Raw genomic sequence first — 144,179 nt, forward strand, 5'->3', positions numbered from 1 at the left:
TGATGTTAGTTTCCTATTTTTGTTTTCAAAGGAGAAAAGAAAATTATGACTATACCATTAAAACATTCATGGAATTGACATTTATTTTGGGTATACAAGTGGTATTAGTGGAAATAATGGGAAAGAAATGCCCTTGGGATATATTTTGGAAGTTGATTGACAGATCTTGCTTTTGGGGAAACAGCAAATAAAAAGAAAGAATCAAGAATTATCCTGAGGTTTTCTCTTTGAGCAAATGTGTGGATGGTGGATGCTATTGACTGAAACAGCAAAAAATGGTCAAGGAAGAGTTTGAGGGTGAGGACTGGAAATTAAGAGTTCTGTTTTGGCCATGTTAATTTGAAATGTCTTCAGTAGTCCAAGTAAATGTAGACCTCATAGGTTCAAGTGATAACCTTAGGTTGACATATTCCTCACCTCAGTGGAATGACACTGCCATGCACCTTGTCTTCCAAGGGGAAAGCCTGAATGTCATCCCAGAACAGGCCTTCTCCTTCCCTGCCAACCATCCCTCCTTCAATCAGTTCAAGCTCTCTAGATTTCACCACTCTTTTCTTATTTCTGAATTCTCATATCCAGACCCACCTCTTCAATCCAATCCCCATGCCCCTGTACCCCCTCCAATCATTAGACCAGAGAGTATGACTGTGTAACTACTGCTGGGTGGTACCCATCATAGCACACGACACAACCCAACAGATGAAAACAATCAAATGGTTAGGATTATGGTAGCATTTTATAAGCTTCTTGTCTTTCCTTTTTGAATCCTCCTTATACCCCTTAGTACCATCACTGTTTTCTGCACACTATCATAATTGCTAGCCCTGGTGTCACAGTGGTTAAGAGCTCGGCTGCTAACCAAAAAGGTCAACAGTTTGAATCCACCAGCTACTCCTTGGAAACCCTATGGGGCAGTTCTACTCTGTCCTACAGGATCACTATAAGTCAAAATAAACTCGACAGCAACAGGTTTTTTTTTTTCTTTTTCTTTTTTTTAATCTGCCTCACTTACGTTTGGTTTCCTTTGATAAGGAAAATGGGGGTGGTGACAAAAACTAATGCTTCCAGGGCCTTAGCAGCAGTCTGGTTAGCCAGAGCCCCAGGTAAGACATCAAGACTAAGTCCAAAAAAGTCCGAGAAATCTCAGCATCACCCAGTTCAGCCCAGTGTTGGAGCACGGGTTAGTACAATTCAGGAAATCCATCTTAGCTCAGTATATCCTTGATCATTCTTCATCTCTTTCATGCTTTGAGGCAGTAGCATGAAAGAGATAAGAAAAGGAGAAGAGAAAGGGGAGAAAGAGATGAGAAGAAGAAAAGCTACACACGTTATCTCACTTTTACCCTCTCAAACATTATCATCATGATAACACAGTATGGTATTTGGAGCATTTGCCTGCTCAAGGGACCATCATAATGGGTCTCCAGGGAAGGCCAAGGCCAAGTATACATACGCTGTATATACAGTCGATGTTGGCTACAGAATGAAAAGAGAGGAGGTGAGAATAAATGATTAGAAATTGTTTCCATTTCTTTGGAAAATTTTCTTGAGAGAAGGGGTGCCCATTTGTATTGACAAAGGAAATGGAGACATAGGGCATGCCAGAAAGGAACAGTTTTTTCTAGTTAGTGAAAGTGGCTTGAGCTGGGGCAAAATCAGATTCGAAGCAGTTCATGGGATGGCATGCATCAAGGGAGGGGGACTCTTACACAAGACTGGTATTGGTATTCAGTGGAGGTCATTACAGCCCATGAGAAGGAATTTGAATTTCATGCCTGAGGTAACTGAGAAATCCTCAGAGTAAATCTGACCAATTATATATAACATTATTGGACCAGCCAGGGTCAGAAACACACATCCTTTCTGTTTTCCAGACCCCAACCCCATAAGAAGTTAATTTGTATTGCACAACCCAGTCTTGTTGCTTAGACAGAAACATTTCGTTTTTTAGAAATTACCAAAAATATTTATAGCTTGACTAAGCTAATTTAAAACACAAGGCAAGAACATGCCATGCCTTACATTCTCTGGGCTGCAGCTGAGGGAGTGGCTGCACATCTCTAAGCCAGGGATGGTTCGGACAGGGACACTCGATTAAAAGCTATGTTCTCCATTCATCAGGATTGTTGCATGATTACATATGACCTCTTTGGCTCATTAGGTAACTGTCCAACATAGAGATTCAACTGTTTCCTGTCACTTTTTCTTCAGAACCTAAACTTTCGAGGCATTTGAGTCTTGAGCAAGATCCTGAGCTCATCCCAGGCTGAGGTATTCTATGTCTTGACCCAGCAAAATATTTTACCATTCATTTCCTAATCCAGGAAAAGCTGAGTCTTGCCATTGTATTGGCCTAAAATTTACCCTGAAAAATGAATGTGATTAAATAAAATAATTGGGAAAACAATTCCTTTGTTCTGATGAGAAAATTGAACACTTACCCCAGGGTCACAGGCAGCCCTGGCCATCAGGAATCATAGCCAAAGTCTGAAAGGCAGCCGTGCCAGCCCTGTGCTCCCAAATCAGACACTAAACATTTTTATTTTAATCTACTTCTTGACCCTTCAGTAGAAGCACTGATTATTACTAGCTTCTTTAGTATCTGAGAGAGATCAAAATGTTCCCAAGTCTCCAGAGAATATGAAGTTTACTAAGTATAGGTATACTGGATAAACTCTTTGATTTAACTACTAATGTTTTCCAGAAAAACTATTTCACCATAAATTATAAAGCACATGCAAGAAGAAATTTAAAAAATTTTGCTCCAAAATGTATACGGAGAAAAAACAGAAGAGGGGAGGGGAAGGGAGACCACTAGGAAATGGGATTAACCAGCAACTCATGTTTGTTCAGAAAACTTCTTTAAGCAGATTTGACTTCGCAATCTACATTTGATACACAGATGCCTCCTGATAAAAGCAGAGGGAACAAAACTACAAAATCCAACATTGTCACCACGCTAAAGAAATTATGGTCTTAAAATAAGCACCTGAGAATCCTGAGTAGTTTCACCCACACAAAGATAATTTCTTTTCTCAGACTCCTCCTATTGTTCCAACTACACTAACCTCTGGTGAGGTGAGTATGGGAACCTATGAAGAGCAATGCTGTGAATCCTGACATTTAGCAGAAGAGGAAGGCCCTCTTCAGAACAGAACCACCAGGCTGAGACTGGGCAGAAAATAGCTCGAAATGAGTCACACAACGTAAGACGGCACAAAAGATGATTCACCAAGTCTGAAGGAAAATAAATAGGAGTGAATGGCTAGCGTACCCAGGAAAACTCGGTGCCTACGGGCAGAGTTTATTGGTCTGCATCTGTGTGGAGCCCCCTCACTGAGCTGATGGGATGAGGTGATAATGCTAGAAAGGTTGTAATGAATGGGTGAGGAGCAGCTCCTTTTGAGGGTGGTAGCCCAGCAGTAGTGGCTGCTTGTTTTCCGTTACGGAGGATCTTCGTGGCAGAGGGATACATCTGCACTGAATGCTAAGAAGTGTGTGATGTGAAATGATTTATTCAGAAGGCTGCACAGCTGGCATCAAATAAAACATTTGGAATCATTTTTAGATGTACTTACCTAGAGGCAGCATTCCCTCCCTAGTGCTAAATTTAAACCATTCCTGTCCTTTCAAACTCTCTAATGAAATCTGTTTCTCATAGGAAGTCCCTGTCTTGGAAATAGCATGTGACCCCCTTGCAAAATGGGAATTTGAAGCGTATAAATCACCAGTTCTTCCACCTCCCTCCCCCTACACACATGCACACACGCACACACACCCTTCTCTTTTAAGGAAAAAAAAAAAAATCCAGAACAGAAGAAGGAAGGCATGGAAGTGATAAAGATGTGTTTCCCAGGACAGAGAAGGGGAGGGAGAGGGTGGCTAGTGCCTGCCAATAGCTCACAAGCAGTGAGGCTGACTAACTCATGCAAAAGCCCCAGAGGGATCCGGTTCCCTCAGTCGCCCTTTAGGAGAAGAAAGACAGAAAATGTGCTATTATAAATGTTCCCACAGAATCACAGCTTTGCGGGATCCAAGGGAACCACAGGCTTACCCTGCTGCTTTCCATGTCGAAGTGCAAGTGGGTTGATGTGCCGTACATAGCTGAAAGCCTAACAGAAAAACATTTAACACACACACAAACACAAGATTAATGATCAAGATCCGATGAGAAAGTTTACACAGTCTGATTGAGTCTATCCTAGTCTATGGTTAAATAATAAGCTTTAAAACCGTCCAGTATTTCTTAATGTAACTTAGAAGCAAAATCAGTATCTTTGCTGTTAATATCTTTATCTCAACTATTGATTCCATAACTATTTCAAGAAATTGAAAACTAAGGTTAAGCAGAACCCAGGAGAGTTCCAGTTTGAGGTCCAAACACAAATGGTCTTTGCTACTGTTAAGTAGTGGCCTTGCTCACATCACTGATGACCATAACTCAGGCACAAGAAGGCCACATTTTTAACTTTTCCCACGTGTCTCAGTTTTGGATGGTAATGATGCTATGACCTATCACAGTCCTTAACCTTGCCTGGGATTAGTTAGCCAAAGAACTGGATGCTATTCCAGGGGTGCCAGGAAAGATACCTAAGGATTTTGCCCAATTTGTAACAGTGCTCATAAATGTGTGTAAGTGCAAAATAAGGGTTAGCCAGATTTGTTTGCCTCAGTTACCTTCCCCTTTCCCACAACATGGCTGGGAACCTGCATCTAACTATGTGCAGGTTTTCACCGCCCTCTCTTAGGGTGAGCAGACAGGCAGGAAGTGAAGGTTCAGTGAGAACTGGAAAAAGTCTTTGACTGTTCTATGCAAGACAGCAGACCCTCCTATGAGAGTCCAAACAATCTGGGTTGCTTAATTTTTTAAATTTCCAGTGTTTTCTATCAAGGCCTTTTGCTTCAACTAATGTGGCCACCATGCATTGTGAGATTGAGGTGCTCAAACAGTTAATGTGGCTGAAGGCTTCCACTGGACGTACCAATGAAGACAGCTTAAAACTACTTGGGAAGAAACTGATTCTTTGTAGGAAGTCCCAAAGTCCTTTTCATGCATTACCTCACGTGTCAGAACATCCCCTTCTTAAGCCACAACATCCATGTTCCTGGTCTTGATCAACTCAACGAAAACCACCTGTAATCCTCACCAACAAAAATAAGAGTTTTAGTCTTCCATGTTTTCATCTGTACTAGGTATTGCTGAAATCCCTAATCCTCTCATGTAAAAACACACTTCTTAGTGTGGGATGCTTTCTAAAAAGCCAGCAGTTATTGACAACCTAGTGTATGTCAGTACATACTGATGAATGCACATTACTGTTTCTCATCACTTACCATATTTTTTTTGCAATGAAACACCTGAGAGCTCACCACAAGGTCAATTACAAGGTCATCTACAGAAGGTAACCACATCCATACTGACAAAGAAACCACTGGTATATTATCAAGAAAGCCAGAATGTTCTACATTGGTTCTATCCTACGATTGTACTGCTAATTATAAATACTTCTCAATGGGTTAAGCACAAAGTAATAATTACCTCCAATGAAGGTGTGTTAATTAAAGCCAGTGCACTCCCTGACTGGTTTCTAAAAGCTTAGCTCAATACTCAGAAAAACATTTGATTGATTCCTTGCTGATTTTTGGAATGTAACAAGAATCCTTTTTCTTTTTTTTTTTTAATTAAAACATACAGTGATTAACAGAGCCTGGCAATACATACTCAGTCACTCCAACCTTTTTCAAAGATATCTCAAGACACTTTGTAGATAAGAATCATGATACCGGGACCTCAAACAAGGCACAACCCTTAAGCATATCTCTTTTCTAATAGAAGGTGTTTTCAGGTGTCAGTCCTGGTAGCCCAGTGGTTAAGAGCTCAGCAGCTAACCAAAAGATCAGCAGTTCAAATCCAATACCAGTTCCTTGGAAACCCTATGGGACAGTTCTACTCTGTCCTGTTGGGTCTCTATGAGTCAGAATCGATTTGACGGCAATGAGTTTGGTTTGGTTTTTGGTTTCTATTGACATAGGAAACAGTATTGGTTCTTCTGATAGCAGTTTATGATACTGACTATCCCTTGAAGGCTTCCATGCTTCTGGTCAATGCTGGGCTGTGCTTTCTACAGAGGAATCAGCATAACTTTAGAGCCATTGACAGTGTGCAAGAGGGACATATGAGCCCTGACTCCAGGTCCTGTTTTTCAGAATAGCCTATTTTACAATAGAAAATGAAAGGTAATTCCCACTTATGTCAGAAAATCTCAAAGAGCTTTGTCTTAAAAAAAAACTTTTTACACTGAGATAAGAAACAGGTGTTAATGAGATTCTTCTTGGAAGATCACAATAATAGGCAGGGAAGGCATGGTAAGCCCACAAGCATATGACAGTGAAATTGAAAAACTGAGGTTAAACGCCTTTGTTCATGTGCCACAAACCTGGGATCCTGCTGAAGCATCATGCAACACACTTATCCAACATGTGGAACTAAATTCAGAATTATCTTCCTGTTAATGTATAAAACTTCTGCTGAAAGAAATCTTGGCCTTTATAGCCACTATTGTTGCTTCTATAATACAGCCATTGTGATGTTTGGCACTACTTAGAATTATGTTCCAATGGAAATCCCTGTATAAAATAAATGCCAAATTTAAAACTGTAGTCATAAGGGCATCTGAGCAAGTCCGCTTATTGCTAAAACTGCTATTCACACTTGCTTCAGGTATTATTTATCCCAAGTGTCCTGTTTAACTAAGAATGTATGTTTACATAGTATCTCACACTAATCCAAGATTTTGAATCACTGTTTATTCAGTAGCCAATAAAAATAGTCCCCTCATCTGTTTGGAATAATTGACTATCAAATTGGTTTTTCAAACGTGCTCTGTGTAAAGCCAGGCATTCTGAATGCCTCTAGGAATCACATCCAGTACTAGGAAAGCATTTGTGTTGCTCTGCATACATTTACATGATATACCAATAGATACATTTTTGTGAGCGGTGCTTTCCAGAAACTAACAGGTTACGTTTTCTGTATGTGAGGCGGAGGTTACTTTATGCATTGTCTCCAAGTATGGGTAGGAAAGAGCCTGAGAATTACAGGACAGTATAAGGGTTGCTGTGGAAAGCAGAACATTGTCTTAAACAACCACTTAGTGCCTCTGACAGTTGACAGAACAAGAATACTCCCATTCTCCCCCTGGTCCTGCTTATGAGTTCTCTCCTTCCTCTCCACTCTTTAGAATAAATTGAGGAGGATATGTACAGTGTTTGGACACATTTCTTTCTGTAGACATGCTTCAAACTGACATTTGCCCAGTGCAAAGAGTGTATGACCAGTACCTGACATTTCTAACATTTAAACAGGAACAAGATTTGAGTCATACCTCTGTGTGAGCAAAAGGAGTTTGGAGATGGAACAACTGCAAGCTACAGAGATAGTTCTATGCAAAACCATTCTTCTCATGGAAGGGGTGTGAGACAGTTAACATTGTATGTCAACTTGGCTGGACCATGATTCTCAAAGGTTTGGCAGTTATGATGTAATTTGGCAGTTATATAATGATATAATCACTTCCATAATGAGGTCTGCTATTAGTAGCAAATCTCTTGAAAGGGAGTTTCCTTGGGGGTGTGGCCTGCATCCAATACAATTAGACTTTCTGGCAAAGCTCACTGGCTTTTGCTCACTCCAGATCCTGCATTTGGCTTGTCATCCTCTGACCTCCAGTTCTTGGGACTTAGCCAGCAGCCTGCCATCTTGCCTGCTATTCTTGGATTTGTCAGCTCCTGCAGCTACATGAGTCAGGAGAGGCATCCAGCCTGATGCTTGACCCCCAGACTTGAGACATTCCCGCCTCTACAACTGCATAAGCCATTTCCTTGGTATAAACCTCTCTTTCCCTTTTTTCTTTCTCTCTCTCTCTCTACCTACCTACCTACCTATCTATGTGTCTAACTATATACACTTCCCTGGTTTTGCTTCTTAAGATAACCAGCCTAAGACATTTGGTACCGAGAATGGTTCTGTTATTGTTGTTGTTAGGTGCCACTGAGTCGGTTCCAACTCTTAGTGACCCTATGCACAACAGAACGAAACACTGCCCAGTCCTGCACCATCCTTACAATCATTGTTATGCTTGGGCTCATTTTTGCAGCCACTGTGTCAATACGCCTTGTTGAGGGTCTTCCTCTTTTCTGCTGACCCTGTACTCTGCCACGTGTCTGTCAGTGTACTGTGGGGGCTTGTGTGTTGCTGTGACGCTGTGATGCTGGAAGCTATGCCACCGGTATTCAGATACCAGCAGGGTCACTCATGGAGGACAGGTTTCAGCTGAGCTTCCAGACTAAGATAGACTAGGAAGAAGGACCCAGCAGTCTACTTCTGAAAAGCATTAGCCAGTGAAAACCTTATGAATAGCAGCTGAACATTGTCTGATATAGTGCTGGAAGATGAGCCCCCCAGTTTGGAAGGCACTCAAAAGATGACTGGGGAAGAGCTGCCTCCTCAAAGTAGAGTCAACCTTAATGACATGGATGGAGTAAAGCTTTCAGGACCTTCATTTGCTGATGTGGCACGACTCAAAATGAGAAGAAACAGCTGCAAGCATCCATTAATAATTGGAACCTGGAATGTACGAAGTATGAATCTAGGAAAATTGGCAATCGTCTAAAATGAAATAACACATAAACATCTATATCTTAGGCATTAGTGAGCTGAAATGGACTGGTATTGGCCATTTTGAATCGGACTATCATGTAGTCTACTATGCTGGGAATGACAACTCGAAGACGAATGGTGTTGCATTCATCATCAAAAAGAACGTTTCAAGATCTATCCTGAAGTACAATGCTGTCAGTGATAGGATAATATCCATATGCCTACGAGGAAGACCAGTTAGTACGACTATTATTCAAATTTATGCATCAACCACTAGGGCCAAAGATGAAGAAATAGAAGATTTTTATCAGCTGCTACAGTCTGAAATTGATCGAACATGCAATCAAGATGCATTGATAATTACTGGTGATTGGAATGTGAAAGTTGGAAACAAAGAAGGATCAGTAGTTGGAAAATATGGCCTTGGTGATAGAAACAATGATGGAGATTGAATGATAGAATTTTGCAAGAACGACTTCTTCATTGCAAATACCTTCTTTCACCAACATAAACAGTGACTATACACATAGACCTCGCCAGATGGAACACACAGAAATCAAATTGACTACATCTGTGGAAAGAGAATGGTTCTAGAGAAACAAAATTGTAAGGATGAGTTTTCTAAATTGTTTCTTAAGTCTGATTAGTCTTAAAGATGTTGGTGACTCTATTTCTAGTAGTAAAGAGGGCACTGCTAATCCATGGCATGAGGTGGCAATAGAAATATTCAGAATACCACCACCAATAGATCAAGTACTGGTGACAGGCGAGGTTCTGGGTGATTGCATATTTGATATTTTTCTACAATTTTGTCAGAATGAAAAGTATAAGGAAGCTGGTTGGTTGGTCCTACTTTCACTAGACAAAGTTGTGGAAGAAAGAAATGAACTCAGGGCTTCAAAGCTCAAGCGCCACATAAACAACCTCAAAGTTGCTACTTGTTCCATGAAAGAAAGCTTTATTTCTTGTAGTAACGGAACTGATATTGCTGAAAACCTAACCCAGAGTCTTATTGCAAGAGTGGCTGAATTACAATGCGAACTGAATTCCCTACCTCAAATGGCATCTGAAGTTAAAATGAGGGCATTGATTGGGAAAAAATGGGATCCTAAAACTTGGGTTGGGGACTTGTGGGCAGATGATCAGGAAGCTGGGGACTCTGAGCCCCTAAATTCTGTTGAATTGCTCCTGCCAACAAAACCACTAGCCCTTTTACCCCCATCTGATGAGATTAACCCAGCTGTGTCTGAAGAGCCTTTGTCTGAGATACTGCCTGGGGTAGCATCTGAGTCATCACCTGGGAAGGCATCTGAGTCATTCCCAGAGAGGGCATCTGACTCATCATCTGGGGGGATGCTGAGTCACTCCCTGGGGCATTGCCCGACTCAGATGCCTTACAAAACTGTGCTGAATGTTCTCAAAACACATTCCCACCATCCATCCTTGCTTAACTAGACTTAAGTCCCAGTGAGCCCCAAAAGGTGAAGTATAAATTCTAGCATCTTCCATGTCAGTGAAATTTCTAGGGAGCCAGTGATGTGGAGCATGTCAAGATACTCCTTCTAAAACGAAGTACAAGTTATTGCGTCTGGCTGCTCCCATGACTAAAAAGGAGACACAATGTCTGGTGGGCCTCTTTAGATTTTGGAGGCAACATATTGTTGGGTGTGCTACTCCAGGCTATTTATCAAGTGACTCAAAAAGCTGCTAGTTTTGAGTGGGGCCCATAACATGGGAAGCCTCTGCAACATGTTCAGGCTGCCCTGCATATGACCTGGCTGATACAGTGGTGCTTGAAGTGTCTGTGGTAGATAGAGACGATGTTTAGAGTCTTTGGCAGGCCCCTACTGGTGAATCACAGCACAGACCCTTGGCATTTTGGAGCAAAGCCCTGCCATCCTCTGCAGATAATTACTATCCTTTTGAGAAACAACTTCTGGCTTGTTACTGGGCCTTAGTAGAGGCTGAGCACTTAACCATGGGCACCAATTCATCATGTGGCCTCAGCTGCCCATCATGAACTGGGTGTTATCTGACCCACAGATCCATGAAGTTGGACATGCATAGCAGCACTCTATCATTAAATGGAAGTGGTATATACAAGATCTGGCCTGGGCAGGACCTGAAAGTACAAGCAAGTTGCATTAGAAAGTGGCCCAATGCCCATAGTCTCCATTCTTATCATATTACCCAACTTCTCCTAGTCTGCACCTATGACCTCATGGGGAGTTCCTTATGATCAGTTGACTGAGGAAGAGAAAACTCGTGCCTGCTTTACAGATGGCTCTGCGTGATGTGCAGGCACCACTTGAAAGTGAACAGCGGCAGCACTACAGCAACTTTCTGGGACCTCCCTGAAGGACAGTGGCAAAGGGAAATCCTCCCAGTGGGCAGATCTTCCAGCAGTGCACCTGGTTGTTCAATTTGCTTGGATGGAGAAATGGTCGGATGTGGGATTGTATGTTGATTCGTGGACTGTGGCCAATAGTTTGGCTTGATGGTCACAGACTTGGAAAGAACATGATTGGAAAATTGGAGACAAGCAGGTATGGGGAAGAAGTATGTAGAGAGACCTCTCTGAATGGGCCAAAGAATATATTTGTGTCTCATGTGAATGCTCACCACAGGGTGACGTTGGCAGAGGAGGATCTTATCAAGTGGATAGGATGATACATTCTGTGAAAACCAGTCATCCTTTTTCCCCAGCCACTCCCATCATTGTTGAATGGGCTCTAGAACAAAGTGGCCATGGTGGTAGGGATGGATGTTTTGCATGGGCTCAGCAATATGGACTTCCACTCATCAAGGCTGACTTTGCTACAGCCACTGCTGAGTGCTCACCTGCCAGCAGCAGAGACCAACACTGAGTCCCCAATATGACACCATTCCTTGAGGTGATCAGCCAGCAACCTGGTGGCAGATTGATTACATTGAACCACTTCCATCATGGAAAGGGCAGCATTTTATTCTTACTGGAGTAGACACTCACTCTGGATATAGATTTACCTGCCCTGTATGCAATGCTTATGCCAAAACTATCTGTGGGCTTACAGAATGCCTGATCCATTGTCATGGTATAGCACACAGCTTCGTCTCAGATCAAGGAACTCACTTCATTGTAAATGAAGTGTGTCAATGGGCCCATGCTCATGGAATTCACTGGTCTTGCCAGTATCTCCATCATCCTGAAGGAGCTGGCTTGATAGAATGATGGAATGGCCTTCTAAAGACAATTACAGTGCCAGCTAGGTGGCAATACCTTGCAGGGTTGGAACAATGTTTTCTAGGAGGCTGTATATACTCTAAAGCAGCATCCAATATATGGTGCTGTTTCTCCCATAGCCAGGATTCATGGGTCCAAGAACCAAGGGGTGGAAATGAGAGTAGCACCACTCACTACCACCCATAGTGACCCACTCATAAAATTTTTGCTTCCTATCCCCATGACCCTATGCTCTGAGTCCAGAGGTCTTGGTTCCAAAGGGAGGAATGCTCCCACCTGGAGACACAATTCCATTGAACTGGAAGTTAAGAATGCCACCCAGTCTCTTTGGACACCTCATACCACTGGATCAACAGGCAAAGGAGAGTTACTGTATTCGCTGGTATAATTAATCCTGAATACCAAGAGGATATTGAATCAATATTGCATAATGGAGGCAAAGAAGAGTATGTCTGGAACACAGGCGATCCTTTAGGACATCTCTTAGTAGTGCCATGCCCTGTGATTAAAGTCAACACAAAATTACAGCAACCCAATTCCAACATGACTGCTTATGGCCCAGACCCTTCAGGAATGAAGGTCTGCATCACACCACCAGGCAAAGAATCACAACTGGCTGAGGTGCTTACTGAGGGTAAAGGGAATATGGAATAGGTGGTGGAAGAAAACCTGTTGCTTCAAATTCCTACTCATAGCGACCCTATAGGACAGAGTAGAACTGCCCCAATAGGGTTTCCAAGGAGTAGCTGGTGGATTCAAACTGCTACCTTTTGATCAACAGCCATAGCTCTTAACCACTGCACCAGCAGGGTGGAAGAAGGTAGTTTTAAATACCAGCTACAACCACGTGGCCAGTTGTAGAAACAAGGACTGTAATTGTTATATTTCTTCCTTGTGTGTGTACATCAAATATTTTTGTTTTCTTCACTTATAAGCTGTAAACAGGGCTAGTGATTTTTCGGTTGTACACGTTAGCTGTATCATGTTAGGCACAAGTACAACTTTGTAATTGTCTTTATTTAGAGATTATGTATCGTTTAAGATGTGTACAAGTACCAAGTTGAGAAGGGGTAGAATGAAATGGTTATGTGTCAACTTGGCTGGCTCATGATTCTCAGTGGTTTGGCACTTATGATATAGTTTGGCCGTTATGTATGATGTAATTACCTCCATGATATTTGCTATTAGCAGCCAATCAGTTGAAACGGAGTTCCCTTGGAGGTGTAGCCTGCATCCAATACATAGACTTTAGGGCAAAGCTCAGTGGTTTTTGCCCACTCTGGATCCTACATCTGGCTCATTATCCCAACCCCCAGTTCTTGGAACTTAAGCCAGCAGCTAGTTTTGCTTCTCTAAAGAACCCAGTCTAAGACAGGGTGGAAAGGAGGGGACTTTGAATAGGACAATCAGCATTTATTCACATGAACATTCAGAACTCCTCATGATCATTCACAATTACTGGGACAATTAAATCAAAATATTGGTCTTTTCCCAGTATCCTGGGGTAAAGGAAGGGAAAGAAAAAATAATTCACCTTTTCACTATCTTGGAAAGCAAACAAGAAAGCTCCTTAATCAAGAAAAGTTTTAAAAACAAATACTTAAATGTACTGGCATAGGATTACTGGGGGATTATATTAATATATAAAAAGCTCTTAAATTGTCCAAAGAATAAGGACAGTGTCCACAAGGCACATTATCATTCAGAAACCCCTTAAAGAAATAGAATGACTTCAATTACCATATGTGGTTTGATTCTACTAAGTATAATCTTAACATTTCTTAGTAAATCAGTACCTTAGCTGTATAAAAAGGAGGTCTAGTGCTTTGCAGTCATTTCTTAATTGAAAATATGTGTAAGAGATGGAATGGTAAAGGAGGTAAAACTTGGGGTTCCTTGGGAAAAGGGAAGTTCCTGTTTTCTCTATGTGCTTTGAACCTTGCTTGATTTCTACTCTGCATTCACCAGCCCTTCACCATGAAACAGACTCTGAGCTCAGGTCTGTCTCAGTTCCAGGGACCTTCATGAAGCTGTGAATTTTACCTGCCTCTGAACTCTACACTGTAGAACTAGGTAATGAGACATGCTCACCAACACAGGATCCACCATCATGTCTTCTGAGATTACTCAATGCTAAAACTCATCTACCTAATCCCTGGACTACCCATTGCTTTCTCCAATTTGGCCTTGTTTTCAAGACTGGGTCTCTGCCTAGATTTCCCTCTAATTTTTGCCAGTTAGTTGCCCTGTCTAGTAGACCCTTAGCCTTCAAAGACCAGAGCCAGCGTAGTGACTACAACTAAGATACAGAATTCTTCCATCACCGCAAAAGAACTCTTCCATGCTATCTCTTTGCATTTGTGCCCCCTCCCCAATCTTCCTCCCCTACCCAGTCCCTGTCCCCTGGCAATCACTAGTCTGTGCTGTCTTTATACTTTTAATATTTCAAGAATGTTATATAAATGGAATCATGCAGTGTATATAATCTTTTAAAATTGATTTTTTTCACTAGGCTTAAGACCTCTGAGGTCTACCCAGGTTGTTTTATGTATCAATAGTTCATTCTTTCTTCTTGCTGAGTAGTATTCCATTATACGGTTGTACCAGAGTTCAACTATTCACTCATAGCATAGATTTGAGTTTAAGGACATTTTATTTCCAGTATTTTCTTCAAATTGACATTTGAATTCACAACCGATTATTACGATTAAAGCTATATGAACATTTGTGTACAGGTTTTGTGTAAGTCTCCATTTCTCTGGGATGAATGCCCGAGTGTGATTGCTGAATTATATGCAAAGTGCATGTTTAGTCTTGTGAGAAACTGCCAAACTATTTTCTAGAGTGGCTGGACCATTTTACAGTCCCACCAACAACATATGAGAGGCCAAGTTTCTCCACAGCCTCATCAGCACTTGATACTATCAGTATTTTTTCTTTTAGCCGTACTGATAGATGTGTAGTGGTATCTCATCGTGGTTTTAATATGCATTTTCCTAGTGGTTAATGATGTTGAACATCTTTTCATGTGGTTATTTGCCATTCATATCTCCTCTATGGTAAAATATCTGTTCATGTTTTGGTCATTTTATAATTGAATTCTTCACGTTTTTAACTTCAAGTCTGAGGGTTCTTTTATATTCTAGACACACTTTGTCAGATACTGGTTTGCAACTATTTTTTCCCAGTCAATAGCTTTTTTTTTTTATCCTTTTTACAGCAACTTTTGCAGCATATAAGTTCTAAGTCTTGATGAGATCAAATTTATTATTTTTTTTTCTGTTTTGATATCATGTCTAAGAACTCTTCACCTATAGGACAAAGTAAGAATATATATTCGTATGCACTTGAATATGCAGAGGAACTGAAGGAACATCCAATTTAATCAGAGTGCAGGGACCACGTGATGCGCACAGGAAAACCTACACATACGGGGACAAGGGTGGAAGTTTGACTTCTCATCTTTTTATATTATTCAATTTTTGAACTATATGAATATATTAATTTTTTTAAAAAGAGCATGGACTTTCGAGTCAGATCATAGTTGTAATACAGGCTCCACACATTGTTGGAGCTTGAGAGAGTTATTTATTTAACCACCCTGAACTTAAGATTTCTCACCTGTAAAAATAGGTATCTCGGCAATGTTTTTATGAAGATAATGTATGGGAAAATATTCACATTAACAGCGAATCAATTAGGGGATCAAACTATGAATTGCATAACAACCCACCTTTGAAATCCACCCTCTGCAGATTGGCCACTCTGCAATGAAGAGGATGATGATTTCAGATACAGTTATGGGCATACATCTAACATGAAATCATGCTAAATGCATCTTTTTCTAAAATTTTTCCTTTCCTAATATGACTGTAAAATGAGTCATATACACTATTCTATTTTATACTAATAGCATCAAAGTAATGAGCAAACCTAGGCTGGTCATTGCTGTTATTCTTATAAGGAAAGGAAAATTCTCCTTTTTGTTCCAGGTTACTGTAATTTCCATTTTGCTGGGTTAGAAATAAAAGGAGTATTAGAGCTATAAAACAGGAATATTTTTTCTATTGTTAAGTATAATGAGTAATTTGTTTTAAAATATTTTAAAAATCCAAATTAAAATGACATCTCACTAGCGGCTAGCACCGCGGGAGAAAAGAACTGGCAATCAGGTCCCATAAAGATTACAGTCTAAACCCTATGGGGCTGTTTTACTCTGTCCTATAAGGTCTCTATGACTTGGAATCTACCCAACCACACATAACAACAACATGATGTAACAATCGGGACTTCAGAGACACAATTTTAACTTATTTTCTCTGAAAATTAAAATGTGTTTTATTTCCTTCAATTATGGAAGAAACTGTAGGCTTGAGAGTTACAATAACTAGGGCTTTGACATTTTTAACAGAACTATTTGTAATTTCTACCTAGAGTCTTTTAAAGGCAGTCTAAATTAAGGAATTCAATAGCATCAGGTATAAATTATGAATTGAACTGAATTAATACACTTTAATTTGCTATTTTAGTACTTAAAAAATTTTCCAGGGAGGGTGAATATTATTACCCTCTTTTTGTCCTAAACTAGCTAAAGAGCACAAAATACACTTTTATAATATTCTAGAATAGATAGTTTCCCAGAACTCTAAGACTGGGTCATTAGAGTTAGCCACACACTGAACTAGAACAAATTTTGCTTAATTTGAAGCTAACGATTTAGCTTAAATATATATATATATATAATTATTATTATTTTCCCCTTTGGCCTTCTGGCTCTTAAGCTTATTTGGGTCACAATAAAATGAAAACAAAGAAAAATTGATAAATTTACTTTGTGTAAGTGTGTAACTGATAAACGTACTTTATGCAATTTATCCACCTAGCAACTTCAGATATTTTTGTAAAGAACAAAAAAAAACTTTATCTTTCCCATTCTTAAGCTCACATTCGTGACACAATTCACAACCTAAAACTGTGAACTAATATGCCATCTGTTACTACTAACCTGAAAGACGCTGCTTCATTTGGACACTTTGATTACCTTAAAGCATGAAAATTTAGACTTGAACTCTCAGTAACCTATAAAGGATCTCTAATTTCTGAATAACTTTAGAGTTCATTTGTATTTAAAATGCAAGCCTCAAAACAATTATACCAAAGAATTTGAAGGCCAAATGGAGCATAAAATTAAGTTAAAATTAAATTTTAGCTCCTTGGAAATCCTATGGGGCAGCTCTAACTCTTATAGAGTTGCTATAAGCTGGAACTGATTTGATGGCAATGGGTTAACTTTAATAGAACTCAATATAAGCATTCACAGATTTTAACTGATTTTCTCTTCCTTCTTTGGATTTTCTTTACTCACTGAGAGTCTATATAAGAGAACTCTGCAATTAACATGTTTATTAGATACAGCTTTACATAGTATATATTTGGTCATTTATTAGAATACACAATTCCTTTGTCTCTTCCTATCATTAGTCCATCAGAACAGCATTCAAAGTTTATCTTTAATATATCTGAAACTACTCACTGCTATGAGACAAGATTTAATATCTGCAAATAATTTAAATGCTTGTTATATTCTACCACAGGCTGTGCCTTAAAATATCTGGTAATTAATTACAAGACAGAATGAAGATAGATGTTTACAGCTGAACATTTTCTAAAGCTAGGGCTTATTTTTATGAAGAAATTTTGGCTTAATAATCAGAGCTTCAAGTAATAAAGTTCAGGGTGTTTGCTTTACACAATCTCCAATTTTAAAAGATTAAAAACATCAGCTAGTCAATATTTGTACCAAGCAAGAATTACGCCTGGTTTTCTTTTCTTTAAAGCCATTTACTTACTACGTTTTTGAGTTTATAGATAATTTTAAAATTTTAAATTATGACAGTAAAACATTTATAGAGTTTAAAAAAGTCAAACACTACTTAAAAAAAAGGTTTATGCAAAAATAGTCTCCTGACACCTGCTCAAAGGCAGTTTCAGCTCTTTAGCTGTTTCTTCTTTCCACTCTGCTGTTCTTTGCTAGCCTAGATGATTTGCTTAGGAAGTATTTTTTTTGTTTTTCCCTCAAGATAAAAGACTTAGCCAACCTATGACAGCTCTGTAAAGCTTCTCTTGCTAACATTTCTCTACCCCATTAAACCTGTCAGATAACCCAATTTTCCCCACTGAGTCACCTTCCTGGAGCTACCATCCTATTATGTCCATCTGCATCTGTTGCTCTCTGAACCTGCTACACTTTTCCTTCACCATTAACCTGGGAAGTGGGTTTTTAGTGGGTTCTTCTGTGTTAGAGTCTGTTTCCTGGATACTGTGTATTTCTTTTGATTTACTTCTTCATTTAAGGAATCACATTCCACAGCCTCTTGAGAAAAGGTATATGGGAGGTGTATTACTTGAGACCTTGTTTGTCTAAAAATATCTACCATTATACTTAATGGTGAGCTCAGCAAAATAAAATGTTACAGATTGGAAATTACTTTTTCTCAAAATTATGATGGCATTTTCCAATTTCCAATACCTTTGTTAAAAAGTCTGACGTAATTACGAATTTTGTTTTCTTTCGTTTTGTTTTAATGTGCCTTTCCTCATTTCCTCCTCTAGAAGTTTAAAAAAAATTATCCCTGGCGTTCTGAAAGTTCCCAATATTAGGTCTTGGTCCACACCAAGGTCCCAATATTACAACTTTTTCCATTTGTTTTGTTGTGTACTCAGTAAGCCCTTCAAGGTGGAGACTCACATTCTTCAGATCTAGAAATTTCTTACATTATTTCTTTGATAATTTCTTCTCCATCATTTTCTCCTTCTGAAGAGTAGGATGCTGTCCCTCTTGGATTAATCATCTAAATTTCTTGTTTTAATCTTACCATCTTGTCTCTTTTCTTCCATTGTTAGGAGATGACTTCAAATTTATTTTTAAATTTTTCACTGAATTTTTAAAATTTCAGATATATTTGTATTCTCCAAGAATTCAGTCTGGTTTCTAATCTTTTATTTCTATAGCACCTCTTTCTCATTTTATAGCCGTAATGTCTTCTCATATCTAAAATTATTAATTACAGATTCCTTGAAGTTTTCTTCTGCTCCTTATATTATTTCTGTGTTAAGTAGGCTTCTTTTGTCCCTTTTTTATTTTTGGTTTTGGGGGTCTCTTTTCACACTGAAGGTTTTCCTTAAATATTTGGTGATCCTTGTATGTCCATTCATATTTATGAGCTAGGCCCCAAAAAGCTGGACGTTTTGGATAGGAAGAGAGCACCAGGCAGCACTCTCAACTGGTGGACTTCCCTGTTGAGTAGCTGGGTAACCAACTCCATTTTTACTAGGGATCTGCAATGTCAATATCTTTTCTCTGGAGTGTTCAGATTCTCCATAGGAAGCTACTGCAATCTCGTATCAGAGGCAGCCAGCTTTCTGAAGCTGAGTGGGGTAAAGTCAGCTTTCTGAAGTTGAAACTACATTAGTCCTACAGTTTAACATTTATCTAAAACTGTGTGTCTATTAAACTAAAGCCCCTTAAATTCAATTTCTTCAGAGAATAAATCTCTTATTTCTTAAGTCTAGTATTTGTCAACAAATTTGACTTTACCTGATTGACGTCTTCTTGATTTTGCAAATTTTAAACCTGTGACATCCCCCTCCTCCATCACCATTCCCCACCCAACTATCACCTTTTCAGGCTGAAAAGTCCTATGATGGTTTTGGTCAATTTTAAAAACCTCTCTGTCCCACTGATCACTTAAATTGTCCACTTCTGGGTTTTCTTCAATTCTATTAGGTCTTTCTTGAAGTTCTGGCATTACAGAAGAATGAATCATTTATTGTTAGAAGAAAGAAAAAAAAAAAACCTTTTCTTGAGTTGAGCTTTTTGGTGACAACGTATTCGGTCACTACCTTCATGGAATCATTTATGAAGAATTATAGTTCATAGCAGTACTTTTCTTTCAGTTTATTAGCAAAAGAATCCTTTTTTCCAAATAAAATATTATATTAAAACTAATCATAAGATGCTCTGGATACTGTTTGGAAAGGCCTAAAGCCCCATAGACTTGGTCAGCCCTTGTTCCCTCCTTCACACCTCATTCTACAAAAGTCCCTGGACATGCTCCCCAGGCAGCATGGAGTACAACATGAAAATCACCACTTTCTTGTAACTTTAGATAGTAAAGAAGAATGGAAGAATAGAAGCTCCTAATGAAAAATATTTCATAAAGCCTCTTTACTAAAACATCAATTAAAAACATGTACAATTCCTATCTTCTTAATTTACTCAAATGTACACAATATAAAACTTTTTGCTGGTGCATGTTTAGAAAACTGCCCTTTTTTAAGAAGTCTAGGTGGAAAAACATCAACTTAAACATATTAGTATAGGTCTAATTAGTAATTCCTCTTAAGACATGTCAATACAGTACAAGATATCAAACACACGTTAGAAGTGAAATGGATCAAGATTATTTTTTATTGCACATGTTTGCTTCTTTTGAGTAGAGCTAAACCTGAAATACTGAATTACTTTTAGCCATATTTCCATCAACTGAATTACAGTAACGAATTGCTTGTGTAGTCTCCTAGGCTTATCCTCCAGAATCTAAAACAATTAACTTTCCCAGTTGTGCTGGAACACAGATTTATCATTTGTTTTTTTAAAAGTTAACCACTCAAAAACAAACCAAGCAGCATACTGTAAAGAAAAAAAGCAATTTTTATGTCTATTCATATAACACAGAATCAGAGAATTTCTGATTATGTAATATTGTATAACTATAAACCAATCTTCTTCCAAAAAATTCATGTATATATACTTAAGCATTCACTAGAGAAAATTTTAACACTTTGAGAAACTGGTTCTCTCACAATTAGGCTTCTAAAAGCCTCCCCTCACATCAAAAAAAGAAAGAAAACTACGATGATTCCAAATCTTATAAAGAAACTAGTCGTCTTAGCCTAAGCTGTCTAGAATAGTATTCATATTTACTTTCTATTCCACTCCATAGCTTAATGCAAAATGGAGAATGTGCCGTCCAAACTGCGATTTGGCGTTTGAGCAATTCAAGCTTTAAACAGACCTAAAACACTCATAGCCTGATAAAAAAGATACAAGAATGGAGACATAAAAGCTATTACAGCAAACTCAAACTTCTGGCCATTTAATGGATCAGAAGTAATGACTGATGCCCCTACTTTAAGCTCATCAATGTCATGAAAAAAGAGTAACAACAGGTATCTGGCAAACATCTTCTAAATTATTTATACCAAATTAACAAATGGAAAAGTTATTTTTAATGCATCACTCAGATTTTACATTTCAATCATTCATATTTTCCTTTGTAAGATTAAGAAACGATTCTATTCAAACTTATTAAGTTTTTCCTTCAGCATATTTTTACATGAAAAGTTACTGAAATCACAATTCTGAAGAATTTCTTTTTAATCATATAATCATTATATGCTTAAACTATTATAAAGAAATTAGAACTCTTCTTATTCTATCTATGACGATGTGTTACCAGATGTGTAAAAACTCTTTTTCATAGCTTTTTTCAAAAAAATATTTTAACAATCACAATTATGAAATATGCATCTCAACTCCACAGTGGACTAGCATCCATGCTTATTCCACATAGGTACTGCCAGTGGTCCCTGAGGTGTCCTTTCAACAATGACAAATTCATCAGGGTTGCTAAGTGCCTCATAGAAGACCAATAAATCTTGAATAGCATGCTCCTCAATCTGCAAGGGAAAGGGGGAAAAAGACTTACATCAATTCTTTTAATTATAACCTATAGTAGGATTACATTAACTTTCCAGTTTCCTTTTGAGGAATTAACACTTTCCATGGATACAATACAGTGAGTCTAAATAAGGTATACTGCTATCCTCCAGTCAAGGAAAAGGCTTAAAGCCTGAGCTAAAATAATCAGATACCCACCCTCCGAGGAATTAGAATCTTGAGCAGAAGGAAAAAGAAACTGAAAATGACTGTTGGAATTCATTCATTCCAATAGCTTCACCCTGTCAGATACTTTCTGGTACTGTACAAATCCTCTAAATTTGCTTGCCAAATCTCCAGGGCAACTTTGTATCTTGTCTATTTCCAAGTCTGGCTCTCTGGTCTTCCAGCTAGCTCAGTCTGTGTAATCTCACTATCCTTCAAATAAATTCCCTTTTACTTAACTTAGCTAGAGAGTTGGTGTCTGTTGCTCACAACCTAGGAACGCTTAATGATGCAGAGGCCAAGTATATAGCTAGACATAACCAAATTCTCCACCCGTCACTTTGGTAAACGAAAACTGTCCAAAGCATCACCAAAGCTGTAACTATTAGCTTTTTTACAATTTATTGTTTCTAAATTAGTTGTGCTGAATCCCTTCAATTAATACTTAAATTGCTAGATGCCTCAGTTTAGTTTTATGTGATATTTACATTTTTATTTGATAGACCTATGCACCTTTGTAAAGCAAACAATTTTCTTAAGACCTAAGGATAAAACGTAGGCTAGTTCTTCCCTAAGTTAACCCTTACAGGCAGATTCTTTACCTGAATCAGAGCCAAGGGTTTTTCTCGACTTCTAACAAGAGCTGCTTCTTGTTGTAGCTCTTCTTCTACAATAGATGCAAAAGTGACTGGGGCTACCAAAGGAGTAGTCAGTGAAGAAGACAGCCAAGGACTGAAAGAATAACAAAAAGCTTTCACTCATCTTTCCAAATTTTTGCACACAAAATCTCCTTGAAATGTTACATTTTCAAGTGTATGTCACTCTTACATTTTACAGAGACATACAATGTAAAGGGACCTGGAAGCTTCTGCAGAGATTACAGAATGATGAAGTAGGAAACAGAAAAAAGGAAAACCAGTATTTTATTTGGATCAGTGCTGTAGCAAAAACTTTGGAAAATGCCAAGGAGTAGGGGGGGAGGAGAAATAAAACAACTAAACAGAAAGGCAAGTAGGGAGCAGAGAGTATTCAGATAAAACCTTCTATACAATACCATTCTATTTCCAATTTCTTAAAATTCTCTGTCACCACTAAGCAGTGCTTAGTGTTTAAGGGCCAAAAGCTAATTAATTAACCTTACTTGGCACTGTCTAGAAGTGGTAAATCTGAAACATGGTTGCCTTCTGGTCCAGGAGTACCATGGGTAGAGCATCTGTAAAACAAATGCCAAAACCAGAGATGAAAAGCTTCTGATACTTAGTACAGCCATTTATTAAAAGAGATACAGAGAAGGAACTGCAAGCCAATTCATTAGACAAATCAATAAAATGTGCAGTCAAGTTTGTTTAAAATTTTAACAAAACAATCTACAGATATTTATAAAATCTTGTGTGTAAAATACCACCAAGGAAGGTCCTGCAGTAAATGGTCTGTTTTCTAATATCATTCATATGGCCATTTACAGTTACCAAACATACGTTAGGAAATAGAGAACTCTGTGAAGAATGTGTTTCACATAAATATTATGAATAAAATAACTACTACCATATTTCAAAACGTACACAGACAATTAGCAGCCAAAATTTGTGTGCATTACTAATATACTAAATACTTTGATAAACTAGGGATTGTAGATAGGACAGAAACACAGGCATGATCTCTACCTTCTAAAAAATCACAACCAGGTGAGGAAACAACACAAAAAACATATAAAAAATCAAGAATGAATTTAAAACAGTATCTAGCAAATCAAATGCTAATGACTATAAGGACTATAAAAATCAAAAAGAATTCTAGTCACCTGAGGGCCTTGCAGAGAAGAACGAACTTGAGAACTATAAGGGGGTATAGGATGAGAGGAGTAGAAAGCATTTCAGGACTATAGAGATTTGCATAATTGGAATTTTAGAGTAAAAAAAAAATTCCTAGAGATTACCTAGATTAATCAATGTCCTGAGAACACTGAGGCCTAGATGGGGTTAATGACACAAAGTCAAACAGATAGTGAGTAAAATAGAATTAACAGGGCCTAAAACACCGACTTTCTGATTACTTTATGCACTAACATTTATTAGGCATGTATCAGCACTATATGTTAGGCGCTGAAAATTAGGCTGTTTAAAATCTAGTCCCCAATCTAGCTCAACTGGCATAGCATAGTTTAAAAGAAAATGTTTTATATCCGACTTTGATGAGCAGCATCTGGGTTCTTAAAAGCTTGTGAACAGCTATCTAAGATATGTCTACTGGTCCCACCCTCTCTAGAGCAAGGGAGAATGAAGAAAATCAAAGACACAAAGGAAAGACTAGTCCAAAGGACTAATGGACCACACCTACCACAGCCTCCACCAGGCTGAATCCAGCATAACTAGATGGTGCACCACTACCACCACTGACTGCTCTGACAGGTATCACAACAGAGCTGGACAGACAGAGCTGGAGAAAAACATAGAACAAAATTCTAACTCACAAAAAAAGACCAGACTTACTGGTCTGACAGAGACTGGAGAAACCCCAAGAGTATGGCCCCCGAACACCCTTTTAACTCAGTACTGAAGTCACCCTTCAGCCCATGATTAGATAGACCTGTAAAATAAACAACACATGTAGTTCAACCACATATACAAGACTAAACGGGCACATCAGCCCAGGGGCAAGGACGAGAAGGCAGGAGGGGACAGGAAAGCTGGACGAATGGAAATGGGGAAAGTAAGGTCAAGAGGGAGAGAGTGTTGACATGTTACGGTGTTGGCAACCAATGTCACAAAACAATATGTATATTAATTGTCTAATGAGAAACTAATTTGCTCTGTAAACTTTCACCTGAAGCACAATAAAAAAATAAATAAAATCCAGTCCCCCACTCCTCAAAAAATTCTGACAGAGGAGATTAAAAAATATACTCAAACAATGATAAAATAATGTGAGAGTGCAGTAACCCATATCTATGGTAATATGAGCAAAGTACTAAGTACCATGCATTCACAGAAGAAATTAACATAATCTGGATGAGGGGATGCACTTTTGGGTTCACTGAAGAAATAACATTAAAGCTGAGGAGAATGGCACTGAGATAGGTTTTTGGCTGTATAAATACATGGAACTGTAAATTATTTTGGTAGCTTAAGGAAGATCAGTTAAGTCTTTTGCCCCCCACCCCCTTTTTTTGCTTTTTAGTAACTGTACATGATGGATGAAAGATCTAAAGGAAAGGTAAGCTGTTCAATAAGTGAGAATGATTGGATTGAGGATAAGGAAAGGATTAAAAGGGAAATTAGAAAGAAACAGAAGAGCCAGAGCATACCCACATTGCACTGAAAGCTAAAACATTTAGACCTGATGTGGGCAAACTAATTTACTAAGAGCCTATGTACTTTCATGTATATTACCTTGTTTAAGCCTTGCAATACTCTGTGAAGAAAGCATGTAATTTTTTTTCCAACATGCATAAGCTAAGACTCAAAGAATTAATTTGCCTGATGTACAAATAGAATGACAGAGACAGGACTCAAATCCGGGCATTTTTTCCACTCTATTATCACACAGCTGCTTTTATTTCTACTATTCCTCTTTGCCCGGAATACATTCCACTTCACATGTCTTCTCATTCTTTAAGGACTGGCTCAAGTATCACCTTCTCACTTCTAAGCACTTCAATCACATCTCTATTATAGTTTCCCACACTGTGTTGTTATTGTTTACACATCTGTCTTAACTGCTAGACTAGTCTCTCAAGGTATGAGGCTGTGTCTCCGTCCTTTCTGCATCTCCAATGTCTAAGGGAATACCTGGAAGATAGTGTAAAAAGAAAAAAAAAACCATTGCCAACAATTCCAACTTGTAGCAACCCTTTTAGGACAAGTAGAACTGCCCCACAGGGTTTCCAAGAAGTGGCTGGTGGATTTGAACCTTTTAGTAACAGCCAAGCTCTTAACCACTGTGCCACCAGGGCTCCTGGAACATAGTAGCTTATGAATAAATACTCAGAGAATAAATGATTGAAACAGAAAGACAAAGGTTTTTTTGTTTGTTTGTTTGTTTGTTTTAGCATGGAATAAAAGCAGAGTTTTGTTTTAAGTTTCTCATTCTTTTAAACTACTGGCAACTTTTCTTCCAGATGTAGGTACTGGCATACAAAATGAAGTGAAAATAGGTCTAGTTACAGGGCTCTTAGTTTTAACAAAAGCCTGTGAGACTTGAAATCTGCTGGATCTTTGTCTGACCTATAACATCCAACAAGAGAAGTCTCCAAGATGGAGTAGATGACTTTGGACCAGGAGGAAAATGAAGGCAAGGAGATGAACTATAAAGCTGTTGGGATAAACTTGTTACAGATTATGAGTCTAGACTAGGATGATTATAAAATGGAAAAATTTCTACAGTCTGTTGGTACAGATAACAACCTTAGACAGAGACTACATGCAAATCCCCTAGTTCCTCGGAAGGCCTTAAAGTCAGTGTAAGGCTAGTTGACTTCTAGGACACTGAAACACAGCACAGAACAAACACATATAATGAACAAACACTTTCAAGGAAATGTAAATACATTACAAATCAATTATATTTAACCGCTAAGGAAGAAGCAGCAGCTACAAGCTCCAGATATCTTTGAAAAGACTACACCATTGGGTAACAATAGTAAACAATAGGACTAACGTGCCATATACAGGTCTTACTAAATCAGTCAAGCAACCACAGCTTAAGTATACCAACTAACCTATGTAATATTTTATATTTTTAAGTACTTTTATTTATGTTATCTAAGTGTCATTTTTTAAGTGTCATAATAAACCTATGTGAAATGTTCCTCTCATTTCATGTTAAATGAAACTGAGGTTCGGAAACTGCTAGAGTTAACGGTTAGTCTGGAACTGGAATCTTTTTCTTAAGGCTATAATCTCAGGATTCTTTCCACTAATGATTTTTCAATGGGTAATTTTATTAATTATAAATTTACCCAATTTGAAATCTGTTAAAACTTCATCTTAAAATGAAGCACAGTTGTTAAGATTAAAATAGAGCTAAGATTAAACAAATGACAAAAATAGTTTAAGCTTTCAGATTTAATAAAAATAGCATTATTAAGCTTTAGGTATTAGCAACAAAGAAACACTGTAGACATTTCCAATAGAAAGTCTGTATCAAATCTAGCCTTCTTAAAATAAAGCACAAAAAGCTTAGCTAAAATGTTCTTCGAAAGGTTTTTGTTCAAACTGATGAACATTAATACTCTCAAATTTTTAAAGAGAGAAACTAAATTACTTTTACCACACAGCTGGCTTCTTTAATTTTTAAGATTTTTTACTAACTTAATTACACAGATTTTTATATAAGATTAGAACTGATATAATCATATAATGATTTTGTTTCACAAGTAGTTTTCCTTACTAATTAGAAATAAAAGTTCATATTTTCAGTCCAGAAATTACATAAGGGAGTAGTATGAAGCGAAAGGAAAATGAAAGAAAACACATGAAAGTGAAAAAGAACACATAATTAACAATAAACAAATGAAAACTGCACAAATCCCTCTCTTCTACATTTTAGCATTCACAAATGACACTGCCATTCCTGGATTTCTCTAGCCTTGGGGGAAAAAAATCACATTTTCTACCATTAAAACAAGAATGTACGATTTGTAGGGTTTCCTGAGATGAGCACCCCCAATCCCTGCCACCCCAACTTCCCAAAGGACCATAAGCATTCCTGCCTTCTTGCTTTAACTCCCACAATTTCCTCTGCTTATACTGTCCCTTCACATTTTTTTTTTTTTTTAGTCCTACATTCAAAAACCTGTGACAATAAAATGGATCAATATTTAAGTAATCTATTTTTCTAATATTATTTACATGGTTGTAAATATAATAGTCAAGTATTTGGGATTGAGTAAGAAAGTGTTTAAGAACTAGCACAGCCCAAGCCCTTCCTCTTCAACAAAGTCTTTCGTGACAGTTCTAACCCGCAGTCACTTTTCCTTCTCTGAGCCACTCACCTGGCACTTAATCATATATTCTTTGTGGCCTCTTTAATACTATTATCTTATACTGTAATTTCATTCTTTTCATTTAACTTCCATGTGTGCATGTTATGGCTTATCAACTGTATTTCAAATACATTTAAGGTTGGGGCTGTGTATTATACTTTTACACAGACACAACAGAGGCCCACAGACTGCTGTACATATATCACATGCCCCATAATTTGGTGAATTAAATTTTTTTTACATTATCTGTTATGTTTTATTGTTTCCTTTAAAAAAGCTCATTTATGATTACTTATTTTCTATGGTGAAATAAAAAACTGAAAATCAAGTTGTATATTTTCCTTCTTATTATCATTGTCAGTGATAGCACATAGCTATTTAAAATATTAACTCCTGCTACCAAACACCTAAGCTATGTACCTACGACACTATCATATACTCTCCATTCAAATTTCCAAAGTAGTGTAACACACACAACTTTGCACAATTAAGAACCCTGATGTTACAGCACACTCTAGTGATCAACCAAGAAACCACAGGCCCTTCATAATTTGAGTTACATGACAAAAGATATTTATTCAAAGAACATTTCTATGTATAGTCAATATTTAAAACTTAAAATACTACAAAAGTACACTTAATTTTCATACCTTAAAATTTATATATCTAAGACATTCAATATAAGTCACTGCATTAGAAACAAATGTTACTTGAGACAGAGCTACAATTTTAATTTATTCAGTCATTCAGCAACTGCTTATTGAGCACCTATATGTGCTGGGAACCATTCTAAGCATCAGTGATACAATGATGAGCAAGGAAAGAGATCTTCGTTGGTCTCACAGAACATATAGTTGAAAATATAACGATATTAAAACATAACAAAAGTGTGAAAATTATAATAAAGGAAAAGTACTATGAAAACACGTAACAGAAAACTACTGACCCAGTAAGGGAAATCAGAGTTCTCCAAAGAATATGACTGAACAGAGACTGAAAGACAAGTCAGAGCCAACTAGCCAAAGGGTACAGAGACGGAAAATGCATTTAAGAAATTGAAAGAAGACCAAGATTGCTAGACTATAGAGACTACATAGTAAAAGAAAGCTGAAGGGGCTAGCAGAAGCCAGACTAGTTAGGCTTTGAAGACCATATTAAGATTTCTAGCTTCATCATAAGAGTCATAAGAGTTGCATTTTATAAAGAACATACTGACTAAATATATTGGAGGAAAGGATGAAAGTCTATAGCAAGACCAGTTAGGAGGTTAGGTTACTCAAGTGAAAGATCCTAGTAGTCTGGACAAGGGCCATGACAGTGGAGGTGACGTTTAGCATATGGATTTGAGAAATATTTAAGAGAGAAAACTGGCACATCCTCCTAACAGACTAGGTATTGACGAGAAACAAGTGTCAAAGATGACTCTTACAGGCAGAATTGCAAATACCATTTACTGAGGAATAAAAATCAGAAGAATGGCTTGTTTTATTTTTTGTCTACATATACATACATTTTTTATTTTGTTTTTATAAGAAGGGTATGAGGAAAATATTAAGCTTGGTTTGGGACTTGATCAAGTTTGAGATGTTTCTGAACATCCAAATACAATAGGGATGTCAAGAAGAGAGGTGAATAATAAAATCTGAAGCTCAGATGAGAGGTAAGTACAGGGAGTATAAATTCTGAGTCTTCAGTGTATAGTTGATAACTGACTACATGCTCATACAATGGATAGCATAGAAAGAATATGAAGTGAAATGAAAAGAGGGCCTATAACTAAATTCCAGCGTTTAATGGCCAGGAAGAGGAAAATAAGCTTTCAAAGAAAAGGAATGAGCAGAAAAATTAAAAGGTAATCTAGCACACTTTTGTCTCAGAAGTTAAGGAAAGATTCAATCAAGTAGGACTGATCAATAGTCACAAATATTGCTAATAAGTCAAGTATGATGAGTCACATTAAAAAAAGTTCATGGCTGTGGCAATATGGAAGTCACTGCTGAAATCAGCCTGAATTGTTGGGATGTAGTATTTTTTTTTTTAGTAGTAGGGCTGGAAGCCAGATGGGATTAAGAAGTGAGTGGGAGGTTACAGCTCTTTTGAGAAATCTGGCTGTGAAGGGGGGGTTAGGGTAGTTAATGATAAGGCAACTGCTGTATAAAAGTGTGGCAGGTGAGTGAGGGACTGTCCCACTCATACCACATGAAAGAGACCTGAGCATATTCAAAATCAGATGGGACCATATATTTAAAGAAGCAATGAAACTAATTCTCTACAAGTTGTTCCAAAAATAGAAGTAGAAGGAAAGCTTTTTAATTCATTCATTATCCTAATAGTAAAACCAGATAAAGACATTATTAGGAAAGAAATTTACAAACAATATCTCTCATGAGCACTGGTGCAAAAACCTTCAACAAAATATTCACAAATTGAATCCAATCATGTATAAAAAGAATTATATACCATGGCCCAGTTATGGCAGCTTTATTCATAAATGCCCCAAATTTGAAGCAACCAAGATGTCCTTCAGTGGTGAATGGATAAACTATAGAATGTCCATACAATGGTATATTACTCAGTGATAAAAAGAAATGACCTATTAAGCTTTGAAAAGACATGAAGGAACCTTAAATGCACATTATTGAGAGAAAGCACCCTGAAAAAGCTACATATTGTATAATTCCAACCACAGGACATTACGTAAAAGGCAAAGCTATACAGTAAAAAGATCAGTGGTTGCCAGGGGTCCAGGAGGAAGTGAGAGATGAACAAACAGGGCACTGTACGAGCAGTGAAACTATTCTCCATGATACTCTTAGTGGTAGATACATTACATGCATTTGTCAAAAACCACAGAAGCATACAAAATGTGAACCCTCAAGTAAAAACTATGGATTTTAGTTTGTAATAATTTATCAATATCAGTTGATCAACTGTGACAAATGTAAAATGTTAATACTGTCATACCTCAGAGATATTATGGGTTCAGTTCCAGACCACCACAATAAAGTGAATATCGCAATAAAGCCAGTCATGAATTTTTTGGTTTCTCAGTACATATGAAAATTATGTTTACACTATACTGTAGTATATTAAAGCATGCATTATGTCTAAAAATGTATGTACTTTAATTAAAAAATACTTTATTGCTAAAAAAATGCTAACAATCATGTGAGCCTTCAGCGAGTCATAATCTTTTTGCGGGTAGAGGGTCTTGCCTCGATGTTAATCAGGGTGGTGGTTGCTGAAGGTTGGCGAGGCTTCAGCAGTTTCCTAAAATAAGACAATGGATTTTGCTGAATTGACTGACTTTTCTTTCCATGAAAAATTTCTCTGTAGCATGCAATGCTGTTTGATAGCATTTTATCCACAGTAGAACTTCTTTCAAAATTGGAGTCAGTCCTCTCAAAACCTGTCACTGCTTTATCAACTAAGTTTACATAATATTCTAAATCCTTTGTTGTCATTTCAACAATGTTCACAGCATCTTCAGCAGGAGTAGATTCCATCTCAAGAAACCGCTTTCTTTGCTCATCGTAAGAAGCAACTTCTCATCTGTTAAAGTTTTATCATGAGTTTGCAGCAATTTAGTCATATCTTCTATTTCTAGTTCTCTTGCTATTTCCACATCTGCAGTTGCTTCCTCCACTGAAGTCTTAAACCCCTCAAAGTCATCCATGAGGGTTGGAATCAGCTTCTTCCAAATTCCTGTTATTGTTGATACTCTGATTTCCTCCCATGAATCATGATTGTTCTTAATGCTATCTAGAATGGTGAATCCTTTCCAGAAGGCTTTCGATTTACTTTGCCCAGATCCACCAGAGGAATCACTATGTATGGCAGCTACAGCCTTATGAAATGTATTTCTTAAATAATACGTGAAAGTCAAAGTTACTCTTCAACCCATGGGCTGCAGAATGGATGTGTTAGCATGCATGAAAACATTAATCTTGTACATCTCCACCAGAGTTCTTGGGTGACCAGGCGCACTGACAATAAGCAGTAATATTTTGAAAGGAATCTTTTTTTCTGAGCAGTAGGTTTCAACGGTGGGCTTAAAATATTCAGTAAATCATGTTGTAAACAGGTGAGCTGTTATCTAGGCTTTGTTGTTCCATTTATAGAGCACAGGCAGAGTAGATTTAGCGCAATTCTTTGGGCCCTAGAATTCTCTGAATGGTAAATGAGCACTGGCTTCAACTTAAAGTCACCAACTGCATTAGCCCTAACAAGAGAGTCAGCCTATCTTTTGAAGCTTCGAAGCCAGGCATTGACTTTTTCTAGCTGTGAAAATCCTAGATGACATCTTCTTCCAGTACAAGCTTGTTTCGTCTATATTGAAAATCCGTTGTTTAGCGTCGCCACCTTCATCAATTACCTTAGCCAGTTCTTCTGGATAACTTGCTGCAGCTTCTGCAACAGCACTTGTTACCTCATCTTGCACTTTTATATTAGAGACGGCTTCTTTCCTTAACCCTCACGAACCAACCTCTGCTAGCTTTAAACTTTTTTTTCTGCAGCTTCCTCACCTCTCTCAGCCTTCACAGAATTGAAGAGAGTTAGGGTCTTGCTCTGGATTAGGCTTTGACTTAAGGGAATGTTGTGGCTGGTCTGATCTTCTATTCAGGCCACTAAAACTTTCTCCCTATCAGCAATAAGACTGTTTCATTTTCTTAGCATTCGCGTGTTCGCTGGGGTAGCACTTCTGATTTCCTTCAAAATCTTTTCCTTTGCATTCACAACTTGGCTAACTATTTGATGCAAGAGGCCTAGCTTTCAGCCTATCTCAGCTTTCAACATGGCTTCCTCACTGTGATGATTAAGGTTGTGCTGTCAACTTGGCTGGGCTGTGATTCTCGGTGGTTTGGCAGTTATGCAGTAGGTTTGGCAGCTATGAAACGATGTAATCACCTCCATAATGAGATATGATAAAATGTAGTCACCCCTAATGAGCTCTGCTCTGAGTAGCCAATCAATAGAAAGGGATTTTCCTTGGGGCTGTGGCCAGCATTCACTATACATGGACTTTCTTGCAAAGGTCGCTAGCTTTTGCTCACTCCAGATCCTCACCTGACCTCCAGTTCTTGGAACTTGAACTAGCAGCTTACCTGCCAGTCTTGGGATTCATAAGACTCCACAGCCTGTGAGCCTGAGGCCTACCATCTTACCTGCCGATCTTGGGATTCGTCAGCCTCCATAGCCTATGAGACAGAGGCCTGCTGTCTGACCTGTCAATCTTGGGCTCACTGGCCCCTGCAGCTATATGAGCCAGGAGAAGCCTCCAGCCTGACCCATGGACTTGGGGCTTTCTAACATCTACAACTGTGAGAGCCACATCCTTGATATCAATCTCTCTCTCTCTCTCTCTGTGCTTCACTGGTTTTGCTTCTCTAGAGAACGCAGCCTAAGACATTCACTAAGCTTAATCATTTCTAGCTTTTGATTTAAAGTAAGAAATATGTGGCTCTTCCTTTCGCATGAACACTTAGAGGCCGTTGTAGGGTTATTAATTGACCTAATTTCAATATGTTGTGTCTCAGGGAATAGGGAGGCCTGAGGAGAGAGAGAGGGACAGGGGAATGGCCAGTTGGTAGAAGAGTCAGACACACAACATTTACCAATTAAATTCACCATCTTACATAGGTGAGATCCGTGGTACCCCAAAACAATCACAATAGTAACATCAAAGATCACTGATCACAGATCACCGTAACAGATATAATAATAATGAAAAAGCCTGAAATATTACAAGAATTACCAAAGTGTGACACAGGGACAGGAAGTGAGCACATGCTGTTGGACAAATGGTGTCAACAGACTTGCTTGACGCAGAGCTGCCACAGGCCTTCGATTTGTGAAAAATGCAATATCTGCAAAGTGCAAGAAAGTATGCCTGTAATCGGAAAAACTATACAGGGGGAAGAGGAGGAATATGGGAACTGTGCACAATTTTTCTACAAACCTCAAATTGCTCTAAAATGTATTTAAAAAGAAAAAAAAAAAGGTGGACAGAATCATGTTAAAAAGAAAGGCTGAATATACATGAGAAAGAAAAGAATCCTGAAGTAGGAGAGGATGAGATACAAGCATGAATACTGATATTGGACTTAGATAGGAGGGTCAACTCTTCTACTGCAAAACAAGAAAGGAGAATGAGATAAATACAAATGGGGTAGATTTGTGTTTCCTGCAGTATGAAAATGAAGAATTACCTGTCTTTCTATTTAAAAGTGTGGTCTCCAGGACATCACATCATACAATTTATAAAACAAATGGCATTATTATGTTTTGCTGAAATAAAAAGAAGACTACACTATATTCAATTTGTTAAAAGATTATAACGCATATAGAAAAAGGAGAACTGTGGTCATTCCAGAAGACAACAAATACCCCATTTTGTTTTTAAACATAACAAAATAAAGGGAAATTTTATCTGGGATAGAAAAAGCTACCAGTGAGAGATCTTTACATAATAACTACTTACAAACATTTGTTCTTTGATTCATAAACATCATTTTTACTCTGAGAGTTTAACAACACCAAGAGATTATCTGTCACTTAGGAAGGGAATAAAACACCCTTCTCTCAAAATCTTTAAGAAAACAACCTCCGACTCACTGAACACTTTTAAAATGTTCAGGTCTAGTAGTTTTTAGTATATCATAAAATGTTGTGCAGACATTTGTTTGTATTTAATTTTTTTGTGTGAAATAGTTTTTTTGAAACATAAAAAATACACATTCAAATGCTTTGATTGCATTGAAGATCATATGCATTGTGTTGCCTGGCTAATTCATTTTTATATAAATTCAAAAATTAAGTTTCTACTGTCTCTATCTAAATGAAGAGCTCTCTTAATGTCAAAAGGAGTTGATTTAAAAAATCATTTGTAACTAATTTGTCAGAATTTTTTTTTAATATCAGACAATTAAAATATACAAATAAATAAAACACTAAGGCTGATACACTTCTTCTTCATGTTTTGCAGTTAGTCATTTGTTTATGGTTTTTCTTCTTCGCGAGCTCCATAAGGCCAGAGGCTATGTTAATTCTGTTCACCACTGCAACTCCAGTAACTAGCACAATGCCTGACCCAGAGCAGATAATAAATATTTGTTGGCCCATTTTAAGATTATAAATGTGATTCATCACACCCAACTTCATATTTATGAGCCCATCAAACCGCCTTAATACTCCCGCTTTATCATAAGTAAATGTTAAAAATTTAACTTATAAAATGTATCTATAAAAAGGTTTATCTGTTTCATATGTTAGGGTTCCACTTAGGATTTTCATTTTAAAACAGCATTCTATTACTACAGGTGTTTGTTTGAAAAGTTATGGAGACAGACTAGATGACCTCTTCAGATTCTTTCTGAGCTCTAGTTTTCTGTAGTGTAAGAAAATGACTCAAGAACTTTGCTCTCAAATATCAAGATCGATAATATCGAAGCCAGTCACAATTCCAACAACACTATGCCCAAACATTTTTAAAAAGTGTGTCTAAACTTCTCTGAAGTTTCCAAACAATGTTGTTAGAAGGCTTTGGCAGTTCCTTGGGAGATGGCTGTAAGGCAGGTAAGGTCAGGTTAAACCAGTATGGGTCCCAGCCTGCTCTCTCTTCTTTAATCTGAGTTTATATCATGTGTTTGATACACTGGAATTCAACAAAATATTTCATTAAAGAAAAAAAAAAAGGTTGACAAACCATGAAATAAAGGGTCTATCATTATACAAAGGAGCTCTGGTGACACAGTGGTTAGAGTGCTTGGCTGCTAATCAAAAGTTCAGCTGTTCAAACCCACCAGCCACTCCACAGAAGGAAGATGTGGCAGTTTCTTTTTGTAAAGATTACAGCTAGGAAACTCTATGGGGCAGTTCTACTCTGTCCTATAGGGTCATTATGAGTCGAAATTGACCCAAAAGCAATGAGTATCATTATATAAAACAAATTTTAACCTGGTCACAACTGATACTTTAAATTACATTTCTGTTTGTCTAAAATACTCTAAGGACTAATATCTTTGAGAGGTGTCATATGAGCATAAATAAGGGAAAAATTCTCCATATAGTCAACCAACTTAAAATACTCTTTTTTCTTCTAACACTGGCCTATCTAATGCCCCAAGAATGCTCACCTTTGAACAATAATTAAGTGAATTTACATAACCTAGTAAAAAAACCTAGTAGGGATGCTATTTTTATTAAAATATTGCTTTAAACTATGGATAGATTTTCATGGTTCATGTAGACATTCAAAAAATGAAACATCTTTGTAAACTACACAGAACTTTAAAAACCAGTATCAAAAATGGTCAGAGAAAGAACTGGAAAACAACCCAAAGATCTATCAACAGAAGCATGGATGAACATGAATAAACTCTACACAATGGAGTACTTGTTCAGCAATAAAAGGGAATAAACTATCAGTATACATAATGACATAGATGAATCTCATAATAACTATGCTGAGTAAAAGAAGACCCCCCCCAAAAAAGAGTACACATTGTATGATTTCATTTATATAAAATGCTAAAATATACAAATTAATTTACACTGACAGAAAGCAGATTAGTGTGAGGCAGGGTGGAGAAGGGATTACAAAAGGGCATTAGGAAATTTTTGAGAATGATTCGCTATCCTGAATGCGGTGATGGTTTCATTGGTGTATACATGTGCCAAAACTTCAAATTACATACTTTAAACACGTACAGTTTATTGTATGTCAATTACACCTCAATAACTACTTCAAAAATAAAATGGCTAAAGAATAGGCAGGTCAACTTTGAATGTAAAAGAATGCATGAATATCTGCCTCATAAATTTTTTAAGATTATTTCTGAACACAAAACATCCACAGGATATTTTAAGGTAGAAAATATGTAAGTTTATTTTATTACCTTATGACTTTTGGAGCCTGGGAACTTTCAACTCCTTTAAAACAAACTTTTTTGATATGATCCCCTGAACTATGGCCAGTAACAGATTTTTTTTCTTCTAGTAAAAAATCCCAGAATGACTTGGATGAAACTGAATGCAGAGAAGATGCCCTGCAAAATAAAGCAAACACCATGTTAAAACATGTTTTTTTCAAGGTCATTGTTGAAAGTCACAAAAGGACAAAAGAAACAATGGATACAAAAATTCTACAATAATATTATGTAATTATGGTTTTCAATGTGATGCTAGATTCTTGCTGTCCACTGTGAAATAATCAAAACCATGTTGTAAAAAAAGGCAACAATGGAGACTAATACTGTAGATGATACAGATTGTTGAAATTAGCAGGCAATAATACTAAAATATGTTTGCTCCAGTAAAGATAAAATACTCAGAATGAACTAAAGAATAGGATGTTAAATGAGGGGGAGAGACAGGAAAAAGTAGAAATTCAAGAATTTTCAGTACAATATTTAAAAAAGAAAATTCACTGGATCAACTTAACAGCATACTGGAGAAGAGTCAAGGAACTTGAAGACAGATCAATTGAAATTACTGAATCCGAAGAACAGTGAGAAGATTCAAAAAATTTTAAAACAGCCATGGTGACCTATGAGATAATATCAAAAAACCTACCATATGTATAACTGCAGTCCCAGGAAGAGAGAGATATGGCAAAAAAAAAAAAAAAAGAACAAAACAATGGCCAAAAATGTCCCAAATTTGGTGGCAGACAGAGTTTTAAAGATTCAAGCATTTTAGCAAACCCTAAACATAAATACAGAGAAAACCACACCTGAGTACATCATAGGCAAACTGCTAAAAACCAAAGGTAAAAAATTCTATATTCAACTATCTTTGAAAAATTAAGGTTAAATAGACATTTTCAGATAACCTCAAGTTAAGAGCAGACCTGGACTATGAAAATTGCTAAAGAAGCTCTTCATATTAAAAGGAAATGATACAAGATGGAAATCCAAATCTTCAATAAGCAAAGCACTGAAAATAGAAAACGTGAACATAAAATAATATTTTAACATCTACGAAATACATATTAACTAAAACAAAAATGATATAACGTATATATAAAATAACATATATAGATGCAATACATATGACAACTATAATATAAAACCAAAAAAAAAAAAAAAACAACAACAAACCCAGTGCTTTCAAGTTGATTCCAAGTCATAGCGACCCTATAGGACAGAGTAGAACTGCCCCATAGAGTTTCCAAGGAGCGCCTGGTGGATCTGAACTGCCGACCCTGTGGTACACCAAAAATCCCAACCCACTGCCATTAAGTCAATTCCAACTCATAGCGACCCTAGAGAACAGAGCAGAACTTTCCCAAAGGGTTTACAAGGCTGTGATCTTTGAGGAAGCAGACTGCAACATCTTTCCCCTGCAGAGCAGCTGGTGGGTTCAAACTATTCACCTTTTGGCTAGTAGTCGAGTGCTTAACCACTGTACCACCAGGGCTCCTCAATACAAAGTATAAAGAGGGTAAATGAACCCATGTGGTTGCAAGGTATGTACACCTTATATGAAGAGCCCCAAGCCCACTGCTGTCGAGTCGATTCCGACTCATAGTGACCCTATAGGACAGAGGAGAACTGTCCCATAGAGTTTCCAAGGAGCGCCTAGTGGATGTGAACTACTGACCTCTTGGTTAGCAGCTGTAGCACGTAACCACTATGCCACCATGGATTCCTATGTGAAGAGGTACAATATTTTTCAGGCTAAGTAGACTGAAAAATTAATGTGTATTTCCTGAGCATCCAGTAAGAAATAATACAAAAAGGTATAGCTAAAAACACCAAAAGATAAAACAGAATACTAAAAAATCCAACCCCGCCCCCCCCCAAAAAGCAAGAAGAAACAGAGGAATAAAAGACAGATAGGAAATACAAATAGTAAAATGAGAGACCTAAACCCAACCATATCAATATTTGCATTAAATATAAATAGAATAAAAACCAGAAACCAAACCCACTGCCATCAAGTTACTTGATTCTGAATCATGGCGATCCTTAGGACAGAGGAGAACTGCCCTGCACAGTTTCCAAAGAGTGGCTGGTGGATTCGAACTGCCAACCTTTTGGTTAGCAGCCAAATGCTTAATCACTTTGCCACCTGGGCTCCATAAATAGAATAGGCACTCTAATTAAAACACAGATTGTCAAAATGAATTAAAAAAAAGCAAGACCCAACCATGCACCTACTACATAACAGACACAAACTTTGAATAAAGAAACAGGTTGAAGGTAGACAAATGAAAAGTATAAACCTTGAAATTAAAAGCATATGATGGCACAAGTGTCAATACGAACATAAAAGAAAGTAAACTTTGTGATAAAGTGTAGTAACAGAGATGAACAGAGGCATTTCATAATTTTAAAGGGTCAATTTATCAGGCACATATTAACAGTCATAAATGTGTATGGGTATAAAACCAGAACTTCAAAATAAATGAAACAAAAATTGACGGAATTAAAAGGAGATAGATAAATCCAGTGATAAACTTGAAGATTTTTTAACACTGGTCTCCCAGCAAATGAGAAAAACTAGACCAAAAGAAAAAATATGTACCAGTAATTGACACCGGAGATCTAAACACCATGACTTTCAATCACCTACATCAGATAGACATTTATAAAAAACTGCACTGCAAATTTGCAGAATACAAATTCTTTTTCCAAATGTACACTGAACGTTCACCAAGATAGACAATATAAATAATCTCAATTACTTTAAAGGATTGAAATAATATTGAGAATATCTGTGAAAACAATGGACTAAAGTAGAAATCAACAATGTGATAGCTACGAAAACCTCAAACATTTAGAAATTAAGCAAATTGCTAAATAATCCATGGGTAAAAAGAAATCCCAAGAGAAATCAGAATATACTTTAACCTGAATTAATGAAAAGCCATCATATCAAAATCTGTAGGATACAAGAAAAACTGCAGTTAGAAATTTGTAGCTTTAAGTCCTTATTACATTAGAAATGAAGACAGGTGTAGAATCAATTATCTAAAATTTAACCTTAAGAAAATAGAAAAAGTGGAGCAAAGTAAATAAAAGAAAGCAAACAATAAAGAATAAAAATCAATGAAATAGAAAAGGAGACAAGTAATAGAGAAAAATAACAAAGGTAGACACTGGCTCTTTGGAAAGAGAAAAAAAGAACTGAGAAATTTCTAACTAGAATTATTAAGAAGAAAAAGGAGAGACTAGAGGAGGAAAAGAGAGCGAGAGAACACAAATTACCAATATCGGGAATGAAAAAGACTATCGTTACCAATACCACTACAGATCTGACCCACAGCAACTCATATTAGTTTCAGAACAAACACTGCTCAATCCTACACCGTCCTCACAAATTGGTACGTTTGCGTGCACTATTGCAGCTATTGTGTCAATCTATCTCATGGAGGATTTTCTTGTTTTCACTGACCCTACACTTTCTCAAACATAATGTCCTTTTCTAACAAAATACAAAATACTACAGGTATTAAAAGGAATCCCTGGGTGGTGTGAATGATTAAGCACTGGACTACTAATTGAAAAGTTGGAAGTTTAAACCCAACCAGAGGCAACTCGGAAGTTAAGGCCTAGCAATCTGCTTCTGAAAGGTCATAGCCTTGAAAACACTATGGAGTAGTTCTACTCTACAAGCATGGGGTTGCCATGAGTCAGGATGACTTGAGGGTAACTAACAACAACAACACAGGTATTAAAAGGATAATAAGGAAATATCAATAATTTTATGCAAATTAATTTGAAAATTTACATGAAATGGTCAAACATCTTGCTAAGATCTACCTATTGAAAACAAAAAAATGAAAGAGAAAACCTAAATAATTCTATATTGATTGCAAACACTGAGTTAGTTGCCAAAATCTTCCCACAAAGAAAACAGGCAACCCAGAAAAATTAATTCACCATATTAAAAACATAAAGCAGAAAAATCTTATGGTCATTTCAATAGATGTAAGATAACATTTCAAAAAATATTCAATTTTTATCATAAATAGGTTTTATCAACAATTTAGGAGTAAAAAAGAACCTGCTTAACTTGACAAAAGGCATCTAGGAAAAATCCACAGCAAACATTTATTTAATAGTGAAATATTGAACGCTTTCTCTCTAAGACCAGAAAAAGGCAAGGATGCCAACTGGGTGCAATGGGTTTCCTTACGTGGCCTTTCTGGCCCTAGGTTTGTGATTCTCCCAGTCTGATCTCCACATAAATTCACAAGTTTTCCTATATAAGCAGCCTATTTCAGAGAGGCTTGGGGGGAACCTCCTGATCAACAACAGCCTAGAGAGCAGCACATTCTTTGGACACAGGATTCCTGTGCTGAGAACCTTCTAGAGATGAGTAAAAGGGCAATATTGAGCTGCTAACACCAAAGGCCAAGAGAAATGGCAGCAAGCACAGCAGAGAAATGGTGGCAGTGGTGTGAGCAGTGCGAATAAGATCAGCAGAGAGTGGTGGTGGGCAGGTGGACCTATGGAGAAGATGGCAGTGGTAGGCTGAGTTGGTTCATGGCGTGGAGCTGGACACCTCCAGGCAGATCGCCAATGGAGCTGGGCACCCCAAAAAGGAGAAGCAGCCATAGTCCAGACCCGTGCAGATGGATGCCTGAGTGGAGCAAGTGGCAGTACGAGGGCCAAGCTGGCCTGCCTTTGGCAGCAGCAGACACCCCGGCTATGTTGAGAGCTGTAAGGCCAAGAGGAGACCAGTCCTGAGGGATTTAGTGGTATCTACTAAAACTGAATATAGACACATCCTATGAGCCAGTAATTCTATTTTCCAATAGAAATGAGGAAATATGTTCACTAAAGACATGAACTAGAATGTTCACGGCAGGACTATTCCTAACAGTCAAACAATGAAGCTACTCAAGTGCCAACAAGAGTTGAATGAATAAATAAACTGTGGCATATTTACACAATGAATTACTAGACAGTGCAGATGAATTTCATAAATATGACATTGATCAAAAGAAACCAGTGTATGATTTCATTTACAAAAAATACAAAAACTGGAGAAATTACTCTATGGTAAAAGGAGTTAGGATTGTGTTTAACAGAAGTCAGGATAATGTGGATACAGAATAGAAGGTAGCCAAGATGGGACTTCTGATAATGTCGCTTCTTCATCTGGGTGGCAGTTGCACAGAAGTCTTCAGTTCGTGAAAATTCAACAACCGAAACACTTCTATCTGCAATTAGAATGCATATTTTGTTTCAATAAAAAGTTATTTAAAAACCTAATTTCAGGGAGGTGGAGCCAACATGGCACCCTACACAGATGCATCATGCTGTCCCTCTATAGCAAAGACCTGAAAAACGAAGTAAAAGTGATACAAACATCAATCCTGGAACCCTAAGCATCAAATGAAGGGATAGAGCTAGATCAAACACCAAATGGAAAAAGAAACTGAAGGAAAACAGAGAATGCGGAGAGATATGGAGTGGAGGTATCCTGCCAACTAACACGGCACGGCATCACCATCTTGGAACACAGCAGCAACAACCCTAGACAGGGATTATGGGAAGACAACTTCACAGAGCTCCCGACAGGAGACAGAGCACCCAGTAACCAGAGAAACACACATCCCAACCCTCACCCTTCTGCCCCGTATGCTGCCTCTACCCGTTCCCACCAGGCCACGCTGTATAACTCAGCTGGAGGGCCACCTGCCCACCACCACCCTGGGTCTACCTCACTCCCACCTGCTGGCACCAGATGCACCATTTTTTTGCCTTTCTTACTTTTCTTTCTCCCTCCCACCTAGCCCCATACCCCACCTCCACCTCTTACTGCTGGGCCACGCCATGCCACCTTGGATAGAGTACCACCAGCCCACTGCCAGCCCAGGTCTGCCCTGCCCCCACACACAGGCTCCTGCTGCACCATTTTTCCCCCCTTTCTTCCATCTCTTTCACCCTTCCACCTAGCCCCATAGCACACTTCCACCCCTTCCCACCAGGCCATGCCACACTGCCTTGGTTAGAGAGCCACTGGCCCACCGTCAGCCTGGGTCCACCCCATTCCAACCCAGAGGCTGCTGCCAGGCCATTTTCTTTTTAGCCTTTCTTTTCTTTCTCCATACCACCTAGCCCTGAACACCATCTCTACCCCTCCTTGCCAGGCCATGGTGTAGTGCTGTGGGTAGAAAGTCACTGGCCCACCACCACACTGGGTCCCACCCATCCCCAACTACAGTGCCATTCTGCCTTTTTTTTTTTTTCTTTCAACCTACCACCTATCTCCGTATGCCACCTCTACCCTTTCATGCCAGGCGATGTAGTGCCACAGCAGGTAGAGAGCCACTGGCCTACCAATACCCTGGGTATGCCTCACCTCCACCTGCCAGTTTCTGCCAAGCCACATTTTCTTTTATTTCCCCTTTCTTCCTTTTCTTTCTCCCCCCACCTAGCCCCATACACTACCATCCCCATTACCATCAGGCCATGCTACACCACCATGGCTAGAGAGCCACCAATCTATTGCAGGCCTACCCCACCACCACCACTGGCTCCCACTATGCCATTTTTTTAAATTCATTTTTCCCTCTCCTACTTTATTTTCTCTCTCCCACCTAGCCCCTTAAGCCTCCTTCCCACCTTCCCACCAGACTCCACTGCACTCCCGCAGCTAGAGAACTACCAGCGCACCAGCCCGCTGCTGCCTTGGGTACACCCTACCCCTACCTACAGCCTCCACCATCCTATATATTTTTCCTTTTCTTTATCCCTCCCACCTAGTCCAGTACTTCACCTCCCCTCCCTTTCCAATGGGTCTGCCCCACCCCTACTTGCTGGTCCCCACTGCAATGCCATTTTTTTCCTTTTTTTCTCTTTTACATTCCTATTTTTCTTTCTCCCTTCCACCTAACCCCGTATGCCATCACCCACCACTTCCCGCCAGCCCCCACCAAGCCACCATGGATAGAATGCCACTGGCAAACTAGCCCATCCCCACCCACCAGCCCCCACCATGCCATCATTTTTTTTTCTTTCTTTCTTGTTTTTATACCTTCCATTTAACCTCATACACCACCTCCACTCCCCCCTTTCATCTGGCCCTGAGGTCCGTCCCACCCTTATCCAGTAGCGACCAATTTTTTGTCTGTTTATTTTTCTCACTCCAAACCTAGACCCTGTATGCCACCTCCCCTTCCCACTGGCTGTCGCCATGCTTTTGCAGCTAGAAGCATCTCCCAAACTCAAACTCACCACTGTACTGGGCACATACTGACCCTCCACTTTCGCCACCAGACCAGCTGCTGAACAGTGGGAAGCAAGCCCGTACCACTCTCCAACTGACACCTAAACTGATCTGGCAAGGGGCTGTGAATGCTCCCACACCACTGGACCATCGGTAGGCTGACAATGCCTGCCCATCCACCCTCAGTCGCCTCACCAAACCAGTGTACAGAAAACTGGCTCACCCTGCCTGATGCTGCCCTGCACACAGACATGGTGGTGAGAGATATGGAGCCCACAGATGAGAAGGGAGCAAAACACACCTGGACCACCGACCCTAACATATCAAAACAAAGAAGCAGGGTGAAACAAATGAACACACAGTCAATAAAGAAATAAAATAATACCTTAATGTCACAAAGACAGCAGACAATATTAAAACATAAAAAAGCAGGAAAAGATGGCTCCAGCAAGTGATCAAAATAAAGAATCAGATGACCTTCTGGTAAAACAAAAAGCAGTGGAACTACCTAATATAGAATTCAAAAGACTAATATTTTGGGCTCTCCAAAAAATTAGGAAAGAGATCAAGGAAAACACAGACAAAACCAAGGGAAAAAAATAGACAAAATCAGGGAAAACAGACAAAACCAAAAAAAGCCAGCCAAAATCAAGGAAAACACAGACAAAGCAATAGTAGAATTCAGGAAAATAATACAAAAGCAAAACATGAAAACAAATAATTAAGAAATTACACAAAAATAGCAACTAGAAATTAAAAAGATAACAAAATTTCAGAAATGGATGACTCAATAGAAGGTTTTAGGAACCAATCTGAAATGATGGAAGTCAAGATCAGTGAGATTGAAGACAAATCCATGGATGCCACTTTGTTGGAAGACAAGTCAGAGAAAAGAATGAAGAAAACTTAAACCTAAGAATTAGGTGGGACTCAATCAAGAGCAAAAATTTGTACGTGATCAAAGATCCAGAATGGGGAGGGGGAGCAGTAAGGAATGGAAAACACAGAGAACATTGTTGAAGATAGCTGGTAGAAAATTTACCAAATATCTTGAAAGACGAAAAGCTGACCACCCGAGAAGCTTAATGAATGCCATACAGGATAGACCCCAAAGAAAGTCACCAATACAGATCACAAACACACTTGCCAAAACCAAAGACAAAGAAAGTATCCTAAGGGCAGCTCAAGAAAAACAAGTCACTTACAAAGGGGGAACAATAAGACTAAGCTTTGATTACTCAGCAAAAACTACACAGTCAAGAAGGCAAAGAGATGACATATACAAAACCTTAAAAGAAAAAAAAAAAAGCCAACCAGGAATAATATATTCTACAAAACTATTGCAAATACTATGGTGAAATTAGGACATTTTAGATAAACAGAAATTAAGGGAATTCATGAAAACCAAACCAAACTTACAAGAAATATAATGTGTTAAAGAAATATCCTTCGGTTAGAGAAGCAACATCAGAAAACAACAGTCTAGGACAGAGGACAGACAGATACCAAAGAAGGTAAAGAATTCTCAATAATAAAACTAAAAGACTTAAAACAGGGAAAGAAAGATATCACTTTGGAAACGACAACTAGATGGTGCCCAGCTTCCACTAGTGACTGCTCTGGCTGGGATTACAACAGAGGGTCATGGACAAAGTAGGAGAAAAATACAGAACAAATGGTCAAATTTTCCAAAAAAAAAAAAAAGAAATCAGACTTACTGGTCTGACCTAGACTGGAAGAACCCCCAAGACTATGGCCCTGGACATATTCTCACTCAGACTAGAAGCCACTCCCAAAGTCCACCTTTCAGCCACAGATTAGACAGGCCGATAAAACAAACAATAACACATGTGAAGAACAAGCTTCTTAGTCGAATCAAGTGTATGAGACCAAATGGGTAATGTGCCCAAATTAAAGATGACAAGCCAGGAAGGGACAGGAAAACTGGAGAAATGGAACAGAGAACTCAGGTGAAAAGTGCGAGAGTGCTGACATATCACAGGGATTGCAACAAATGTCACAAAACAATTTCTGTATAAATTTTTGAATGAGAAACTAATTTGTGCTCTGAACTTTCACCTAAAACACAATAAAATAAAAAGAAAAAATAATTTAAAAAACCTTAGTCTCACGTGCCTAGAATTATGTTGATTTAAATCATTAAAAAAACACAAAATAAATAATTCTCAGAGAATTAGTAAGAGTGGAATGTATTTTAGGAAAAAATATTTTAAAAGTAGGCAAAAAATTAAAAATAACTTACAGAGGCTAATATAGTTTCCAAAGATTTTAAGTTCTGAGATTTTTATGATACCAGAATCTTTTTATTCAACAAATTATGTTTTGTTGTACAACATGTTGAAAAGATTTGCAAAACATAGGGACAAAACTACAGGAACTAATTGAAAAAAAAAAAAAGATTATCAAACACAACTATAAAGACACGAACAGCAGAAGACAAATTAGATAACTGGGACTTCAGAAAAACTGAATGTTTACACTCATTAAAATAACTTCATCAAAAGAATAAAAAAGAAAACATACAGATTGGGAAAACACCTTCAGGAATGACATTTGATAAGGGTCTAATCTCTGAAATATGTAGAAAACTTCAACAACTCAACAACAAAAAGACAAACAACCCAGTTAAAGAATGGATAAAGATACAAACAAATACTTCACAAAAGAGGACATTCAAGCTGCGAACCAACACATGAAAAGACGCTCATAATCATTAGCCATTACCCCAAAAACCCACTGCCATGGAAGTCATAGTGACCCTCTAGTACAGAGTAGAACTGCCCTACAGGATTTCCAAGGCTATAAATCTTTACAGAAACAGACCGCCACATCTTCCCCTCACATGGCACCTGGTGGGTTCAAACTGCTGAGCTTTCAGTTAACAGCTGAGTGCTTTACCGCTGTGCCACCAGTGCTCCTTCATTAGCCATTATAGAGAAGCAAATCAAAAGTACAATGAGATACCATCTCACTCCTGCTAAAATTGTACCTAAAAAAAAAAACAGCAAATGCTGGCAAGGGCGTGGGGAGAATGGAACTCTTATCCACTGCTGGTGGGATTGTAAAATGGTACAACCACTATGCAAAATGGTATGACACTTCCTCAAAAAACTAGAAATAGAACTGTCTTATAATCCAGCAATCCCACTCCTAGGTATACACCCTAGGGATCTAATAGAAGAGGCACAAACAGACATATGCACACCTATGTTCACTGCAGCATTATTAACAATATCAAAAAGATGGTAACAACCTAAGTGTTCATCAATGGATAAACAAAATGTGGTACATACATAAAATGGAATACTATGCAGCCATGAAGAATAATGATGAGTCCTTCCTTGAAACATAACATGGATCAATCTGGAGAATATTATGCTGAGTGAAATAAGTCAATCATAAAAGGACAAATATTGTATGATCTCACTTTTATAAAAGCCAAGGATATATATACAGAAATCAACGTACACTGGTGGTTACCAGGGATGGGGGCAGGGGAAGGATCACTCTCTAGATAGTAGACACTGTTATTTTTGGTGATGGGAAAGACAACAGAGTGGGAGAAGTATGTACAGATTGACCAAGGTAAATAATGTCACAAGAAGTACACAAGAAAAAAGGACTTTTTGGTAAATGCTATGACATAATTTTGTAACAAAAACTAAGAATATGTATGGTTACATATGCATGTATGAATGCATATATGTGTATGTGTGTGTATGCATTTGCTTATATGTATATACACGTATGTGTATACATATACTTATATCCAGACACATAAGAAAGCGCATAGGATACTTCTTAGATATAACCAAACACCTTGTAGGATTGGTTTTCTGGGTTTGAGGCTTAAGACCATAATTTCATGGGACAACTCGGTCAATTGGCATAATATAGTTCATAAAGTTTATGTTCTACATACTAGCTTGGTGAGTAGAGTCTGGGTTCTTAAAAGCTTGCAAGCGGCCATCGAAGATACAACTATTGATCTCTACTCATCCAGAACAAGAAGCAAAGAAGGAAACCAAAGACTCAGAGAAAAAAAACTAATCTACAGGACTAATAGTTTACACAAACCATGGCCTTACCTACCCTGAGGCCAGAAGAACTGGATGATGCCCAGCTACCACTACCAACCTTTCTGAACAGGGCCACAATAGATGCATTCTAACAGAAGTGAAGAAAATGTGGAACAGAACTCAAATTCTTAAAAAGTCCAGACTTACTGGATCAGTTGAGACTAGAAGACTCCCTGAGACAATTGCTCTGAAGTATTTCTTAAATCTTGAACCAAAACTATCACCTACGGTAACTTTTTAGCTAAATAACAAACTGGTTCATAAAATAAAGATCACCCGTGAATACAGTGCTCCTTTAAAAAATCAACTATACTAAACCAAATGGTTAAAAATTACTCTAAAGCAAAGATGACACAGTAAGGGGGCAGAGAAATTAGATTACTGGAAATGGAACAACCAGAACAGAAATAATGAGAATGTAGATACCTGCTTACCTGTGTTTTATTGACTAAGCAAAGGCATTCAACTATGTGGATCATAAACAAAATTATGGCTAACATCGTGAAGAATGGTAATTCTGGAACAGTTAATTGTGCTCATGAGGAACCTGTACACAGACCAAGAGGCAGTTGTTCGAAGAACAAGGGGATATTGCGTGGTTTAAAATCAGGGAAGGTGTGCATCAGGATTGTATCCTTTCACCATACTTAAAATACAAAGTGGCTATGTTAATAAATGAGCACAAATGTCAACCATAAAATCCCCTAAAAAGTTAAAATCGTACTTTGAAGAAATTATCAGGTCCATACCTAGATTAAGTTCATAAACTATTTTGGGTATGCCATAAAAAGGGGAGGTCTTCTAAAATTCTGTATCTTGTTTGAATAGTATACCTAACTCCTACCTAACCACCAAACCATATTTGCAGAAAACTTTCATATGCATCAATCAGTTCATGTAATTCTTACAACAATCCTGAAAAGTATTTTCATTACCACCTATATTTAATAGAAGAGTAAAACCAAGGTTAAGGGATCTTAGGGACATTAGGATTACCAAGGATAAATGGCAGAACTAGAAACCAAATCTAGTTCTCACAAATACAAAATTCATCCTTTGCCATCTAGTCCACTTTTGTTCAAAAAGATATCAAGATGATACTTTTTACAGTCAAAAATATTGAAGATGGAAGGAACATAATGATAAACTAGATAAGAAAAAAGAGCCCTGATAGCGGAGTGGTTAAGTGCCCCGCTGCTAACCCAAAAGGTCAGCGGTTTGAACCCAAAGGAGAAAGATGTGGCAGTCTGCTTCCGTAAAGATTTACGGAAAACCCTCTGGGGGCAGTTCTACTCTGTCCTATAGGGTTGTTATGAATTGGAATCAGCTCAATGGCAATGGGTTTTTTTTAGGTTTTTGATAAGAAAATCAGCTAGAAAATTTTTATCAAATTTCCATTTGCGCAATAAAGGTTAAATCAGTATAAACTGCCTCGTCTTTTTGTAAAAACAGAAAAAAAAAAACCTCCAAAATCTTAATACATTGCTAAGGATATCATGCACTCACGTGAACATAATAAGAAATAATAATGGCTAACTTATTTATTTACAATATCAAAGGTGCTGTGCTAAATGTACTCAATGTATTAACTCAGTTTAATCTTCTAAGAAGTAGGTACTATTACCCAGATTTTGTAGATGATGAAACCAAGACAGAGAAAGATTAAAAACACAGATCTAAGTTCACACTGCTACCAAATAACAGATCCACCACTGAAATTCAGGCAGATACCAAACAGAGCCTTAATCACTATACTTTACTGCTATATCTGCATTTAAGTCATTTTACCCGAAGTAAAATTCTTAAGAGAAATTTTCTTTTCATGTCAGAACCATGACCTACTAAGGTACTCATGTTAAAAATGTTTCTTCAAAAGGAATTACCCTTTTATCATAAAAATTTCCCATAAACGTACACATACACAGACCAAATACAAAAGATTCACTTTTCTTTACCAAGCCCAAATACACACATATCTGAAGGTTTCTATTAAGAAGTAAGTATGGTGTACAGTACAGTGTATAGTCAACTAGGAATACTCTTCTGGCAAATATTCTTGCCAGAAAATTCACTTAATGCCCCCTATAAGTAACGCATTGCCCTAAATACAGAAATGTCATAGCTACTTGGTATGAAAAGCACAAGCTGTCAGATTCACCCAGATTCGAGGACTCTGAGATGTGCTGAATGATAAAAGAATGATATAAACCCTAAAAAGTTCTTTTTCAAAAAGTTACTTGGGATAACATCTTAAGAATAAACACAGGTAGGTAAGAGTGCTTCCAAAATTTCTTAAACTCACATGTTCATTAATTATGTAGTTATCTATAAAATACATTATGCATATTTCTTTAAACTAGTTCTATTATTCTTTCCATTGCTCATGCCATCATTTGAAACAGTGTCAGATTTCCCACAATTTTACTTTCCTAACTCATAAGCTCCTGCTGTTTTCCATCTTAGCAGCCAGAGGAACTTTAGGGAGAAGCATTTATAGATCTGAATCCACACAAAAATTAACCAAGATTTTGATCCTCAGCTAAAGCAGCTCTGAAATTTTTTGCTTTAATAAATAAAATTTCTTAATTGAAATTGTATAATATAGAAATTAATCATTTAATTAAAAAAAAAAATACATGGTTAGCCCGAAATTAAATTCAGAACAATTCACATTTATCTTTCACGCCAGGCCACAAAGATTGTGCATTTCTCCACTCAAGATGACTGGTGAGAAACGTATTATTTCTCCAAGCAAAACATTTGATAATAAAAAGTGGTCAGCACTCATATATACTTGGTATTTTCACATTAGATTTCAAATTAATCTAGTTAGAACTTCATTCTAATGGGAGAACCAGTTATCTATAATACTTTCCACTGCCACACTCAACTGCAAATAGCAGGAGTACAATTATATACTAGGAGTCAAAAAGACCAGGTGAGCGAGGACGCAAGCAGACTAGTGAAAATCCTTACCATAGCCACAACTTGTTCCACACAGGCACAAACAGCTTCTACTCAGAACTTAAAATAAATAAAAATACAATACAGATAGTGAAGAATACATAAAACATGAATGTAAATCAGTCTACATTTAACTTTATATAAATGATATCATAAGTATGGATTTTGAGTTTGTTTTTTTTTTTTTTTGCTGATTGGCTTCTTTTGCTTAATATTATATTGGTGAGATTCATGCACATTGTTACAATTACTCATAATTCATTCTTTTTCATAAATGTGTAGTACTCTACTATAAGAATAAACTACGATTTATCCATCTACTGCTGATAGAAATTTACGTTATTCTCGGTTTTGGGCTATTACAGATGATGATGATATGGACATTCTTAAACATGTTGCCTGGTACACATGTGCATATATTTTTGTTGGGTGTATACTAAAGAGTGAAAGTGTTTATAGACTATAGGTATTTTCAACTGTAGTAAATAATGCCAATGTGCTTCCCAAAGTGGCTGAACAATTTACGGTCACACTAGTACATATATGATTTTCATTCCTCCCCATCCTTCTCAGCACTTGGTACTGTCTATCTTTATCTTCTATTCAGTGGCTCGCCTTTTCATTCTCACAACAGTGTCTTCTAATAAACAGATGTTCCTGATTTTAATGTAGCCGAATATACCAGTCTTTACGGTTGTGATTAGTGCTTTTTATGTCCTGTTAAAAAAATGTATTTCTTTATCCTAAGGTCGTTAAGTTATTCTCCTATATTATCTTCTAAAAGCCTTATTCTTTGTCTTCTACATTTAAATCTTAAATCCATCTGGATTTGATTATAGGAGATGATATGAGTTAGGAGTCAAGTTTTTTGTTATTTCCTATGGATATGCAATTGTCTCACAGCATTTACTTAAAAGACCATCCCTTCTGTATTGCCATACAATGCAAACATTGTCAAAAATTAAGAATCTGGTTCGGGTCCTCAGTTCTGATCTCCGGAACTTTTTTTGCCTATCTTTGCATCAACACCTCACTATCTTAATTACCACTGCTCTAGAAGTCGCTATTGGGTACAGTTATGTCCTCTTCTTCTTCAAGAGTGTCTTGACTATCCTTGCCCCTTTGCATGTATTTTAACATAAGTTTCAGAGTTGGCTTGCCGAGTTTCGCAAAAAAAAAAAAAAGTTGGGGTTTCAGTTAAGATTGCATTGGCTCTATAGATTCATTGGGGAAGAAGTAACTACACTGAGTCATCTAATCCTTGAACATGATATATCTTATCTCTATTTATATAGGATTTTAAAAGTTTCTTTCAAACATATTTTACAGTTTTCTGAATAGATGTCTTACCCAACTTTTGTTAGATACAGGTAAATAAGTTTTTTGATGTTCTAAGTAATATTTCTTTTCCTTTTTTACCATTTGGTCTTGAGATACAGAAATGTTTGTATACTGATTTTGTACCCAGAAATCTTGCTGAACTCATTTATTTCAATAATTTATACTTTTGAATTTTACAAATATATTTGGATTTTCTATGTATACAATTATATCAATAACAAATACCAGCTTTATTTCTTCCTCTTTACTTCTCATTTTATCTTTGTTTTCTTCCCTAGCCTACAGCCCTGGTTGTGACCTCCAATAGTGTGTTGAATAGGTTGCAATATAAAAGGCACCATCAGCAAACAAGAAAGAACTTCTGACAACTAAAGATTTTAATAGATGAAATAAAACATTCAGTACAAAGATTATAAGATAAAGTCAGGGAAATGTTCAAGAAAGCAGAATAGAAAGACAAATACATGGACAAAGAAAAGAAACGGTAAGAAAAGTACAAAAGGAGTCCACAAGGACAATATCTGACTAAGATGAATTCTACAGAAAATAGCTAGGCAGCAAATATCAAAGTAATAATACTGAAGAATTTTCCAGAACTTAAACATGTGCTCTTCCCTATTAAAAGGGACCACCAAGTACCCAGCATCAAAAAGACCCCCATCAAGGCACATTACTGTGAAATTCCAAAACACTAGGCATTAAGACCCTAAAAGCTTCCAGTAAAAAAGGTTGGGGAAGAAAATAGGTAGCATAGAAAGAACTGGGAATCAGAATGGCATTAGACTTCCCAACAGCAATGACAGCAAAAAACAAAAAAGGAATAAACTCTCCAAATGATTTCCAACTTAGAATTAGGTTCCAATCTATCAGCCAAGAGCAAGGGAGAAAATAAAAACATTTTCATACATAATATCTCCAAAAATGTATGTCCTATACATTCTTTATCAGAAAACCACTGGAGGTTGTACTACATCAAAACAAGGAGTAAACCAAGGGAAAAAAAAAAAAAAAATCACAGGATCTAAGCAACTGGGGATCAAGCACTGGAGCAATGTAAATCCCAAGGATGATAGTTAAGGAATGTCCCAAGATGACAGATACTGAACAGGCCTGGAGAAAAGCCAGTTCAGATCAAAGAACACAGGGCTCCAAGGAAGATGTCTCCAAGAAAATGAATGAAACTGACAGATTACCTGCCATGTTTCACCATATTGAAAAGAACTTTACAGCTGTGTTGGAGAATTTTGGGGAGAAAATTAGTGGTAAGTACACAGGCAGCAAGGGAAAAATTGAGGGAATTAGTAATTATAGGGGGGAAAAGAGTATAAAAGAAAGGAAATATAACAATACTCACTATGTGACTCTTTTAAATCTTAATTAACCAGTCACAAAAGGGAAGGCTTAGGGCAGGGGATTGCTGTCTTTTGTTATAAGCCTTGGAGTATTACCATGCTATTTGACCTTTTAAACTACGTCCATGTTTTAATTTTCTTAAAAAAACACATTAATTGAGGTTGCAAAGAAAGAATTTCTATGTTTTAAATAGATTCTGAACCAAGAAATTCAATAATGTATCCATTCATTGGATTCCTTAATTTGAGTGATAATTAAGTTTTCTCCCTTCTTTTGTTCATTTACTTTTTGGTTTTAAATAAAGTAACTGTTGGGTGGCATGGCTAAAATTATATTTCTAAGCCCCCAAAGCTTCCTCATGTGTTTAGTTAATTTTCTCAGGCTGCAACATATTTACTATCTTTAGAGCCGATCCAAGAACTTTTTGTTTTTTAGTCTTTTCTATGCTTTTGTTTAGGGAAAACACATCCCAGGTTATAATAACTACATCATAATCTCTACCAGGGCAGTCACCAAGAATATCTTGTTTATTGACTAATCATTATAAATTAGCACAGTGCCATGTAACAGTGCTCAACAAATACTGCTGAATTTAAAAATTCTGCTAAACCTATTCTCTCATATTTTACTCTCTTTTCTCATCTTCTTGGATTTTCCTCCCTCTTGTTTTTCTTTTTCTCTGACCATGCTGTGGACCTGCTTAGTAGCTCTAACAGGTTTTGCCCTAGTCTCACTGGTAGCACTCAGAATAAAATGAGTTATAACCCTCCTCAAAATAATTTACATTTAAAAAAAAAATCCCTCTTACAGAATAATGAGACAATAGAAGCCTGGAAGGATTTCTCCACATATTGAGTAGATAGGTAGATCAGATCAGATAGATAATAGATAAATAATAGATAGGTAGATAGTCTCCAAGACCCTCCCCAATCCTTGTGAGAAAAACATGCTTCTATTGATTTCTTCCTTGCCCACGCACTATCCATGTATTTCTCCTCTAGAATCCATTACAGGTTGACGATATAAGTTACAAAGAAAAGGGAAAATAGGAGGGGCACAGGAAGCACAACCTACTCCACACATCTTAAAATTGTTATCTGACCTCCTTGGAACTATTCCTATTAATACTGCCACTATGGGTGAACTCTAATGGAGAAAAATTATATAATACAACCATAAGTAAACAGCACTGCTTAAACATGCACCAATGTAGCTATGGTTATAACATTGAGAAGGTATTCATGATGAACGCATAAGGACAAAGACACTGGGATAGTGAAACTAAATCCGTTTTTGTTTTTATAAATTTTTATGTGATATACTTCATTGCTTATAAATGAAAATATATGATTGCTTCCTTTAAATCACTTTAGCAATGGAATTAGAATACTACAAAAAAACCTACGCTACATATGAAAAATTTTTTGAAAACCGTAACGTACATGTTAAAAAACCCATTGCTGTTGAGTTGATTTCAACTCATAATGACTATATAGGACAGAGCAGAGGGTTTCCAAGGCTATCATCTTATCAGCAGCAGATTGCCACATCTTTTTCCCACAGAGCAACTGGTAGGTTAGAACTGCCGACCTTTCAGTTAGCAGCTGAGCACTTTTACCATTGTACCACAGGGACTCCTTGTATGTGTCAAATTATCCAATATTAAAAGCACAAATGCAAAAACGAAGTCTTTGTTTCCCAAGTTTCAATTTGTAACTTAAAAGCAAAAAAGGAAATGAAATATTATTTGAAAAGATCTTAGAAACAGAGAGAAAAAAAAAAAAAAGGAAGAAGCCAAGTACTCTCTTAAACACTAAGACACAGATTCATACTGATTTTAATAGCAATAAGAACATACCATGCATTCACTGGTTTGGGGGATTTTGAAGGAGCAGTTAAAACTGTTTCCATGCTATTTATTCCTGAATTGTTTTCTTTGGTAGTCATTGCAATCATTTTTCTTTGCCTCTGAGAAAGTTTGATTCCATGAGAAATCATTTTGCTAGAAATAAAATTAAACCAATTAGTTTCACTGCTTCTGAGAAAGTTCAATTTCTGAGCATTCATTTTGCTAGAGATTAAATTAAACCAATTATGGTTAATTTTTGCTTAATGAAGGTTACAGATGATTATATTGCTTTCTATTTCTTTGGTGTGATTTTACTATTATTGAATCAAAATGGTCACAAATTTCAACAGTGACAGTATCAGTTTATACTATCAATGATCAAGTAATAACTATATCTGAGCCCTCCTACTAATGGACTATCATATTTTTCTAGTGGAAAATAGTAATTCATAGCAAGCCTTCAATCTCTGGCTTTTCTTCAGAAATAGCCCACAATGACCACTTTAACAGTAGGTTTCTGACATTGTAATATTGTATACAATAGAAGCTGGGCTATCAACTCAACTCAATCTTCAGCACATATTTAAGAAATAATGATATGGAGGCTAACCCATCCCATCGCTGTCAAGTTGATTCCGACTCATAGAAAAGGATTTATAATTAACTATTAACATCAAATGCAGAAAAATAGTAGAAAAAGTCAAGTGATCTTTCCAATTCTCTAGGGCAGAAATATAACTCAACATGGTCTTTCCTTTTTCATGATTTTTTTTAACCAACCCCAAATTTGTCTTTGGTGTAGCTCCACATTTTTGTCTGCTTTCTTCAATTTCCATGATGGTTCTGAGATCCATGACAGGAGGGCTGACAGGACTAAAAGACATATGAAAGTTACCTTACAAAGCATTCATTTACCCACAAAGTCCAATGCCCAAACTTCACTAAAACTGTAAATTATACATGAGATTGACAGAGTATAATTTAAGTCTGTTTCGTCAGACATGGCCATCCTAAAAAATGATATTTTGAATGAAAGCTTCTTTTATATATACATACCTAAATAACAACTAACATGCTTTCAGAGTCACATACTGTTAAGTAATAAAACTGAAACTCAAAAAAAAAAAAAAGTGAGCAATGGAAAGATTCTTAACTCAGGCAGAAGAGCTTACCAAAAGTCAAATTAAATTCTTAGCCTGTAGGACGCATGGTGCTTAAAATTATGTTCTTTCCTTTCCATTATTTAACAAACAAGATTCTTACTACTGTTTAAAATTAATAAAAACATTTAAAAGAAAACTTGGATATGCTCAATGATTAGAAGTCCACCAGAGGGGAATATACCATAATGAGAAAAAGAATTCTACAATCTTCAGGAACAGATGGTTTCTGATCTAAATGAAATCTGATATAGCTAAAAATTAGACATTCTATGACATATTAAAAGGTGACTGTTTCTTTTATCGCCTTTCATTAAAAATAAATTCTATTAATTACACCAGCTAAGTAATACTTCAAAATGAATCCAGAAATGTTTGTTTAATATTTGATAGTGCACACTATACAAAAATGATATAGATTCAACCTCTATCACTGACTTTCTACCAACCTCTTCTTAAAATACATTCTTAAAATATTTTAACATCAGTAATTAAAAGATGCTTCTAGGTGTTGCCCACACATTATGTATGCTCTAATTTGTTGACTAAAACAGGCAAAAAAAATTAAGACTAATTTCTGAACTACTTTAGGCCACAAAGCAACATAAACTGGGACATCAACATAGCCTCTGTTTCAACTGTGCACAATATAGCATATTTCAAAAAAGTTACACAAATGCAACTGAACAAATACAGGAATATCAACCATTTGGAAGCTCTAAAAATCTTATTCTAAATAAATACACATTAAGCCTGTTGACATCGAGTCAATTCTGACTTATAGCAACCCTATAGGACAGAGCCGAACTGCCCCATAGGGTTTCCAAAGAGCAGCTGGTAGATTCAAACTGCTGACCTTTTGGTTAGCAGCCAAACACTTAACCACTGTGCCACCAGGTCTCTATTAAAAAAAAAAAAAAAAAACTAAATACAATGTTAAAGGAAGAGAAATTACTAGCATGTCCCTTGCAGGCGGAATTTCTTAGTTCATTGTAAGAGTCCTTGGGTGGAGCAAGTAGCTAAGCACTTGACTACTAGCCGAAAGGGTGGTGGTTCAAACCCACCTAGAGGTCTCTTGGAAGAGGTGCCTCAGAAGGAATGGGATCATCACGAGTCAGAAATGACTTGATGGTAACTAACAACAACGACATGTTAAGGACCCCTGGTGGCGCAGTGGTTAAGTGTTTGGCTGCTAAACAAAAAGGCTAGCAGTTCGAATCCACCAGCCACTCCTTGGAAATCCTACGGGGCAGTTCTACTCTGTCATATAGGGTCGCTATGAGTTGGAATCAACTCAACAGCAATGGGTTTTATTTCATTTTGTACGAATAAAAAAACTATGGTCCAGGTTATAATACACTTGATAAGTCATTTAGCAGTTTTAGCCTACTATCAACCATAGTAGGCACATAAAGATGGAGCATAGGCCAATGAGCACTATGAAGGAACAAACACTATATTCAATCTACTTAAGTTTTAAAACTGACTTTTCTAAATAAAAGTATATATAAAATACAGACGAATTTAAAGGACAGCATAATAACATTAAAAGACTATCCTGTGAAAATTGTGACTAAAAATAACTTTTGTGAGATCTTAAATATCCCTCAGTGTGCTGAAAAAGATAAAGGCCACGAATGGTCTTCCTGAGTGGAAGTTTTAACTAATACGTACTAACCAAGAAAAAAACAGATGCTATCAAGTCACAATATATACATATTGTAGAGCAAGTGCTACTACTCACTGATGATAATACAAAGCAACAAAATTTTGCCTGGGGGGAAAAAATCAAAGCCTGTTTTAACTAGTTAGCACTTTATAAGCATTGAAGTAATTTCCCGAATATTAAAAAAAATTCTATTACTATTTATAAAATGCACTTCATTAAAAAATCTCATTTGATTAAAAATGAATGGTATTTTTCACACTAATCGGTACAGAACGAAATTAAAATCTCACCTGAAAGAGTCACCAACCCAGCTGGAAGAGCTTGTATTATCAATGGCGTTACTGGGAATGGGCTGTGGGGCAGATGTTTTAAGTACTGGAGATTTTTCCCATGGTTTTAAATCTTCCTTAGAATATGTAGGAGGTGTGCCATTAACATACGGTTTAGCCTTCCCCTGGGGGGAAAAAATTTTTAGAAGTCAATAATAGCATGCACCTAGCATAGTAGCAAATACATAGTAAATACTGTATTAAAGAGTAAAATCTTATGAAAATTAGCATTTTCAATTCAGGTTTTATTTTTACAGTTTAGTCCCTTAACCAATTCTCAAGCCACATTTGTGACTATAACCAGATTATTATGAGCTTTGAGAATTTTTAGAGAAACATGTTTGCATGAGTACTAATGTATTAATAATAATAAAAGCTGTTCAAATAAGAAATGAAGCAGTAAGCTAAAATTAATGTCCATGACTTTAGTATGAAATAAAATGGAAGTTTGGTATAAATGCCATATTATTCATTCTGAATATAATTAAAGAACATAAATTCTCAAATAATATTGATACCTCAAAAGAGGTCCTAAAATTATTATTACTATATATCAAGAAAGTTATTAAAAGGATATTTCTACTGCCAAGATAGATGTTTCTATTATTATAAAACATTTATGATATGGATTCTAGCTTCCTTTAAACCTCTGTTGTCTTTCAGATAAATCTTAACATTAATATGACAAAAATTGCCCCAAAACGCCTACTTTTCAAAAAAGAAAAAAAAAAAAAAAAACCAATCCTTGAGGCCTAGAAGACTCTAAGAAGAAAGGCAAAGTTCCATTGCCTCACAAATTTCTAGATGTTGAATATGTCCTATAGATGAGCAGGGACCTTCTCTAGTAAGTTGGAGAGAACCTCATTCCTTGTAGATTAACAATTATAGAATAAAAATGCTAAGAAGTATCTAAAAACATGGTTTTCCCAAGCTGACTAGGCTAGAAACCCTGCAGCTTAATGTCAGTTGTGGATAGACTAGCATAAGAACTCAATCATTCCAGATTGTTTTTCTTGTTAACACCATGGAGGAAAAGACATTATGTAGAATTAAAAATTAGGCTTATTTTCAAAATAATTTTCCTTCAACAATTTTCAGTGGACGTTAATTGACATTTCACAAAATAAATTCCAAATAATTTAGCTAAAAGTATACTTTTTCACTATGTCAATATCTGTATTTTACTTCAACATTTTAGCATCAGAAAGATTATAAATATAGCCATAAAGGACTCAAAACTGCCATTATAAATCTTAAAAACTAAAAAAGTGCAAATTTGAGAAAACTAGGACTACTTACAAAGTCTTTAATTACACCTTATAAACCAGCCAAGGAGCCCTGATGGCATAATGGTTTAGCAATCAGCTGCTAACGGAGAGGTTGGTGGTTTGAACCCACAGCAGTTCCCTGGGAGAAAAGACCTAGCAATCTGCTCCCATAAAGATTACACCTAGAAAACACTGTAGGACCCTGTCCTACAGGGTCGCTATGAGTTAGAATCAACTCGATAGTATACACAACAGCACCATAAACCAGCCAGGAAAGAGTTTTAAGGTTAGAACAAAAATAATGAAAGAAACTGTTGGTAGACCTAAAACAATGAAGTTAAGGAAACAGTACATTAAAAACAAACCTCGATCTTATCTGAATGAAATCCTGTTGTGAAATCAGGGGACTGTAAATCTCTAGGACTACCCACTCCTGCATAGCTTCCTTCAGAGTCTGACGTCAATAGTTCTGGGAGAGATTCCACAGAATAGGTCTTACCAGATGTTATTAATCCTAAAATGTGAAATTAAAAAATATATATTTAAACACATATACATTGTATTTAATAAATCAAATAGAGCTGAAAGCTTCCATTTATGCAGATTTAATAACATTTAAATTATAATCACTGTGCCTAATTTTAGTATTTTATTGTGTTTCAGGGTGTAAGTCTACATAGCATATTAGGTTCCTATTTAACAATTTTTACAAATTGTTCTGTGACATTGATTAGAATTTTCACAATGAGTCAGCATTCTCAGTATTTCCATTCTGTTTGTTCTGTTTCCATTGATCTAGCTTCAATGTTGACCGTTTGGTTTCATAGAGTTGATTGTTTAAGGGAACACATCACTCATGGGTGATAACTGTTAATTTTATAAGTCAATCTATCAATTGACTGAAAGGTGACCTCCAAGAGTACCTTCAGTGCCAAGTTCAAAGGGTATCTTAGGGCTATAATATTGAGGCTTCCTTGAGTCTCTATCAGTCCAGTAGGTCTGGCCTTTTTTAAGAATTCGAATTTCATTCTAAAAATTTTCTCCCATTCTATCCAGGACCTTCTATTGTGTCCCTGGCCAGAAGAGTCCATAGTGGTAGCTGGGCACCATCTAGTTCTCCTAGTCTCAGGTTAGACAAGGCCGTGGTTCATGTTGGCTGTTAGTCCTGTGGACTAGTTTCTTGAGTCTTCAGTTTTCTTCATTCTCTTTTGCTCCAGATGAGTAGAGCTCAATAGTTGTATCTTAGAGGGTTGCTCCCTATCTTTGAAGACCCCAGCTGCTATTCACCAAACTATGATGTAACACATTATCTTTATGAACTATGTTTTGCCAATTGACAAAGTTGCCCCACGAGACTATGGTCCTAAGCCTCTGGCCCCAGTAAACCAATCCCGCAAGTCGTTTGGATATGTCTAGGAAGTCTCCGTAACTGTGCCCCCATGTGCTCTATTATATATGTGGATATACATGCAGCATTGGAGTCCTGGTGGTACAGTGGTTAAGAACTCAGCTACTAACCAAAAGGCGGGCAGTATGAATCCACCAGTCCGTCCTCGGAAACTCTATGGGACAGTTCTATTCTGTCCTATAAGGTCACTATGAATCGGAACTGACTGGATGGCAATGGATTTACATGCAGTACACACACATATACACATATGCCCACAGATTTATCTATATATGCATGTGCATTTACTCGCATTATGTCTTCCTATATACATATATGCATACATATCTACCTATGTAATCACATACTTTTTTTGGTTGTTATTACTGTTGTTGCAAAAGTGTATATGCTACAGCATTTACAGAAATTATCCTTTTTTCTTATGTACTTCTTAATGTCTTTTTTACACTGCTTAATGTCTTCATTTACCTTGGTCAGGTTATGCACACTTCATTCATACTTGGTATTGCCTTTCCCATCACCAAAAATAACAAGTATCTAATATCTAGAAAGTGATTCCCCCTCCCATCCCTGGTAACCATCAAAAAATACTGCTTTTTGTGTGCGTATCTGTTCTTGGCTTTTTATAATAGTGGGATCATACAATCTCCGTCCTTTTGTGAGTAACTTATTTCACTCAGCATAATGTCCACTTGAGGGTTTTTCTTTCTGCATAAAATCTCTTACTGTTGACTGAGAGCTGTTTCTAGTTAGCTTATCACCTGAAGCAAGAAGGGTGTTGTGAAAAGTATACAGCATTTCTCCTCTCAGGCAAGCTAAACACTCGCCTCTCTGCCACAGTTGATATTCAAATTCACTGGCATTAGAGTAATTTCAAATATAAACAGAGTAAAAAGTAAACTTTTACTTAGGTTCAGTTCATTTTCATACATTTCAAATTAGAATCTAAATGAAGTACAAAATAAATGCATTATGAGTTGTTACTAAAAAATGTACAATTGATTAAAAAAATATATATATACCATCTCTTACATATTCAAATAAGTGTTGTTCACTTTAAAGTAAATCACATTCACAAGTTATATGCTTCTTTTATTGTTGTTATTGCTAAAATATAGTTTGGAAATAACATTCAAACATCCCCCACCCACAATCTTTTGAATACTTTTAATAGTGGCAAATTTTCATCTCACAGAGTATATTTAATATTGGAATGCTCCTAAAAAGTCAATTAGAAATAAACCGACAGAATAAAGAAGATGATTAAAACCAAAAACCCCCTGCTGTCAAGTTGACTGAGACCCATAGCGACCTTAAAGGACACAGTAGAATTGCCCCATACGGTTTTCAAGGAGTGCCTAGTGAATTCAAACTGCCAACTTTTTGGTCAACAGTCTAGGAGTAGTAGTCAACAATTAATCTTGGTCAAAAACAGTTTCACATAATTTTTTGTCTAATTTTAAGGACCAACACAAATGGTAAGTCTTCAGAGAACTCTTTGATGAAATTTGCCTTATATTCAAATTTTCTTCCAGAATAGGCGTGTTGGGCCCCCAATTAAAATAAACTTTTATATGATTATCTGTTTTGGCCACAGGAAGAGTGATATAGCAGGGAGAATATGGAACTGAGATCAAGAGTAAGTTCTATTTCTGTTACTACCTCAAATTAATTAGGTTTTCTGAGCTCGTTTCCCCATCTTTAAAGTAAAGGACACAGTCTCATTCTGCTCTGGAAGGTTAGGATTCTAATACATGTAATAACAATAATATTATTTAAAACAAACCAAGTATCTGCTTCTTCCATAAGTCTTTTAGGTGATGAAAAATCACTAGTTTCATGACTATCTATCCATTTATTCTTCTGAAGACTGGAGGTAACTCATTTAATACAAAGAACATAAAATCACAGAATTTTAAATTTGCAAAGTTCCTAAGGCATGTCTTTTCCATTTCCCTATATTCAGTGCTTCATAAATCAACTCAGGTATATTATCTATCTTTTTCAATATCTTTTGGTCTATCGAAAACAACTATTCTTGATATTATTTATTCTTCTGAGCTTTATCTAACACATCAAGTACAGGCAATCCCCTTGTTATGAATGAGCTCCTTTCCTAAGTGTCTTACGTCAAATTTGTAGCTAAGTCGGAACAGGTACATCTGGTTCTTATTTTAGCCTTACTTTAGTGCAAGAAAAGGCTTGAAGCCTTTTCAATGATTTAAAAGCAGCGTATACAGACAGTGAAGGTGACTGTGATGAACTCGTTATGAGTAAGGGCTGGTTCAATCGTTTCAAAGTGAGGGCCAATTTACACAACATTAAAAAGCAAGTAACAGTTGTCTATAAGTCAGACATTCATAACCCGGGGACTTACTATAGCTCATCTGTACTATCTTTTTAAACATAAAAAGAAAATTCTTTGCACTAAATAACTAATTTTTTCAAAGGGACACAAAACAATGTGTACTTCTGTTTCCAACGTCACTTATACAAAGCTGACTGACCATGAAAATACTGCTGGGTAGAAATTACACCACGTTATGTCTCACTGCTACAGATACACTTCCCATTTTGGAAAGCCACATCATAGTATTATTAAAGGCACATCTCATATTTCACCTAAAGAAGCTGTTAAAAACTTAGATAGTTTAACCTCATCAGGCAAATCTAGAATGTGGGATATTTCAGAGACAAATAGCTTTAACTTTTGAAAAATAAAAAAAAGGGGGTGGTGGGGTGGGCTGTACTAGTTAAAAGAGACTAAAGAGGCATTAATCACCAAAGGCAATGTGACTCTTGATTAGAACCAAGATTTTTTTTTTTTTAAGATTAAAACCAAAAAAAGCTATAAAAATATTTTTGGACAATTAAGGCAATCTGGATATGGACTGTAGTACTAGATAATATTAACAGATTAAGATTATTTCAAGTGGGACAATGGTATTGTGGTTATATAGAAGAATATCCTTATTCTTAGGTGATGTATATTATTTTGGGGTACGGTATTATTATGTCTACAACTTATTTTCAAATGGATCAGCAAAAAAAAATTCTTATATAAAGAAACATACACACACACACACACATAATTTGAGCGTGTATATATTAGAATACTCGCGGTGGGAAGCACACAACAGAGAGCCTGGGAGGGAAAACAAAAGTGGGAAGAGGTTAACAATCAATAAATCTGGCTGATGGATATATAGGTATTTATGGTATCCTTCTAACTTTTCAGTAAGCTGAAGACTTTCAAACTAAAAAATTGGGAAAAAAACTTTAGAAAGACATATAACCTTTACTTTCAAATCCACCGAAACCTGTTACCGTTGAGTCATTTGACTCATAGCAACCCTGTAGGACAGAGTAGAACTGCCCCATAGGCTTTCCATGGCTGTAAATCTTTACAGAAGGAAACTGCCCAATGGAGAGGCTGGAGGGTTTGAATCACCACCCTTTCAGTTAGCAGCTGGGTGCTTTAACCACTGCGCCATCAGAACTCCTTTACTTTCAAACAGGCTCACATAATGCCTAGATATAAAATGTGTTATATTCTACTAGGTTATGAGCTCCTTAAGCACAGGAATGGCATCTCCCTTGATGTGTCACTTGGAGACCTGAATTGAAACTACTTGATAATAAGAGTCTCTGTCCTGTTCTGCCCGCCTCGAGCCCTCTATGCTACTGGACAGAGTGGCCTTTCTAAAAACATAAACCCATCCAGTCACACACTGCTTTAAAAATTCATCATCAGCCACCCATCTGACCCTCTCCAATCATCTCTGATCTGCACACACTCTATATGGTTGAGCCATGCTAACCTATATGCAGAAAAAATGTGCACGTTCTTCCTCTTGCTTCTAAGTTTAGGAACATGTTACTCTCTTTGCTTAGTATGTCTACTTGCCTCCTTTACTTGGCTAACTTCTCTTCATTCTTCAAGATCCAGTTTACCCATAACTTTGCTCCAAAAGGTCTCCCCTGATCTCAGGCTAGTATAAATGTCTTTTATGCCCCTACAGCAAGCGGCAATCAGAGTACTTATCACATTGACTATAATTTTCTGTAGCCTCCCTTAGAAAAAGATTACTTTCTATTTCAGTAGCCCCAGTGCATGGCATATAACAGGATTTAATACATATTAAATAAATCAGATAATTAATAAAGACACACCAAAGGTTAGATCTGGAAATACATGCCAAAATACTTTTCACTAACCTGTAGATGGTGGACTCTGAATAACATCTGAAAGGTTATAACCTCCAGAACTATCTGAACGCTTACGTGGCTTCTTTTTTGCTTTTGTTTTTGCCTTCTTGAACATAGTTTCCCTAGGAAAATGCAAACAAAAAAGTCATTTTATAAAAATATATTAAGGCAGAGATTAAACAGTAGAAGAACTATGCATTTGACTACAGTTTAGCACTTTGGTTAACAGAAAACAAATAACATCACACAGATTCTAGTCACAATTAACTATGTGGTCCTGAGCAAATTTTCACTGGGCCTCAGTGTGATACTATTACTTGTTCTAACCCTAGCATTTCTGTGAAAGTTAAAAACAAGATGGTATATAGGAAAATATTTTGAGAAGTAAAATACTGCACACATTCATAGTGCTGATCATAAGATCGAACTATGATCTTAAACCAGAAATATTTAGTAATAATTTTTAAAAGCATTTCAGAGAATGGTATTACTAACAAGGAAAGGGAAAATAAGATATCTATGAGGCCCACAACTGTCTTATTTTATCTAAAAATTACAGATCTCTTTATATATTTCATTCAGTTACACAGGTCAGCTGTGCATACTATTATTTTGTAAAGAATTACATGAAATATTTATATCAATATAATATATAGGCAACTCTGGGTGGTTAGGAGCCCTGGTGGCACAGTGGTTAAGAGTTCAGCTGCTAACCAAAAGTTCAGCAGTTCAAATCCATCAGCCACTCCTTATAAAGCCTATGGGGCAGTTCGAGTCTGACCTATAGATTCATTATGAGTCGGAATCGACTCGATTGCAATGGGTTTTGGTTTTCTGCATGGTGCAAACATTTAACATGCTCAGCTGCTAACCAAAAGCTTGGTGGTTCAAATCCACCCAGAGACATCTCAGAAAAAAGGTGTGGCAATCTACTACCAAAAAATCAGCCATTAAAAACCATAAGAAGCACACTTCTACACTGACACACATAGGGTTGCCATGAATCAGAGTCGACACAAAAGCAATTGGTATGTATACTAATACAACGATTTTAATAATGATTTTAATATATCATATAGAAGTCAGATATCTATAAACTCCAAGTATTCCAAATGCTACCAAAATCAAGAAAAGGATTTAAAAAATGAACATCTCTGGAATCCAAGAAGCAACCTATGGCTGAACTACAAAATTGGTTATACGGTAAATTACTTGAATACCTAAAGGTTTCACATTCCAGTACTCTGCAAAAAGTTCATTTACCAAGCAGATGAAAAGTAACTTAAACCAGATGGCAAGTGAACCAACACTGATTGGAAATTCTATACAAGGCCTACCAAATGGTCAGCCCTACTACAGGAGGATTAGAACCTGGAATGTTTTACTGGAGGACCCACAAACAGGTCATATTTTTTTTGAACCGGTCAGGTTCTCTAGAGAAGAGTCTTTTCAGAACAGCTCCTCATCTGTGGCTGGTGCACCACTCTCTGGAGTCTCTATGATTCAACAACTCCAGAGAGTAAACCTGCCAAGATGGAGGAGGGGCAGGAAACTGGTTAAAGAGGGTTGAGAAAAGGGCCAGAGGTCTAACGCAAGACTTTCAAACAATGCTCTTTTCTAAGTTCAACCATTCACTCCAGTCTTCATAAACCTAGTGCCATTAATTCTTAAGCCTTTCCAGGATTCTGTTGTAGCTTTTTCTGGTCTACGTCAGTTAAAATTCGGCAATTTCCAATTGCAAAAACTATTAACATCTCCTAACTGCTGTTTTCCCTTTTCCTGTCCTCCCTGCTCTAGTGCAATATGTCTTTTTATGCCTTTATTATAATCTTGGTAGGAGTAAGATAAATGCACTCACTCAACCCAACATGTTTAATCCAAGGCTACAGTCTTTTTATATTTATATTTTAAATTTGTTAGACCTGCAAGTATTAATTACACATTCACTTTGTATTATTCCAAGGCTTAGAATAAGCACACATACATACTTCTTACATCTCATGTCTCAATTTTTTCATCCAATGTCAACACAAAAGTGTCAACAGTGCCCAAGATGGAGGACAAAACGAAGGAAAAAAAGAGAAAGAGAAAACAGGGCTTACAATTGATTTTGTTCCATATTTATTTCTTCTTTCAAAAAGATCTCTCCATCTTCTACTTCCAAATAGCTAATATCTGGTCCATCTTGATATGGTGTAATAACCCTCCTATCCATTGCTGGGATCTGTAAAAGGAAAGATGGCACTTTTTAAACACAAAATTTGTAAAGATTTTTTTTTTAATAGGTATAACATCCTATTTGTTTTAATATGTTATGATACTAAGCAGAAGAAGTCTAGAATGTCTAATGACTTCCTGACTACAATATTATGATCAGGTCCAATAAACAGATTATCCATAAGATAGTGAGAGGAAAAAAAATACTTGCCAACAAACTCCACTTTCTTGTGAAATACAGATTAAAGCGTTTCTAGGGATGATCTGAATCCATGTCTTTGCACTGCGCTGACCTTTGGTAAACGATGAAAGGCTCTCTGAAGCTTTCAATAACTTTTACTTACAAGGAATTAAAATAGATATTAATTCTATCATTAAATACCCTCAATTTCAACTATTGTACTTATTGTGAGATCTGTAACGAAATCCTATGTCCTCATTTTAGAAAGATCCTCCAGTGTATTACAATTCATTAAAAAAACTTATTCCATTAGGAAGTCTGATCTAATATACTTCTTTAGTTAGTAATATTATAGCCAGGCTTCACTGAAAAATATAAATCTTACCATTTTGCGGTAAAACACAGAAAGATCTTTCAAAACATCATCACTTAAAACATCTAGAGACCTACAAAATAGGATAAAAAATTCCATGGTAAGGCTCAGTGACTTATTACCTCCCAAGATTTTCAAGTACATAGAATAGTTCATATTGACTAATGAGTAACGAAGTTATTTTGGGGGCACTAAATATAGACCAGTTGCTACAAATTCTGTTTGGAAGTAGGTACAGTTATAAATTTTATACTTCAAATAGACAGCAAACAAACTAAGACAAATATCTTGAGTAAAACTCAATCAACCCTCATGAGTAAGTATACAAAGAACCATTTCTTTTGTAACAAAACAGGAGGCATTTTCTAACCTTCATTTTTCACAAATTATAATCGTTAACAGTAAGACAAGTTTTTTATCAATAGAATGATGGTCTGAATATGAGGCTACCTGAATTCTATCTAGGATTAGCACTGCTATCAATTACCTACATGAGTGTGGGCAACTCACTTTACCTCTATGTTGTTGCTGTTAGGTGCCATCGAGTCGAATTCCGACTGATAGTGACACTATGCACAAAAGAACAAAACACTGCCTGGTCCTGTGCCATCCTTGCAATAGTTGTTATGCTTAAGCTCATTGTTGCAGCCACTGTGTCAATCCACCTCGTTGAGAGTCTTCCTCTTTTCCTCTGACCCTGTACTTTGCCAAGCATGCTGTCCTTCTCCAGGGACTGATCCCTTCTGATAACATGTCCAAAGTATGTAAGACACAGTCTCACCATCCTTGCTTCTAAGGAGCATTCTGGTTCTACTTCTTCCAAGGCAGATTTGTTCATTCTTTTGGCAGTCCATGGTATATTTAATATTCTCCGCCAACACCACAATTCAAAAGCGTCAATTCTTCTTCGGTCTTCCTTATTCATTGTCCAGTTTTCACACACATACGATGCAATTGAAAATACCATGGCTTGGGTCAGGCGCACCTTAGTCTTCAAGGTGACATCTTTGCTTTTCGACACTTTAAAGAGGTCCTTTGCAGCAGATTTATCCAATGCAATGCGCTGTTTGATTTCTTGACTGCTGCTTCCATGGCTGTTAATTATGGATCCAAGTAAAATGAAATCCCTGACAACTTCAATCTTTTCTCCATTTTTCATGTTGCTCACTGGTCCAGTTGTGAGGATTTTTGTTTTATGTTGAGGTGCAATCTATGGGCCTGCCTCTATGGGCCTGAGTATCTGCACATGTGAAATGTGGTTTCAACTAAATTAGTTGTAGTCAAGCTAGATTTTAAGGAACTCTCAGGTTCCAAGGAGGTACTGTAAGGTGTCAATGAAAATTTAAATCAAAGTTTACGTGCAGTTTAACTGAATTAATCTATATAACACTTTTAGAACACTGCCTGGCACACAGTATACACTAAATATTAGTTATTACTATTGGCATTAGAACAAAATATAGAAATAACTGGATGCTGAGATATTAACTGCTAACTGACACTGAGAACTCTAAATTTCTGTGCTCATAGACTCACTTTTCTCACCATTAGCTTTACAGTGAATAAATGTAATAAAATTTTGACCTTATATTAAAAAACAGATGTTTTAAAATTTATTTCATAAAAAAAAAAAATCCACTGCTAAAAAGTTTGAAAACAATGGGACTAAATCCAAGTTAACTCTAATTCTAAAATGTCTATGACTCATAAATCATTTAAAAAAAAAAATGCCATCGAGTCAATTCTGACTCATAGTGACTATATGACAAAGCAGAACTGCCCCATAGGACTTCCAAGGTTGAAACCTTTACAGAAGCAGATTGGCTGGTGGGTTCCAGGCGCCAACCTTCAGGTTAGCAGCTGAGCACTTAATCACTGTGCAACTAGGGCTCTTCCTATATCATTAGCCTTTACCAAATTCTTTCCATCCAAGTAAACATTAGTGTCATAAAAAAAAAAAAAAAAAAAAAAATTCTGGAACATTAATTTATAAAATAGGACACAGGCATTTAGTTGATTTTTATCTAAAATGCATCATCCTTTAAATAAGGAACGTTTCATTACAAATTGATTTCTGTGTAAAAGTTTCAACACATATATCAGCTTGCTATAAACTAGACCAATTATATTTTTCAGGCCATCCACTGCAGCCTAAATTTGATCAGAGTCAATACACAGCATAGGAAATGTCTTAAAGAGAACAAATACAAAGAACAAATAGATATCAACCAGTAAGAAATTTTCTGTATGCTTAAATGAAAGGTAGTTAAGTGCTAGCTTAATTAATATTACAGATAGTTTCCAAAAACCAAGGTAACAATTACATGGTTACGTATCAGTTTAAAAAGCAAACAGATGATACATACAAATAAAAAATACACTTGTGATAATACTATTTCACAATATTTCAACTAGCATGTAAGATTCACTAAGGACAAAGATTTTGTCCGTTTTGTCCACTGCTGTATCCTAGCACTGGGAACCGTATTTGGCATATAAAAAATATAGTAGGCACTAAAATAACTGGGAAATCACTGAATCCTCACTTTTTTATTTTCTACATAGCTGGAATTTATCATTATTCACTTTTAAATTACTAACATTCCTGCTATTGCATATGAATAGCTACTTTTGCAAGTTATATAATACATGCACTTAACCTACCTTGCTTCAAGCAAAGCTGCCATATTCAGTCCTATAAACTGTAAACAAGACAGTTTCAATTGTTCAGCATTATACATTGCTGCAAATTCCAGTAGCATAGCAGCATTTTTAAGGGTAACTATAAAGGAAAAAGAGATTTACAAAAATGAAATGAAAGGGATGTTACTACAGCAAATGGGATATACTTATTTCTAAGGTTTTCAGGTTTAGAAAACTGAAAGCAGTTTCATACCAAAAATAACTTGTACTGGGGAAAAGATAGAACTCATTTTCCACCCCGATATGCCATCGTAATTTTAAATGACTAGCTATAAAGGAATTATAAAGAAAGTAAAATAAGTACATACATACAAAAATTCTAAGCAAAAGGAAACAGCAGGGATATTACAGTGTTACCTATAACAAACACACAAGAAATGACAATCTTCCATCTAACATTTTACGAATATTTTTTAATTTTCCTTGAAAAACAACTTTACTTTTTATTTATATAAACAAAACAAACAAACAAACAAACCCCACTGCTGACTCATAGCGACCCTAAAGTACATTACTTAAATAGCATGGAATATTCTCCCTTCTGATGAAATAATTCTACCAGATATACATTTACTTTGAGTGCTGTATCAGAATTTATGAGGCTATATTTATGTAAATAAATAAAAACATGTTATATATTTGTTAAATATCTAAATTATACAAGCCAGTGCAGAATTTGGCATACTGTGCAGAAGATTCTGGGTTTAGTTACAATCCTAGTAGATAGTCTTACATATAAACAGTCCCATTTTGCCAGAGACCCTCCCAGAATATTCTCCCTAGCTAGCATCTAACTTTGGCTTCCTGAACCCCTACAATCATTTTCTTACTTACTCAGAGTCCCAGGCAATAGAGGAGCACAACTGTTTACTATACCTGGCTTCCTCCATTCCTTTCTCTTTCTGCGTTGTAACTCTGTGCAAGGTCAAAACTACAATAATGGACTTCTGATTCACTCCTGACTAACCAAAGTTTCAGCTAACAATGAGCCCAAGGTCAGGTAACAATGAGCCCAAGGTCTCACATCTCACAGAAATGATAAAATTGGATCATAGAAAAAAAATCTTTAGAGTTGTTCAGTTGGGGAGAAGGATCTGTACACTGCCCAAAAATCAGAGTCCAACTTCTGTTGAACCCTTCACTTGCTAGGGTTCTAGAGATCCAGGATTCATTAGTAAAAGCAACTGTGCAGTAGGGGCCAAAAAAGAATAGCCAAGGGAGGCCAGGAAATTCAACTGAACTGAAAATATCACCAAACGTATCTTTTATTCCTATTGTATGCTGTCCTTTATCTTAATATATTTCCCTTTTCTAGCTTAAAAAGAGATCAGGGCTATTATTCTTATTTTTGAACAACTAAAGAGAACAGTCCAAAGAGCTCAAGAAAAGTGAATAAACATGACACCAGAGCCAAGACTTAAAACTCCTGGCAAGTACAAATTAGAAAAATTTGACAGGAATACCCTCAATTTCTGAAGTGACAAAGAAGCAGAACAAAGAAAAAATTAGAAAGCCACAAGACTTCCATGTCAGGCTAAGGAAATTTAAATTATTCTAAAATAAAAACAAAACAGGGGACAGACATAATTACTTCCCATAGACACTTAAAGGGGAATAGAGAAGGAAAAAAGGTCATTTAAAGACTACCGTGACACAGGAGGAAAGGATAATAATAACCCCAACTAGGATACTGACAGTGAAAATCAAAAGGTGGAGGAAAATGTGATCAACATAGTTGGGAATGAATCAGTTTTGACAGCTGATAAATTTGGGTATAAGAAACAAAATAACAAAGAAAAGAAAGCTTTGGGTTTCAAAGCTGCCTGTTCAAGGGGACAGCCATGCTACTGAAGAGTGCAGAAATAGATTTTGAGAGAAAAAAAGATGTTTGGTTCAGCTATCTTAACAATAAAAAAAAAAAACAGTTACATAAAAATTCCAATGAGCACTATAAAAAGGGTAACAAAAACTAGAGTTATATTGATATACAGTATATAAATTTTTACCAAGGTAAGAGTAAAACATTTCTGCTTTCAAACTCTCACCCTTCAAGTTCCCAAATAAATTTGACACCATCTTTATTACTCAAGGTTTTATGATACTTCTAAAAATTAGCATATTTCAATTCTAAGATGCATATATTTTTGGTTAGTAACATCTCAAACAGAAGGGTGCATAACAGTTTGAATATTTAGACCCTTTTTGTGGTATAAAAATGGCACGTTTTACCATAAAGTGTCTTAAGGTGAGTAAGATATAGTAACTCTGGATCAACCTGAAAATATACCAATACTCTCATTTAATAATACTCACGTTTTTCAGTTAATGCTACTTCACAAATCTCTTTCAATCGAGTTATGAGAAACTGATCGGCCACCACAAGAACACTACAGATAAAATCCACATTTTGAGATTCTAAAAAAAAAAAAAGAAATATCACCATTATTTCATAAACATCACACCTAAAAAAAAAAAGTAACTGAGACACTAAAAAAGAGAGAATTACGATGATTATTTTCTAAATGCTGGTATGGCAACTACGACAAATAGTATTAACATCAAAATATTTCTACCTTTTAGATGGAAAGCCAGGTAAAAAAAAAATACCAAAATGCTCTGGCTCACAGTAGGACCACAAAATGACCAACTGGAATTGATCTTTGTAGTCCACAGGGCTACTAGAATGCCTAACTAGTTTATAATCTCCCATGCTGTAAGACGAAGCATCAAACCTAAAAAGTATGTGTGAGGGGAGCTGGGGGATAATGCTCTTAGGCTTTTTTAATTTAAAACAAAACTGGTCATCTAAGAGTACTTTTCTTTTTTTACTATGTTGTTGTGTTCGGTGCTGTTCAGTCGATTTTTGACTCACAGCAACCCCATGTGACAGAACAGAACTGCCCCACAGGGTTTTCCTGGCTATAATCTTTATGTAAGCAGATCACCAGGTCTTTTTCTCATGGAGCAGCTGAGTGGGTTCAAACTGCCAAACTTCTGGTTAGCAGCCGAGCACTTAACCTTTGTGCCACCAGCACTCCTTTTTTTTTACCATAAACCAAAAGAAACTAAACCAGTTGCCGTTGAGTTGGCTCTGACTCATAGCAACCCCATAGGACAGAGTAGAATTGCCCCATAGGGTTCCCAAGGAGCGGGTGATATATTTGAACTGAACTAAATTTCAAATTTAAGAACCCCTATAGTAAAACAGTAAAAAAAAGGAGCCCTGGTGGCACAGTGGTTAAGCAGCCATAACTTTTAACCACTGCATCACCAAAAATACCAAAACCAAACTCATTACCATCGAGTCGATTCCACCTCATAGAGACCCTACAGGACTGAGTAGAACTGCTGCATAGGGTTTCCAAGGAGCAGCTGGTGGATTCAAACTGCCGACCTTTTGGTTAGCAGCCATAGTTCACATTAGCTCTTAACCACTGCACAGCCAGGACTCTTTTTTTTACTTTGGGGGTTCCTAAATTTGAAATAACTTTCTTGGTCATAAAAACTACATACAGCTCTAGGTAATGTCCCTGAGCCAATGACAAAATAGCAGCATAAACAGAAAAACAACAATACTGGTAGAAGGGAAAGCGGGTAAAAAAAGAAGGCAATAAGAAAAAAACGAAGCAGAAAATGTTGTTAAAAAGAATGAGAAAGGGGCGAAATCGCTGGGAATGGCAGGGTAAGGACTTCCAAAAACTCCTCCTCCATAAAAGCAATGAGGACACTGGCAAAAATTGTCAAAATCAACTTTTTTTAGAACTGAGGAAACTAACGAAAGGCTTGCAAACAACCTAGGGGGTGTTTATTTAAGAAAAATGAATGAATCTTGGTAAGAACGGTGAGCTTTGGGACACTGCAGCTTCCCTATTATTCCCAGTCCTCTCTCTCCAGCTCCACAGTAGCCTTGAAAACCACAATCCTCATAAAAATGAGCAGCCTAGCAGCCACTGGAAGGCACAGAACGAATCTGGAGTTCCCCAAAAGCAACATCATCAGAGAATTCTCATTATTTAACCTGTCCGGCAGTTACCTAGAAAACCCTACTTGCAAAACTTGACTTCATTTAACCTGACTCAAGAGATGACCCAGAGTGAATAGCCTTCTACCTGGGGTATTTGCTTAACATGTAAGCCACCTAACAGCAGCAGCAGTTGGAACAAACAAAAAGCTGAACAAAATATTTAAAAAGACGGGACGTGATCTATCTATAAGGGTTTCTGAAAAGCTCCTACATATTCCTGTGAAACCAGAAGGCCACATGCCTGAGTAGGGCTGTGCATATGCCCAGGGTTATATGCATGCCCAAGAAAGACATGAAAAAGTCCTAAGCTCTCACCACTGGCTGACTGTGAAGCACAGTGCAAGTAGAAAATAAAAGCTAAGGCAGAGTTGTAATTGCTTGCCAGAGCACTGAAGTCATGCCCCAACATGCACACAGAGCCCCTTGGCAAAGGTGGGGAGATATATTAGTTCCAGGAATTTAAGGACATCTCTGTGTAATTATTAGCCAACCACTAAGCTAACCAAACACAGACTTCAGTTACCACACATGACAAAGAATACAGATTTTACATAATTAGTTAAGAAAAATCATTAAACTGTAACAACAATAAATCCTGGGGAGAGGGAAGAATCTAATTTCAGAGTTGCCACATTACATTATTTGAAATGATCAGTTTTCAACAAATAATTAGGCGACATGCAAAGAAACAAGAAATATGGACCATACGCAGAAAAAACAGCAGTCTACAGACTGTCCACTGAGGAAGCCCAGAAGCTGCACTTACTGGACAAACACTTTAAAACAGCTTCTTAAAATATGTCCAAAGAACTAAAAAAAATTGTGTCTAAAAAACTAAAAGAAAATATGAGGGTGATGTTTCACCGAACAGGTAATAACAATGAAGAGGTGGACTTAAAAATAATTTCTGGAGTTAAAAAGTACGATAACTGAAATAAAAATTCACTAGAGGGGTTTAACAGCAGATGTGAGCAGGGAGAAGAATAAGCAAACAAAAGAAAAATCACAAGCAACAAAAACAGACTGGACTTTATCAAAATTAAAAACTTTTCTACTTCAAATGGCTTCTGTTAAGAAGTGGGAAAGTGAGCTTCTGTTAAGGATGATAAAAAAAATTGGAAATGAATACTGGTAATGATTGCACAACATGATGAATGTAATTAATGTCACTAAGTTGAACATGTAAAAAATGTTGAAATAACAATTTTTTTTTTTTTAAATATGTATATGGAACCCTGGTGATGCAGTGGTTAACAGCTTTGTTGCTAACCAAAAGGTCGACAGTTCAAATTCACCAGCCACTCCCTGGAAAGCCTATGGGGCAGTTCTACTCTGTTCTATAGGGTCACTATAAGTCAGAATCAATTCAACGGTAACGGGTTTATATATACATATATATATATATATATAGACTCGACAGCACTGGGGTTTTTTTTTGTATATATATACGTATATAGACATATTCACATATATAAATATGCATATATAACATACTTCATAAAATAAAAAAGAAAGTGAAAACACAACTCAGAGAATGAGAAAATATTTGTAAATCATATATATCTGATAAGCAACTAGATCCAGAATATACTCTTTGGACATGATTCTTAAAACAAAAGAATATGCTGGAGTATGTATCAGTAGTTACTTATTTAAAAAAAGTTTTTAGTATTTTCAACTTTGTGAATATATTAAAAGCCACTGACAAACGCTTACAACATAACCACTTACAAAAGAACTCTAACAACATAACAATGAAAAGACAAGTAACCCAAATAAAAGTGGCCAAAGAATTTGAACAGGTATTTTTCCAAAACATATACACAAATGGCCTTCAAGCACATGAAAACTTGTTCAACAACATTAGTCCTCAGTGAAAAGCAAATCAAAACCAAAATGTTAATATAATTCAAACAAATTAACTTGGCTATAATAAAAAAGACAGACTATAACAAGTGTTGGCAAGGATGGGGAGAAGCTGGAACCCTCATACATTGCTGATGGGAATGTAAAACGGTGCAAACAATTTGCAAAATAGTTCGATAGTTCTTCAAATAGTAAACATAGCTACTATATGACCCAGCGTTTCGTGAGAAATGAAAACATATGTCCATACAAATGTTGGAACGTGGACTGTTCAGAGCAGGATTATTCGTAATAACCAAAAGTGAAAACAAATGTCCATCAACTAACAAATGGATAAATATAATGCAGTATATCCACACAATGGTATGTTATTTGGCAAGAATAAAAAAGTACTGATACACACTAAAACAAGGAATGAAAACATTATGTTAAGTGAAAGAAGTCAGACACAAAAGACCACCTATTATATGATTCTATCCATATGAAATGTCCAGAATAAGCAAGTCCACAGAGACAGAAAGTAGAATAGTGATTACTAGGGCTAGGGAGCACAAAGGAGAATGGAGAACGACTGTTTCTGAGTACGGGGTTTCTTTTTGGGGGAGATGAAAATGTTCCGGAATTACCTAACGGTGACAGTATATTCAACTTTGTGAATATACTAAAAACCACCGAATTGTGTATGTTTAAAAGGGTTAATTTTATGATGGTTGTTGTTGTTACGTGCTGCTGAGGTCGGTTCTGACTCACTAGTGCCTCTGTATATAACAGAACAAAACACTGCCCAGTCTTGTGCATTCCTTACAATCATTGCTATGTTTAAATCCATCATTGCAGCCACCGTGTCAGTCCATCTCCTTCAGGGTCTTCCTCTTTTTCACTGACCCTCTACTTTGCCAAGCATGATGTCCTTCTCCAGGGACTGATCCCTCCTGATAACATGTCCAAAGTACGTGAGATGAAGTCTCACCATCCTCACTTCTAAGAAACATTCTGGCTGTACTTCCTCCAAGACAGATTTGTTCAATCTTCTGGCAGTCCATGGTATTACTCAATATTCTTCACCAACACCATAATGCTAACACATCAACTACTCTTTGATCTGTCCAGCTTTTGTATGCATACGAGGCAATTGAAAATACCATGGCTTGGATCAGGTGTACAGTAGTCCTCAAAGTGACATCACTGCTTTTTAACACTTTAAAGGGATCTTTTGCAGCCAATTTGCTCAACACAATACGTCATTTGATTTCTTGGCTGCTGCTTCCATGGGCGTTGATTGTGGATCCAAGTAAAATGAAATCCTTAACAATCTCAATCTTTTCTCCGTTCATCACAATGTTGCTTATTGGTCTAGTTGTGAGGATTTTTGTTTTATGTTGAGGTGTAATCCATATTGATGGCTGTAGTCTTTGATCTTCATCAGTAAGTGCTTCAAGTTCTCTTTGCTTTCAGCAAGCAAGATTGTGTCATGTGCATAACGCAGGTTGTTCATGACTCTTCCTCCAATCCTGATGCACCATTCTTCTTCATATAGTCCAGCTTCTCAGATCATTTGCTCAGCATACAGACTGAATAAGTATGGTGAAAGGATACAACCCTAATGTATACCTTTCTTGACTTTAAACCACACAGTATCCCCTTGTTCTGTTCAAATGACTGCCTATTGATCCATGTACAGGATCCACATGAGGACAATTAAGTGTTCTGAATTCCCATTCTTCACAATGTTATCCATAATTTGTTATGATCTACACAGTCAAATGCCTTGCACGGTCAATAGAACACAGGTAAACATTTTTGGTATTCTCTGCTTTTGGCCAAGATCCATCTGACATCAGCAATGATATTCTTTGTTCCACGTCTTCTGAATCCACCTTGAATTTCTGGCAGTTCTGTTAATGTACTGCTACAACCACTTTTGAATGATCTTCAGCAAGATTTTACTTGCATGTGATGTTAGTGATACTGTTCTACAATTTCTACATTCCTTCGGATCATCTTTCTTTGGAATGGGCACATATATGGATCTCTTCCAGTCAGTTTGCCAGGTAGATGTCTTCCAAAATTCTTGGCATAGGCCAATGAGCACTTCCAGCGTTGCATCTGTTTGTTCAAATATCTCAATTTTATGGTAGTGAATTATATCTCAATTTTTTAAAAAGAGAAGTAGGGAAGGAGAACCAAAGTCTCAGATGGCTTGCTCCAAGTACACAAATCTTTGGAAATCTGTTTGTTAAACACCATCTTCTCCTTTTTAAAACAATCTAAATTTCCCTAGGGAGACTTAGATTCTGGTTTCTCATAATGTATCTACTTTTTAAGAGTGATTTCTCTGTTGAATTATTCTTGTTTCCTTACATATATGTCTTCATTAGATTGTAACCTCCTTGAAAATAGACGGTAAGCATTTCACTATTTTTATCCCCAATACAGGGACTGTCACACAGCTGGGGCTCAAAAAATATTAGTTAAATGAAGTCACACATAGAACACTCAGCACCACTCCACTGACTAAAGGCAATTCGTAACTAAAACACTGTGTTTTGCCTAACAAAGTATATAAACACACTCTCTTCATAAATTTTGTTTCAATTCTTAGTCTATCTCCTTTCACTTCAGATATGTTAGCAAGATGGGAAAAATTGGCAAGAAAGAACTTACGTAGTATTTGTCAAAACTATACTTCTTATTGTCCATTCATTCATCTCAATCACAGAAACAGCTGGAAACAGAACTCCTAAATCTAACCGATCTCAACCATTTACGTGTCATTCTTATGGAGTCCATTTTCACATTGGTAATGAAAACTATCTTTTCTATATCCTTATTTTAAGTTTACAGCCCTATTCTTTAAATGAAGCCTCTAGGACAGCTCATTGCAAGTAGATTAGAAATTAGGATTCACACTGCTTTTACCATCATTCCATTAAACCTGAAATGCCTAAAACGTGCTCTTATTAATACCTTTTATCACCACAGCTTCATCAGTATAGAGGTAGTCCAAGATAACCTGCAGTACGTCAGAATGTATTGGCATTTCTAGAGATGCACAACTGGAAGCCTAAACAAAATAAAATAAAAAATTTTTTAACAATAGAATACTATTACATTTAGATTATTGGTACTAAAAACTCTGAACAGGAAATCACATCGAATGCAGAAGAATAAAGAATTTACAAAGCTAAAATGAGGTATTTCAAATTTTAAAACACCTTACAACATGAAAAAAGAAAACTCAGAAAAAAAAAAGCAAGCACACTGGTATTCCAAACACATTTATAAATAATAATGGGGAAGTCTTGATTTAAATAGCTTTTTAGCAATAATTTTAATTTCCAAATGTTGCTATTTTCTAGTAGGCTTAAGCATAAATAAAGTTCAGTACAACAGAAAAAGTCAGCTAAAATATGAATCTAAAGACTAAGACACATATAAGCCCTGCATCACAGAGGTAGAATTTCAAGTGTGTTTAGGACACAATGGTCATTTTGAAACTTAGTTTGAAAATGTTTAAATATTAATTTTTAAAAAGGAAAAACATATTTTCCAAGAGCATTAACTTTGCCTTCAAAGTGATTAATAACAAAATGCTTAAGGCTCAGGAAATGGCTAGGGAAATATAATTGAATACAGTGGTCTGAATAAACTGGAATGTTACAGAGAATCTATATAATATGCAAAATGTTTCTAGATATTTCACAACGAAATTTTGAAAATAACTAAAATGCTTTTTAAATCACTCAACAACCAACAAGAAAAAAAAGGGGTGGGGGAAGAATCCTTCAGAAAAAAAAAAAAAAAAATACTAGATCATAATTTACAATCAACCTCTTTTGTTGTTAATCTGGCACACTCCAAAGATTTCACATAGGCTACAACCTTTTCTATATGGGCAGTTATTACCTCAGTAATAATTAATCACTGTCCTAATGAACAAGAAAAACAGCCAACAAAAGTCTGATGTATTTAAACAGTCTTAACTGTACATCTAGTCCTAACTTATCAGATCAAGTTTAAATACGAACACTCATTACTTTAACATCAACTTAAATGTCTTGAGTGTTATTAACTTGAGAATAATTCAGGGTATATGCTAGTGGTTTATAATGAAATTATAATTATTATTGTATTATAATAAACATTTGCACTGGCACAAGCAAACTAAAAATTTTAAATCATCTAAAAAAATTGAAATTTCCAAGAAACTTAAGATAACTCTAATTAATCTATAATCTCTAAATGAAATAGTGAAGAGAGTTGTTGTTAGGTGCTGTTGAGTCGACTTCCAGTCATAGCGGCCCTATGTACAGCAGAACGAAACGCTGCCTGATTCTGTGCCATCCTCACAATCCTTGCTATGTCTGAGCCCCTTGTTGCAGCCACTGTGTCAATCCATCTCCTTGAGGGTCTTCCTCTTTTTTGCTGACCCTCTACTTTATCAAGCATGATATCCTTCTCCAGGGAATGGTCTCTCCTGATAACATGCCCAAAGTATGTGAGATGAAGTCACCATCCTCGCTTCCAAGGAGCATTCTGGTTGTACTTCTTCTAAGGCAGATTTGTTTGTTCTTCTGGCAGTCCCTGGTATATGCAATATTGTTTGCCAATTACCATAATTCTAATGCATCAATTCTTCTTTGGTCTTCCTTATTCATTGTTTAGCTTTTGCACGCATATGAGGTGACTGAAAATACCATGGCTTGGGTCAGATCACCTTAGTCCTCAAAGTGACATCTTTGCTTTTTAATACTTTAATACTTTAAAAAGGTACTTTGCAGTAGATTTGCCCGATGCAATACATTGTCTGATTTCTTGACTGCTGCTTCCATGGGTGATGATTGTGGATCCAAGTAAAATGAAATCCTTGACATTAACATTAATACATCCAGTGTTTATTTTATTACGTCTTTTAAGAGGCCAATTCCAATACCACTTCTAAACTTGTATATCATAGTACTGACAAATCTCACTATCGAGTTCCAATTTACAACTTCTTTAGCATACAATTTTCCCAAAATATAGTTATCAGCCTATGTGCTTTCTACATAAATCTTACCTCAATCCATGAACTACTCAGCATACTATGAAAATATTCTGGGGAAAAAAAAAAAAAGCTCAATTCAATAAAAACAGTGAAACAATTTTAAAACATAAATTAACAACAAAGAGTATACCTACCTAGTCTGGCACAAAGAACACATTTATGACATGGAAATTCCTTCCCATCCACTGATTTCATCGTCACATCACATAGAAATGAACTGTAAGAAAAATGTTTAATTGAATTTCTTTACATATTAAGCAAGTAAGAATTGGGCTTAGCTTTTGATTTTCCCTTAGTTGAAAGCTACAGAGAATAAACAACTTGCAGGTACGCATGCAAATAAAAAACTTCACCTCCTTTCATTTCAGGGAAGACAATAATGGCCTTAACAATAAAGACAGTATTTGAAAAGAGAACTGGATACACATAAATGTCCAAATAAATCTTTCTTCTCGTTTTCCTATTTTGCTCCAGGCCAGGTATTAATAATATAATAGTAAGTGACACCATATTCAAGGCTCTTTAATTTCACTTATTTGTACAACCAATCCTGTGTCAGGCACAATTTAGATACCTCCAATTTCTTTCTTTCTCAAAAACTTTTCACCTACTAAGAAAGTATAAATACCTTAAAAAAAAAAAAAATTTAATAGCAAACATGTTCAGAATAGTATATTTACTATTGAAAAATTTTATACTAAAGGAATAATCATACTATTGAAAAATTTTATACTAAAGGAATAATCATAATGATGATTACACATAATTAATTTGGTTTCTGGGTTAACATCATTTCCTAATTAGAATAAGACAAAATTCAAGCAAGAAAAAATAAAGATTTCTCTCTTCATTAGAAACTAATCAGTAAGGGTGAATTCCTTCCATGTCTGATGGAGCAAATAATCTTTTATCCATTTACCTGAATAACTCCCCAACATTTCCAAAAATGAAGATGACCAGAAAAAGCAAAAGGGTATCTACCTACATATTCTGCTTGATATGTAGGTTTTATGTAGGTAAGAAGCGTTCTATTTTCACACTTAGATGCCACAATCTAGAGATGATAAGTTTTATCTTTATTTTTTAACTTACCATTTTTTCTGATTTAGCTTTGGTTTATTACCAGTTTTCTTGATAATAACATTAATCTTTTCATTTTCAAATCTCACTCCATCTAACCTACAATAGACAAAAATTAACAATTCCAACAATTGGTAGACATATACATTATTCCTCTCACCAAAACAAACAAAAAATAAAACAGCTTACATCTGAACATAATTATATAAATACCTTATACCAGGGGAAAAAAAAAAAAACACCTATGCCCTTGAGTCGATTCTGAGTCATGGGTATTACATGTGTGTCAGAGTAGAGCTGCACTAACAGGGTTTTCAACTGCAGTCATTTTATAAAATTAGATCACTCAGCCTTCTTTCATCGCCGCTGGGTGGATCTGAACCACCAACCATTCATTTAGTAGCCAAGCCCAAACCATTTGCACTACCCAGGGACCTCGATCATTTATATCCCCTAGAAAAGTATCTCAACAAACCCCCACTCCGTGATAAAGAAATATCACACCCTCTCCTTTAATTTTACTTAGAATCCAAAATACGTTAAATATCTTTATGACAAAAAACAAATCAAAGTCACAATACAAACTCCTTCACCTTTTTTAAATCGAAAACATATATTCATATACATGCCTCTCCTGCTGCCACCCCACAAGCAACATAGATACCTTAAAAAAATAGAGAACTCCAAATCACATCTTAGTTATAATGTGATAGATATTGTGTTAGGCACTTTACATACTATATGACAAAACTACACCAACAATGTAAGGCCAATATTAACCCTCCCATTTTATAAATTGGGAAACTGAGGCTCAAAGAAACTAAGAAATTTGCCCCAGTTTAGTAACAGTAGTCAGAAACCCTGATGGCGTAGTGGTTAAGAGCCATGGCTGCTATCCAAAAGGTCAGCAGTTCGAATTCACCAGGCACTCCCTGGAAACCTTATGGGGCAGTTCTACTGTCCTATAGGGTCACTAAGAGTTGGAATCGACTCGGTGGCAATGGGTAGGAGGTAGGTAGGTAGTGATAATATTAATAGTAACAGTAAAGTAGTGGGTCAGCGAAAAAGAGGAAGACCCTTATTTAGATGAACTGACACAGAGGCTTCAAAAATGGGCTCAAGTATAACAACAATCATGAGGATGGCACAGGACCAGGCAGTGTTTCACTCTGTTGCACACCGGGGCGCTATGAGTCAAAACCGACTCAAGGGCACCTAACAACCACAGTAACAGTAGAACTGAGAGGCAAACAACCTTTTTCTAATTCCAAAGGCAGTACTCTTTCTGCCACAACACTACCCCAGATCCCTGTTCCACACCCATAACAGAGTTCAGACCCACGAACAGCCTTCCCATCTTTTAATGCTTCAATCAAGTGAGTCCCATAGATAGCTCCAACAGAAAATGGAGGAAAAATATATCCTTGTTCCTTCTCAAAAAAAGGAGGAAAAAGAAAAAAAGATGAAAAAAGAATTTTTAAAAGGAGTACATAATAAGGCACAAGAAAAGACACTAAGGAGGGGCCATACCTACTACTCAAATTATGAAAGCCAAATTTTTTTGCAACATTTTGCAACATTCTTACAGGATCATCTTCCCCGACACTTTTTCCTTTTTTGGAAGATTTAAGTTTTCTTTTCTGCCTTTCACTAATTGTTTGAGCTTGATTACTTTTATAAACTTCCAGTGTTGACTTCTGATTATTATCTTCATGGCAATTCATTTCATTCAAATGAGAATTCGGAGTGCTCTGATATTCTTCTGGTTTTTTGTGTAAGTGTATTCTTGGTTCGAAGCCATGAGTTAAAAAGTCACAAGTGTCTGTGTATATAAATTGTAAAAGGTATTCGAACAAGTCAGGATGAACCTTCTCTACCACAAAGAGATGGCATCCTGCAGAATCTTCATCTTTCCGGTAAACATCTGCAAAGTCTAAAGTAGTACCATCTGAAATAAACAATTTCTGAAAAAAGTCAGAACGCACTGCCAAAATATATTTATGTGCAGGGAAGATTCTATTGCCAACTTGAAATGTCACATCATGGATGTTGTCCATTTCATCTGTTTCCCTTAACAGTTTGCCAAACTCTTCAAAAAGCGATGATGAGGACACAACTGGAATTTCATAAAGGCTAGAAACAAAACAAAAATTATTTTTCCTTTCAAGAAAATGAAAGAAAACAAAATCATTCCCAGACAATTCTCCTTTGCAAATTTGCAAATGCAATTTCTTTTTTATTTATTAAACTTTGAAAACTTGAAATATGGCATTTCTTAAAATATAGTACAAAGTCTAGATATTATATCACAATTTAATTTTTTCTATTCTCATTTATAATTATGCTTTTTTCTCTTAAATTAAAATGACAATAATTTTTTCTTTGAGTCATGTTTTCTATTTCTACAAGAACAATGTAACTTAGAACAACATAAATTCAAATAACTATTCCACAGAAATTTTTCAAGTGATTAAAAGTATAACTAGAAACATTTTTTAAAAAGTACAGTTCTCATCCATTTCCTCTTTTTTATCTATTTTACAAGTGAAAAAATAAACAAATATACAGAGAACTTAGCAAATACTTCAGGTCCTGAATCCTGGAGTATGTTAGGTCCTGAATCCTGGAGTATGTTAGAAACTCAAGGAAGTAAAGATAAATACACACATAGATGTAGCATCAGTCTTAACCCTGGTCCTTTCATTATTGTGAAATGAAAAAATAATACCTTCCCAATCTACATTTTACCTTTCTAGGTAGGAAGATCAACCCTCCAGGTATGCCCGGGACTGAGGGGCTTCCTGGGACAGTCCTGGCAAATCAGGATGAATGATCACCCTACTTCTAGAACTTTTCTCCTCAACACTACTACTACTATTTTAATCTGTTCTCTCTCTACTAATATGACTTAGGATATCTGCACTGGAATTCAAACCGCCTTACAGATGGCTCCATAACACCTCTTTTTATTGTCAATTGTCATCGTGTTTAAGGGTCAGAAATTTTTGCAAACTACATAGGAAATATTTATAACACATTTCTCAGAATCTGAGAACCCAGAGTACGTCATTAAGTATTAAAGACATAAATACATATATATACACATACATATAAAAACTAAAAGGAAAACTCATCATTCCCAGTATAATAATTTCCACCTTTGTGTAATCCTGGCAGCATGATTACATGTCTAACATCTCTATAGGACTTGGCAGTGGCTCTTCAATTAAATTTGAGCCAGGAGCTACTAAAAACAGAAGAAAATTTGGTGACTGTGCCTTCTAAATTGAAAATAAAATGTAACATATACAAGGATACCTTGTTTTAGGATCTGACTGCAGGATTGCAAAGTTGCATCCACTTGGATCTGTGCTGACACTAACAGCTCTATGTGCAAAAGTAAGTTTCTCAAGTCGAATTCTTTCATACACACTATTTACTTCAGAGACACAAGACACATCTGATGAGGAATTATGAAGGTTTGATAAAATCTCTGCTAAAAAGGAAAAAAGGAACATCCATTAAGCAAGGCTTTATTGAAACCATTAAAATGATTTCGGAGTAAATGAAATAGAAAAACGTTTGTGACAATACTTTAGTTTGTATTAAGTCCTTTTGAAGAACTGCATACATCCTTTCATTTTACACCCTTTACACTGGTTGTATTTATTATACAAGAGATTTTGGGTGGGCCAATTTTCAATTATCCATGAATTATCCTTTCAACAAACACATCCTCCATACTGCCACCAAAGTTTCCTTTCTAAAAAGCAAATCTAATGTCATGCCAGCTTTTAAAATTCCACAAATTATATTAAATATATACAAACTTAGCATCTTCATGATCTACTTGCTTATCTATTTGCTCCCTCCCTTCCTTTTTCTCCTTCTTCCATTCATTCATCAAATATCTGAGTGACCACACTTAACTACTGTGATATCATGATCATCAGGGCATCCCTAGTAATAAGGTCGTGAACAAGACAAACATGTCCCTACCCTCATGGAATGCACAATCTAGCAGGCAGACAGGCATTAAACAAATCATTACAAGTCAGATCAAGGTTATGAAAGAAAAGTATAGAGTGCTTCCACACAGACATGAAATTTGCATGTAAATAAATCATTCTGGCTTCAGTACGAAGAAAGTTCTAAAGTGGATAAGAGCAGAGAAAAGGCATTTAGGGAGCTCCTTCAAGAGCTGTAGCAATGAAACTTGGGAAAAATGGGTAGATTTCAGAAATACTTGAGACTAAAATGACAAATTTTGGTGATGACTGACTAAATACAGGGAGTGAGGGAATATGGGATGTCAAAGATAACCAATTACTTACATAGAATACACTTAAAAGCAGATGATCATGAGTTCAGTTTTAGAGTTTTAGAGCACTAAGTATGACTAACACAAAATTCTAAGGACTTCCAACATTTACAGGTCCAACCTGCACTGTTTACTCTCTCTTACAGGGCTTTACTAATCTTCCCCCAGATACTCAGTTATTCTAATCTCTATACTTTCAGGAGACTTTATCCCTATATTAGCATTTGTCTCAGTGAGCTATAAATATTTACATACATGTCCTACTGCCCCTATAAGCTTATGAGTTTCTGAGAACAGGAGCCACATCTTACATATTTTTGTACCATTAAAATCTAGTCCTACTTAAGAGACAGAAAGGGCCACATAAACCAGAGACTACATCAGCCTGAGCCCAGAATAACTAGATGGTGCCCGGCTACAACCGGTGACTGCCCTGACAGGGAACACAACAGAGAACCCCCGAGGGAGCAGGAGAGCAGTGGGATGCAGACCCCAAATTCTTATAAAAAGACCAGACTTAATAGTCTGACTGAGACTAGGCACCCTGGTGGTCATGGTCCCCAGACCTCTGTTAGTCCAAGGCAGGAGCCATTCCCAAAGCCAACTCTTCAGACAGGGATTGGACTGGACAACGGGATAGAAAACAATACTGGTAAAGAACAAGCATCTTGGATCAAGTAGACACATGAGACTATGTTGGCATCTCCTGTCTGGAGGGGAGATGAGACGGCAGAGGGGGGTCAGAAGCTGGCTGAATGGACACGAAAAGAGAGAGTAGAGGGAAGGACTGTGCTGTCTCATTAGGGGGAGAGCAATTAGGAGCATATAGCAAGTTGTATATAAATTTTTATATGAGAGACTGACTTGATTTGTAAACTTTCACTTAAAGCACACACAAAAAAAATCTATATCTGGCACACAGTAAGTATACCTTAAATGTTCGTGAACTTGAAAAATCTATAAAGAAATAAACAGGCAATTGAAATCAATCATTCAAAAATCATTCCTTTCTAGCTTTATGATTTTGAAGAACATATTTATAATCTTCTCAGAGTAATTATAAACATTTTCTATATATATTTTTAGCATACAATTGCTGATTTATCCATTCAACAGATACACAATGAGGGAGTACTAGGTTTTAGGAAATATGTCAAATGCTGAGGATATAGGGGAACAATCACAGCCCTTGTCTGTAGGAGACAGGCATGAAACAAATTAATCACAAAGATAAATAATTCAAGCAAAAATGATGAAAATACAAAGAGAACATGAAAAGTCAAACAGCATAACTCAGAGTAGATTGAATGATCATTGAAGACATCCTGATAAAATGTAAATGAATCTGAGATATGAAAAGTTAGGGAAGGTCTTGGGATTAATTATACCTCAATATGTGTGAAAAACTTTAGAGAGCCAATGTGTCTGAAGAGTGGTTAGTGACAGGGAGGGAACTCAAGATGAATTCAGAGACACAGACAAGGGCCAGAGCAGGGGGCCTTCTAGGTCATGTTTAAGAAAGGAGGAAGCCATCAAACAGCCTTTAAACATGGACGCCTTAGGATCAGATCCTAAAACCTCATTCTGGTAATTGGCTGAAAATGAATCAATCAAAAAGGACAAGAGTGGAAATAAGAAAATCTATTTTTTGCATGGAAACCCTGTTAGTGTAGTTAGTGGTTAAGATCTACAACTGTTAACCAAAAGGTCAACAGTTCAAATCCACCAGGCACTCTTTGGAAACTCTGTGGGGGTATTTCTACTCTGAACTTCAGGGTTGCTATCAGTCGCAATCGACTCGACAGTAATGGGTCTGGTTTTTGGTTGGGTTTATTTTTTGCATGCTGTTTGAACTGAGATGGCAACAATGGGGATGGAAAGAAGTAAATGAATTCTAGTTATTCAGGAAGAAAAACCAATAGATTGCTAAATATGGATGAAAGAAAAAAGTTGCTAGCCTATGTTAAAAAGAATCCACAAGTTTAAATTTATAATCACATAATTATAAGAGTGAGCTATGTTATAAATAACTTCTATTTTCAATGATAGCATTGTAATTAAAGCTATCCTTTTATTCACCAAGGAATGAAATAAAACTTGCCTCCAATTACTCAGCAATTATTTAATAAAACTACTTGCACTTTTTAAAATTCTCAATCACCATAAAAACTCTGTTCTTCCTCTCCTTCTTCTCTAAGTCATAAGATACATCTCTTAAATCTTTAATTTTGCATATAAAAGTATGTAAAAAACAAAGAAAGAATAATCAGACACTCAATTCTCAACGTGGGGAGAAAGAGGACAAGGAGCTAGAAATCACCTAAGAGCTTTTGTTTTTTTAAACTACACATTTCCCTGTCCCTAGAGCCACAGCTAGGAATTAGCCACTGTTACTGATGGGACTGGACCACATCTTTATGATGTACTGAGACAGATAAAGGTTGAAAATCTGAGACGTAAGTGAACTGAATTTCCTATGTGCATGGCCTGCATGTACTCAAACCAAAATCAAAAGAAGAGTAATAAAGATAAAATCTAATAATACTTATCAATTAAATCTAACTCTTGTCAATTTTAAAGCTCAGTTGAAAGGCACTTTTATGTGCCGTCCACATCCAGTAACTGACCTTTCTTTTCAGAACTCTTTCTTTTTTCTTCCAACCATTTCCCTCTAAATCCTTCCCCGTCTTGCGTGACAAACAGAATTTCATTTCTATTTAAAGCAATATCAGAAATGAAGACCTGGCGTGGATAGGCCCATCGACACTGCTTCAGAGAACTGCTAACTGATCTCCAGCAAAACACCTAAAATGAAATCAAATTACATTGGAATATAAAGCAATACAGCATTTGAACAAAAAAAATACTAAAATCAAGAGATAGTATCTTCAAAATAAAAGCTCTAATTAGTATGTTTCGATGTTCAGTCTTCCACAGAAAAGGATGGGTATTATAAAAGTCAAGGTGGTTTTAAAGAACCATGTGTTTCAGAAAAGTACATTAACCAAACACGAAGCATTAAAAATTATTTCAAAGATAGTCCTCTTAAGAAGTAATTTTTAGTATCACTTGTCCAAGGCAAACAGATCTGCTCCAATGCTCAAGAAAAACAAAAACCTTGAAGTTAAAACTTACATCTCAAACTCTGTTGTAGTGCCATCTGCTTTCAGGAAGAATGAAACTCACCCCGTGAAAATCCAAACTTTACTCCCAAGAAAAAATACGTATGTATAAGTCAACTACATAACTAAATACCTCAGAGGCAGAAAAACTGTCATGGAGTTCAGTGGTTTCCAAACTGTTCTTCAAACCTCAGTATTCTGGGAAATGGCTTAGGTGCTATTGCTAAGGGATAGAGAGAAGGGTGAGGGGCAGGGTGCTGGGCTTCCCATCCAGCTTCATCCAGAGCAGCAACTCTTTTACCTGTTTCATATATTGGTATCCCAATTAAGATTTCATCTGAAATATTGATGCTGCTGATTTTTAAAAGTTCATTCCCTCATAATCAAGTTAAAAAAAACTAAAGAACAGAATGGCATCTGATAAGGTCACTCAAAGTTACATACACTGAAGACAATTATTGATTAACTGATTCCTCAAGAGTTTGGTTTTCACAGTAAGACTCTAATTTTGTGGGAAATAGCCACAGTATAAGCTACACCCATATTAATTCATATTAATATAAAGCTATATGCACAGTCAAAATCTGTGCATTTGTTGTATATAAAACTATATCTAGGGAAATTTTTCCAACTATGAATTGAATTCATAATGTTGTCTACTTAGCCTTTGCTTTTACAAAGCATAGTTGGATGACATATCTCTATTCTATGCAATTCAGTATCATTGATCAGTACTCAGTGTACATGTTAAATAACTCATCAGAATCTCGTATTTCCATTTTAAGCATAATAAACGAAACTTTAAACTACAGTTTAACAAAGAAATACTGTACAACATTAATTAAAGGTCATCATAAAAAAAAAAAAGGTCATTATACTTTCTTTCAAATACCAGTTCCATATTAATTAGTACTGGATGTCAAAAATTATTGGATGTGAAAATATATCACAAAGCCAATGTGTTTTTTTATATTTGACTCTTTTATGTAATCCCATGCCTGTTTTCTTTTATTACAAGACAATAGAGTACAAATTAGAACTCTAATTATTAAATGTAGTTCCTAATTGCATTAAAATTATCAGCTGCAGTGAACTTATGCCTATAATGTATCCATAAGTGGAGCTTTACCACTAATTCTTCCATTTTTAAAATGACAAAATTTACAAGGCATTATGAGTCTCAGAAAATATTCCTATTGTATATTTTTACTTTATAGGTAAAAAACAGGAAGTCATCTGTGTTCTTCCAGTCATAGGGCATAACTTCTTCACTGTTACTAAAGTACAACACATATCTTTAAATTAACAATCTTATTAGAGAAATTTACTGATATGTTTACACAGGGAACTAAAATTAGAGCTCTATTTAAAAAGGAGCCCTGGTGGCACAGTGGTTAAGAGCTCGGTTGCTAACTAAAAGGTGAGCAGTTTGAATCCACCAGCTGCTCCTCAGAAACACTATGAAGCAGTTCTACTCTGTTCTATGGGGTCACCAGGAGTTGGAATCGACTCCATGGCAACGATTTTTAGGTTTTTTTCTTAATTTACTTAAAAGACATAAAAATTCGTTATATACCAGTGGTCTAGGAAAAAAAAAACCCTTTTATATATAACATCAAGAGTTAAAAACTGTACATTTGTTAAGTGTATAAAACTAAATCTGCAGAAATTTCTCCAACTATAAATTGAATTTGTAATGTTGCCTACTTAGCCTTTCCTTTTACAAAGCATAGTTGCATGACATCACTCTTATCTATGCAATTCAGTATCAATGCTCTGTACCAGTGTACTTGTTAAATAACTCATCAAAATCTCTTATTTCCATTTTAAGCGTAATAAATGAAATTTTAAACTACAGTTTAAGAAAAATAAATACAATATTAATTAAATGCCATCTTTTTAAAAAAAGAAAACAAGCCTGTTGTCATCAAGTCGACTCCAAATCATAGCGACCCTATAGGACAGAGTAGAACTGCCCCAAAGGGTTTCCAAGGAGCGTCTGGTGGATTTGAATGGCCAACCTTTTTGTCAGCTGCTATAGTTCTTAACTGCTACGCCACCAGGATTCCAGTTCCATACTAATTAGTACTGGACGTCAAAAATACATAGGGAAACAAAGTTAATGGGAATTTTCACTAACATGACAATACATTTTTACGTTAGCAGGTCCCCTACAGCTATCAACTGAGACTGAGATTACTACACTTTCACATAACATATTTTTACATAAACATACTCACTCTTCCAGCTCCATCCACTGCAAGAATGCAAATCTTTTGACCCCCATTTTCTTCCAAATGTTCAGGATCAACCTTGTATTCCATACGTCCTCCAGAAACAAGAACCTTTTTCAAGTTTAGTTGTCTGAATGGGGGGAAAAAAGCTCAATTAATATGCTTCCAAAATACACATGTTCAATTTTAAACAAATGACTATTCAAACAATAATCTAAGCTGATTACTGTGAAAGACAAAGTGAGAAGAATTGGTTTTTGGTATCCGCAGTCTCTTCTTCTGTATCTTTTCTCTTACATACTGCTGTTTCTTCCAGTGCAAGTCCTTCCCTCCCAAATGCCTCAACTCACACAGATACACAAAAAATAAAAATAAAAGCCCTGCTTGTTAATGCACACATTCACTCTAGGGTTTAAGTAACTGGCATGGCTAAAAGCTAAGTATATTTGCATTTTAGCAGAAAACAAAAATTTTAAACTTCAAAATGAAATAGAAATGCTTAATTTCAAATATGGCCAACCATAAATATATATGCTACTGTGAAAGTCATCACTACTGCTAATATGATAACTTACCCACTAGCCACGTTTCATTTTATCTACACATCTAAAAACAACACTCCAAAGAACAACTTTAATATTTTTTAAGTTTAAAAAAAAAAAGCTAAAAAATTCTTCATTAAGCTACTATGCTGGAACTTAATAAGTAACAAAAAGAAATTTCTTAATGAAAACTTGGATATAATACATTTACGTGATTTAATGTTATCAAGGGCAAATTTTGTGAATGTTAATAAAACAACGTGACATCCCACAAATCACTTCATGCTCAGGAAAAACCCATTTACTTAGCCGTAAGAAACCTGTATGTTCACATTTTCATGTTTCATATTTCTAAATCTGACCTACAATTGATGTCAAAAGTAACTCCAACTGCTATACAGAGAAGGTAAGTTGTGACAAATCAATGCTTTACATTTTCTGCTCATAAGCTAACTTCATGAACGGGATCTGTTCATGAAGTTATAATCTTACCTGCATTAACAAAAACACATTTTGTTAAATTTTAATTTAAATGTCTAATTGCTTTGAAGTTAGATGGCTACCTTCTAGAATTCTCCTACATGACTGCTTGTGCTAGTTAACCTATACTCTTTTTCAGCAATCAGCTGTATTTGTTCAAAGACCTATTTCTGTACTTGCACTTATTACTATAATTACATAATTTAAATAAATATTACATAAACCAATGAAATATTAGTTTGAAAAGAATGTTTTCTATAGGTAAGTTGAATACTTGGGAATGACATACTAACTATGAGTACCAAAAACTTGCTGTCAAATCAGGTATGGATGAAGCAACTATAAAAGAGGAAATACCTACTTAAAATACAAAATTCTATACCTATATTAGACACTTGCTCCTTAAATCACTCTAAATGAGATCACAGGTGATACATTATGAGTATAGTTTCTGAACAAAAGACAGAGAACTCCAACTGGCAGAGCCATCCATAATTAAAATCTTAGGTTTATGATTCCTTGCCTTAACAGACTTTGATTAGCTAACCAACTGCTAGTCTACCACTAAACATAATTCTAAAATCTTGGTTTTATGGCTTACAAAGAACCTTCACATATATTCACTGGATCTTTGCCAAAGACTAAAATCATCAAATGCAAAAAAATCCTGACTTTCCCCACATTTAATTTTCTCCGTTTGATAATTTACAATAAAGCATAGCATAAAGTTGATATTCAGATAGTTGCTGGAAGAAATGAGAACTAATACTAAAGTTATGTTTCTTTCACAGAAATGTACATACTTAGAAGCCATCTTCTTGCACTGATAGTCTGCAAGTAAGTAAATATCTCCCCTTGTGGTAACACAGACTGTGGCTCCATCACTTGCAGCAACTAAGGACAGACCGATATCCCTATGATGAAGGGCAGAAACTTGACGAGGAGCAGTTACACACTTTTCTCCATTGGGATCTAGTAAATAACCTAAAAAATTACACAAATAGATATTACAAAACATATGTATTAGGAGTCAAATTTATTTTTCAGATATTATCAGCAAAGATTTCTTACCCAGCTGTCCACCATTCAGTCCCATAGTGTAAACAGCTTCTCTAGTCCAAAGCACTGTATGAAACCTGCCTGCTGCTACTCCGATGATTGTTTTCCCTTTCAGATATTTTGCCTGCATCTATTCAAAAAGATAAATAAGACTGCAGTTTATTATACGATCCACGATCTAGTACAATTTTGCAGAGACTGAGTAGATGAGGGTAGCAAACATATGGCATACTTGCTGCCAGTGCCCCCCTCCAGTGCTAATGGCAGTTGTCACTAACAGATCTCCACACTCACACCAAGAACTGAGTCCTTGTCAGGGCACAAGACATTTCAGTGCAGCTATTTCCATTCAGCAGCTGTAACATGTGGAACATTTACATGCTATAAAAAGCAAATCATTACACTTTTGGCTATTTTTTTCTAACCAGCAATATGCAAAACAGGCATACTCATTAGAAAATCCAGTACTTTTAAATTCTGACCTGCCCAGGGCTTCTCAACAGTGGCACTATTGAACATTTGAGCACAGATGATTCTTTGTTGTAGGTGGCTGTCCTACGCATCACAGGATGTTTCGCCACATCCCTGGCCTCAACCCAAAATGTCAGGTACCTCCCACCCATTTGTGACAACCAAAAATGTCTCCAGGCATTGCCAAATGGCCCTTGGGAGGGCCAAACTGCCTCCATTGGAAAACCACTGGACACATCCATATCTACCCTTTCTTAAGGAGGATCCCAAAAATGTTTAAGATTCAAAGCCCCAAGGTAGTCACACAATGAAAGTAAAACTGAGAATAAAGCCTATTTGCCATTCTTGAAGAGGTCTACAAAAGTTAAATGCTCACAAACTCCTTAGACGGTTAGAGAAAATGGATCTACTAAGACGAACCACAGACTGGAGACAAACCCAAATTATTTTAGGATAATTTCTTTGATTCATTAAACCCATCGCCACCGAGCTGACTCTGACTCATAGCAACTCTACACGACAGAGTAGCTGTCCCATGAGGTTTTCAAGGCTGTAATCTTTACAGAAGCGACTGTCACATCTTTTACTCATGGAGTGGCTGGTGGGTTTGAACCACCAACCTTTTGATTAGCGCCCAATTGCTTAAACACTGTACCTACCACCAGGGCTCCTTACCGATCCGTTAGTCATCCAGAATAGCAACATTAATTTAAATACTTACTAATAAAAAATGTATACCTGATGACAATTTCAAATTCAAAGGATTGAACAAGTAAAGAAATTTAACATCTGAAATGTAACTTGTTAGGAGCAGTAACATTAATTTAGAACACCAGTTCTGGTTCTCTGTACTAGGTCCCTGAAGTTGGGGAAAGGGCGCCATCTGGTGGTCGTTATGCAAATAAAAGACAGAATGTATAACAGAGTAGTGGATTTTGTACCCATGTGCCCGCACATCAATTTGCCAGGTATGACTTCTGTGCAGAGGCAGAAACCACAAAACCAAAAATGCTTAGGTTTCTGGATACCTCATTTGCATGAGATCGCTCTGTATTCAAAATTTTGTATTATTTTTCTTAAGGAGGACCCAAAAATTGTTAAGATTCAAACCTAGTCCACCTCTGCTTATGAATACTTAAAAGTGGAATCCAGGGTACTTTAGTATCTAACTTGTCAAGTACTCTCTCTCCTATTCTTATAGTACTAATCTGCACTAAAGTTCTCCTTTTGTGAAAAACAAAAATACACATATACCACTGAAGATGAATTTAAATAGCATTAAGTAAAATATATGCAGCTTTGTCAATAACTTAATATCATTCTGTCCATATAAGTTTTACAACAAATAATCACCTTATTATTTAAAAAAGAGAAGTTTACCTGTCTGGGTACATTACAACTTGGAGGTGGGGGAATAAGTCCTAACTGATGAAAAACATTCAGACCAAATGTATAAACACACCCATCTTCAGTTAATACAACAGTATGATCCTTAGCAGCTGCCACTTGAGAACAACTGTGACCACTCAGTCCTTCCACAAGCCTGGGGACCTATAAAGTAAAATGAACTTTAGCATAGTATATTAACCATTTACATAGGAATACAAATAGAATCTGATGATTCTACATCCAAAATGACATTAAATGATACATATGGCTATATCCATTATAGGTAAACTCTGTATTTCAGCAAGGGACAGATGGCGAGTAAAAAAATATGGACACTGGTTTATGACCAAAATATATAACCCCAATAAGACATTTCAATAAAATAATTCAACAACTGATTTCGAGCCCTTACCATATACGAAGCACAAATTTGTTATAAATAAAAGTGACTCTTTAGCTGAAGTATTCATTGGTGTATTGGCGGGGGGCGGGTGGGGAACAGGAGTCTATATAGCCCCTCACTGAGTAACTAAAAATAATATCCTTTGAGCCACCTGTCGTGGGTTCAGATCTTAGTTCTTCCACTTATTAGCTATTTGATCTCAATCAAATTTCTTACCTGTCTGCATCTGTGAAACAAAACAACAGTAGTATTTTAGACTATAGAAGACTTCACAGGGTTGGTGTACGGATTAAAAACCAAACCCAAACCTACTGCTATCAAGTGGATTCCAACTCATAGCAACTGCATAGGGTTTCCAACACTGTAGATCTCTACGGAAGCAGACTGCCACATCTTTGTCCTGTGGAGCTGCTGGTGGTTTCAAACCACCCACCTTTTGGTTAGCGGTTGTTCATTTTAATCACTGCACCACCGAGGCTCCTTAAGGGGTAAAAGAGTTGGTAATTTACAACAGTCCCTGGCAAAGAGTGTTGCTATTGCTACTACTGTCATCATGTATAAAATGAAGATGATAATGCCTACACCTCACAGGGCTATTGTGAGGCTTAAGTCAAGGTAACGATAATGTACGAAAAGCATGAACAATGCCTGGAAATAATACACCCGCAATAAATGGAAGCTGTTATCATTGTACCTCTTGCTCCTTTTTAAAGTACCCTTTAATAGATGAGAAATATACCAGTAGTCCCCTCAAAACAAAAAACTTATCTTTAAAAATATAATGAGTCAATTTTCTAGTATGTAATAATCACTTTTTTTTCTTTTTTAATGATCACTAAGCTTCTTCCAATTAGCACTATGTTTCAGTAACATAAGAACCAATTTTGTGATTGAACAATGAACACATTGGCTCAATTACTAGACCACAGATACTTTAATGAGAAGTTAAAGCAAATAAAAATCTGTACTGCTTCAGGAAAAGTTCTACAATTAATCTGCCCTCTTTAATTCAACTCTCAAAATATTTTGAAGTTTATTTATATACTCTCCTGACTTAATATTTGTGTAACCATAGTATAATTTTTCTTTGATGCTTTAGAATTTTGCATGTTATCTAAATCCTTAATATGAACATGATATATCATGAAAGTAATAGATTTAAAGAAAAAAAAAAAAGCCTGGTATCAATTCATGTATTTTCTCCTTATATTTGGTGGAAAAAATTTTCACCAAAGCTTCCAGTTCACCAAAGTTTTACTGAAGCTATCTAAATTGTATAACGACATTTCAGTTACCAAGCATGTCTGTTCATCTCCATGTCCTAAACGTCCTCCAGGACCATGACCACAGGTATAAACCTGTCCTTTCTGAGACAGAAACACTGAGTGAAATTTACAAAGCACCACCTAAGGAAAAACAAAAAAATATTAAACTTCTCTGAATGAAATGTTCTTCATTTTACAAAAGGAAAATAGCAGAATATTGCTTATTGTTTAAACTGAATGGTGGATACGTGGGGATTCATAATGGTATTCTCGCTACTTGATACAGGATTGAAGTTTTCTGTACTAAAAAATTAAAACATATGTGCTTTAATTTAAAAGTATGCTTATAAACAGTGACACATGGGAAAAGAACAAAGGAGGAATTTGGCATGTATTATTACCCACAGAAGGAACTAAACAAAGGAAAATGGAAATCTTAAGTCTTCAACTATATAAAGTAGTAGCCAGCTGCTTTCCAGTTTCATGGAATCCCAAATAGCAAGAATTCAGCAAAGTGCAATATGAAGCACAAAGATAATAACAATAACCAAACAGTGTTATCAAAGAAGAACAGAAATGCCTTCAGATCATTATTTGGAAAAATGTCATTATACACAAGGGTAAGAGGAAAGGTGTACATACAGTCTATGTCTTTTGGAGATCTCTTTTTTGGTCTAATATAGTACACCTTTAATATGACTTTAAATAATTTCATACTTATTTTCAAGTTTTTCTCTCTTCCCTCCTTTCTCCTTATCTGCCTCCTTCCTAAAACCCTCTCCACCTTACCCACACAGACACGTATTCACATACTCTTGCAAGAAGATCAAAAACACCAAACCCATCGCCATCAAGTCAATTCCGACTCATAGTGACCCCGTGTATTACAGAGTAGAACTGCTTCATAAGGTTTTTTTGATTGTAATCTTTACAGAACTTTGCCAGGCCTTTCTTCTTCAGAGCCACCGGGTGGGTTTGAACTACCAACCTTTTGGTTAGCAAGTGAGCTCGTTAACCATTTGCACCACCCAGGGACTAATATATGTACAGTAACTTCCAACTGCTTGCACTAACATTTCACACTTCTAGGGTATTTTACACAGACTAAATATCATTAAGGCTAAGAAATCTAAAAATTTGGCAAAGTGCTATTGATTTAATTTCTTCAAAAAAAATGTTCGCTTATTTCAACAAAGTTAACAGAATCCAAATGAAAAGCTGAAGTATCAAATACAAAAGTTCTTTTAATCTCTAAGAGTATTCAGTTGTACTTCAAAATACCTGCTTGATATAAACTCCACTCCTGGAGAACAGATCCACCAACTCTGGATGATGTTTGCTATTCTGGCTTCCATGACCCAGGGTGAAGTTTGTATTATCTCCCCAGGTATAGACATCTGTAGGATCTAAAGTGAAAATCAGTTTAATATTTTAAAACAAACATCAATTTATTTCAATTATAGATGCGCTTTACTAATCAGTTTAGCTAAAACCATGAGTCTTTACAGGAACTAATTTAACTACCATATTTAGAAAGATGATGCCAAGACTCTCTTAAATTAAATCATGAACCCATTAATATATAATCCTAAAAACAGGAGTCAGGAAATCAAAATCATAGTAAAGACCTCTGTCAATATAAGCAATCTAGCATTCGTCCTTGTTTCTTTAGCAGCCAAATGAGTAAAACATCACTCACCATATCTCTTTAATTTCAAAGAAAATTATAATATATGTGGTTATTTTAAATGTAAGAGGTTGTTAATCCATATATATGAAGGTTGCAAATGAAACAAATGTAACATTACTTATTATTTCTACAGAAACATTAATTCTCAGTATTTTTCTCTTGATAGATGTAAAATTACACTAGTGACTACTATAATACCCCATTAAATGGGGATAAAGCCTAAGTATGGCTAAGTTTATGATATGAATTTTCATTTTTATTTTTATTTTGGAACGCTAATAAAGCTCTCGAATGGAATTGTAACTGTTGCCTGCAAATGTGGTGTCCAAGGTAGAAAAAAAAATGAAGAATGTGTTCTGACCTAGCTGGCTCACTAGTTAGATATAAACTACCCATTTTAATCTCTTCTCCCTTTCCTTCAGTTCCCACCTCCAAAGCTCAATGGGGAAACAAACTGGAGGGATAAGTGAAATCCGAATGTGTGGGTAGATGAATCATTTCCATTTCTTTTTCCCTCTACCTCAAATGCTGATGTTACTTTCTGGATGCACATTAATTACTTTACAACACTTACAATTCTAACTGCCTTCCTACTTTAAGTTGTATTTTTACTCTTACAGACATAACTATGGATTGAAAAATGCAAAATAAGTGTTCTGAACATCACACCAAAAATATCAACTGACAAACCAAAGTAAAAGTTCTTCACAGATATCCCCAAATAAATCTTCAAATATTTTTAAAAGAATAGTTTCATTAAAATTTTCTAAGGTATACCTTAATGGAATATATTTGTGGAATTTTCTTACCAGTATTCTTGAATACTACATGTCTTGGTCTATCCTTCATTACAAGATCCAAAGCTGACAAACCTTCTTTATCTTGGATATACAGACTAACACCATGCTTTAAAAAAAAAAAAAAAGGCTATTTCATCAGTTTACCTATAATCAGTGATTTCTTATTCTTATATATCAAAAATATCAGATGCTTGAGTCCATAAATACAAAGAAAAAAAGAAAAATAAACACTTAATAATAATCATCTCTCAAGATTATGCACATTTTTTCTCACACAAATAAGAAAAATCAAATACCCAGGCTGTAGAGATTTCAAGGCAATGGCAGAACAGAACTTATATTAGGGTTTACTCTTTAAAAATATGATATCATCTATGCCCCTTTTGCTTTGAATTCCATTATATCAATTATTAAGACAATTATATTCTTTTATTTCCATTTGGATGATATATATATTTTACCTTTCTACTTTAAATCTTTTTTATAACATTGTTTAATTGTAATCTCTTAAAAATCACATACAATTAGATCGTTATCTAAAAACCTGAGAACTTGTCTGTGTGAGTGTGTATGTATGTGTGTGTTTCTAAGCAGCAATAAAAAGTAACCTGTAGTCTTTTATCTCAATTCAGACTCAAACATGAATTGGAACATTTTCTGTCCCACTTACAGCAGTTAGCACTCCATCTCTATTACCATATTTTGCTTCTTTTTTTAAATCTAATAGGGGAGTGGGTAGACAAAAAGGAATGTTCAATTCATATTACTGTTACATCATTAAACCTAAAAATCTATTGCTGTCGAGTTGATTCCGACTCATAGAGACCCTACAGGACAGAGTAGAACTGCCCCATAGTTTCCAAGGAGCACCTGGTGGATGTGAACTGCCACCCTTTGGTTAGCAGCCATAGCACTTAACCACTACACCACCAGGGTTTCTGTTACGTCATTACAGTATTTAAAATATAAAATATAATCCTTTCCAAAAATAACTTTTACTCTTTTATGTTTGCTATCAAACATTATAAAACTTTCAACAATTATTCCATGAGTTACTTTCTTAAGTGTGCTATGCTAATTTTTTATTGCAACATGTAAAAAAAAAACAAACTGGCTAATGAAAATACCTAGGGTTGGGGGGGCATGGTTGGCAAATAAACAAAAAGCACATATTATTTGTGTAAAAACAAGGTACTTAGATTTTTCTCCATTTAAACTAGTGTGAGTCATCACTACCTGTCCACACACAATTCACCTAGGTAATCAGAGGCCGAGGTGAACCAGGAAGTTCTTAAACGCTAATGGGAGATATGCTGAAATACTCTGTTTTGGGTTATATAAGAAAGAACATCCTTTTAATCTCAAAACAATGGATTTCTAATTAACTAAGGCCAATTTCAACTGCACTGTGTTCCAGATGGATTGAAAAATGAGAAACTGGTTTCCCAAAGCTGTCAATTAGCAAAACACATCCAAGTTAGTGAGCTAACAGTTAAACGAAAATCAAAAGTGATCATTTAAGATCTTACTAAAATTATACATTGCCCGCTTCTTTCAAAAAAGAATAAACTCATGTGGGAGGACCTAAAGCTGATCTTTATAAGAGCAAGAAAGGTAGATTCCAGGACAGAATGTTCCAAGCTATTAATTTGACAAAAGAAATCCTAGAAGCTTAGATCCCTAGGGACTTTATTTTGCCAGTTTAATTATTTTGGTCTAAATTTTATATAAACCAACTGGATCCAGGTAAAACCAAAAAAAAAACCAAACCCGTTGCTGTTGAGTCAATTCCGACTCATAGCGACCCTACAGGACAGAGCAGAACAGCCCCACAGGGTTTGGATCCAGGTTAAGACTACATGTATTTGAATCATCCTAAGCAGCGGCAACTGCATAAAGGACTTGGGACAATTTTTGCCTTCAGAGCTCCCTAGATATGGTGGGCTCTGATGCTTTTTAATCTGTTTACCTTAATCTCTAAAGATAGTAGACCAAGGTACAGTCTATCCCATTTATTTAAAGACCAACTCTTCAAACATCCCCAAAATAGTAGGTAAATTCATTATCTTACTAAATACCACCTAAAAACACATGAGGCTTATAAGCCTGAGCATCTCATACCAATGGTATACAATAAAAAACAGACTTTAGACAACTATTCTACTACAACCACTACCCATCTGTTAGTGTGTCATACTGTGGTGGCTTGCTATGATGCTGGAAGGTATGTCAGCAATAATTCAAATACAACCAGGGTTACCCATGGTGAACAGGTTTCAGCAGAGCTACCGGCCTAAGAGACTAGCTAGAAAGGCCTAATGATCTGCTTCTGAAAATCAGGCAATGAAAATCTTAGGGATCACAACAGAGCACTGTTCAACTCGCTTGCTTGGAACATGTCATCAGGAGGGATCAATCGCTAGACGAGGATGTAATGTTTGGTGAACCAGAGGGCCACTGAGGGCAAGAGTGAGAAAGATTGGCACAAGAATCACCACAACGTACTCGAATACGTCAGTGATTGTGAGGATGACACAGGACTGGGCAATATTTCATTCTGTTGTGCCTTGATGGCAGTTATCTATTTATTGCACTACAAACTACTGGTAATCCTACTGGAAATGTCTGTCAGGACATTTTGACTGTCTTCCGCAATCTTTGCCTAAGATAAAGATTTGCATGCTAGAAATCAGTAGCAAGAGACGGAGGTGGTGGGGGGTGGTAAATCAAGAAAGAAAAAAAACTAATTCAAAGATGTGTTATCTACTAGGCCACTAAGGAGAACGGTGCATTATCCTGCCAGGATGTTCTGATAGCCCCATGAAATATGTAACAATAATTGCCCAAACAAGGGATAAAAGAGGGAAGTATTTACCACCGGCTCCCATTATCCATTAGCCAAGCCTCTCCAGTTGGTCATGCATGAGTGCCAAGCCCAGGACAGAAAACAAGAGGCATGCAGTACGCACCTACAGCAAGGTGCAGACTACATCTACATAAAGCTGCTAGAAGCCTGTGTGGAACTGGTCACCACAGCTGTCATTGGAATAAGAGGTGAAGGGCAAGTATGTGATGCACTGATCATTCCAAACTAGTTACGAGCTAAGCTGAATGAGTTTAATACAGTTCTCTGCTACTGCTGCCCATATACTGCCAAGAAAGTCAGGATCAAAAGAAGTATCTTGAGACCACATAATTTCCAGTGGGGTAAAATAGGGAGGTATTCTACTCTTCTTCTTTCAAGCTTTGATAGTACTTTTCGATACAGGAGCTAGAAGCCCTATTAGAGAAACAGCATGATTCACATGCTCTTATATTCAAAATAACATGGTTTTAACACCATAAACTAGGAAAATTAAGAACAGTTTTAATAGACAACTGGTCCTGTTATCTAATTATTCCCAGGGGGTTGAGGGAACAAAATTTCAGATCAGTTATTCTAGAACAAAAGTCAGAATTTTTGTCCAGTTCTTCTTAAATGATTTATAGTTACCAAAAGTTGTATCATTTAATATCTACAATATACACTGTGAAATCAGCTTATCTTTGATTCTGCAACAGGAAATTATACTGCTTAACAGCTCTAGAGTTATATGTCTAAGACCTTCTAAGTAGAGATATTTATCATCTTTCTGTTTAAAAATCTCCCCAGGCCAAATTCTGAAAAAGAATGATACCACAGCTTAACACTACATAACAATAACCAACAGTAGCAGTCATTTGTTTTTTTTTTTCATTTGACTTCCATCATCCATCCTCCCTTCATAATAGCACCCAGAATTTCTTTTGGCACACAGCTTTGGTAGAAATATAATTTAAGCAAGAGGTGGACATGTAATCCAAGGCCAATCAATTGAAAGCTTGCTGTCAGAAATCTTGATTCTTGGTAGACGGTGGAAACCAGGCATGAGGGAGCATGCAAAACGGTTTGCACTTCTTGATAGTAGTTAGATTGTTTTAGTTTGAAGAGCTGCATATTGTTTATAATTTGACAGTTAATTGAGTTGTTCTGATTCCTTACACAGTTCTCTTTTCTGTAGCATATCCGACGGCCCTCTAAACATCTGCTTATGTTACCATAGTTGGTTTCTGTCGTGTGCAGAAAGAACACTAATACACCAACATTTATCACGCACTTCCATATTTGTTTATTCAATTATTTGGTTTTGGTCTATTTTCCCCCACTATCATGAAAACTCAAACAAAGAAAGGACCTCGTCTGTCTTGTTCTTTGCAATATTCCTGTTGTTGTCAGGTGCCGACCAGTCGGTTCCGACTCATAGCAATCATATGTACAACAGAACAAAACACTGCCCAGTCCTGGGCCATCCTCACAATTGTCGTTATGCTTGAGTCCACTTTTGCAGCCGCTGTGTCAATCCATCTACTTGAGGGTCCTCCTCTTTTTTCACTGACCCTCTACTTTAACAAGCATGATGTCCTTCTCCAGGGACTTGTCCCTCCAAATAACATGTCCAAAGTATGTGAGACCAAGTCTCGCTATGCTTGCCTCTAATGAGCATTCCAGCTGTACTTCTTCCAAGACAGATTTGTTTATTCTTCTGGCAGTCCATGGTATATTCGATGTTATTCGTCAACACCATAATTCAAAGGCATCAATTCTCCAGTCTTCCTTATTCACTGTCCAGCTTTCACACGCATATGAGGCGATTGAAAACACCACGTCTGTGGTCAGGTGCACCTTAGTCTTCAAAGTGACATCTTTGCTTTAAAACACTTTTAAAAAGTCTTTTGCAGTAGATTTGCCCAATGCAATGCGTAGTTTCATTTCTTGACTGCTGCTTCCATGGCTGTTGATTGTGGATCCAAGTAAAACGAAATCCTTGACATCTCCAATCTTTTCTCCATTTATCATGATGTTGCTTACTGGTCCAGCTGTGAGGATTTTTACATTTAGGTGTCATCGGTACTGAAGTCTGTGATCTTTGATCTTCATCAGTAGGTACTTCAAGTCCTCTTCACTTTCAGCAAGCAAGGTTGTGTTATCTGCATATTGCAGGTTGCTAATGAGTTTTCCTCCAATCCTGATGCCCCATTCTTCTTCATATAGTCCAGCTTCTTGGACTATTTGCTCAGCACACAGACTCAATAAGTATGCCGAAAGGACACAACCCTGACACACACCTTTCCTGACTTTGAACCATGCAGTAATCCCTTGCCCTGTTCGAACAACTGCCTCTTGGTCTAAGTACAGGTTCCTCATGAGCACGATTAAGTGTTATGGAATTCCCAATTTTTCCCAATGTTATCCACAATTTGTTATGATCCACATAGTTGAATGCCTTTGCATAGTCAATAAAATACAGGTAAACATCCATCTGGTATTCTCTGCTTTCAGCGATGATCTATCTGACATCAGCAATGAGATCCCTCATTCCATGCCCTCTTCTGAATCAAGCTTGAATTTCTGGCAGTCCCCTGTCAACGTGCTGCTGCAACTACTTTTGAATGATCATCAGCAGAATTTTACTTGTGTATGATATTAATGATATTGTTCAATAACTTCTGCATTCTGTTAAATCACCTTTCTTTGGAATAGGCATAAATATGGATCTCCTCCATTTGGTTGGCCAGGTAGCTTTCTTCCAGATTTCTAGTCACAGACAAGTGAGCACTTCCATTACTACATGTGTACTGCTGCATAGTATGACAGTCTGACAGACACATGACAGATAATTGCCTGGCATATAACAAGCACTCAGAAAGTATTTGTTCTAAATACTTTACAACTAGTATACCATTTAATACACACAACCTTATGACTGGTATACCACTTAATCCATACAACATTATGATTAGTTTATCATTTAATCCACACAACCTTAGGATTCTATAAATTCTTCCATTTACAACTGGGAAAATTAAAATAAGTTCTTCCAGAATAGTGATGTAAGTAAACCCCCAAAATAAAAGAACAATGGTATAGTAACAGGATAAAACAGGACCCTACAAGCATGAACAGTCTTTGCTAGCCATGAATCCTGTTATGGAATCCAGGAGCCAGAGAAAAGCTACGTAAGATATGCTGTCTCTACCCCAGCTTTTTGTAGATGCCAAGTTTCTGCTAAGGTTTTATATCTTTGGCAATTGGGAAGTGACAATGTGAATGTATTTTTTTATGTATACATACAACTTATTTTGGTACTTAAATTAAAAAAATTTATAAAGTTTTTATCAAATGCAAATACATTTAAAATGTGCATGTATGTCTCTTCCTACCAATCTTTAATACCTGAAGTGCTACAGGTAACAGCAAAAGTGAGACTGACATGCAGACTCCTATCACTGTAGCCCTTCTAATTAAAGAAGTGTTGGAAGGCCAAAGGAAAGAATGATGTGCTGAGTATACCCCGACAGCTTACAACATGAGAATATTGAGCAGGCAAAAGAGGTTTTTGTGGGTAAGTATCACCAATCAGTAGGGCTCTGATGATAATAAATGCTAGTCGAGCCAAGGGCAAGGTGGTCCGTGGCATGATTTCCTGGCTTCTCTTAGACAAGACAGTGAGGGTAACTGAGGACCCCTAAAGGGAAATGAAACACCAAAGGGAGGGAAGGTCCAAAGTTCAGGTCAGACTGAAACTATCTCAAATTGAAGCTCCAAATCCTGACACTTAAATGGCAACCTCCATGACAACAGAAAACCCAAGAACCTTCTCAAGTTCTGAAGGACTGGCAATCATCCAACTGTACGGAGACTGAAGGTAGGAAACGGTAAGAGCAGAGCTGATAAGTGCTATAATTTTTATTAACCTAACTTTCCCTATAAAAGAGATTATTAAAAGGGAATTAAATAGATACCAAAAGGTTTTAGATATAAGCATAGTTAACAGTACTATTAATACACTTAGGATAAGCTTTTTCTTTACTTACCCTCCCTGGGGTGGGGGGAGGGGGAGGTTACTATTATTATCTTCATTTTATAGATGAAAACTGAGGTTTAAGATTTAATAACTTGTCTAAGATGACTCAGTAAATAGTAGACCTATGTAGTTTAGCTCCAATAAAGGATTTTTTACTATTAATATATAATGCAAATTACTATGATTAGTAAATGTTACTATATAAAGATTATTACATAAGCAATATTTTAAAAATCAAAATATGACAACAAGTTCATTGATGACAGGAACTGTTTTGTTCTTCTTTGGGTCCTCCACAAACCATTCCAAATGCCTACCCAAAATAAGGTTGTTAAATTTAAATCTCATAACTAATAGTCCCTGGAGAAGGACATCATGCTTGGCAGAGAACAGGGTCAGCGGAAAAGAGGGAGACCCTCAACAAGGTGGACTGACACAGTGGCTGCAACAATGAGCTCAAGCATAACAACGACTGTAAGGATGGCGCAGGACTGGGCAGTGTTTTGTTCTGCTGTGCATAGGGTCGCTAGGAGTTGGAACCGACTCAACGGCACCTAACAACAACAACAATTCCTCAGTAAAATTACATTGTGGTTTATCTGAAAATATTTCATTATGTGGCTATTTAGTATAAGATTTATGCTAATTCTAATTTTTTTTTTTTAAGAACTAGCCAAACATGAAATGAACACATTAATCAAATCACAGAACGTCTTTTGATGTTCAATAACTAGTACCCTTTCAAAGTAGTTAATAATATAATTATTTAGAAGCCATATATTTTTTTAATATTAACATACCCAGTACTAACTAAATGATAAAACGTCTGGGATTTGCTTTAAAACAATATGGGATGAAGGAAGCAAGTAGGAGTACCAAAAACCCAAACCAAACTCATTGCAGTCAAGTCGATTCCAACTCATAGCGACCCTACAGGACAGAATAGAACTGTACCATAGAGTTTCCATGGAGCACCTGGTAGATTTGAACTGCAGACCTTTTGGTTAGCAGCCATAGGTCTTAACCACTGTGCCACCAGGGTTTCCACTGGGAATATACATAACATAAAATGGACCAATAGTGCATTATATAAAAAAAACAAACCCAGTGATTATATATTGTTAACTTTTGTATATGTTTAAAATTACGTACCGTAAAAGGTTCAAATAAAAAGTATATATAGGATTTTAATTCCAAAGATGAATTGCAATAGTAAAAGATACCAAATAAGTGATTAATAGGAAACTCAAATCCTTTTTGGAAAGTAAGGGGGCTGTAAGAAAAAAATTAAGAAAAACATTCCTGACAAAAAAAAAAAAACAAAACCCGTTGCCATCGGCTCATAGGGACCCTACAGAATAGAGCAGAACTGCCCCATAGTGTTCCAAGGAGTGGCTGGTGGATTAGAACTGCCGGCCTTTTAGTTAGCAGCCAAGCTCTTAACCAAGGCCAGATGGTTTTAATTAAACAAATGAACTTACCTTCAACAGAGACCAAACACAGTCAATATGTCCATAAAAAATGCTTCTGTGCAAAGCTGTCCATCCTGACTCCTTGTCTTTCACCAAGGGATCCACTCCTTTCTCAATAAGCCAATCTAACACTCCTTTCTTTCCACAGGAGGAAACCAGGTGCAGGGCATTCCTGCCAAAGGCATCCTTGATAGTTGTAGCATTGTAACAGTAACTAGACAGAAAAGCTTTAATCTGGCCTTCATTCCCCTTTGTTATCACAGAAAGGATGTCCAAAGCGTGCTGCAGGGATCGACACTTTGATGTGCAGTCAGGCATAGAAGAATTCATCCTAATATTTTTTATACTGCTTACTTCTTCAAAATAGTCAAGTCTTATTTAAAAAAAATGAAAATGCCAGGACACAAAGGTGCTGTTCAAGATGAATTATAGAGAATAAATGGTCTTTTTAGGATTATAATTTAAATCCTCACGGCAACAGTATAAAACAGTATCTTTGTATAATTTATTTTGGCACTTAAATTAAAAATAGTTCTATTAAAAGTTTATACCAAAAAAATTTTTTTTTAACTTTCCAGTTTATAAATTATTCTTAGAGTCAAGCACCAAGGGGGAGTGAGGAGGGGAACTCCCCCTCCACACTGTCTGATCCTTTTAAATATCCATAATTGCAAGGGTGACCTATAAAGGAAAGAGAAAGGGAGAGAAGAGATAAAGTAACGCAGGTATCCATCTCATAAAGAAAAAAACTCCAGTAACCAGTTTTATATATAACATCATAATTTTATTCTAGTATTCTTTTTTCAAAATGCATACAAATACCCACTTCCACAAAATGCTTGATGTTCCAGCTTTCCCAAACATTGATTCCCTCAAAAACCATCTCTCATTCTCAAGTCCTTTACAACTACCTCCATAGTTAACCGCCCTTAACGCCTATCTTAAAAAAAAAAAAAAAAGGATCAACTTTTCACCTTCCTATCTATGGCAGCTGTATCGACATCAGACATGCTTACCTCCAATCTTATGTTTAAGGTTAATCTGTGTCTGTACTCTGGAGACAACCTCTTTCCAGAACCTTCATTCCTTCTCTCCTGTATTTTCACAGTCTACTAGCTATGTCCCAGCAAGTTATAAACACACTTAAATCTACTATCTTTATAAGAATCCCATCCCAAAGCTTTGCCCCCAAAACTACATCATCACCATCACCACCACAACAGTAGTAACCAACACTGTCATCATTTATTTAGTTTTTACAAGTGCCAAGCAGGGTGCTAACACTGTCCTATCTGCGTGGAAGGTCATTCCCCATCAGAGATGATACAAAGGATATTAAAACAACTCAGTTGCTACCTAGAAAAAAAAATTAGGGGATATTTACTTTATACTTTACACCAACATAAATTCCAGATGGCTCAAAGACAAACAAAAATTGAAACCGTAAAACCACTAGACGAAAACAGGAGTTTTTTTCAATAACTGCCAAGTATGGGGAAAAAAAAAAACCTGTTGCCGTGAGTGGACTCTAACTCATAGCGACCTTATAGGACAGAGTAAAACTGCCACATAGGGTTTCCAAGGAGCGGCTGGTGGATTTGAACTGCTGACCTTTTGGTTAGCAGCCGTAGCTCTTAACTGCTACACCACCAGGGTTTCCACAAGTAGGAAAGGTCTTCCTAAATACAAAATGAAATCTAAAAGCTTTAAGATAATAAATTCAACACAGTTTAAAGCTACATCAAAAAATTAATGACAAAAAAGGAAGAAAACCTACCTTAATACAGTCTCTACAAATCAATGAGACCAATAGAAAAAAGTCAAAAAATATGATCGCATTCATTCAGAAAAGAGAAATTTAAATACATTTAAAAAAAAAAGGTTTATCTCACTCAAAAGAAATGCACATTAAAACTATAACGACATACAATTGTTTTAATCTATTAGAACGAAAAAGATCCAAAAGGTTGATATTACATGTGTTGACAGGGTTACAGGGAAATACAAACTCTCATCCGTTGCTGGTGAGAATATACTAAACTGGTACAAGCTCTATGGAAAGCAATTTAGTAACATACATCAAAATGTAAAATGCACATGCATTCTGACCCAAACAATTTTACTTGTAGGAATTTATCCTATAGTTATCCATGCAGGAGATCTGGGTTCAGTTCCTGGCCGAGGCATCTTATGCACTGCCACCACCCACCTGTAAGTGGAGGCTGGCAAGTTGTTATGATGCTGAACAAGCTTCAGCGGAGCTTCCAGATGAAGATGAACTAGGAAGAAGGGCTGGAGATCTACTATACTTTCCAGATATCAGCTCAGTGAAAATTCTATGGACCGTGATCTTGTACTGGTGTGAAATGGCATATGTACAAGAACATCCATTCATTACGTTGTTATTTGAAACAGTAAATCCACGAAATAACCTAACTAGTTAAATAAATTATGGTATGTCCACGAAATGGATACTTTTCAGCTATCAAAAGGAATGAAGCAGTTATAAACGTTCTGATATGAAATAATCTGTAAAACTTTAAATGAGATACACAGTATAACACCATTTGTGAGAAAACTAAAACGTATGTACATGTTTATGCTGGAATCTGCATGGAAGATGTCTAGAAGAATACACAATAAAATGGTTAACAGTGGTTGCTCTGAAGAAGGGCACCTATGGTTAGACAGGGGGTGTAAGATTGACTTCTTTTTAATATGAAACCTTTTTGAATGTTATATCAAAAACAAATTTCTTAAAAAATAAATAAATGCTAATGTATTGATTAGAGAGGCGACAGGAAAATGTAGAAAGCTCATACAGCTTTTATCATATATGTGCCTCTAGCTTCCTTTTTTCCAATATCCTATGTGTCAGCTTTGCCCCATTCAATCTGGAGAAACAAAGTATCATTTGTCAGCTAGCTGGTAAAACTACTATTCTTCAATTTCTCCAAATCTTATTGGAAAATATGTTAGAAATTTTATATCAAGAATGGACTGCTTTACACTAAGCATTTCATCATCTTTGTATTTATTGTCTTTGCTTTATCTGTCAGTATTTTTGTACTCTGGATTTCAAATTAGTAGTCAATCTACTCATTATATCCAGCTTTTAAAGCTTTTATAGTAAAAATTCTATGTAAATTTTCTTCTTCAAGGTATCAAATTACCGTATAAAACCCAAACCAAACTCACTGCCATCAAGGTGACTTCGACTCATTAGTGACCCTATAGGACTGAGCAGAACTGACCCACAGGGTTTCCAAGGTGCAGCTGGTGGATTTGAACTGCTGACCTTTTGGTTAACAGCCAAGCTCTGTGCTACCAGGCTCCAACAAATTACCATATATACCTAAATTTCCTAAATATTTTTTCTCCATTTTATTTTTAAAATACATACTTTGTATATGGCATAAAGAGTAACTCTACTTCCCAGAAACAGAGAAAAACAGGCTCTTTTGAGGGACACACATGAGTCTACTGTATGTAACGGAGGACACTTCCGTGCATCAGACACAAAGACGAAACACTCCAGATCTGCATTTTCCACTCCCATTTCCAACCACACTAAGAGCAGAAGTCTGAAACCAGCTAGTTTTCTATTCTCAACTATTGTAGTTTCCCCATCTGGAATGACAACATAAAACTAGATGATTACTAATCCTTTTTAGTTCCAGGTCTAGTCTACACATTTTTATATTTTCAAACAGTCCTTACAAAAATCATCCTATCTTTAAAGTGTTGATTTGAACAAAAAAAAGTGTCTGGTAGTTGATACCAGAGAAAAAGTCAACAAAACTTCAAGTAGTTTAAAATGTTAAAACTAGAAAACATGATACTTGAGAAAATAGCCACACGTGGTTAATTTCATTCTTTTCAGGCTCTAAGGAACCCTGGTGGCACCGTGGTTAAGTGCTCAGCTGCTAACTGAAAGTTTGGTGGTTCGAACTCACCAGCCACTCCACAGGAGAAAGATGCGGCAGTCTGCTCCCTTAAAGATTAAAGCCTAGGAAACCCTGTGGGGCAGTTCTACTCTGTCCTGTAGTATTGCTAGGAGTCAGAATCCACTCAAGGGCAATGGGTTTGGTTTGGGTTTTTTGAGGCTTTAAAATCATGCCATCTCTGTATTTTCAGTGTTTGCATGACAACTAAAAGAGATTACTTATTGACAAGTCATTAAAGCTCTACATGAAAGAATTAAGACACAACAGAAGAGAATCCCTCATTTGTTACTATAAAAACATTCAAAGTATAAAAAGAACATTAAATATAAAAGTCATACCATATTACCACATACAGAGAGATGCACACACAGAATACTATAAACATAAATATGGAAGTGATTAAGAGCTAGGGTTTCTTAGAGCACAATGAATCTGGATTCAAATCTAATAACTCTATTATTAGCTATGTAACTCTAAAATTTACATAATCTTTTCAAACCCTCATTTCTTCATCTGAAAATGAAGATAATGCCACCAGCCCCATAGGGTTACCACAATCATAAATGAGACAGATAATACATGTAAAAGAGCACTGTGGTTTAGTGATAAAATACTTGTCTTCCATGCAGGAGATCCAGGTTCAGTTCCTGGCCAGTGCATCTCCTGCACAGCCACCACTCATCTGTCAGTGGAGGCTTATGAATTGCTATAATGCTGGACAAGTTTCAGTGGAGTTTCCAGATTAAGAAGCAGCCCTAATGGTGCAGTGGTTAAGTGCTCATCTGTTAACCAAAAACAAACTAGGAAGAAAGGCCTGGCAATCTACTTCTGAAAATCAGCTAATGAAAACCATATGGATCACAACAATCGGATTCACAACCAATCATGGGGATGGCACAGGACCAGGTACTTGGAGAACTACAGCTAAAAAAAAAAAAATTTAGCTATAGGCAATTATTCAAGTTTGAAGACTGAACGACCACAAGCATTTTAGCCGATCGAAGTTGAGCCCTCAACAAGAGCTCAAAATCCTTCTGTTTATCCTTGACTAAGAGCTCAGCTATCTTCCTAAAACACAAATCTGATTGTGTTATTCACTGACATGTCCAACACCAAAATGAACTAATACCTATGTCTCATGTGCTAAGAATAGCCTTGTGACCTCAGGAAAAAGATCTGTTAAGCCTGGATACTATGTAGCATTCAAAGTTCTGAATTAAGAACACCTGAGCTAGGAAGCTACACTAACCAGTTAAGAAACCTTGAGCACATCACTTATTTCTCTAAGCTTCACTTGTATTATTTGTAAAAAGAGGATAACAGCTGTTTATCTCCTGAGATGCTCTGAAAATTAAATGAGACAATTCATTCATATGGTAAACACTCAACAAAAATTAAAAAAAAAAAAAAAATTAAGGGGGGGGCAAAAAAAAAGGAGGGGGTCATATTAATTCACAGGTCAGAAAATGACCTAACTATACTGGAGTCTTCTGCTTGGAATGCTTCTCACTGGAATCTTTACAAGGCTGCCACTCTCCCATGGCTTACAAACACAATAGCTACCATCTTTTGAACTTTCATATGGACAAGCATGTACTTACTTAAATTAATTCATTTAATCTTCATTTCAGTCTGCCCCGTAAAGCTAATTAGTCTTATGTTACAACGAGAAAATTGATGTGAAAGTGGCCAATTCAGTACTAACGGGGGAAGTGGTATTTCAGTGATAGAAATCTCACCTTCCATATGGGAGAGATCCAGGTTTGATTCCAGGCCAGTTCACCTCATAGCATAGTAGAAAAAGGCACCCTTATTTGCAGTCATAAGAATCAGATTCCTATCTAAAACCTTGAACAAGTCCCTTAATTTTTTCATGCTAAATATCTTTACCTACAATGACAATAATTTGTCTTTTAAGTATACACAGTCTACCCATAAAGATTTTAAGCTCCTTAAGGGGGCAGGAAGGGGAAAATGCCATACTTAATATTTCTCACAAACCATAACATGTATTTGACATGTTTTTTTTTTTTTTAAGTGCTCTTTAAATCCAAAATACCTTCCCTATAAACTTGTACCTATGTTAAATTAAAATTACTGTTACAGGCTACAAATTACAGTGACTCATAATCAAAAAAATGTTTTAAAAAAACCTCTGCAAACCCTAAAAATAGTTTACTTAACAATTTTAAAACATAAGCACTTACTGCTTCAGGAATTTAATAATTTAGCTTTAGCAATATACTTTATTTAATGCTTTATCAAATATTCTTGTTAGAAGAGTTAGAAACTTCAGTTCAATGCTTTATCAGTGCAATACTCAGTTTTACAATAAAGAAAATGCCCAAATTTTAGCGGCAGGCCCATCTCTGGATGTAGCAAAGAATTATTCCCCTATTTATTATAGGAAACGATGTGAATTTACATGTCATTTATAATAATTAACGAAGTAATACTGAACTCCTTTACGTAGTAGGTATATATTCATTTGTGGTTTACTGAACTTCATGGTCCAGAAGCACAATAAGGGTTTAAAATATAATAAATTCTTTAAACAGAATTTAGCATACGGAAAGCCCTAAATGCAAGTTAAAGTAAGTTTTTAATAACGGGATAGTCTTTTTTTTTTTTTATTTCCTGAAATAACTTTTGATTTGACTAAAGTTTCTGCAAATATTTGTAATATAATTCTTTCAAAAAAAAAAAAAAAAAAACTCTTTCTGCCCTCACCTGCCTTAGATCAGTTTCAAAAACAAGTGAAAATCAAGGAATTCAAAACAGAAAAGGGAGTGAAATCAAGCAGTGGCTATGTAAGCACAGAGATTTGCATAGTACAGGCACAGAAACACTATCATTCATAAAACTCACATCCTCTCAGTATTAATGATAAATATCGAGTTTCAAATGCCTTATGTCAAAGCATAAGGAAAAAAGAATCCCGTCTCGCAAACACACTTGAAGTTTCCTGTGCGTTTCAATTTTGGAAAGCAAGTCACTCTTTTTGAGCCAGATAGTTCTGCCTGATAAAAGAAAAGGCCTCTATTCTGTCTCCCCCACCCCGTCCCCCACGCCCCCCTCAAAAAAAAAAACAAAAAAACACCGTCCCTTTTCACACACTACTAATTCATATTTCAAAGTTTACGACGTGCTTCCCCCAACAGAGTCAGTATCCCTAAAGTGGACTAAAACCATGTGACCCCGCACCCGCAAAGGGGGTAAGAGGATGGATGGGCGCCTCCGGGAATGGCTTCAAATCCAAAGCTCGAGGAGAAGTGACACCGGACAACTACCAGAAACTAGCCATTTCAACATGCCTGGAGGCAACATGCCTGGAGGCGTGTCTGGCAGGACGGCAACGTAACACGTCGACAGAACAGGCCATTCATTAGCTAAGGGAGGCGGCCGCAGCGGCCAAGACCACCCGGCCTGCCCCGTGCCGACTCGCGAGAAGCCCTGCAGCCTCTGCGCCGCAGGATGCCCACGCCGTGACCCACTCGCGCCACTGCCATCCACGGTCACCCGCATCCTCTGGAAGGTTACTACTCTCCCATGGCCCCTGTGGTGAATGGGACGCAGTCGCTAAAGCACGCTCCACACTGTTCCGGCCGGGCCGAACCGTCCCTCACCAGTCGCTAGATGAAACTGCGCCGCTGGTCTCCGCGGGGTGGGCACACAGCTGCGCAGGGACTCATCCTCAGTGAAAGCAACAGGGAAGACTGAAAAGCGCCAGGGGGCCAGTCCCCAGAGCCGGCTCTGCTGCGGAGGCGGCTGCAACTACAGCCACGGCTACAAGAACCTAGAAACGGGGCAGGGACGCGGGGCCCGAAGCGGGCGGTACTCAAGAATAAGACGGGCGTTGATTGGCTGGGGTTCGTGTATGCCTCTTGAGGATTGGCTGGTGCCTGCCCAGAAGGCCTCGCGTGGCAGCATGTAAGCTGTGGCCTTTCGCTGGCACTCCAAAGGCACTTGACCCTGCTGGCATTGGGGCTGCCGCTGGAGTCTCGACGCCAGCAGCCAGGGTCCGTTTCAGTGTCTCCGGTCGCATCAGGAGACCAGGAAAGGAGGATAAACCTGGGGTCGGGAAGACAGAGGGAGACCTGATCGGATGCCTTGGGCGCGCGATCACTGATGCAGCAGAAACCAAAAGCGTAGGCATTTTCGACTAGAAAGTTCCCTCCCGTCGCCCTAGCAGTGGGGTCACTGGAAAAACAAAGGCATCCTTTCTCCGAGCCGCAGCCTTGCCCCTCCCTGGATCAGTATATTATACACCCCCGGGAGTCACTTCCTTAATCAGAAGGCGTCACTGCTTTCTTTGATCGCCACCATGGGACGAGTGCCGACCTGGTCACGCCACTCAGTGCCTGACGCCAGGCTTGCACTATCTCTTCCTTCCCCCTCTTTAACTCTTCATCTACCGGCCATTTTAAAAGTGGTCAAGTGAAAAAATTTAGGAAAGAAAGTAGACTAATCAATACTAGGTTACCAAAAGGGAAACATACTGCTACTGAATGCCTAATACAGTAGACACTTAGCAAATGTTTAAGGAGTGGTGTGTGACTCGACATACAACACTAGGAGTCAGGAGTTGATTTTACAGCTCTGCCACGTTGTTAGTCGGACAAGTCACTTAAGTCTTTCTGATGTATAAAACGAAGGAGTTGGACTACAAGTCTTCTTAGGGCGCGTTCGGCGCTACTCTTGTTTTTTTGGTAGCCTTCGTGTTGGTGGGTAAGTTACTAGCTCAAAGCCACAAACTGGTTAGTGAAGGAGAAAGGGAAAGATTTACTGGGATCCCGGTCTCCTGCTGCTCTTTCGAAAACAGTCTTCTGTTTCTTTGCCTTATTCTAGGTGTCCTACTTCCTGCTTTAACATGTAACAAAAACCAGTTTATGATGTGAAAAACATCAGAGTGATTTTCAAAATGAGCTCTGTAATATATGACTTTCATATTCATAAGCAAAGAAGTCGGTAATGGCAGGTAAAGCTAATCATGTAAATACATTAGCTTGTGTTCAAATTTTATATCTGCCTCTTGTGTTCGTTGGCTTTTCTGAAGCTTCATTTCCTCTTTTTAAAATTAAGAGCAATAATACATTTTTGAATTGTGAAACTGATGATGTAGATAAACAGCACCTAACAGAATGCCTAGCATGTAATAACACTCTTCATAAATAATGAGCCTTCCTTTTCCTAAATAAAGAAGTATTTCTTCAGCAGCTAAATTATTCCAAACAGTCATTCATTCTTTTAAAAATATGTATTAATTGCCAAGTGCCAGGGAATTAGTGATGGTAAGCACTAGAGATCCAATAGTGAATAAAAAGAGATTCAGTCCTGGATAATCCCAAACATAACTATGAATTGCAAAGTTTACAAGTATTGCAAAGAAGAATACTGTACTAGGTTTAATCTAGCTTCCCAAAGAAGGGACACTTGAACTAGAATTTGAAGAATGAGTGCAAATTAACTAGATGATGCAGGGAGGAAGGTGTGTTCCAAGCAAAATGATGTGGGATTGTCCCCCTTTTACCTGGAAAATTAGGTGCTTTCAAAGATAGTGGTTATTTACAGAAGACTCGAGTAATTAGGAAATAGTACAAATGAATAACAATTAGATGGAAAATGCATTGTGGATGTAATTAGGGGAGTAAAACATTAAAAATTGGATATTTTTTTAAAGTATGTTTATGTTTTCATAGAGAATAAAGATTAGAAATATAGCAATGACGATGATTATCTCTTTGTGGTAGGTGGGATTATGTGTGATTCTTATTTTTTTTCCATTTTGAAATTTGTAATTTATTTTTCATTACAATACTTAAATGATTAAAAAAATCAAGTTCGGAAAGATAATTGCCTAGAATTTGTAAAGTAAACTTAATGGAAGAAATGAAACTAGAAATGGCTTTAGAAGAGTGCAGTGATTTAGATGGGAGAAAGTAAGAAGAACAGCCCAGACATCAGGAATGGAGTTTGAAACAAGGCCAGAATGGAACACTGCAGAAATGGTTTTAAGCTACACAGCATTTGTAATAAACCCCCTAAATGCCGTTTTTAAAATAAATTAATAACACCATTCTTCATAATCAAAAAATGCTAACTCATATGCATATGCTTTTTTTCTGGTTACGTAGGGGTAAGGAATAGCAGTAACAGAGAAGATATTAGAACTTGTATGGTTGTAATGGATGGAAACCCACACCTGATTAAATTCTGCAAGAATGGTTATTATTACTACAGGATTGTCAGCAAAGCAACTGGCCTAGTGACGACTGGAACTATATTGTTTGTTCATGTTCTCTTCTACACCAAATGGTCTTCCACACAAACACTTCACTGGCCACAGCTCTCTGGCACGCACCTCAGCTTTGCTTTTAACCACTATAGCAATACTGCATCCACGTGTAAAACTATTGCACAGTTTAAATGAGATTGTGTATGTAAAGCTCTTAATATAGCTTTTAAACCAAAACCAAACCCATTGCTGTCAAGTCAATTCTGACTTATAGTGGCCCTATAGCACAGAGCAGAATTGCCCCATAGGGTTTCCAAAAGCAGCTGATGGATTTGAACTGCCAACCTTTTGGTTAGAAGACAAGCTCCAACCACTGCACCACCAGGATTCCAATATACCTCGTAGCACTCAGTAAAATTTGACATAACCTGAACCCTTCTAGATGGATATATGCGTGGGAGTGTTTGAGGAGTGGGATAGGGAGACATGAAGGATGGCCCACAAGGTGGCAGTGTTTGAGTATAGCACTATAAGGTTGGAAACAAAGTTTGCCAACAAGTCGAAGAAATTCAAGGCAAATTCTGGAAAGTTTTTATAAGCCTACATGAACAAACACTTTGTGAAAAACAAACCTAAGAACTTAGCAATCTTAGCACTCTATTATAATCAGAACAATCTGAACCTCCAAGACTATCTCTCCCCCTTTTAATGACTGAGAATTTGTAGTGCTCATTTCTTAGCCCATCTTACTTTGAATTGCCTGTGTTCCTTCTCTACCTAACTAAATAATTAAACCAGGCTGTTATTACCACTGCTCCTTAGGAAAAACAGGTTTATAGAAAATGGCAGACTGGGTACACACTCTAGGCTCCTCTCCATGCCACAAATCCCTAAAACTGGTAGGAAGGACATTTAAAATAATTGAACTCTTAAGTGCATTGGAAAATAAGTTTAACCACTGATGGTCCAGAACCTATGAGGATTGGACAGAAGAAAGAAGTTGTGGCCCCAAACACCAACAGAACAGACTGCTGCAAAAGGTGGTAGCAGCATCAAGAGTGTTCCACTTGTAGATGTGGCAGGAAGGAGTCCAGAGCTAAATCACAAAGTAAGCAATTGGAGTATCACAACAAGAGCAGCTGAGCCAATTGAAGCTTCTTCATCCTCCCATGCCACAATAGCAACAGGGACCCTAGGTGAAACACAGGACCTCGGATTTAGTAGATAAGGCTGTATTCATATGACTGGTCAAACATGGAATAACCCAGAAATGCCTCTACCCAGAAGACTAGCTACTAGCTCTTTCTGCTCAGCAGTATGCCCCACCTCTTCCCTGTACCCCTGAAGAAAGACAGTTATTCAAGTGGTGACAACAGGCCTTATTCCTCCCCAGAGGGAGTGTGCAACAGACAACCTCTATAGACAGCTTTCAAAATTCTCAAATACACAAATGACCTTAAAACCAAGAATCACCAAATATTTGAGGAAAGTCAACATCCTGAGAGACATAAATTTATGAATCCAAGAAGCTCAGCAAACCTCAGGCAGGATGAAGATAACTATCTAGAAATAGCAGTCAATTTGATGAAAACCAAAGGTAAAGACAAAATTTGAAAGCATTCAGAGAAAAATGGCATATTACATAAAAGAAATAATGATTTTAATTACCACAGACTTCACATCATAAACCATGAAAGTGAGGAGAACTAAAGAAAAACTGTCAACTCACAAGAGATCCCTCAATAAGGCAGGCTAAAGATATTTTCGGAGAATGAAAGCTAAGAGAATTAGTCAGAGCTGACCCACAAGCGGCTTAGGGCCGTGGTCTCATGGGACAATCCAAACAATTAACATAACAGAGTTCCTAAAGTTTATGTTCTACCTTCCAGTATGATAAGTAGTGTCTGGGGTCTTAAAAACTTAACGAGTAGCCGTGTCAGATACAACTACAGTCATGTGCCGCATAACGTTAATTCAGGCAATGTCCAACCGCCCATAAGTCTGTGGTCCCATAAGGTTATAACAGAGTTCAGAAATCCTGATCTGAGAACAGGACATAGAGGAAGTAACCAGATGTACCAAACACAACAGTTTCCCATACACAGCACATGTATCTCATATGTCTTGTATACAAAACTTTCGCGCTGCCAGGCGTATAGTGGTATGGAACATATATAACCTATAATACATACATCTTGATAGTCATAATAAGTAGGTACTGTGCTGTACTTACTATCCATTGTTTTAATGTGAACTTTCCCTTCTTACAAATAAAAAGTTTACCGTATAACAGCGTATGCTGCAACTCATAGGCAGCAGCATTCAATCTCCTGTATCACACGCACATCTCTTGAGTGTTGTAGTGTTACCTCTTTGCTTAATTTTCCTTCAAAAATGCTACCGTGAAGTGCATCATGGCTCCCCAAAACAGCAAAACCAGAGCTAGTGATAGCAGCAGCAAGAGGCAAAGGAGAAGTATCAATTTGGAAGTGAAACAAAAGCTTATTAAACAACACAAAGGTGGAAAATCAGTGAATTCTATCATTGCTCATGATTTAGGCATGTTGGCACAACCTCCAAATCGAATAATGTCCCATTTCACAGAATGTCTCATAGGCATTAAGCAACACATGACTGTATTGGTCTTTATTCGTCTTGAACAAAAGAGAAAACTCAAGAATCAGAGAAGGAACTGAACTAATTATCTCCATGAACCACTGCCTCCTCCACCTTGAGACCAGAACTAGATGGTGCCCAGCTACCACTACTAAACATTCTGATTAGGGGCACAATAGATGAATCCTGATAAAAGGGAGAAAAATGTGGAATAGACCTTTGAATTTTTAAAGAATCCAGATTTACGAGACCTACTGAGGCAGGAGAAGTCCCTGAGACTATGATCCTGAGTTGCCCTTCAAACTTTGAGTAAAAACTACCCCCTGAAGCCGTCTTTAATCTAACAGTTTAACCCAAAGAGTAAAGATTGTCTACCTTGAGTATTGTATTAAAAAATATATGTGTATGTGTATATATATATAAACCAAAGAGTCAACAGCTATTTTAAAGCATAGATGAGAAGGTTAGGGGGCAGGAAGTTTAAGTAAATGGATGTGAAACAACTAGAACAGAAATAGCAAGAATGTTGACACAACATGAAGAATGTAATGAATGTTACTGATCCTTATGTCTAGAAACTGGAATAGGAGCAAGTTTGCTGTGTATATTTCACCAATATTAAAATTAAATATTTAAAAAAATGCTTTAATTAAATAAATAAAAAGAACCACCCCACAAGAAACACTGAAGAAAGTACTTTCCACTGGAATAACACAAAGTGGCCCAGGTAAATGTTGTAAATGTAGTGGTTTGGCATCTCAGCTAAGGAATCCCAAGATTAGGAGGCCCTAATCTTTTTTTAATCTTTTATAGTAGGCTGCAAGCAAAGCTGCCTGTCCTTTACTCCTGAGGGAAAAATTTTCTTTATTATGCTGCATACATAAATTTATGTTGTATTTTCATTCAGTTGTGAAATATTGTATTACTTTGAAAGATCAATAAAATAAGAGCTCAGAAAACTCCAAGTATTTGTAAATAAACAAAATGTTTTAAATAATCCATAAATTAAATAAACCTGTCCTCTGCTTGAGAGGGAGCCACTATCACTGTTTACCAAGGATCTTTGCTATACCAAAAAAAAAAAAACCTCATTGCCATAGAGTTGATTCCGACTCATGGCAACCCCTATGTTAAAAAAAAAAAAAAAATGTTACAGAGTAGAATTGCTCCATAGGATTTTCTTGGCTATAATCTTTTCAGAAGCAGATTGCCAGGCCTTTATTTTGTGGTGCCTTTATTTTGAACTGGGTGAGTTCAAACCACAAGTATTTAGGTTAGCAGTTAAGCACAAACCGTTTGCACCACCTGGGAACCCTTTTGCTATACAAGTATCCTTGAAAAGATAGCCCAGAACAAAGGCTGTTAGTACCTCTGCTTCCAAGATGTACAGAAATGTCAGAGACCCATGGGTAATTCTCTCCCAACAAGAATGCCAATTACCAATTTCAGTAATGAAAGAGTGATTATCATTACAGACCCCACAGACTTTAGAAGGAAAAATTAGAGACTATTAAGGAGTCCTGGTAGCACAGTGGCTAAAGTTGTAGGCTGCTTTAACCAAAAGATGCATGGTTGAAACCCACCAGCCTCTCTGAGGGAGAGAGATGTGGCAGTCTGCTTCCGTAAAGATTTATAGCCTTGGAAACCTTATAGGGTCACTATGAGTCGTAATCGACTCTAGGGCAGTGGGTATTATGAGCAAATCAGTTGTCACTAATCAATTCTGACTCATGGTAACCACATGTGTTTCAAGGTAGAACTGTACTTCATAGGGTTTTCAATGTTTGTGACCTTTCAGAAGTAGATAACGAGGCCTTTCTTCCAAGGTACATCTGGGTGGATTCCAACTACCAACCTTTCAATTAGTAGCCAAGCACTTAACTGTTTGTGCCACCCAAGGACTCCTGAACATTAGATTAAAAAATTCAACATCTAGGATTAAATCAATAAATTCCCTCAACAATACAACTTACTAAAACTGACAAAAGATAAACCAGAAAATCTGTATCTATTAGAAAAATTGAATTCATAATCAAAAACTTCCTACAAAGATGGTTTCACTAATGAATTATATCATTTAAACAAAAACACACCGATATTACACAAATAATTCAGAAAATAAAGGAAGAGGAAAGCCTTCCTAAATCACTCTATGAGGGTTGCATAATCCCAGTACCAAAACCTGGCATTGGGATAATGGCATTTTAGTTGTTTTAAAAAATAAAAAATAATTAAAAGGGAGTCCTGAATTTTTAAAGATATATATTGAAATATTTACAGATAAAATTATGTTGTCTGAGATTTGCTTTGAAATAACCAACTGGTGGTGGGGAAAGAGGATGGAGGCATAAATGAAAAAAAAAAAAATGGCAGAATGATGGTAAATGCTGAAGCTCAGAGATGGACATTGATGTTCATCATATGCTTCCGTCTATTTTGTCTATGTTAGAAATTGTCCTGAAAATGGCCTGTAGGGGCTAACTGTGGTAAAAGAGAGTGATAAGGCTTGGGCACAAGCTGTGGCCAGGGCTGTGCCAATTGATTCATCTAAAGAAGACATTGTTTCAAAAGCTGACCAGAGAAGCTGTATATGAATACTCATAGTAATTTTATTTGTAGTGGCCAAAAAGTAGAATCCCAAGTGTCCTTCAACAGGTAAATGATTAAACAAGCTATGGTATACCCATATGATAAGTACTATTCAGCAATAAAAAGGACCCAAGTATTGATACACACAACAACCTGGATGGACCTCAAGGGTAATATACTGAGTGAAAAAAGCCAGTTTCTAAAGGTCACATACTGTGTGATTCCATTTATGTGTCTCATGCAGCCTTAACAAAAAATACCACAAGTGGGTGGCTTTAAAGAACAGAAATTTATTATTTCACAGCTCTGGAGGCTAGAAGCCTAAATTCAGGGCGTAGTCTCTGGGGGAAATTCCGTCTTTGTCTCTTTCAGCTTCTAGTAGCTGTGAGCAATCCTTTGCAGTCCTGGGCTTGTAGATGCATCTGTGTTGGTCTTCACATGGTGTATTCCCTCTGTGGTTGTGTGTCTCTGTGGCTCTACTTCCCTTTATAAGACACCACTCAGGAAGGATTAGGTTCAAGACCAGCATACTCTGGTATGGCCTTATTAACCTAATGAAAGAAAAATATCTATTTTTGAACAGGATCACATTCACAGGTACAGGGGTTAAGACTTCGCCATATTTTTTGGAAGACACAATTCCACCTACACAAATAACATTCCCAAAATTACAAAAGTATAGAGATGGAGCACAGATTGGTGATTGCCAAGGGTTGGAGGGGGAAGGGGAGGTGTAGGTGTGACCTTAAAAGTGTAGCATGATTTGCTCTCTGTGGTAATCAGTTAGGCGTCTTAATTATGGTGGAGGTCACAGGAGTCCACACGTGATAAAATTGCATAGAACTGTACACACAGACTCACAGTAAGTGTACATAAAAGTGGTGAGATCTGAATAAAGTCTATGGATTGTACCAATGCCAGTCTCCTTGTCTTGAATTTGTGCTATAGTTATGTAGCATGTAATCATTAAGGTAAACTGGGTAAATGATGCAAGGGACCTCTCAACTATTTTTGCAACTTCCTGGGGGAGGACATCAATGCGGAAAAGAGGAAGACCCTTAACGAGAAGGATTGACACAGCTGGGCTCAAGCATAACAATGATGGTAAGGATGGCACAGGACCAGGCAGTGTTTCATTCTGTTGTGCATATAGGGTCGCTATGAGTCGGAATCTACTCAACAGCACCTAATAACAACAACATGAAACTGTAATTATTTTCAAGTAAAAAGTTCTTTTTTTAAGGTGACTAAATGAAAGTAAAGCTTTAAAAAAAAAAGAAGAAGAAGAAGGCATCCCAGAGGCAGCTAAGGTGGGGGGAGGGCTTAGCAATTGAGTCTTATATCCGGCATTACTAGCACAAGCTTCAGTTCCTCTATCCAGAAACAGCAATAGTAGCGTCCTTACTGGAAACCCCAGTAGCTTAATTATACTAGCCATGAAAATGTAAATGGAGAAAATATTGAAGTTGTAAAGGATTTCATTTTTCTTGGATCCGCAATCAATGCCCATGGAAGGAGCAGTCAAGAAATCCAAGAACATTGCTTTGGGCAAATCTGCTGCAAAAGACCACTTTAAAATGTTAAAAAGCAAAGACTGTCACTTTAAGGACTAAGGTGCTCTTGCCCCGAGCCATGGTGTTTTCTATCACCTCATATGCATGTGGAAGCAAAAAGATAGGGTTAACTGTGCTGGCAGAACAAAAGAACTGTTAAAAGATTACCATCTAGAAGTTGGGTAAACACCCTGTCAACAGGAGAAAAGGTTGAAACAATTGAATTACTATCTTCTTAGTGTTTTCTTCTAGTGCCTTCCCCCTTTACAGGCTTCTGCAAATGCAGAAGAGCAAAGCATGACCGCAGTTTAACCTTCCTTGGCCCTCCAAAGATGGTGATGTAGCACCAAAGATCAGTGCACTTGCACTATATCCCATAATAAGTGATGCTAAGGGCTGCCTAGAGGACTCCATCTTGAATATCAGTGGGTTCCATCTTGGAATCCAGATGTGCCTGTAACCTAATTAACATGCAGCACCATTCTGAGAAGTACCCACCCCTTGAAAGAAGCCCACTAAATATTCATTACTCTGTTGTCTCCACTGAACCCATAAAAGCCCTAGCCTTGCTTGCCTTTTTGAGTCAGTCTTTTGGAGAGGCTTAGATTCCTGCTGACTCGTTTTGCTTGACTCAAGCAAAATAAAGCTTGCCAAAGATAAAGTCTGTCTTTCGCATGTATTCTTATTCTGGAAAACACAAGGATGCTTTGTGTCAGACTGGCAACTGGTAACAAAAGCTGGACAATGAATAAGGAAGACTGAAGAACGGATGCTTTTGAATTACGGTGTTGGCGAAGAATGTCGGATATACCATGGACTGCCAAAAGAACAAATAAATCTCTTAGAAGTACAGCCAGAATGCTCCTTAGAAGCAAGGCGTTGTAGGGGAAAATATAAAGTTTAGTAAAGCAAAAAGGAAGTTTTATTTGGCACATATTCAAAAAGGCAAAAGTGGCAAGCAGACAAGCATGCTGCCAGAGTTAATGTCTGCCCTAATCAAAGCTAAAGTGGGAAAATGACAAGCATGTTGCCACAGCCAGCATACCTATGCAAGTCCAAGGAATATTGCAGAATGACCAGTCTATATTAACATTACAAAATGGGCAAAACCATTGAAAGCTTCACCTTTCTCAGCTTGGCTAGAAAATGTGATCCTACACTTTGAATTGTCTTTCTTAACAATCATTGTTGCAGGTTTCAGTAAGGACAATCAGGAGGGTTTTCACTGGTTGAACAAATTTTCTATTTACTAAATGCTAATAGAAAAAGATAAGGGTGGAAACCCTTTTGTGTTCTGTTTGATTGGCTTATGTGAAATGTTCCCTAAAAGATATTTCCCAAGATCATCCTATTGTCTTTATACCTCAGGGCCCAGTCGATGTGTCCTTGTGAGTCCTTCTGAGCCCTTGTGAGCCCAGCTCCAGCTGGGTCACATTCTCTGTGCTCAAGGACAGGTAATAATGATTCCAATATTATTTTCTAAATCAAAGGATGGTGAGAGTTTGTCTTACACACTTTGGACATGTTATCTAGATGGATCAGTCCCTGGAAAATGACATCATGCTTGGTAGAGGGTCAGTGAAAAAGAGAAAAGACCCTTAAAGAGATGGATCAACGCAGTGGCTGCAACAATGGGCTCAAGCGTAGCAACAATTGTGAGGATGCCGAAGGACCAGGCAGTGTTTCATTCTGCTGTACATAGGGTCTCTATGAGTCAGAACTGACTCAATGACACCTAACAACAACAACATTGTAACCAGCTGGAAACTCCAGGTTTTTAGTTGGCATTACTCGTGTTGGCCAGTAAATGAGAGACCGGGGCGGGAGAACAAGAAAGGTATATTTATTTCGTTGTACAAGTAAAATGGAGTCAGTCGGAGTTACTACTGCTTAGACTGCTCGCCAAGGGTGGGCAGGCCAGTTAGTTTTAAAAGGGTTTACAGGTAGGGAATTCATACAAATTATGTCAGCAACAGCCTTAATCATACTAGACAGGCTCAGTGGGGTTTACACATAACCTGCAAACAAAAGCAGGATTCAAATGCAAAGCTTAGGGATGTGGAGGACGGCAGCAAAGGAAACAATTTTTCAATACAACACTGTAGGGGAGGAACCAGGTAAAAAATACAGCACTGCAGGGGCTCTGTCTCAACAGGAAGCCTTAAAGCCTGATTATAAGGCCCTCTCGAAGATTTGGTGAGCTGCCCAACATCTTTATAAATTCCTTTTCTGCTTAAACTAGGTGATATGGGTCCTGTTACTTGCAGCTTTGAATGCTGGCTGATTTTTATTCTGATACAGGAAACGATATTGGAGTCATTATTCCCTGTCCTTGAGCGTAGAGAATGTCACCCAGGTGGAGCTGAGCTCACAAGGGCCCACAAGGGCCCACAAGCGCTCACAAGGACACATCAACTGGGCCCTGGGGTATAAAAACAGTACATAGAATCATCTTGGAAAATATCTTTTAGGGAACTTTTCACTTAAACCAGAACACAAGACTTTCCACTCAACTTTTTCTATTAACATTTAGTGAACAGATATTTGTTGGACCAATGAAGACTCTCCTGGCTGTCGTTGTTGAAACCTGTACAATTGATTGTTAAGAAAAGCAATTCAAAACGTAGGATCACAGTTTCTAGCCAATCTGTGAAAAGGTGAAGCTTTCAATAGTTTGCCCAATTGTAATGTTAATATATACTGATGACCCTGTAATATTCTCTGGACTCAGACTGACATAACTGTGGCAGCATGCTTGTCCGTTTTCCCATTCTTGCTTATTCTGTAATAGTTCCTTGGACTTGGGGAGACATTAGCTCTGGCAGCATGCTTGTCCTCTTCTCAACTATTGTCTTTTTGAATAAGTGCCAAATAAAACTTTCTTTTTGCTTTACTGAACTTTGTGAAGTTTTTTCCCCTACAACAATTCCAACAGTTTAAGTTGCCTGTCTTTATCTCCTGAGGAATTTGGGGGAGAAATAAGTAAAGCTAAAAAGTATCTCATCACCCTGGAATTATTAATGAAATAGGTATCAGGCTAGAAATTAATAGATGGATATTCAAAATTCTTCAAGAATTTATTTGTTATGGATCTGATTATAACTGCTTATTGAGGAATTCTCTTGGAATCCAGATTTTTGGGATCCATGGAGGTAGGGTCACCTGCTCAAGCCATTGCCCTGAGATGTTCTTTTGGGCCTTGAGAAAGCTGGTTTCTAAAAGTCACCTTTAAGGGAACAGAGAAACTAGACTACTGGAAATAGAACAACCAGAACGAAATTCATTAGAATGATGACATGTGAAAAATGTAACCAATGTCATTGAATAATTTGTGCAGAAATTGTTAAATGGGAACCTAATTTGCTGTGTAAACTCTCACTGAAAACACAATAAAATAATCTTTAAAAAATAAAGGTCACCTTTAAATGAACCAAGGGTCTAGAAAAATCAGTAAAGAAAGTTTTGCCTTAGGCATTTTGCTCTATTGAAGAATTATTTATATACAGTCAGTTTCCCGAAACAGAAACTACAAGATCAGACTGGAAGCTATGTTTTAGGGCAAATGGTTACAATATAAACACTGTTCTGGCCCCATTTCTATGGCAGTGTCAAGGAGATGGAGTATAAGAATCTTTAGAAGTTCTTTCCTCTTGGGATCATTTTTGACTTCCTAGTCAAAATGTCTCCCACATGTCTGTCAGTTTATTGCACTGTGGGCTCTTTCGTATTGCTATGATGATGGAAGCTATGCCGCCGGTATTCAATTACCAGCAGGGTTACCCATGATGGACAGATTTCAGCTGAGCTTCCAGAATAAGACAGACTAGGAAGAAGGACCTGGTCATCTACTTCTGAAAAGAATTAACCAATGAAAACCTATGAATAGCTGAGGAGCGTTGTCTGATATAGTGCCAGAAGATGAGCCCTTCGACTTGGAAGGTACTCAAAACGTGACTGGGGAAGAGCTGCCTCCTCAAAATAGAGTTGATCTTAATGACTTGGATGGAATCAAGCTTTCAGGACCTTCATTTGCTGAAGAGGCACTACTCAAAATGAGAGAAACAACTACAAATATCCACTAATAATTGGAACGTGGAATGTACAAAGTATGAATCTAGGAAAATTTGAAGTCGTCAAAAATAAAATGGAACACATAAACATTGATATCCTAGGCATTAATAAGCTGAAATGGACTGGTATTGGCCATTTTGAAATGGACAATCATATAGTCTACAATTCTAAGAAAGGACAAAATGAAGAGGAATGCCATCATGTTCATCGTCAAAAAGACAATTCAAGATCTACCCTGACATAAAACAGTGTCAGTGATAGGATAATATCCATAACCCACAAGGAAGACCAGTTAACATGACTATTATTCAAATTTACACACCAACCACTAAGGCTAAAGATGAAGACATTGAAGATTTTACCAACTTCTGCAATCTGAAATTGATCAGATATGCAATCAGGATGCATTGATAATTACTGGTGAGTAGAATGTGAAAGTTGGAAACAAAGAAAAATCAATAGTTGGAAAATATGGCCTTACTGATAGAAATGATGCCACAGACCACATGATAGAATTTTGCAAGACCTATGACTTCTTCACAGCAAATACCTTTTTTCAACAACTTAAACGGTGACTATACACGTGGACCTTGCTGGATGGAATACACAGGAATCAAATTGACTACATCCGTGGAAAAAGACAGTAGAGAAACTCAATATCATCAGTCAGAACAAGGCCAGAGGCCGACTGCAGAACACACCATCAGTTGCTCATATGGTAGTGCAAATTGAAGCTGAAGAAAATTAGAACAAGTCCATGAGAACCAAAGTACAACCTTGAGTATATCCCACCTGAATTTAGAGACCATCTCAAGAAAAGATTTGATGCACTGAACACTAACGACCAAAAACCAGATGATTTATGGAATGACATGAAGGACTTCATACATGAAGAAAGGAAGAGGTCATTAAAAAGACAGGAAAGAAAGAAAAGACCAAAATGGATATCTGAAGAGATCCTGAGATTTGCTCTTGAATGCCAAGTACCTAAACCAAACAGAAGAAACAAAGTAAAAGAGCTGAACAGAAGTTTTCAAAGGATGGCTCAAGAAGACAAAGTTAAGTATTATAGTGACATGTGCAAAGAGCTGGAGATGGAAAACCAAAAGAGAAATATCAAATGATGCAGGAAGCATCAAAAAAAAGATGGAATACACAGAGTCACTGTACCAAAAAGAATTGGTCGATGTTCAATCATTTCAGAAGGTAACAAGATCAATAACCAATGGTCTGGAAGGAAGAAGTCCAAGCTGCACTGAAGACATTGGCAAAAAAAAAAACAAAGCTCCAAGAATAGGTGGAATATCAATTGAGATGTTTCAACAAAGTGATGCAGTGCTGGAAGTGCTCACTCGTCTATGCCAAGAAATTTGGAAGACAGCTACCTGGCCAACCAACTAGAAGAGATCCATATTTACACCTATTCCCAAGAAAGGTGATCCAACTGAATGTGGAAATTATCAAACGATATTATTAATACCACACGCAAGTAAAATTTCACTCAAGATAATTCAAAAACGGTTACAGCAGTACATCAACAGAAAAGTGTCAGAAATTCAAGCCGAATCCAGAAGAGGCTGTGGGACAAGGGATATCATTACTCACGTCAGATGGATTCTGGCTGAAAGCAGAGAATACCAGAAAGATATTTACTTGTGTTTTATTGACTATGCAAAGGCAATCTACTGTGTGGATCCTAATGAACTATGGATAACACTGTGAAGAACGGGAATTCCAGAACACTTAATTGTGCTCATGCATATTGTGTACATAGACCAATAGGTAGTCGTTAGAACAAAACAAGGAGATACTGCGTGGTTTAAAGTCAGGAAAGATGTGTCAGGGTAGTATCCTTTCACCATAGTTATTTATTCTGTATGCTCAGCAAATAGTCCAAGAAGCTGGACTATATGAAGAAGAATGGGACATCAGGATTGGTGGAAGAGTTGTTAACAATCTGCAATATGCAGATGATACAACCTTCTTTGCTGAAAGCAAAGAGGACTTGAAGTGCTTACTGATGAAAATAAAAGACTACAGCCTTGGTTATGGACTACACCTCAACATAAAGAAAGCAAAAATCCTCACAACTGGACCAATAAGCAACAACATGATAAATAATAAGCAACATCATGATAAATGGAGTAAATATTGAAGTTGTCAAGGATTTCCTTTTACTTGGTCCACAATCAACACCGATGGAAGCAGCAGTCGAGAAATCAAATGACGTATTGCATTGGGCAAATCTGCAAAAAAACTCTTTAAAATGCTGAAAAGCAAAGATGCCACCTTGAGGACTAAGGTGGTCCTGACTCAAGCCATGGTATTTTTAATAACCTCAAAAAAAAAAACCATCGCCATCAAGTTGATTCTGACTCACAGCAATCCTATAGTCAATCACCTCATATGCATGTAAAAGCTGGACAATGAATAAGGAAGACTGAAGAAGAACAGATGCCTTTTAATTATGGTGTTGGAGAAGAATATTGAATATAACGTGGACCACCAGAAGAACGAACAAGTCTGTCTTGGGAGCAGTACAGCCTGAATGCTCCTGCAAGCGAGGGTGGCTAGAGTTTGTCTCACATACTTTGGACATGTTATTATGAAGGAGAAGCCCCTGCAGAAGGACATCATGTTTGGTAAAGTAAAGGGCCAGCAAAGAAGAGGAAGACCCTGAACAAGATGAATTGACATAGCGATTGCTACAATGGGCTCAAACATAGCGATGACTGTGAGTATTGCGCAGGACGGGGCAGCGTTTCGTTTTGAAAGTCAGCCTTCACTTCTTACATGGGTTAAGTTAGAGAAAAGGTTGCAAGCAACAGAAAGATTAATTTACACTGCTTTTTTTTTTAAACAATAAAGGGAATCTGTTGGGTGGGTGATTTGAAATGTCCCTTCTTCAAATGGGCTTAATTTAGCTGTTCAAATGTCGTAAAGAAAACCAAGTTTCTTTTTGTCTTTCCATTGTGCTTTCCACAGGCCAAACCCTCATGGTCCCCAGATGCTTATCAGCAAATTCCAGGGCTATAATCCTTCTTCCTCATTCATATCCAGCAGAGAAGAGCCAATATGTGTCAGTATTCACAGTAAATGTCCCAGGTCTTATGTCCACCACTGAAACAATCACTGTGGCCGGGGAAATGGGGTAAACTGATAAGCTTAAGCTCAGTCATGTGTTCCATGTTGGAACTGGATATGGAGTCAATCTCACTAGAATCACATGTTTCCCTAGATGGAAATTGGGAGCTATTGGAAAGAGGGAAATAGATACTATGGGAACAACTAGCACGTTACCTCTACTTTCCTTTATCATGGCTGATAGATGTTAGAAGAAATCAGACAACCTTGTGAACCGCACCAAGGCAAGTTCATGATCTCCAACTTCTACAGTATTTTTGCTAATTATTCTTTCTGCTCGGTTTTCACTCTCTACTGGGTACATTTCCTCAGTTGATTAATTTAATCAAGTATCTCCATAAAAATGAACAAAACTCACTCAACCCACACCACTTAACTACTACCCCATTTTATCTTCCCTCAGAGCCAATTACTTGAACTCTACATGCAATGTCTTCTTTTGCTCACTTCTACTCTGTCCTATAGGGTCGCTATGAATCGGAATTGACTCAATGGGTTGGGACTCCACTCCTCAGATACTAGAAAGCTGATTTTCCTCCTGCCTTTCCTGTTGCTCTTACAAACACCTTATTTGAGGATTTTCTTTCATCTGATCAATACTTAAAGTTCTGTTCTTGATCCTTTATTTTTACACTGCATATTCCAACTGAATGATCACACCCATTCCTTCAACTTTAGATATTACCACATATATGCTGAATATTGTCAAATCTTTGTCTTTCTTCTTAGCAGTAGACTTAAATAACCAGCTTTCTACTTCAATATCCTATTGGAAATTCAAACTTATTGTACCCGCATGTCATCCTAGATCCTTACCTGTATGTCATGTCTTGGTGAATAACCCCATCACCCAGCCTGTCACTAAAGTTAGAAATTTGGGAGTCACCCTTAACACCTCACCCTTCCTCAGATCCCCTACTTAACCAATCACTAAATTGTGTTTATTCCTTAATCACTTTGGAATTTATTCTCTTACCTCCATCCTGAAGAAGAAAACAAAATAATAACAAAACAAAAAACAAACTGCTCCTTCACATATGGGAACTGGCCTGATACAGCTATACTTCAGTGTTATTACAAGCTGGCTTAAAGCTCACAGCTAGGTCATATTGTTCTCTTGCTGGACATAACAATCTCACAAAACACCAACATTGGACAAACTCACTCAGAGACCATAATAAAGTGAGACAAAAACAAGATCATTGTGCAACTCACAAAATATCAAACACCCCCCCTCACAGCTAATATAAGTGCTACTACTTCTACATCAGTTCTCACTCTTTTCTGCCCTCTATAGATAAGATTTATAGAGATATTCAAAGAATTGTCCTTGCTTTTTGATAGCAAGTGAACTCCCTTTTCCTTAGACTATCCCCCAAATTACTCAACCAAAGCTCAAATCCTATAGTTTCCTTCTAACACTTTATTACTGAAGCACTTTTCAGTTCCCCATGGTGCACATTCTCCCTTACTCCAACAAGTACATTCACTCTTCACTTATAGATACAGTTAGGTTTCAAAAACCAGGTTGTTATGTGAAAACTGGCATTATACAAAAATGAAGGATTACTGCATCATTACATAACTGCCAAATTACATCATTACCTAACCTCCACCACTGAGAATCATGGCCCAGCCAAGTTGACACATAACCTTACCCGCCGCAGCCAGCGTTAGTCTCACCTCGTATCTCAGCATCTGTTACTACCAGATGTACGCTGTTAATGCACAAAATGATCAGATAATAGTTTTTTTATTTTTATTTTTTTACCATTGTTGTGAATAGTCAATAAGTGAGGAGTAAATGTAATAAAACCAGCTTGTTCAACCAAAGGTATATTACTGGCGGTCTTTGGCAATTCTCACTGCCATTGCCTCCATTCAAGTATCTTTCATGTGTCTTCTGGTTACTCTACATTCTCAAAATGGTTTCCCTTGCCCCTAGTCTTATTTTCTCCAATCGACATCCCAGAGACCTTGTCAGAAAAATCTTTCTGAAATTCAGATCTGATTATGTCACTTCCAAGCCCCCATATCTCTAAGAACGGGGATATTTCAGTCTGGCCTGAGACACCCTCCTTGAGCAGTTCTCCAACCATACCTCCTGTCTTTATCAGTCACTACCTCCCCAACGGGAACCCTGGGGGCGTAGTGGTTAAGTGCTATGGCTGCTAACCAAAGAATCGGCAGTTTGAATCTGCCAGGTGCGCCTTGGAAACTCTGTGGGGGCAGTTCTACTCTGTCCTATAGGGTAGCTATGAGTCGGAATTGACTCGACAGCACTGGGTTTTTTTTTTTTTTTACCTCCCCAACTTGAGTTTCCCATACCAGCCTAGATGACTTTGCTCAGAGTTCTTCCAAAGCATTTTTCTGTCCCCTGCATGGTCTTTAGATCTCTTTCTTTGCCTGGAAATCTTCTTCATCTAGATAATACTTACTTGTTCTTAAAAGACTTGGCTCAAGCATTCCCTCCTCTGAAAAGCTTTCTTGAAGCCAGTAGATAAGTCAGTGGTTGGTGTTTATTTCTTTAATAGCACTTATCACACTGTACTGTAATTTACTTATTTGTTTTCCTCATGAAGTTACCAACTTTTGAAAGTCTAGGACCTTGTCTTACTCATCCTGACATCCTTTGCAGTGGATCTTATCCAGGGTTCTTCTTCTCAGATGTTTAGAAACGGAAAGCGGGGAGGGGAATCAATTGCACAGGGATTGCACACTGTTTTATGAATAGGGTCCAGGGATAATAAATGTCTCACAACGTATTAGACAATCTGGCACACAGGATTGTTATTGCTGCTGTTAGCTGCTGTCACGTTGGCCCCTGACTCATGATGATCTCATGTGTTTCAGAGTGGAACTGCTCCATAGGGTTTTCTTGGCTGCAATTTTTAGGGAAGCGGTTTGCCAGACTTTTCTTCCATGGAGCTGCTGGGCAGGTTCAAACTGCCAATCTTTAGATTAGCAGCTGATGGGAAACTGCTTCCACCACCCAGGCTACTGTTTGGAAACAATTAACCCACCCAAAATGCCAATAGCACTTTCATTAAGGAACACCATAGGTTCTCAGTGGGTGTTTGTTTATTGGATGGAATGCATAAATGTACTTGAATGAATAAGTAAAAAACCCCCCCCCAAAAAAAAACCAGTGCTGTTGAGTCGATTCCGACTCATAGCGACCCTATAGGACAGAGTAGACCAGCCCCATAGAGTTTTTTAGGAGTGCCAGGCAGATTCGAACTGCCAACCCTTTGGTTAGCAGTGTTAGCACTTAACCACTACATCACCAGGGTTTCCTGAATAAGTAAAACAAGATAAAAAATGATATAATAAATTAATAAATGAAGAGGGGGAAGTATGAGCACTGTATTTGGAAATGAATGTGTACCCCAAGGAGAGGCATAGAGTGGGAAATTAATACTTTGACAACTTAAAATTTTGTATTGGTCATATTCTACTGTTCCCACCTGCGGCCAGTGAGTGATATTTCTAAGTTGATAACTAGGAATATAAGTGCAAGGTGCAATCTGAGTTGAAAGAACCAGGGCTTTGACAGGTTTGCTCTAGTTGGAATCACTGCTGAGAATTTGCATTCCCACCCCAGATATACTGAATCAGAACCTACATTTTAACAAGATTCCCACATGATTCTTATGTATCCCCAGGTGATTCTTATGGAGATCTTGTTAAAATGCAGATTCTGATTCAGTACATCTGGAGTGGAAACACAAATTCTCAGCAGGGGTTCAAACCAGAATGACCTGGTTTGAAGTCCTGGAAAGAACTAAGTGACAAGACTCACATAAAGATATCCAGGGTATGGGGTGGGGAGGCAGGCTACCTAGATGTGAGGCAGAAGGCATTTCTGTAAGTCTACTCAGGTTATTTGGCCTATGACATTTACCTTACCTCCTAGCTCTGGTTTGAACTTTATATCCAACTATTTAAACTAAGGCCCATTACTTGTACTTTATTGTTGTTGCAAATTAAAATCCACAGGCAGCAGACATGCACTGTGATTTTATTTGCTAATATAAGTACTGTGTGACTCACATTCTCCCTTCAGGGGAATCTTAGCTAGGCAAAACTTTTCTAGTGCTCAACTTTTCCTGAAATAACTTTGTCATTAAAAACATAGGCACTGAATCAAAAGCTAATTGAATCAAAACTGTGGGTAATTTAATCTGGAATCCTAGACCTATTTAGTCCATAAATAATTGGTACCAAGTGTCTTTTATGCAAGGATGCCAACTGTTTCTGGGTCTCAATGCAATAATTTCTAGTTTTAAAAGATGGTGTTTTATGTCACCCAAGTGACATACAAATTTCAGTGTAATACCAACCCAAATAAACATTAGGTAATGATCATGATTTAAATTGTATTTCAAGGGCCACATACTCCAAAAATAAGAGGTATCTTTAAGAAAGGCTTTAAAATATTTTTTGGCTACATTAAGCTGCGCTGTAATTAGAAATGTATATAGCAAACAAAAATATGAAAATAGATGTCTAATTCAAAGCTACAGAGTCAATTATTTGATATAAAATCTCTAAGAAGAGTACAACTATTATTAGAAATAATAATCTAGGAGTGGTTTCTAAGGCTGCATCTTGAGTTTCCATGGAAACAGAAATTTCTATCTCAGAAGAAGAGATATCAATAAGAGGACCAGAATTCTCTATTTCCAGTGCAGTTGTCTCTGCTGCTCAAAGCTCAAGTCTGAGTTATCTTTCATTTGAATCTCTTCCTCTTCCAACTCTAGGTTTATTTGGTGTCACAGCTACAATGTCTTCATCTTCATTTTCATGTAGAAAGTTAAAATTATTTTGGATTTATAGGAGAAATCATTGTCCTACTCAATTTTCATAATACAATAGATGATGCCACTCTACCACCTTCCAAGTCTCATGTCATGGTGAAATGGAACATCCTACTGTGAAAGAAAACATTTTTTTCCCCTTCCGTCTTTTCTGTCAGGAGAGTTTTTGTCATGCTAAGCATTTTCATTATATGGCATTTATATTATATCATTTTTTAAAATTGTACTTTAGGTGAAGGTTTACAAAACAAACTATTTTCTCATTAAACAGTTAGTACACATGTTGTTTTATAACATTGGTTAACAACCCCACAACATATCAGCACTCTCCCTTCTCAACCTTGTGTTCCCTATTACCAGCTTTCCTGTCCCTTCCTGCCTTCTGGTCCTTGCCCCTAGGCTGGTGGGCCCCCTCAGTCTCGTTTTGGTTTATGGGCCCATCCAATTTTTGGATGAAGGATGAACCTCAGGATTGACTTCATTACTGAGCTGGAAGGTTGTCCGGGGCCATACTCTCAGGGTTTCTCCAGTCTCAATCAGGCCAGCAAGTCTGGTCTTTCTCTTTGAGTTAGAATTTTTTTCTACATTTTTCTCCAGCTCTGTCCAGGACCCTCTATCGTCATCCCTGTCAGAGCAGTCAGTGATGGTAGCCAGGCACCACCTAGTTGTACTGGACTCAGTCTGGTGAAGGCCGTGGTAGAAGTGGTCCATTAGTCCTTTGGGCTAATCTTTCCCTTGTATCTTTAGTTTTCTTCATTCATCCCTGATCCCGAAGGAGTGAGACCAGTGGAGTATCCTAGGTGGTTGCTCATAGGCTTTTAAGACCCAGATGTTTAGCACTGTTTTAATTATTGTCTTCTACATCCACACTTTGCGCTTTTTCTTCAAACATAACGCAGGTCCTTGTGTCTTCAGACTTCTCAGCAAAGACATAGCTGTATTTTTAGGATGGGCCTTTTATTGTCAATTCCTAAAATCTCATGTTGATTTTGTGTAAAAAATAAGAGCCTCAAAAATCTAGGTGCTTGGCATGAGAGAGGCTTCTGCTCAAGGTGCAGGCCAAACTCCATCTTTTAAAAAAAAAAAAAAAAACCCTAGGATGCTTTACTTCTGCTTAACACTAACTTTGAGAGAAACAGCTCACAGTTGTTGTTTTCAGAGGGGCTTGAGAAATGGTATAGTTTAAACCAGATATAAAGAAGGAATTGTTTTCTCAGCAAGATGTAACAGCAAAGATTGTAACAATGATTGCTTAAAGAATTTTCCAGGAAAGAGTCTTTCAAATGTTTGCAAAAAGCTAAGAGACCATATTAAAAATTAGATAGTAAATTATTTACTCAGAGGATCAGTTAGTCAATTATGACTGTGTGAAGGCACCCTAAAACTGAGATGCTTGCACTGATTAAAGATGACTGTTCTAGTTCTAAATCTAAGCTCCACTGTTGGATCAAATTTGTTCAAAGTCTTCCATTCTGCCCTCCTAAGAAAAAAAAATAAGGGATATCATTGCTGATGTCACATGGATCCTTGCTGAAAGCAGAGAATAACAGGAAGATGTTTACCTGTGTTTTATTGACTATGCCAAGGCATTCAATCACAAAAAATTATGGATAACATTGTGAAGAATGGGAATTCCAGAATGCTTAATTGTGCTCACGAGGAACCTGCACATAAATCAAGAGGCAGTCATTCTAACAGAACAAGAGAATACTGCGTGGTTTAAAGTAAGAAAGGTGTGTGTCAGGGTTTTATCTTTTCACCATCCTTACTGAATCTGTATGCTACTCAAATAATCCAAGAAGCTGGACTATATGAAGAAGAACATGGCATCAGCACTGGAAGGAGACTTACAAACAACCTGGGTTATGCAGATGACACAACGTTGCATGCTGAAAGTGAAGAGGGCTTGAAGCACTTACTGATGAAGATCAAAGGCCACAGCCTTCACTATAGATTATGCCTCAACATAAAGAAAACAAAAATCCTTACTACTGGACCAACAAGCAACACCATGATAAATGGAGAAGAGATTGAAGTTGTCAAGGATTTCCTTTTACTTGGATTCACAATCAACGCCCATGGAAGGAGCAGTCAAGAAATCAAAAGATGCATTGCATCGGGTAAATCTGCTGCAAAAGACTTCTTTAAAATACTGAAAAGCAAAAGATGCCACTTTGAGAACTAAGGTGTGACTGACCCAGGCCATGGTGTTTTCAACTGCCTCATATGCAGGTGAAAGCTGGACAATGAATAAGGAAGTCTGAAGTAGAATTGATGCTTTTGGATTATGGTGTTGGCGAAGAATATCGAATACACCATGAATTTGCAGAAGAACAAACAAATCTGTCTTGGAAGAAGTACAGCCAGAATGCTCCTCAGAATTGAAGATGGGGAGATTCCATCTCACATACATTGGACATGTTATCAGAAGGGACCAGTCCCTGGTGAAGGACATCATGCTGGGTAAAGTAGAGAGTCAGAAAAAAGAGAAAGACCCTCAACGAGATGGATTGACACAGTGGCTACAACAATGGGCTCAAACATAACAATAATTGTGAGGATGGGGCAGGACCGGGTAATGTTTCGTTCTGTTGTATATAGGGTCTATATGGGTTGGAACCTACCTGATGGCACCTAGCAACAACAACAAGAATAAAACCTCTGATTTAGAGCTGCAACTTCTTTTGAAACTTTAATCATCCTCTGCAAACAGTACAGGGGCAAGGACGTAGTTTACGAAGAAATGTTTGTTTGTCAGGATGGTCTCAGAAGTATGCTAGCAGGGCAGGCCCCTAGAAGAATGTATACATAGCCTCCTAAGTTGTAGCCAAGAGTCCTATGTCGGCATATAAATCAGCAAACCTTGTAAAATTTCAACTTGCTATTGTCTCGTAAATGTGTGCAATCCCAAAGCCCCCTTGATTGTAGTCACTATTCCTCTCCCCACTTTTCTGTAAAAATAGCTCACTTTAGTTTATACATGAGAGGCTGACTTGATTTGTAAACTTTCACTTAAAGCACAATAAAAATTATTTTAAAAAAAAAAAGCTCACTTCTCCCTCAGAATGGCGGAGCACCTTGTTGAATCCTCACCAAGTGCTGCCTGATTTGAATAGCTCTATTTCTTCAATGGCAATCCTGGTGGTGTAGCGGTTAACTGCTACGGCTGCTAACCAAAAGGTCAGCAGTTCGAATCCACCAGGCACTCCTTGGAAACTATGGGGCAGGTCTCCTCCGTTCTATAGGATCTCTATGAGTCAGAATCAACTCTATGGCAACGGGTTTTTTGGTTTATCCCTTCAATAATCTGTTTCAATTTTAACAGAGACTCCGGTCATGCTTTTTGAAAATGTCTACATTTTGAGTTAAAGTCTGAATCAATAATTTCTGACAATTCCACCATAACCATTTCCTCTGCCTCCTCTTCCTCCTCTTCTCCATCCTCCTGACTCCACATCTCGGCAGGCTGCATTGCGATACCGCATTTCATCTCCTAGGTGCCTCCCAGGCACCAGTCGTGCCTGTTCAGAGCCACTTCCCTGGGAGAACCAGCTCCCTGGGAGTTTGTTGCTCCTCTCCTCGCCTGCAAATCTCTGCCCAACCTGAGATGTCCACCTCTGACGATGGTCTCATTGGTCAGGCATTTCCTAATCACACTCTTCGTGGAAATATCTTTCTAAACTTCCAGTTTCACTGGGGATAAAGTAGCAGCAAAGTCTCTTCATAAGGATGACCATAAAGGTCATCTTCATCTTCTGTTCATCATCAATAATTGTAGGCACAGCACAGCCCCAACTCCAAGTGTTCTAGTTCTGCATTTTCCGTTTTTCCTTTCATTTTTTTTTTTTTTTAAACTGTGTTCTCTTTACCATTCCCTTGAGGCCTATCAAAGGGATAAACTGCCCCCTGCTGACCTGTTAATAGCAGCTAATGGTCATTGAAATAGCCTTCTTTTAGAGATTATGACTTCATTCACTAAATTCACTAGTCAGTAGTGGAAATGTTTTCAGGTAGTCATAGTAGTTTAAAAGAGATTTGGTAGTAGACTGGATCTAAAGCAAGCATTGCCAGAGTTCTTCAATTTAAATTAATTCCGTGGAAGGTGATTCCTTACAAAGACGATTCCTTACAGATCTTTGTAGGAAGCTGACATCTCTATAAGCAAAACTAATCAAGACTAGCTGAATGGACATAAGAATTACATTAAATTCTATTAAACATATCTTTTGAGCATATTACATATACACGTTACATATGATAAAGAACTGTTATTCAAGGTATGCTGAAATGCCGCCCATAAAAGAGAGACAATGGAATTGTGGAGCTACAAAAGGAAGAGATCACCAATCAGTTGAGAGGATGAGGAAAAAACTTCTAAATGGAGTTACTTGTGAAAGAATTGAGGAATAACTAGGATTTTGTGGAGCATTTGAAAGCAATCTATTATTTCCATGATTTCCAATGTTGGGAAAATTGTGAAAGACTGAAATGAACCCAAAAGATTGCTGGGTAACTTGAATGGGAAACTAGGCAGGTTAGCTAATTCTGTGGGATCACTGAGCTTTTATTGTATTTCAGCTATTTTGCAGCTCTGTAAATTATAGATAACTGACAGCAATGCAGATGACTCTTGTTCATAGACATGCAAATTAATTTCATCAGCTGGAAATACAATTTATTTCCCTGCCCCCCCAATAAGCAAGTTTTGCATCTATTTGTAAGTTAATTTTCTTAAAACTAAAAAAAAAAAAAAATTGTTGCCATTGAATTGATTTCAACTGATGGCAACCCTGTGTGTTTCAGAGTAGAATTATGCTCCATAGCGTTTTCAACGACTGTAACCTTTCAGAGGTAAATCACCAGGCCTTTAGGTGGTCTCTGGGTGGATTCAAGCCCTTTCTGTGAGTAAACATTTTCGCCCCCCAGAAACTCCTTAATTTCCTAACAGGCTGTTATCTATATGGTACTTAGAATTTTCCTTTGAACCAGTTGTAATATCTTACTGGTTCCCTCATTAATCAGTAAGCTAAACAAGATCGTTGACATCTGTTCATGTCATAGTTGTATGACAGTCATAATTGACTCATAGCGACCCTGTAGCATAGAGTAGAACTGCCCCATTGGGTTTCAAAAGAGCAGCTGGTGGATTTGAACTACCCACCTTCTGGTTAGCCGCCTCGCTCTTAACCACTGTAGCACCAGGGTTCCTCATAATTGTAGCTTCCATTAAAAACTATTCTTTAACACCAACAAATATTCCACCTGCATATAGTTCTCCAGTAACTTCTTATTGATATATATTTTTGCCAGTTTTCTCTCTTTTTGAGCATTTTAATTTGCACCTAAAGCTGTAATAGGGTCACTATGAGTTGAAATTGACTCGACGGCAATTGGTTTTTTTTTTTTAAAGCTGTAATAGTGTGTATATTGATTTTTTTTACATAGTTTCATTTATTCTTCATAATAATCCTATGTGGTACATATTACTCTCCCTATTTTTTTTTTCTCATTTAGAAATTTATACAAATTTATTTGTTCTGTGACATTGGTTGCAATTCCTGCAATGTATCGGTGCTCTCCCCGTTTCCCTTTATACCACGGGTTCCCCCTGTCCATTCACCCAGGTTTCCTGTCCCTTCCTGCCTACTCGCCTTCACTTTTGGGCAGGTGTTGCTCATTTGGTCTCGTATACTTGACTGAGCCAAGAAATACATTCCTAACATGTGTTACCATTTGTTCCATAGGTCTGTCTAATCTTTGGCTGAAAGGCGGACCTCAGGAGTGGCTTCGGTTCTGATTTAGCAGGGTGTCCAGGGGCCATAGTCTTGGGGGTTCCCCCAGTCTCTGTCGGACAAGTAAGTCTGATCTTTTTTTGTGAATTTGAATTTTGTTCTACGTTTTTCCCCTGCTCTGTATGGAACACTCTATTGTGATC

General features: G+C 37.0%; 1 protein-coding gene and 1 pseudogene across 4 annotated transcripts; both read right to left on the bottom strand.

The window, feature by feature from the left end:
- Window positions 1-20,329: 20,329 nt before the first annotated feature.
- On the bottom strand, window positions 20,330-117,450 carry IBTK (inhibitor of Bruton tyrosine kinase). Of its 4 annotated transcripts, none has more exons than XM_023544183.2 (29): window positions 116,843-117,449; window positions 109,279-109,950; window positions 100,923-101,019; window positions 99,705-99,829; window positions 98,454-98,564; window positions 96,747-96,917; window positions 94,908-95,025; window positions 94,640-94,820; window positions 92,821-92,944; window positions 90,086-90,263; window positions 86,456-86,630; window positions 84,668-85,270; window positions 83,150-83,236; window positions 82,192-82,274; window positions 82,070-82,107; window positions 79,978-80,074; window positions 73,434-73,535; window positions 71,082-71,199; window positions 68,430-68,490; window positions 67,749-67,870; window positions 65,656-65,768; window positions 60,395-60,543; window positions 58,723-58,886; window positions 56,384-56,476; window positions 55,613-55,756; window positions 36,709-36,858; window positions 22,970-23,041; window positions 22,431-22,560; window positions 20,330-21,623 (listed from the first exon to the last, which is right to left on the bottom strand). In XM_023544183.2, the coding sequence occupies exons 2-29, from the start codon at window positions 109,597-109,599 to the stop codon at window positions 21,492-21,494; spliced, it is 4,059 nt and encodes a 1,352-aa protein (XP_023399951.1). In that variant the 5' UTR covers window positions 109,600-109,950; window positions 116,843-117,449; the 3' UTR covers window positions 20,330-21,491. The 4 variants fall into 4 exon arrangements, 3 of the variants coding, with proteins under 3 accessions (XP_023399951.1, XP_010584835.1, XP_010584837.1); XM_010586533.3 differs by having other exon boundaries at window positions 86,456-86,633; XM_010586535.3 differs by lacking the exon at window positions 22,431-22,560 and having other exon boundaries at window positions 86,456-86,633; window positions 116,843-117,450.
- Window positions 117,451-137,933: 20,483 nt separating this feature from the next.
- Window positions 137,934-141,716, bottom strand: LOC104845766 (general transcription factor 3C polypeptide 6-like; annotated as a pseudogene).
- Window positions 141,717-144,179: the final 2,463 nt, after the last annotated feature.

The sequence above is a fragment of the Loxodonta africana genome, chromosome 1 (genome assembly GCF_030014295.1).
Source record: "Loxodonta africana isolate mLoxAfr1 chromosome 1, mLoxAfr1.hap2, whole genome shotgun sequence".
Taxonomy (NCBI): Eukaryota; Metazoa; Chordata; class Mammalia; order Proboscidea; family Elephantidae; genus Loxodonta; species Loxodonta africana.

Coding starts and splice junctions, on each gene's coding strand:
- IBTK (XM_010586533.3), bottom strand. CDS start 109,599: ATGAATTCTTCTATGCCTGACTGCACATCAAAGTGTCGATCCCTGCAG. Junction 90,264..92,820: donor CAGTGGATGGAGCTGGAAGA/GTGAGTATGTTT, acceptor ATTTCATTTTAG/GTGTTTTGCTGGAGATCAGT. Junction 85,271..86,455: donor CAGTCAGATCCTAAAACAAG/GTATCCTTGTAT, acceptor TTTTGTTTCTAG/CCTTTATGAAATTCCAGTTG.